General features: G+C 40.8%; 1 protein-coding gene, 1 long non-coding RNA gene and 1 other non-coding gene across 3 annotated transcripts; 1 reads left to right on the forward strand and 2 right to left on the reverse strand.

The window, feature by feature from the left end:
- Positions 1-1,096: 1,096 nt before the first annotated feature.
- LOC125451479 (transient receptor potential channel pyrexia-like) lies at positions 1,097-97,020 on the reverse strand. The gene is made up of 22 exons (XM_048528586.2): positions 96,937-97,020; positions 96,518-96,605; positions 79,608-79,740; positions 61,081-61,259; positions 59,864-59,950; positions 58,192-58,342; positions 50,774-50,935; positions 49,679-49,788; positions 48,833-48,923; positions 46,892-46,920; positions 40,449-40,540; positions 39,532-39,646; positions 34,637-34,807; positions 34,019-34,089; positions 30,943-31,110; positions 22,855-22,973; positions 17,213-17,411; positions 14,087-14,288; positions 12,374-12,513; positions 10,455-10,615; positions 4,613-4,676; positions 1,097-2,871 (listed from the first exon to the last, which is right to left on the reverse strand). Coding segments are annotated over exons 2-22 (2,520 nt in total). The 5' UTR covers positions 96,593-96,605; positions 96,937-97,020; the 3' UTR covers positions 1,097-2,870.
- Positions 2,720-54,205, forward strand: LOC125451480 (uncharacterized). The gene is made up of 4 exons (XR_007247310.2): positions 2,720-2,964; positions 26,741-26,839; positions 49,016-49,079; positions 53,898-54,205. It is a non-coding gene; the product is annotated as an uncharacterized LOC125451480 (long non-coding RNA).
- Positions 97,021-120,361: 23,341 nt separating the features above from the next.
- trnag-gcc (transfer RNA glycine (anticodon GCC)) lies at positions 120,362-120,432 on the reverse strand. Its single transcript has one exon. It is a non-coding gene; the product is annotated as a tRNA-Gly (tRNA).
- Positions 120,433-131,266: the final 10,834 nt, after the last annotated feature.

The following is a 131,266-nucleotide window of genomic DNA, read 5'->3' on the forward strand; positions in this document are numbered from 1 at the left end:
TGTTATCCAGCCTCACAATTCATATGATTATGGGCATACATGGAAAAATACAGAAATATCCATACCAGAAAAAAGTATCATGAATACTACAATTCTCAGCAATACTGGCGCTGCCATCCCAACTAATGACATTAATGATGTGTTGCCAGCAACATTATGTTTTACATTCCTTATGCCTAAATACAGATTAAATGAATCAGTTGAAGAAATCAAGTTATTATTTGCAAATGAAGACCGGAGGTATAAAAACCAAAACAACTATGGATTCTGCAAATCAGGAACAAGAACAAAAGATGCTGGAAAAGATCAGCAAGTTCTGAGAAGGGGCCACCGGACCTGAAACATTAACTCTGATTTTCTCTTCACTGAAGGTATAAATTTGGATAGTAGTTCATTGAATTCCTTCGGTGTTGAAGCAGGCCATTCAACCCATTGAATTTACAGTGAGCCTCCAAGACCATCCCACACAGACCCACCTCCCTACCCTATCCCCATAACCCCACATTTCCCATGACTAATCCACATAGGCTGCAAATTCCTGTGGACTGTAATCAATTTACCATGGCCAATCTGCCGAACCTGCACATCACTGAATTGTGGGAGGAGCACCCAGAGAAAACTCATACAGACACAGGGAGAATATGCAAACCCCACATAAACAGTTGCCCGAGGGTGGAATCAAACCCAGGTCCCTGATACTAACCACTGAGCCACCGTGCTGCCCCAAGTTTGACACATTTTCCGTCATAATAGCCACAGAAATCCTGGAAAAATTATGTTTACACTTTTTCCTCCACCTTTTCTATAATTCCACTGATGTTTTGGTAGACATAAGAACTTACATGGAAATTTATCTCTCTACTTGTCTTCCCGAACTTATACGAGATTACATTAGGGCTCAACCTGGGAATTCTTCATTCATTATTCTGTGTCATATTGAGAGCATCAATTCAGAGATCATTTATGTGAAGTACCCCTCAATGAAATTAGTACATTTTTTCCCCTTTTGACTTTCGTTAACATACTAAAACCAAACTACTCTTTAGGGATACTAACAAATTACCAATTCAAGATGGTACATACTTTATTGGTCAATAAATTTATTACATTTTGCACAATTTTTCACATGATAAAGTTTATTTCTACAATCATAAACGGAAAGCAGCAACATTTAAAGATATAAAAGTTAGGTGGCTTCAGGTGATAATGTACAAATCATCTCATATTATCTTACAAATCAACAACAATTTGCATTTGTATCGTGTTGTCAACAAAGAACATCATCCCAAGGTGCCTCACAGGAATGTGACGAAACAAAGTTTCACACTGTGCCACATAAGGAATTAGAATGGTCATGAAAAGCTAATTTAAAGAGATAAGTTTTAAGGAACATCTTAAAAGGAAGAGCGAGAGACATTGAGCGGTGGATATGTTTAGCATCTAGGCAGCTGAAGGCACATCCACTAATGAATCAGCAAAAATTAGGACTTGCAAGTAACTGACATATTTTAAAATTTATTATTTTAAAAGTAAAGCAGTTATTTAATAATGCTTTGTAATTTCTGTACATCCACATTTTGAAAAATCAATGCATGGGAAAGCAACTTTATCCCAATTTCGCAGATAAGTAATTTCACATGTTTCATGGAGTCCACAATCAAAGCAAATCAGCTATATCTTTGTACGTGTTACTGCAGCTTTAGTTCTTCATAAACATGGAACATAAATCCCCCCCAAAATTTTATTGGATTCTATTGTTTTGAAATTTCCCTGAACATTTCAAAGACAATAAGTTGAGTGCTGCAAATTCCTCTTAGGCACTTCAAAGCTCTTAATTCTTAAAAGCACAAGAGTTGATATGCTATCACAGGTATTTTCTTGGCGATTCCATGCTTGAAATCAGGCAGATATTGCACAGATATCAAAATTTGCTACATCATTGGTGCAGAAATACAAAAGACAGACATTCTGCTCTGGAGTAACTTCACCAGAGGAAGAAGTCTCAAGTGTTTTAGTCATGAAATGTCTTCCAAGAATGTAATTAAATCCATAGGTCTCTGAGTAATAATTCTCACGTTCAACAAAATTCAACTTAGTAAATTGACCTGACCCTTACCAAAAAATAGCCCATAGCACGTAATGGCGGGGAATCATTGGTAACAGCAGAACATGTATCTTTTATTTGAGAATATTGTTGAGTGGAGAATGAATGGAAAATAGATAGGAATTCCCCTTGATTTGAAAGCACTGCATTTAACATTTATTTACATTTAAATCTTTGGGATTCAGCATTTCCTTATTAAAGATGCATAGGTGTTTCAGTATCTTTGAAAATATACTTTAGAATTTTAATTTTGCAAGAAACTCCAAAGATATCATATCTTGAAGTCATTGGCAACAAAAATTGGGAGAGATATTAAATAGATTGGTCATTTGCTGTTACCTATTTTATATTATCACACCAAGCCAACGATTATCTCCAAACTCTTTGGAATCTGCATTTGCAACTGCCTTGCAAGAATACTTTACTAAGAATTTTGGTGTAGTATGAGCAAAGTTCCATCATTTAAGGTAAATCAAACCCATGCACCTAAAATCCAAAGATGCTTCTAAACATGAAAAGGCAATGGTTAAAGCTTAGTGCAATAACATATAATGCTGTAATTAGTAAATCTTTAATGTATTCATCTTTTATTCTGAAGCACACAGTTTCCGTGTATCTCTCATAATGATATGTTTCTACAGAATGATTTGTGTTGATATTTCTTTAGCAGTATTTTTTTAACCAGACTTCTTGATCAGGCTCCTCTTTAAATAGAAACTCTCAGTTTCTATCAGCTCGATGAATTAATTGTTTACTTGCCAAGGAGTCTTTTGGAAAAAGAAAAAGAAAAAGATGCAGTCACACAAAAATAGAGCGTTACTTTCAGTGATATATTGAGACACAGTTATCTGTTTATCGAGGTAAGCAAGCATTAAATAAGATTAGATCAAAATTATGAGTGATTAACTTACAGAGGATCCATGACACTGAAATATTTTTTTCTCTTTGTAAGTGTGGATTAACATCCTGCAGCATGCTTAGTCATAAAGCCAGCACTGCCAGTTAAATATATGAATTTATATGCTTTAGCTGCAGTAGCAATTTTCAAACCGTACAGTTTTTTCAATCCTCAACATACAAGAGTTCAGTGCAATTTGTTGGCAATGTGTCGTCATGTTTAGAATGTTTTCTTTGTTATAGGGAAGTTTAAACATGTGATGGTGATGAACCAAGGGTTTTCAAAATACTGGTTGGGGTGAGCTTTGGAAACTGAGGAACCACACAGGATAGGAGGCAGTCTTCTCTTTGTTAAATCAATGATCTCAAGCTCTTTCATCTGGGTGGTGTCAGATGGCTCAAAGGTCAGGTGGCTTACAGAAATGGGACTGACACCAACTATTGTTTAACCTGTTTCATTTGCAGCCTGTATGTTATATGCTTCAACTAGCAAATGTGTTTGTTATGTGGATGTCCTGTTGCACATGTAAGTGGATTTTTTTTATTTATTAATGGGACGAGGGTGTCACTAGCTAGGCAGAATTTATTGCCCATCCCAAATTGCTCAGAGGGCAGTTGAGAGTCAACCACATTGTTGTAGGTCTGGAGTCACATGCAGGCAAGACCAGGTAAAGATGGCTGTTTCTTTCCCTACAGGACATTAGTGAACCAGATGGGTATTTCCCCTGACAATCGACAATGGATTCATGGTTATCATTTGATTCTTAACTCCAGATATTTTATTGAATTCAAATTCCACCATTTGCTGTGTTGGGATTCGATCCCAGGTCCCCAGAATATTATCTGGATTAATTACGGATTACTAGTCTAGTGATAATACCACTAGACCATTGCCTCCCCTTCAAGTAGACATTCTGTCACACTGAAGGGAAGAATAAGATAAGGAAATGGCCTGTGGGATATCTTTTTGTCAGGATCAGACCATGGTAGACCTGGTGTGGCATCAGGAGAATGGTTGAGATCATCAAGAGGTTTCTAGACTTCTATCCAGAAAAGATGGAGGAGGAAATATGACCAGTTTGGGTGCAATGATACTTGTTCAATTGCATTCTCTCCAAGAGTCAGCTGTCATTGATGGCTCGAACTAGTGGAGACAGTGCAAGCATATCCTATTGAACACAAAGGTTAGGCCATTTGACTCCCGCACTTCTCCAACATATGATAAGATCATGGCCGATCTAATTATGGTTTCACCTCCACTTTCTTCTCTGTTCCCCATAATGCTCGTCTACCTTGCCAATCAAAAATCTATCAGTCTTGAAGTAAATTCTTAAGGATTAAGAGATTCCCAGGAATTAAGAGATACACTTTCTACTAGAGAAGAATGTAATCTGATTATTTGCGAATTTTGACACATATGTATGAAACAAAATTCCTTAAATCTATGCATATAACACACAGCATCTCTTAAGCACTGTTCTGCAGTTAAGTAAACTAGGCCCTATTTATTGGATACCATGTGATCATGTAGGACAATTGTGTTGAATGCTGCAAAAGTAGCAAGTCAACCAAACCATAACTCTACACAGCAACAACAGTAAATACATTTACCATTTGTGACTGGGATCCTGAACATCTGCTTGTGGCTCATGAGATGAATGAGTACCACTGGTTCCTGAAAGATGATTCAGAAGAAAGAAAGCTTTAAAGTCAAAACCACTGTTTGTTGTTGGAGAAGATCAACAAGCTGATTTATGGGATGTTGCTAATAGTGGTGAATGTTACTGTTAGAAACATAAAATACTCAATATTGTTTAAAATTACCCAACACCATTACAGCAAACTGTTTCAGATTGAATAATGAACTAGCATCTTGGTGAATTTCTGCAATGCGCCTTGTTCTACAGTTTGAGCCAAACACATTGTATTTGAAACAAATGGCCCTGAGTAAAATCAAAGGAAAGTAGTCCTTACAGGGATGAAGCGGCTACAGTCAAGCGGTGCCACTACAGTCAGTCAAGGACCCCATCTTATTCTGTCCAAGGAGTTGGCCATTGTCAGTCAGATTCTTGCTGTCCACCAACATCTTCAGGTCCCTGTCTGCAAATTGGGATTCAAGCTTTTCCTTTCCTTGAGCTGTGTTAATTGTTGAGGCTCTAACACCACAGTTTAAGGACAGTTCCTGTCTTGCAGTGTCTGATGTGATATCATCTTGGCTTTGAATATGACACCAGAGGCATGAGAGCCAGTAGATGCCAGCTGTAGTGAATACATATGCCTCTCTGGCTGTGTAATTCCCCTACAATGGTGCCCAAAGCCAGTTACAATATAAATGTGGTGGAGAATTGTCAATTTCAAGAGAAAAACTGCTAAGAGCCATGGCAGACTAAGTGGCATAATTCTACAACAAAAACAAAGTTGTAGGAAAAGCTCAGTAGGTCTGGCAGCATCTATGGAGGAGAAAAAAGAGTTAACGTTTTGGGTCCAGTGACCCTTCCTCATAAATCTAATTATGAGGCATAATTCTAATTTGATAAAATATTTTACTGGGAAAAGGAAAATTCAGCCATTAACTCTGATCTGTGATCTTCCACAAGTTGAAGTGAGGGTCTTGTAAAGCAGAGGATTATCAGCAAGTTAAGGTTTTTCTGTCATCAAACATCTAGAATATTGTTTCTGAGGTGAACTTTGAACCTGGAATAGGTTGGTTACATGAAGTTTTGCAGCTAATTTCCAAGTATGTCTCATAGACTCACTGATGACTGATAGCTCTGTTGGCTCTTCCTGCAACTGGCTGTGAACTTGACCTATTTTTTTTAACCAGACAGAGAAAAGGTGGCTGTTTCACTGTATCTCTGTTAATAACTTCAAGGCATTTTTTTCAAATAAGGTGTTGTGTTAATGTTAATTCCATATCGCTGCACTGTGACTTAACAGTTCTGAAAATTACCCATCCAGTGTGGATACGGAAGGTCATCATGATACAACAGGAAGTTGAGAGTGGTCTTTCACATCCATCTGAGTTTTGATTTTTTCTTTTACCCCAAATGATACATTGAACCAAATATTCTGGAACTCTATATTCTTTTTATGTGAGCCCATTTTATGAATTTCACAGATAGCTGTTAGACGTCCTTTGCCCTCATTAAATTAGGTATTCGCCCGATACTCAATACTGTCTACAGTCCAAATGGTAAAAGTCAGATGATTTGCAGCAACCATCTTAACAGCTTCTGTATGTCCAATATTCAAAAGTAATGACTCAAAGCATGTAATATAACATGCCTGATTTGACATGACAGTTTATCCAAATCCAACAAAACCCATGGCGACTTGAAAAAGTGGCGAGTTCAGCTTTTTTTTTGACTTCATGCTGGGAATGTGGTGCTGTGAAAGTTGGAGAAGCCCCCCAAAAAAACAGCCTGTGTGGAACTCAGGCTGAGATTCTTTTTGGTTTATAGGTGATCTTGCCGACTGGTTGGGAAACCTGTAAAGAGCCTTCTGCAGTTCCAAGGGTATTGCCTGTCTGAACCAAATGTCCTTCAGGCACTTAAGTGGCCATTGTCAGGAGATCCATGCGAATGAGGTCTGTGGTAGCAGATGTCCAGCCTGCCATTAGCTGGTAGCCAATCTGTCAGGAGGAGCAATGGTAGCTGGTTGCAATGCACCCACTAGAGGTCCAGGATCATCATGAAGTTCTGGAGCAAAGGTGAGTGACAACAGGTTGGGGATTTCAGGGCGGAGGTCACAGGGTAGGGGGGAAAAGGTGTTTGAGGCAAGGGATGGCTTTCAGCAGGCAACCCCTCTCACCCCACCCCCATACACCCTCTCCTCACAATTTCAACCCCCCTTGATCTTTTCAAACTTGAGAAGGTTTGCTTAATGGCCTTCCACAGACACAGCTTCTACTATCTGTGCTGATGTGATTCCAGTAATAAATATCCGGAAAATCTTTGGGACTAAACCGAATCTCCAGGTGTGATGTTATGAGAAACAGATGGACCCTTGGGAAAACTACTAAATGGACACCTTGCAATTTACAATGCTCTTCTCAGGGTGAATTCTGTCTCCTGCAATCATTACAGGTGAAAGCTAGGGAAAAACCTAAAAAATATCCAGGTTAACAAATTTGTTAGTGAATAGTCAGACAGTGAGGAAACAACAGCAATGAGAGCTATTAGTCAATAATGCCTGAATAATGAATGAACTGGAAGATGTTTCTGAATGGAAAGGTAACAATCTCTACAATAGTAGCTACTACTGAATAGCAAAAGACAGCAGTCCAAGTATGGGCTGTCACTGATTGAGCAAAGCAATAACAACACCAGAGAATTTCCCGGGTATCATTACTGGGGTTCATTGCTTAACAGAACAAGCCAGTGGGGGTTCTTGCTGCAATTCACAGGAAACAAAGGAGAAAACCCCAGAAGGTTGATTGAATGAGGGTTATAGCTGGGGCCGAAACACCCTAAAGTTCCAAAACCAAGCTCATTGGAAACCTCTGTAGAGGCTAGGTCTATTAATGGAAAGACATTAAGGCATTCCCTATACTCGCAACAGGATCCTCTTTCTCCATGAGGACGTTTCAATGCCAATGCCATTACCATAGTTTTTCACACCTTTTTCCGTTGTGGTGAGAGGAAACATGATGCAGGCAGAATGAAGGACTGAAAATAACTCCAAGTTTGGATGCTCCCTTCTCACTAAATTTTATAATACGTATGCTGCAGATAGGAAAGGTCCAGACAGGAGCTGTGTGTGGAAACTCCTGGTATTCAGTGATCGAAAAACAGATGGAGAACTGACAGAAGACCTCACTGCCCCATTTTGCTGTAAAACATCTTGATTTTTGTAAGGATCATGAATAAAGTCCACACTACTCCACTCCCACCCAATTTGTCCACTATTTATTAAACATTTTCCAAATGCCCATGCTGAAAATCAAAGCCAGCTACATAAAATTATCACATTGTAGTCACAGTTCCCCTTTCAGCAGAACTGCAGAAGTGGATCACTGGCAGTGGGGTGTGGATACAAGAGACAAAAACTTTTTTACTATGAATACTGACAAAGGGATGCATAATATAAGGATTAAAATAAAGTGAGTAAAGATTACCTTAAAATAGGGATTGACTCACGTTTGCACAGCTGGCTAAGATATTACTTCCCTTCACCCTTTAAACCACTTCACCTGTCTACTTTGTTTATCTTAATTCCTCAGTGCCTCAAAGCATTGACTGTGATGTTTATAAATGTTAAACCTTCTATCACCACATAAGTATTCACTCCTGTACAGACACAACAAATACTTCATATATGCTCTATTGCCCCACCTTTGACAATCAAAAATTCAGCAGCTGATCTAAAATTAACAAATGATCTGACATCAGTTGCTAATTGCCGATAAAGGGTTCAAAATTTCTGCTACTTTTGTGTGAAAAATTATTTCAATTTCAGCCCTGAAGTTCTGGCTTTTTTTTGCTTGACTGTGGCCCAAGACCTATATTCCTTAATTAGTGGAAATATCTACCCCATCTTTTCGCCTCAACTTGTTGGGCCAAAGTGCCCGTTTCCACACTGTAGGGAATCTAATCTAATCTAATATCTTAAATTCATACTATTTCATCATTACCAACAATTGGAATCTAGATGTAGAAATCCACATGGCTCCTACTGCATTCAGTCTCATGGTCAGTATGTCATATGCTTTTAGAGGCATGTTTACTTTATCATCACTCTATCATAGCATGTATCAGAAGGTACGACAGTCATGCAACTCCACCTTATATCAGATCACCCTACAGGAAGCATGCCCCTCCATTATACACTAATATGTTGACATATGCCTAAGGAATGCAATGTTTGTACATAATTGTTAGTTGTAATGTCTGCTAGGTTCTTTAATAGTTTCTGTTGTTACGGAAATAACATAAGCTTTGCCACGTCAGGTCTAACACCCTGCTGGAGGCAAACTCACACCAACAATAACCAGTGCCAATACTAATGCAATAAGCTAGCGCTAACAATCCCAGAATATTATTGTAATGACATTTCTCACGTGTATTCTGTCACCCACATTTTGTCAATTGTGTTTGTCTTCTGATCTTGTCTCCAAATTCCCCACATTTTTCTCCTTATAAATTTTTTTTTTAACATTCATCAATCATGACATGGAAAACATTCTGTCTGACCTTAACTTCTCCCAGTCATAATTTATCAAAAACAATTTTGACAAATTCCAGCAAAAACAACCCCAGTAGTTACAGCTACTGTGACTGTTCCTCACCCGAGCACTTACTCTCTTAAAAAGTTTGCTGCACCTCACCGACATTAAAACATCGAAAATGCTCAAAATTGAGCTGTGGACAATAAATCTCTGAAAAACAATCAGCAACTACCATATAATGAAGTGTGGAGCTGGATGAACACTGCAGGCCAGGCAGCATCTTAGGAGCACCTAAGATGCTGCCTGGCCTGCAGCGCTGTCTTTCACTTTGTTATCTCGGATTCTCCGGCATCTGCAGTTCCCATTATCTCAGCAATTACAATATAGTTTGGGCTCTTTCCCCAAATAAGCTACAATAGCCACAAAATGCAGAGCTGCAAGAAACAATACACAATCACATTCCAGATTTTAATCATTTCTAGTTCACCACTACCACTAGTTGGAGAAAGGCAGATTGACAGTCACTGGTATAGAGAGAGAGAGAGAGAGAGATATACAGAAGGTTCAACAGAGTAATGGAATGATTCAGCGAATGTAAGAGTGAGGAAGAGTCAAATGAAGAGTAGAAAGAGAAAGAGAAAGCTGGTGTGAAGAAGACGTTTCCAAAGGATTTGGGAACGGAAGCTTGGGAGTCGTGAAAAAGAGGAAGATAATTCTGATGTGGGTGAAGAGAAACCTTTGAACTGTTTGATTTGTGATGATTTTTGTTGATACTTCACAAGCTAATCAACACACTCATGAGGAGCAAAACTGCAGACCAACTGCTCATGTATCATCACCAACATGAATACATAGTACATGAGCATGGTTTCTAACCAATATTATTTCGTAATTCAATTACTATTATGGGTGCATTGAAGTTCCGTCTTAGTCTGAACAATACTGATTCAAACCCAAATAAGATGATGCCAAAAAATGTAAATATTGGAAATCTAAATTGAAATCACAAAATATAGACAATACTTATCAGGTCAAAGAGCATCTGTGAAGAAAGAAACAGAGTTAATAGACTGAAAAGTTAACAATGGGCCTCTCTCCACAGATGTACCGGAATTGCTAAACATTTCCAGGAAAATCTATGCCTTGTAACCTCTATGGAAGTTCCGCCATTTCCATAATTCACCACAAATCTTTTGAACTCTATACAATTGGTGTTCCAAGTAATTATTCTCAATAAATGAACACCATCTTTTTTCAGATGATTTTCTTTAACTCTTAAGTTATTACCAGCTCCAATGTGCCTTAGAATTTCGTTCAGCAAATCTTGTGTTCTCTGTAATTCACTGGTGAACTTTGCAGTAGCATTTTCCTGTTGTTGATAAAGGGCTGAAACCTTCAACTGCAGGTTTGAAATCTCTTCATGCACTGCTATATTTAATGTCATGCCGCTGAAAAAGAAAGAGAACAAATTGGTGCTTTTAAAGTACAACATTTTAGTCTATAGCAGCACTGTCTTTCACAAATGCACTACAAAATAAATGAAGCTTTGTATGTTAATGTGAAAATTGGAAGTTAACGAGGTGGTGTAAAGTAGATAAAATGGTACAAAAGTAATTAAATTAGTGTAAAGTAAATGAGATGGTGGAATCTAAATCAAGACAAAATGTAAAGTGTTGCAACTTAAATGAGGTACAACATTTTTAACAGAGTAGTGCAATGTAATTTCATTGTACTGGCTACGGTGCAGTATATTTTTAATGGAGTGACCTCTTGTAAATGAGGTATCCTAGAGTTATGAGGCAGAATAATGTAAATGAAGGCTTGACACATTTCGGATGTGTAAGAAACAGCTGCAAGAGTAATATTCAGTCGTGCCCCTTCACGATTTGGTGGATGTTGGGCTATTGGTTATGGGATCATTACATGCTTCCTGCTGTCTCTAAAGACCATCACTGCATTCCGATCACTGATTTGCACACATCTTTTCAGGCATCTGAAGCAATGACCTCCACATTACTGTTTCCCAAGGAGTGCAGGAGATCAATGGTGAGCAGAACAATTCATGCACAAACCTAGTTGTTAAGGACTTAAATATACCGTAAGTATCCCAACTTGCCACAAATATATTCCCTGCTTGTTAAACTGTTTTAGACATGGAAAGCAGGGTACCTAATTAAGATATTTGGGACCCCACACCATAATTGGAATCTAAATTGAAATTCACTACTGTCATGAGGGTTTCCCTGGGGTCTGGAAACCCAATGAAAAAGGAGGTGGGGACAGCCAGCTGTGGAAAACATCAGATTGTCTGTTTTACAACATTCCTCATGGGCCTGTCATTCTTAGGGCATCTTCGGCTTCTCCCTGCCAATCATGACCTTTTCGTTTCTTGTGCTGATTGAGATAAATTGCACCACTTCCCAGCTCTGATTAGGGAATTGGATCCCAGAGGAAAATATAGCAATATGTAGAAACTTATAAATTCAATTCAACTCAGGAATAATTACTTGCATTTATATGGCAACTTTAACATCAAAAAACATCAATCTTATTAAACAAAATTTGAAGATTTGACACTGAGTCATATAAGGGGATACTACACTAGGAAAACAAAAGCTTGGTCAAAGAGGGGCTTTAAGGAGCATCTTAAAAGATGAAAAGAGAAACAGAGAGGTGGAGAGGTATAGGAGGGAATTTTAGGCACACTGTCTCAATAACTGCATGCACAGGTCACAAAAGGTTGAATGATTAAATTTTGCGCACAACAAAATACAATTGAAGATACATATTAGTTTATAGCCATCAGCTATCAGAAAGAAGTATTTGACTAAAATACAAATTTAAATATTTAATTTCGTATAGTGAATCCTCATCTATCACAATTATGTTCCCATATGGATCCGACAACAATTTAACTGCCTGTCATTTTTGGGTGACAAATATCTTCCAATACAGCAACCATAGAATAGAATGGAAATGTCCTAAGGACCACAACAAAAAAAAAACTATTGTGACTATTTTTAAATTAAATCAAACATTTAAATGATTCCTAATTATGCAATTATTATTTGAGAACCTGTGCGGAACTATTACCATCAGAAGAATGTTGTACATTTGATGTCAAATTCAAACATACCAACATTGACTTGATGCAACTGTACATGAACAATATAAAGAGAAATTAAGAGTTAGGATTAGTTACTTACTCTTCTGAATCTTCATCTTGACTTTGGCTTTGGCTGGTCCCCCAAAACCTTCTCGAAAGCCTGCTTCTAGGACTCTGTTCATATTCAGCTTTTTCCCATTCTTCCATTTGTAATAACTTTGTGAGATTATCTATATCTTCCTGAACATTGGAAAATCAGGTTGAAGTGAAAGGCATTTAATAACAAATTGGTATTTGTAACAAATTATAAAGCTAGGTCATTTATATCAGGTCAGTCTTGTTGATTTAGAAAGAATATGTTGAGGAATTTGGATGGTGCAATGCATTAAGCCTTCCATCTCAGATTACCTGCTCCAGAATAGAGGCTGGGTGGGTAGTTCGAGAAATGGAAATGGTGCTCTTCTCAGATTGAGACTGAAGAATGTTACTGAGGCAGATAAATCCTGCATTAAATTATGGAGTCACTGTGTGAATACTCAGTAATAATAGTGGGTGAAAAATTAGAAAGCATTTAGTTCTGTGGGTACTAGCATGCCTTGACTTGCTGAACAGAAAGTGAATGGAATTCAATATTGTTGGGAATGCAATAGAATCAACAGTGAACTGATAGAATGCTTTACATATCGTCTGATTTTCCTACCTTTTGAAGTCAATACAACAGAATTCAAGCAGATATATTGTATTGTTTGTCATTGGAAAAATAATCTAGTGTTGACTACTGCCGATTTAATTATGATCTGACCAGATGTACATTCACTCTGTTCTGTCCAAAAAATGTACATTGTGCCCAACCTAAGAAATCTCCAAATAAACTGAGACAGTTTTTCATTTTCCCTTACCAGCAGTCCTTTTAGTTTATTAGCAAGATTGTCAAATTAGTACAGAATTGTGACAGCCTTGTACTATGGACCCATGCTCACAACAAACTAGATTAGAAATGAAAATATAGTTGTTCTGAGTATAACACAAGTTCCAACAAATCTGTCTTTCTCAACGATCTCAAGCTGATGTGTTTGCCATCTCATTGTATCCCTGAATTTTTTCTCCCTCCAATATGCTCAAGTATATTTTATTTCTTGGGAGGTTGGCATCACAGGAGAACAGACTTCTTTTTCATGGAATCTGGGAATCACTGACATAGGCCAGCATTTATTTCCCATCCCTAATTATGGGCACTTAAGAGTCACATGTAGGCCAGACCACGAAAGGATGGTTGATTTCCTTCCCCAGGTAAACCAAAGGGTTTTTGTTTAAAACAATCAATATTTTTCAACCAGTATCATTAGATCAAATTCTAATTGAATTTGAATTTCACCGTCCACCATGGTGAGACTGAACCCATGACCTCAGAATATTAGCCTGTATCACTATGTCCATTGACAGTAATACAACACCACTGCCTCCCCACCTGTATGAGTTTGAGATCCTGTTGATGTATCTCTTGCATGAACCATAGTGTGTGATGAATTTCTACAACTGAACAGACATTTTCCTACCACCAAATTTGAAATTAAAAATTTTAAAAGTCAAATCAAATTTCAGAATCATGCTAAATTCCTGGAGGCCCCAAAGTAAAATTTTGCTCTGATAACTGGTTAGTTTGGATTGAATGCAAAATTATTCCCTTAAGAACAAACATATTAACCATATTAAATTCTGCATTAATCTAATCTGCAGATGTAAACTGCAGTTGTTTCAGACTTTGATACAGTCAATTTGAACAAATATGATTTCAGCAGAAGATTTACTCCACCTTTATTTGAATGGTGACTTTTTTGAGATCATCTTCTTGATCCATTGTCAGGTCATCATCAAAAAATATTTCTAAAGGTGCACATGAATTGTGAATATATTCTTGGAACTTATTCTTTCTCTTCTGACTGAGATGATCTTCAACGTACAGTACTATGCTAGCCTGTTGCATGGCTGCATTTGCAGTTGCATTGTCGTACACTCTGAAATAAGGAGCTTCGACAGTTACCAAAAGCACATCAAGCAAATCAATTACATGTATAAGTATGTGAGAAAGGCTTGGGTAGGAGTTCTCCCTCATTGCACAGAATAGATCACCATATCCTCGATTCTACTACTGCCCTGCCAATCTCTTCCTAACCCCTCCACACTGCTCCTCCATTAATCACTTGAGGAAAAGTTCTGCATAAATATAAGCAAATCATTGGTATTTATGATGCAACCTGTATGTGTCTTTCCTTTGATCCTTACTACACTTGATGGGGCATTTCTGTACCATATTAACAATGGCAATCTTGATTTAAGCAATAAATTCAAACTCTGGATAATGATTGCACCAACATTAGGATCATGAGTTTTCCTTCAACTGAGGCAGCAGTGCTAATGTTGAAGTGGAAACTCTAGTAGGTCAACCCTGGAATTGGTTTAAAGGATTGGCCAAAGGAATAGAGCTCTAAAGTCCATTACTACCTCCATCTGTATCTGCCAACTGATTGTGGAGAAAACCATTGTTCCTCTGTCACAACTCCTCTCTACTCCTTCAACCCCTTTCAGCTCTCAACTTACCTCCACTCCCACTTCACATAGCAAATTTCATTATTTACGCATAGCTGTTCTTACAGCAATGCCCCCTTATCCACTCTAATGTAACCCTATCAATATTTTTCAATGTCACAATTGGCTGTCACAATTTTTGAAAGTATATCAATACCCTAAACGATAAAGTTAAGCAGAAATTGGGTTTAAAATGTCTAGACACCCCTATAATTTTCAGTCAACATTTTGCATTTATACTTTGCCTTTAATATAGTGAAATAGAAGCAATGCCAAACCCAGGGACTCCTACCTTTCAAGATCCCATCCTCCATCATATCCCATAAAGTATTCACCATCTCAATCCTGAAACTCATTTATAAATATCTACGTAGATATTTTTTGGCAAAGCTGACTGATAGATTAAGTTGCTATTGCTGGGACTTTGTTATTGCAATGCACAATACAGTCACTGGAAAATACTCTTTTTTTGTTTCAATATTGGTTATTGGTTGTGAAATTGCTCCCCACAATTCTGAACTCATGGTTCAATTTAAATACCCGCCTTACCTCTCCATTATTTATATTTTAGCAATTAAAATGATCATGGATCTTCCTCCTTAATTTTCTTGACTCGACTGAAAAGATATTACACTGCAAGTTTTTACAAAGCTTCAAGTATTCTTGGGGGTTAACATCCTAATTTTCCTTTGAATCGTTTTGAATGCAAGAATTTGAAGGCAAATTAAATCAGTATTGGACAGTGATAGCTTTTCCAATGTTCTATTGCATTAAAGAAGGCATTCTGTAGAAAAGAAAATTGGGTCCTCAACCTTAAACGAGATTTGTGTGACTAATTCTCCAAGGGAGATCTTGTGGTAGCATTAGGTAGTGTCTGTGCATGAAAATCTTAACTATTGCATTTGAGTCCTACACCAGGACATGACCCTAGAAAGTGCATTCATAATGCAGCTAAACAGATTGACTGGCAGGCAGCAAAAATGACACTGTCTCCTGGTCAGCTATGCTTGATGCAATGTGGTCCCCCTCAAATTGTAGCCTCTGGACTCAGACTAGCGACCTGACCCAAGGAAAAATGAAAACTAGCCACAGAGACAGATAAAAGAATGTGTCTTTTTCTATCTCATATGCCCCTAGAACTGGGAGGCAATCGAGAAAGGAAGGAATTTTTGGGCAAGCAGTGAGACAATGCTGGGTATTGGGTTAGATAGATATAATGATTAGAGCAGTTTGATAGTGCCCAATGCTCATCTACTCTATGTCAATTTAATGAAACCTTTTAGAAGCATTGAAAAAATAAGACGGTGTAATTTGAGAGGGAGGTACTTATTCTGTTTGACTCCTGTAGAACAGAATAGACTGTAAGATAGACTTATGATGGCCACAATCAAAGCTGAGAAATATTTTCACTGTGAATAATGGTTAGGGTTAGGAAGGTTCTTTTGGAACAAGCTATCAAATTCAATGCCGAATGTCAGTAATTGGGCGTCCAAACCATGGATACAGATACAATTTTAACATTTAAAAGACACTTGGATTAGTTTGTGGATGGGAGAGGTTTGGAAGGATATGGGTCATGTGTAGGCAAGCGGGACAATTTTAATTTGAGAACATGGTTGGTGTGGACTGGTTGAATCAAAGGGACTATTTCTATGCCATTTAACTCTATGACTCTATCTCGTCCATTAATTAAATCATTTTTAGCATTTCCTCCCTCTCAAAGGAGCTTGTGTGCTCCTTTGCATATTGCCATGGAAATGTCACTTACTCTATGACATTCTGTAATTTTGAAAATCTCCTTCCAGGAAGTCAAAACAAGGTTGGACATTCACTATTGCGCATTATCTAACAGATCATAATGGAGTCAAAGAGCATAACAAACAACGAAAACAAGTCCATTACACTGCCAACCTTCCATCTTTATCTATATCTATGTAATGAGTTCATACTTTGTCACTTTGGTTTCTTATTTCTTTTCTGGCACTTTCACTTGTGAATTGTGATTCATTTGCTGCGTCTTTCACAAACTTACTCCTTGAACTCAAAATATTAATTGCTGTTCTGATGACTGTGGAAATACTTGGAAAAATCCAGCGAGATACATTGTTTTACTAGGGGTCATTACAGCCAAAATTGATTGTGCTCTCTCTTTTTGTTCACCATAAACACAGGATCAAGAAGCTGAAAGATTTTTGTACCTCTAATCCACAGATTCTGAGATCTATCATACCACCAGCATTTCACCGAAGATCTGTGCATGTAACTCAAGCAAAAATTATTGCATTTATCCAATAACCTTGTAGCATGACATGTGATTTCCCTTACATCTTAAATATCTTTCATAAAGACTTACCTTTGGAACGTGTCAGATAGCAGTGCAATTAGCAGATTGATACAGAGGATGCTTGAGACCCCAAGAAACATTCCACAAAGAAAATATGCCATTACTGGATCCTTGGCATACATATCCTCAAACCCATAATCATCAACCAACGTAATACGAAAGACAGTAAACATCATTTGGGGCAAAGTTGTCATGTTTGATACTAGCCCTAGAAGCATGGAAATGATGGAAAATAACAATCATAGAATAGTTATAACACAGAAAGAGGCCGCTTATCTTTGGTTAATTGTCCACTTGCCTTTGACAGCCACTGACAGTGCATTCCAGTGCATTTATTGCATAAAAACAAATTTCCAGGTCAATGTGCAGTTATCACCAATCAGTTTAAGTCTGAGTGCTCTGGTTCTTAATTCTTCCATTGACTGGAACAGGTTCTCTCCATCATGTGCCCAAACCCCTCGTGAATTTTGAACATTTCTATCATATCTCTTCTTAATCTTTTCTACTCTAAGGAAACTGATCTCAGTCATTCCAATCTATTCACATAGCTGAAGATCATTATGCCTGGAACCATTCTCATGAATTTTAGCTGCACTCTTTCTAGTGTCTTCATAACCTTCTGAAAGCATAGTACCAAAGCCTGAGCATAATACTTAGTTTGAGGCAAATTAATATGTTATGCAGGTTAATTCTAATTTCCTTTCTTCACTACTTACACGCCTTTTTATAAATTCCAGGATCCTGTACACTTTAATAACCATTTCTCAGCCTGCCCTGTCATCTTTAATACTTGCCTGCATGTACCAAGTCTTTCTGCATCTGCACCTCTTTTAGAATTGCACCTTGTACTTTAGAATCTTTCTTTTTTTTTGCTGCCAAAATGAATCACTTCACACCTCTGTGCCTTAAATTTCATCTATCGCTTGTCTACTCATTACGCCAATCTGTTCAAGTCATTTTGACATTTACCACTAGCTTCCTCGCAGTTCACAATAGTTCCAAAGTTTTGGGTCAGGCACAAATTTTTGAAACTGTGCTTGAACACCCAAGTCTAGATCATTATTATAGATCATGAAAAACAATGTGTCTAAAACTGTCCCTTGGGGAAATCCAACTACATTCTTTCCTCCAGTACAGAATCACCACTTCCATCTAATGACATGTCACAAAACCAATTTTGTATCCAAGCTGCTGCTGTCTCTTTTATTCCTATGCGTTCACGCATTGCTGACAAGCTTATTATGTGGCACTTTATCAATTGCCTTTTGGAAGTGCATGCACATTACATTAACCACGCTACCCTCATTACCACGTTACCACAAAAAAAAGCCTTAACATGATTTTTCCTTAACAAATATGTGCTGGCTTTCCTGAACTAATTTGAGGTCTTGATTCCTTAATAACTACTAACTAAAGGACAAAGACAGCAGATACATGGGAGTACCACTATCTGCAAGTTCCCCTCTAATCACAAACCGCCCTGACCTGGAAATATATTGCTGCTGTCCCTTCACTGCTGCTGAGCCAAAATCCTGGAATACCCTCCCTAGGGCATTGTGGGTTTACCTGCACGACGTGGACTGTAGCAGTTCAAGGAGACAGCTCACCACCACTTTCTCAATGGCAGCTAAGGATGGGTAAAAAATGCTAGTCCAGCCAACAATGCCATATCCCATTAAGGAACTTTTAAAAAATACACATTTGTCCAAATGGTTTTTAATTTTGTCGTGAATTATTGTGTATAATATTGTTAACATCAATGATATTAAACTGAGTGGCCTGTCACTACTGGCTTTATCCTTTCACCCTTTCATCAACATGAGTATTCTCAATTCTCCAATGCATTCTGTTTCTTTCGAAGCTGGCTTAGAAGTTATGAGCCAATGCTTCTGCAATGCACATGTTTACTTCCCACAGTGTTTTTGGATGCTTTTTGTTTTTATATATGCTTTGATACGATGCGGATGTCACTGGCAAACCAAACATTTATTTTTTACCCATTCCTACAAACTTTTTAGAAGGCTGTGGTGAGTTCCCTTCTTCAATTGCTGTAGCCCACCTGGTGTACGCATTCATACAATAATGTTGGGGATGGGGATCAAGATATTGATTCAACAACAGTGAAGGAATAGTTCTGGACTTCCCATTCTGAGGCCGGCAGCTAAGGCTGGAAAATTTCCTGGCTCCGTGCATCTGCCATGGTATAAATGCTTTGAATGGTGTGATTTTTCCCCTGAGGATGAAGGTACAGAAAGCAAGCTGGCCTGTTGCCACTGGCTGCAACTCAGAGGTGACCACAGGGTCAAGTGCTGAAGTACATTGCTTCTAAGCCTTATCTCTGTTCTCTGAGACTTCATCCTAGTTATTTTGTTAAATATTAGTTCTTTTAGCCCTCACCCCTCATTCCCCATGCCACCAACTCATCCCTTTTGTCTCATTTGGACTGATTCTAACTCATGCACTCACTTATCCCCATGATTTCTTACAGCAGCAATGCTACTTATTGCACACATCCCCATTGTCTCCTACTGCCCCTTTTCCAACTAGGTACCAATTCATGCCAACCCATGCCCTCATCATCACTCTTTGCCCTGATAACTCCATTGGCAGACTTCAGGAACCATGCTGTGATGCAATAAAATAACTTTCTGAAAAGCAATTACAGCATTCACTAAATTTAAAAACTATGAAAACCCTTCAAATGTATTTAAATTCCTGAAAATAATTAATTCCTTTGAACAAAAAAACATTTTGTATTCGTAACTATAAGTAAGAGATGTAATTATTTAGTAACTCTTCAAGTGGCCATGAAAGCTCCAAAACCGCTTACTTATAACGACGCATGATAAAAATATGTAATTATAGCAGGCAGCCAACCATTAAATAATTGGCTTAATGGCAGCTTTTAACATTGTGTGAACAAGTATTGGAACTTCTGGATCAGATTCTTTTTGACTCACCCAGCCAAAGGTAGATAATTTATTTTCATTTAAATAATAGGACAGTTTTTCAGTTCTCCAGATCTATTCACTCTTGAAAATTATACATGGCTTCTTTAAAGATTTAGAATTCCCACCCTACAGAATAAGGCCCTTGTATCAGGTAAAAAATGGAACCTGAATACACAAGTTATGGGATGCAGACAGGCAAGTAGAGCTGGGACTACAACTAAAACAGCTACGATCTTATTCAATGGTAGAGCAGACTCAAAGGCCAAAATAGCCTATTTTTGCTCCTATATCTTATATGGCTCTGAATTTGGCAGCATCTGCTGTCTTGTTGGAGGCAAATGCAAAGAACTAACTTAGTAACTCTGCCATGCATCCTTGCCTTGGCTCATAAATTTATTTAAAGATAACTAACCTGTCTCATTGCTTCTTTTATCACTTTTTATTATTCACAAGCTTATGTAAAGACATTTGTATTCTCTTTTATGTTCTTTGCCAGCTTCTTCCCTTGAATATTTTTATCACTTCCTCTCTGAACCCTCTATATACTCAGCCTCGTGTTTTAAAAAAAATGCTCATGCAATGTGGGTGTTGCAGGCTGCATCAACATTTATCACCCATCTTTAATAGCTTTTGTCCTTGCGGTGTAGGGTCACTCACAGTGTTGTTTCAAAGGAGTTCCAGGATTTTGATGCAGCAACAATGAACTCACAGTGATATAATTAAAAGTCACGAGTCAAAGTTCTCTATTTTGTCAGATTTGAATCTTGGAGACACTACAATTTTCTAATGCACAGAATTTATCACCAAGTTACATACCATTTTCATATTAGACAAATGGCTGCCAGATCCCACAATTTTATTATCCACCTTATTATCTATATGAGTCATAGACACCCTTTTGGCTGCTTCATTTAATCTCTGTAATCATCAGGGAGCTCTGGATTTGTTTAACCCCACCTTTCCCCCTTGTGGGACTATAAATTGACTATGTTTGGAAAACAAAACCAGGAAATGTAGGACCACGATTTGCATCTTCTGAGATTGTCGTTTCTCACAATTTTCGATGTTCTAAAAGGCCCACTGAAAGAGCTGTAGTTGAGCAGAATCTAGAGTGATCTAAAGTGGAGGCCACTAACAGAATCTTGAATTCTAGGGTGGAATCATAGGTATGTTTGGAACAGGCCCATTGGAGCTGTAATTTGGTGCTACTCCAAGGTGCCAGAATGTTAAACCAGTTCTGACAGAGTAGTAAGGCTCAGAGTGGGCCTTGTAGGAACAGAACAACTGCCAATCTTCCAAATCTACTCCTTCCATCAGGTTTGAATTATATTCTATGCACATAATGGAACCCAAACTTGTTCTGAGCAAACATCAGTTCCTTTCAGATTCTCTCTGAACGGTGTCCCTTTGACGCAAATGGAACCATAAGTAGACTCAACCCTTCCCACGTAGGTGCAATGGTCAAGAAGGCACAACAACACCTCTTCTTCCTCAGGCGGCTCAGGAAATGTGGCATGTCCATAACGCCCCTCACCAACTTTTACAGATGCACCATTGAAAGCATACTGTCCAGGTACATAATGGCCTGGTATGGCAACTGCTCTGCCCAGGATTGTAAGAAGCTACAGAAGGTTGTGTGCATAGCCTGGACCCTCATGGAAGCCAACCTTTCATCCATGGACTTGGAGCTGTGGAGAGGCTGCCAGCATCATCAAAGACCGACTGCACCCTGGTAATGACCTCCTACAACCTCTTCCATCAGGCAGAAGCCTGAACACACGCACAAGCAGCTTCAGGAACAGCTTCTTCCCGGCTGTTATCAGACTGAAGAATGGACTGTCTAGCCTCAAATAACACTGATCTTGCTAATGTTGATCTCACCTAGCACACACATTGTGCAATGTAACCAGTATGTCTCTACTCCTTTTTGATCAGTACATCCTTTACTTACTATGATCTGCCTGTACCACTCATAAACAAAGCTTTTCACTGTACTTTGGCACACACGCCAAAAAAATCAATCAAATCTACACAAACATTATCCAATTTATAATTATCCACAGGAAATGTGATGAAAATGTTTGCTTTAGAAAGCATGACATTAGTCATGAACTGAAAGACACCATGCATCGATGACTGATGTTACTGATATCATCAGTTCTTCTTATTGCATTCTAAAATCTGTCATTATTCTACCCATGCTGCTTATGGCATTTTTCATGCTCTTCTCCACCTTCTTGATGACTCAAACAAGACTATTTAGTTTACTTTTACCTCAAAAACATCCAATGAATCACTCTCAATTTCTCCTGAGAAATAAAATTGCTCTTCTCACTCCTGGTCTTTGTGCTCTCTTTATTCTCCTTCCATTTTAAAATAATTCCTACCTTCTGGGTGAGTCATGATTCTGTAATCCTTATAACATCAGTAGCTTTCAGTGTTCTGATGGCAGGGTTGAAATTTCCCTTTTAATGAGAAATGGGAAAGTGCCTGTTAACAGCCCACTAATGAGACAATATTGGCAGAAACTGCTCCTGTATGCACCATGCCATTCTGCTTTCTCATAAACAGTTCGTTAATTATGAGAATACAGGCATTTTCTGGTCTTTTGTCTGAAAGAGAACTATAGTCCTCTAGTTCCAACAAAAAGATAAAATGCAATTTTAGAACTAATGACTTGCAAGTAAATACTAGACTCACCACCAAATATGATCCAAAATGCACAAGCAAAAGGAATGTAAAACTCTCCATAGAGAAAGAGGAACTTCAAGAGGTCAACAACAATCTTCCCAAGCATTACAATGAAAGGTCCCAGAGCTCTAGACAAAAAAATTAACAACATTATGCAAATAATGAGGGGATGTTACCGATTGTTGGGATGAATAAGATGGCCGCTTACCACTTTGGTAATGAGTATCTAAACGTGATATAGAATCAGAGATACCCAAACACAATATATCAACAATAGTGATGCAGACCATAATAAAGTAGTAATAAGAAGGCCAACTACAAGTAGGTTCATTTTGAAAGGGGTGATATTGAAAAATGGAACAGATATATGAAAAGGTGTTAATTTTTACATTCATTTTACCGTTGATTAGGCCACATTCAGACCATTGTATATAGCTCTGATTTCCATGCTGTGATAAAGGAAAATGAGGCAAGAATTCACAAAGATGAAATGCAGGAGGACATTGGTGAGGCCACATTTAGAATGCTGCAGTCAATTCTGGTCTCCCTACTGCAGGAAATATGTTTTCAAACTTGAAAGGGTTCAGAAAAAAAATTGTACAAGGATGTTGCTGGGATTGAAGGGTTTGAGTGAAAGGGAGAGGCTGAATAGGCTAGGACTATTTTCCCTGGAGCTACAGAGGCTGAGGGGTGATCTTATAGAGGCTTATAAAATCTTCAGGGGCATGGATAGGGTGAATAACCAAGGTCCTTTGTCCGGGGTAGGGGCATGCAAAACTAGAGGGCATAGTTTAAGGTGAGAGGGGTAAGATTTCAAAGGGACCTGAGGAGCAACTTTTTCATGCTAGGGGTGGTGCGTGTATGCTACAAGCTGCCAGAGGATGTGGTGGTAGCGAGTACAATTACAACATTTAGAAGGCATCTGGGATGGTACATGAATGGGAAGGGTTTTGAGAGTTATGAGTCAAATGCCCATAAATGGGACTAAATTAATTTAGGATATGTGGTTGGCATGGACAAGTTGAACCAAAGTGTCTGTTTCCATGCTGTATCTCTCAATGACTATATGACTCTGAGCGAGAAGATGTATTTATCCGCAAAGACTGCACAGACTGAGACTCTTTTCTCTATAAAAGCAAAAGCTGGGTGATAACCTAATAGTCCAAATTATAAGGAATGTTGATAAGATGAATGAAGAGATGCTTCTACTTCGGAGGATTCCTAGTCCAGGTTCCAAAAATATAAACTAATGATTGGAAATCAGGAGGAACTTCTTTACCAAAAGATTCCCAAAACTGTGAAACTTGCTACCACGAAGGAAAATAGTATAGATACATTTAAAGAGTAGTTGGATGAACAAATGAAGGAGAAAAGAGGAGAAGGCCATGTTGGTGCACATAGGGGAAGAGAGGTTCTGGGATAAATGTGGAGGATAAACTCTGGCATTGGCTCAATGGCTGTTTCGAAATGTAGAGGAACAGTGTGGCTTCAATTCCTTCACCAGTTGAGGTTACCATGAAGGACTACCCTTCACAACCTCTCTCCTTGCCTGAGATGTGGTGACTTTCAGATTAAACCATCACCAGCTGTCTCTCTGTAATCGGACAGCAGCCTTATAATCCAGGAGGACAATGGAGACTTTACCATTTTTAAAAGGTATACTCCATGGAAATCTATGGGTAGAAAAAGTTACTTCCAAGATAATGAATTCTTGATATAAAGCAGTTTATTTTTTAGAACAGCGTCCGAGATTAAAAAAAAGCTATAGAATAAAAGGAGAATGCCAAAGGTTAGGAAGAGACCTGGCTACAATGTGTTTTTCTGAGGGATTGGGAATTCAGACAGACATTTTAATGAAAAATATTCCCAATTTTTACTTAAATTTAATATTTAATTGCTACAGACAGCAATATATCACATTTTCTAACATACGTTCAAGAAGTGTATAATAGTTTTATGTACACATTTTGCGAATGAAAGGTCCTTAACTGAAAATATTAGATCTGCTTTACCCTCCATAAATGCAGCCTTACTTCTGTATGTTTCAGATTTCTAGCATCCAAACAAGTTTGGGTTGGATTTGCTTGGGGAAGGCAATTGGAGAGAAGTGGGGTCTTGGGACACTGACAGAATATTTCAGTGGGCCAGGAGAAACGCTCTCTGTTTTTGAGCAACTTCATGTGAGCTATTTGAATATCACTTATTCCTTAAGGTCTGCTGAAACTGGGTGGAGCATATATAACACAAGCTCCAACCATTTCTACGTGAACTTCACAATCAGGACCTGGCAAAAGGAACCAGAGTTCCAACTGCATATTTAAAGGAGCCTAATACATATTTACAGGCACCTGGACAACCATAAGCCACCAAAGCCACACTGGCATCCAGTGCAGTTTTCGTCCTGATCAGCCCTGACAGATTGTGGTATCATATTTGATGCATATTATTGAGACTGCAAATATATTTTCTCCCCAGAGCCAATCATTGGCAATGTCTCAGAAGATGATAAATTGGGATGCAGGAAATCTGAACTAACTTCATAAAATGGTGCAAGAAGATCTTGTGAGAAGTAGTTGATGCCAAAACATTGAGTGTATTCAAGAGGAGACTAGATGTAGCACTTGGGGTGAATGGGATCAAAGGTTACGGGGAGAAAGCAGGTTTAGGCTATTGAGTTGGATGATCAGCCATGATCGTGAAGAATGGCAGAGGACTGAATGGCCTCCTCCTTCTCCTATCTTCTATGTTTCTGTTTTGCAACATTTGCAGAGACAGAGAGAGAGAGAGAGAGAGAGAGAGAGAGAGAGAGAGAGAGAAAGAAAGGGTCAGTTTTTCACCCACACATTCTGCATTAAGATATTGGGTAATAGAGACACCATGCAAACAACACCAGATCTCTTTAACTTGCTAAAGATTTCAGCGTTCACATAACTTATGCATTTGGTGCACATTAAATTTTCATGATCAGATGTGATAGAGGTACTTCCCCTCAGTGAAAGCAAGCTATCCTTGCACGAATCACCTTGCATACTCATTATCTTTAAGCTCAATAACAGCAGCTGATGAAAATCAGGAGCAATTGACCTTGCAGAGAATAGTACATCTTACAGTGTAAATTATGTCTGCTTCAGCCAGTAATTCTAGCTAAGGAATAGTTTATAGTTGTTTTGAGCTCTTAAGGCAATAGTCTGGCCTGTACTATGGCTTTATTGAAACTGGCTGCAAGATTGCAGTTCTGAATCAGTAGAGGTCACACAACAACAAACCAGAAGGCACATTAATACAATTCCATTTTTATCCCAAATATTGCCCTTTCATAGATAAAGACAAAAATAAATTGCATTCAATATTATGGACATTTTGAGTTACCCTATATGTATATATCACTGTACTTATAAATTATTTTCATCATTCTCAAGCGTCTTCACACATGCATTACATACTTGACCTTTAAATTGTGCCAGGCCCTTAATCATATGTACGCACATTATGATTGTATTTTCACTTGGGTGATGTTCCTTCCCTGGAGAATGTCATTCCTGTATTATTTGTTATTACTGCAGTAATGGTTATTCCATTTCTACTTTGGGGGGAGGGGGGGGGATGTGGGTGGTGGTTGTGGTCTGTGAACAATGCTGAAAGAGAATGGAACACCTTCCTGATGGGCCACTTGCAGTTGAGGAACAGCTGCTCCTGCTGTGCATATGTGCCTGTGGTGGGATGTACACGCCTATTGGTTGTTCATTGTGCATGATGGAGGTGACAATTGCTCCATTCAGGTCTCACATTGCCACCTGGACTGATTTTTGTTTAACGTTGTTGAAGGTTTGTGCCTTGACTTTCATCTGTCAAAATGAATCTGGCTATTGTTTTACTTTGTTTTTGTCACCCACAGCTGTTACCACCTCTGGCTTCAGAAGCTTTCCTGCGATTGAAAGAGAGGTTTATGGCAGTGTGACATCAATCTCTGTACTGGACTATATATACTCAGTAGGTATGTTTTCTTTATTTGAGGATTACCTCTGTGATGAATTTGTTTGATTTTTTAATCGTTCCTTCAGTAATTTTCACTGTGACTTTAGCGTTTTCATTTGGCTGGGTTTAGTGTGGAGAGGATGTGCAGCGTTGAATTTTCCAATCCTCTATGAGGGAATGATCCTTCACTCATGAACTGAGGGACCATTGTCACTAATCAAAATGATACGAATGCTGTCACAGCTGAAATGTATTTTCAGACATACAGTAATCTGAGCAGTAGTTGTTGAGGTCAGCTAGGTCATTTCCCGGTAGTCAGAATAGCAGTCTACTGTGACAAGGTAATGAGTTCCCGTGAGAATGAAGAGATCTACTCAAGTGTCATCGGTAGCTCTCTATAGCTTTTCTTAGCTTGTTACTCATTACAAGCACTGCACTGGCTGATACTGGCCTTGATTTTGTTTCTCATGTTTGGATGATAGAGCACTTTTTTTTGCTTTCCTCAGACTTGACTCAATGCCTTGCTGGCTTGCATTGATACATTTTAACACCTCTGCTCTCAATTAGTTAGGGATAATGACTTTATTTCCTTTATACAATATGTCATCTTGGACCGTCAATTCATCTTTTTATGATCATTACACTCATATAACAATAGTTGGGACCTTGCTTCTTTTCAGACTATCCTTTCATCACTATATCTTGCAAAACTTGGAGAGTTACATCTTGTTCAATAATGTACTTGATTTGACGGATACCTGTTTCAGATTCAATTTTGATGAAACTTGTATTTTTTGGGCTAAGTTCCAGTTCTGTCAACTTGAGGATTTTTTTGCTGCAAGACCAAGTGAGATTTTTCATTGATACACCCCATGGCATTGCCCTTGGCTGATTTGGTCCCCATCTTACCATACATCATTCCTGGAATAGCTTGCTATTCAGCTTTCCATTGTGCCAAAAGGCTGGCATTATTGGTGTCCACATCATATTTAAAAGGCCACTGTGCAATATGAAGAGCACTGGCATTCTGAGATTCCTCTCCTCAGCGATGGATATACAGTGTGAAGTTTTTGGAACAGGGGAAGATGGTACTACAGTTCCCTGACAGGGCTTAGGAGGTCCTGTATAGGAGATCATGTAAAGGAGGGGTGTTCTTTTCCTCCACCCTAGAGGACCAGCAGAGGAGGCAATGACTCCAGACCCAGGTCCGTGGTCATCTTTGGGTTTGTGCAGACGCCACCATTCAGAGGAACAGACAACAGTGCCAGTAGAAGGTTAATGACCTTCTCCAGTGTGCCAGGAAAAATGCCACATCTCTCTCTCTCTCTCTCTCTCTCTCTCTCTCTCTGCTTTCTCACAACCATCTGTGCTATCACACCCATCCATATCCCACCAACTAAGTAAGTACCATTCCTCATTCCAGTGCAAATCCCACAATAACCCTATTGTCAGGGTAATTCATTACAATCCTCTTCTAACCATTGTCTATGATGCCTTTTCATGTATCTTGCAGTTACCTGCAGAAAGTCTACGACCTCGACAGAGAGATAGCAGCTCCACTCTATCCTCTAAGGAAAAAGATACCTGGCTCCATGGAAAAACAGCAAGGCTAGTTCTTACAACTATCCACCAGCTCAGGACAACTGTGGACTGGTATTGGAGGCTGTCCTTGACCAGCCATACTGGCACCTCCTGGCTGATGACTGTCTCCCTTGACTTGACCGAGGACTGTTGACAACCATGAAAAGCTTCCTGACTTGGATCTGTGATAAACAGCAAGGCAAGACAGAAATAATATGAGCCTTGTATTTCTAACTGGTCTGGTGGGAATATTTTAAAATTCTTTTGTGGGGTGTGGACACTGCTGGCTGGCCAGCATTTCTTGCCCATCCCTAGTTCCCTTGAGTAGGTGGTGGTGAACTGCCTTCTTGAACTGCTGCGGTCCATCTGCTGTGGTTTGACTGACAATGCTGTTATGGAGGGAGTTCCAAGATTTTGACCGTGCAACAATGAAGGAACAGCTATATGTTTCCAAGTCAGGATGGTGAGTGGCTTGACTGGGAACTTGGACGTGGTGATGTCCCAATGTATCTACTACCCTTGTCCTTTTAGGTGTGAGTGGCTATGGATTTGGAAGGTGCTGTCCAAGGATCTTTGGTGAATTTCTGCAGTGCATATTGTAAATAGTACACACTGGTGCTACTGAGTGTCGGTGATGGAGCGAGTGGATGCATGCAGATGCAGAGCCAATCAAGCAAGCTGCTTTGTCCTGAACAGTATCAAGCATCTTGAGCATTGCTAGAGTTGCACTCAATCAAGCAACTGATGGAATACTCCCCATCACACTCCTGACTTGTGCCTTGTAGATGGTGGGTAGACTTTGCGAAGTCAGGAGGTGAGTTACTCACCGCAGTATTCCTAGCCTCTGACCTGTTCTTGTAGTCTGTGTTTATGTGATGAGTTTCTGCTCAATAGTAACACCCAGGATGTTGATAGTGGGGGATTCGGTCAAGGGGCGGTGGTTAGATTGTCTCTTATTGGAGATGGTCACAGCATGGCATTCCTGTGGCACTAATATCACTTGTCACTTGTAAGCCCAGCCTGGATATTGACCAGCTCTTGTTGCATTTGAATATGGACTTCTTCAGGATCTGAGGAGTCGCAAATGATGCTGAACATGTGCAGTCATTTGTGAACATCCCCTCTTCTGACCTTATGATGGAAGGAAGGTCATTGATGAAGCAGCTGAAGATGGTTGGGCCTAGGACGCTGCCCTGAGGAACTCTGGCAGAGAAGTCCTGGAGCTGAGATGACTGATCCCCAACAACCACAATCATCTTCCTATGTGTCAGGTATGACTCCAACCACTGGAGAGTTTTCCCACCCCGATATGCACTGATTCCAGTTTTACTCAGCCACACTCAGTTGAATGCAGCCTTGATGTCAAGGTGTGTCACTCTCACCTCACCTCTGGTATTCAGCTCTTTTGTCCATGTTGGAACCAAGGCTGTAAATGAGTTCTGGAGCTCAGCGGCCCTGGTAGAACCCAAACTGGGTGACATTGATCCAAGCTGTAAAAAGGCAAGGCAGGGATGTTGTAAGCATCCAGGTAAAGTTGGGGTGAGACTATCAGCTCCAAAATGCGGCCAGGTCCATTATGAGAGTCCAATATTTTTGCCACATCCTTCCAACGAGAGGTTTAAAGTGCAGAAGTGTCCTGTTAGTGGATCAGAAAGGTCCCATGGGAGTCTTGAGAGGCTGGCATTTATCCAGTGACAGTATCTGCGTGAGGAGTGGGGAGGTGACTATGAGGTGGTGGGGGAGGAGAGAAGCTGGTGCGTTGACAATTAGCACCAAAGAAGTTCTGTTCCCAGCCGAAAACCAACTCCAACAGCTGAAGCATTCATTTGAGAGCCTCTCTCTGCCATGGCTAAAGTAAGAGGCAGGGTCAATGTTTCCTGCACTGACGTGCAGTGTGCATGCACAGCAACAGCTGATGAAACAAGAAATGAATGTGTTAGAGATAGTAGGAACTGCCAATGCTGGAGAATCTGAAATAACAAGGTGTAGAACTGGATGAACACAGCAGGCCAAGCAGTATCAGAGGAGCAGGAAAGCTGACGTTTTGGGTCTAGACCCTTCTTCAGAAATAGTATCCTAATCAGCATGCACCACCCTTTGGGCAGCTTAGAAGGAAAGTTCATTAGACAAAGTGCTGAAGTGACCATTAATTGGCCAAAAAAAGATCTCAAGTGACCCAAGGGATGGATCCCTCTACTGCCCCCTGTAAAACTGCAGACATGTAAGGGCCAGGCTTGTGGATAACAGGCAGACCACCCATTGGATTCTGACAGCCCTCATACCTTCAAACACTTTGGCAGGAGAGCAGAACATTCAAACCAATGGCAATCACAGAATTACTGCAGCAAATTTCAAACTTGTATTCGAACTGTAGGACACATGCTGGACTATAACCTTTTTTAAAGAAACTGGAATGCATAAAATTCATTTGACTTGCTTATGATTTACAGAGTGCGTTTCATAGTTCAGGGAGCAGGCAAGAAAGGTATTATGATCTGGAAACATCTTTTATCTGAGGGACAAAAACACAGTAGTACATACCTAATAGCTCGGACATGCTTCATGAGCCGAAGCCAAAGGAATATGATAGTCACAGCAAATAGTCGAATATGTGCAACATGAATGAACTCGCTTTCAGTTGTTAAATCAACAGCGTGAGTTGCTATGAGAGCAAAGAGCAGCAGATAAACCATCCAGTCAAACAAATTCCTGGAAAAACAATAGCATCATGTAGGTCAATGAAAATAAGTATAAGCAAATTCAGATAGTGCTCAATATCAGTTTACTAACAATGCTTTAGAGCAGAGACAGTTTCAGTCCAACTCTCTCTAGTTTTAATCCAAGTCATATTAACTGGCCAAGGCAGCAATCTCTCCACTAGAGAGAGGAAAATTGTAGACAATTACACTTAGACAGTACCTCCACTCCTCAAGAGCCAGCTACAGAAGACATTGGAAGCAGTATGCCATACACCCATCATTTATTCCATAAACTCACTCAGACAAGGGGGGAATATGAACTGAAACACCAATGAAATGAGCAATGGACCCAAACATCAACATCTCCATAAAGATAGGGAGTAGGGAAAATGCATGGCAGATTAAATATAATGTGAATTAATGTGACGTTATTCACTTTGGCAGCAAAAACAAGGAGACAGATTATTATCTGAATGCAATTGATTGGAAAGGGGAGAAGATGCAATGTGACCTGGGTATCTTTGTACATTAGTCACTGAAAGTAAGCATGCAGTTACAGCAGATGTGAACAAGGTAAATGGTATGTTGGCCTTCGTAGTGAAAGGATTCAAGTACAGGAGCAGGAATGTCTTGCTGAAATTCTACATAGCCTTGGTGAGACCACAGCTGGAGTACAGTGTGTAGTTTTGGTCTCCCTATCCAAGAAACTATATTCTGGCTATAGGGGCATTGCAGCAAATGTTTACCCAGCTGATTCCTGGGATGGCAGGATTGATGTAGAAAGTGAGACTGGATCAATTGGGACTACATTCATTGAAGTTCAGAAGAATGAGGTGGTATCTCATAGAAACCTATAGAATTCTAACAGGCCTAGGCAGCATAAATGCAGGAAGGATGTGCTTGATGACTGCAGAGTCCAGAATCAGGGATCACAGTCTAAGGATCTAAGGTGAGGAGAGATTTCTTCATCCAGAGAGTGGTGAAACCTGTGGAATTCTCTGCCACATAAAGTAGTGGAGGCCAAAACGTTGACTTTCTTTTCAAAAATGAGTTCGATGTAGATCTAACGGGATCAAAGAATGCCGTGATGAAGCAGGAACGGGGTACTGAGTTGGATGATCAGCCATGATCATATTGAATGGGTGGAGCAGACTTAAAGGGCCAAATGGCCTATCCCTGTTCCTGGATGTGATGCATGATTGCCAAACCATCGTACACATAGACCTTGCATTTATACAGTGCTTTTCAGCATTTCAGTTTGTCCTAACACACTGTGAAACTGATTTTAAAGCATAGTCACTGTGGTAATAAAGAAAGCTCAGTGGCCACTTGCACACTGTGAGTTCCCACAAACAGCAATGAAATAAATAATCAAAATGCCTCTTTTAGTTGTGTTAGTGAGGGATAAATGTTAACTAGGATGTTGATACATATCACATGTGCTTTTCTGGTTTCCAAATGAAAATGCAAATATATTAAATTTAACAATTGTCAATCCTTTCCCTTTTCTGTATGCCTGTCAGTTAATACCCTGTATTCCAAATCTTCAGTTCAAGCAGGACAATGAATCTTTCCAAGCCCCATTCACCTGCCCAGACTATCAGTGCCAATTCCCTTTTAACTCAATTGATAAGTAAAGAGATGCCTGCTCACTTTTCTCTCTTTCTCAAGGCAACTGGACCAAACTGGCAAATATCCTCCCGTCAGGAGAAACAACAAGGCAGAAGTGGAGTAGTCATATTATCATTGAACTTGTAATCCAGAGATCAAGGGAAACTGATGGAATTTAAATTCCATTAATAAAATCTGGAATCAAAAGGCTACACTCAGTAATAATGATCATATAATTATCATGGATAGTTGTGAAAACCCCTCTGGTTCATGAATGCCCTTTTAAGATTGGATGCTCTGACCTTGACATGACGACCACCAGGTTACCTCTTAACTGCCCTCCAAAACTCAGTTCAAGGGTAATTAAGGATGGGCAAAAAATACCTTGACAAAGATGCACAACCCACGAAAGAATAAAAAATACCTCAGAGAATATGCTAATTGAGATGAAAGTCCAAATTGCTGCAGTTTTCAGTGTTCTTCTTAAATAAAATTTGTTACAACCGTCAGATAATTAATAACAATATTTAAGACAATTACTGTTGATATTTTTTGAATGTTTTTAATGAAGTGGAGACAGCACGGTCAGGAAAATGGCTGGAACAATCACTAGCACAGTGACATCTCTCTGTTTTGTTCATGCTTAGTTAAACTGCTACAACTCAAGTTGATTCAGCCTGACAACACATTTACACTTGCGACAATGCCATAAAAATCTTCAGCTTAATGAACCTGAAAACTCAAATAATTAATCAATGTATCTGTGACAGAAGAAAGGGTGTCTTCATACCTGGATTCATTTTAACCAGACACACTGAATGAAAAATTGGTGGCAAGTTGTTAGAAACATACAGGTTGTATCCCTGGACAGGGACTGGCCATTTCCAATGTTAACCAGCAAGGACTTGCAAGTTGATGAGGTGTCTGTCTAAAGATGATGAAAGCTTCATAAATTTATGCAAATTGGAGTGCTATTTCAGAGTGTTTGCGGTACAAATTCCAATCAATTGCCCCTCAGAATTGAAATCGAGGTCTGCTGTACTTTGTATCACGTGGCCTGCCAAGTGAAACAAGCTTATGCTTGGACCATTTAACTCAGGACACTGCTCAAAATGATGACAGCTTCAGCACAAGTATAAATAGGGTAGTATGTCGCCCTTTGCTATTTTCAGCTGCTACTGTCCCATTTACACCTGGGCCCTATTATCACTCAAATAGTCTAGAACTGACTGGGAATTGAGAATCACATTAAAAATCAACGCAAGCACACTGTGAAATTCAGAGAAAGTTTTAATCGACAGCTTTACCAAAAATCTTTAAAATAGTGGGGATGCAGTTCTTCCAGTCCAGCCAGCTGTTTCTTTAGGTATGATTCCTCCTAACAGTCAAGAATAAAAAAATGCACAGGATAATCAGTATTTGTAAACAGATGCATTTAGTTCTAGCAGAAAACATGGAATTGTTAATGGATGATACTTCAATTATAAAATTAAGTTTGGTAAAGCAAAACAACATTCTCATGAAAACACAGTCTGAGGAAAATCTGTGATTTGCTAGGCAACTGTTCTATTTTAAAAAAAACCTTTTCAGCAAGTTTATTTAGCCCAGTTGTACATTGATAACTTTTTCCAATCTTTTGGAAACACTTGAAATGTAGACAGCAGCACCACTCAACTGCGTTGCTGTGGGCAAAAATACTTTACATCTAATAAAGACACCACAAGTTAAGATTTAAATAAGCAGATATCAAGTTGAAGGGATTGCTACCTCTGGAGCTCAGAAAAACGCTTCATTACCTAAAACTTGCCAGTGGTGTTGCAATAATTAAATAATTTAGAGAACATTAACTGAATTTTCCTACTGGAAAATAATTGAGAAAAAAATTACAGTTTATATTTTATTTTTCAAGATGTCATTTTATGTACCTCTGGCCATCGTGGGTGACATAGGTTGAGGTCCTTCATTATTTCCTTGCTTTTCCAATCCTTCCAGGAACTAAACTTGACATTTGACGAATGGATTTCAATAAATTCCTCTACAAGCTGATAGCCAGTAAGTCCAATTGCTATGATACCAATAAGAACTTTCCACCAGTCCTGTATTCATATAACGTAAGAGAAAGAAGATACCTTCAAAAGGAACAAGAGACTAAGAATTTAGCATTTGTTGTTCTTCAGTTATGACTTTCTACCCCATATTTTTATGATTTCTGTATCCATGTGTTAAATGTAATGCTGGTACTGTTCTATATCATTAACACACTGTATAGATTTTTTTAAAAATCAACCTGTTCAAATGTTGATGTGGCTTCAACCCAGGTTTCTTAGTCCAGAGATAGGGACACTACTACTGTGCCCCAAGAATGGTGTGATTAAGAATGTGCATTCCTCCAAAGCCTATTTTAGGACTACAAATTTTCACGTCCACCATTCTTCATCTTATGTCTTAGATCTCACTGATCCAGCCAACCTTCTTTGAATACTGTGAGCAATTTCTTGAATAATGGTAGAGCTACTGAGTCTGACAATTTGAAGCAACTGAACTAACATACACTTTTTGAAATGTCATTTTCATCATGGTGAGTTAAACTTGCTCCCACTGTCCAGCTCAATAATTCTCCCAGACAATTCCTCCTAATTAATACTGACATTAAAAGTAACATTTCAAAATTAACGTTAAGTGGGGATGTAAGTAAAAAAGGTTTATTGATCAGAATTAAATTTCTGAATTTAAAATCTATTATTAATGCTTTAAATTTGAGTGGAAGATCATGGGTAAGAGCCAAGATCCACAGTACAGATCACAATAGAGGTTCAGAAAGCAAGGAAATTAAGTAAATGATAAGGAAAGAAATTTGAAATTCATAAGAATCTGGTAATGAGTGACCTGCTTGAGACATGATTGTGAAAACTGCCAGTTGTTTCATCAGAGCCCACTGGTTCATGAATGTTCTTTGGAGAAGGGAATCTGTTAGCCCTACCTTGTGCCAGCTGTGTGGAACTCCAATTTCATCCTCTGTGCATGATCTTTGGAGGTCTGGAAGGGCCAGTAAGCCTACCGGTTGAAAATATTTATAGAAAATGGCCCCACCAATGTCAGTTTACAGAAATTCAGAACTTGCAATAGATGTTGATCTCGCCAGTGTTACTCACTTGGGAAAGACAATTTTTAAAAAATGAGATAACACAGTGTGGAGCTGGAGGAACACAGCAGGCCAGGCAGCATCAGGGGAGCAGGAAAGTTGACGTTTCGGGTCAGGACCCTTTTTCTGAAGAAAAGTCCCAACCCGAAACGTCAACTTTCTTGCTCCTCTGATGCTGCCTGGCCTGCTGTGTTCCTCCAGCTCCACACTGTGTTATCTCTGACTCAGCATTTGCAGTTCTTACTATCTCTTTTTTAAAAACGATGCTAGATTCAAAGAATGAATATTGTCAAAAGAACAAAAATATTGTGGAGTGTATACCCTTCATGCCCTGGATTATACAGGCCTCTTCCAGTATGTTTTAATGGCGTAGAGGAGTCACTAAATTTTCAGTCTGTGGCTGACCCAGACCCCCCTCTCCACCACCACTACCTTCCCACCCATGTCTAACCCGTCTTTTATTTTACAATGCTCCAGGAAGCAACAGTATGTCACCCACCCTTGGGTATATTTAAGCCTTTCAGTGGTCAAATACTAGCCATTTAAAGGACCTTAGTCCCTCTCTGCTACTATTTTACCTGCGTACATGGGCTATTGTCAGGAAGGAAGGGGAGGGAGACCACCCCCTTTGGTATCCCTTGAGGCCACTGGAGTAACAGTCCCCTCCTCTCTCAAGGTTATATCTGACTTTAAGTCTCTCTCTGGCTTCTACAACCTTTTGTCAGGTATGCCAGCTGTTGTATTTGGAACTAGAGCTTCTATTAGGATTAGGACATGATTGGTTGCAATAAGTACAATTCATTGACATGCAGATGTGATGGAAGAGCAAAATTGGGTCTCCCAAGGCTTGGTCTTCTCACCAGTCTTTACTGTAACGTAAAGCATATTTTTCGAACCGGTGAGTAGTCGCAGAGAAGCAATGAACTATATCTTGTTCATTCTAGTGACTTCTTCACTAGACTAGAAGGTGACTATCCTCACAGACACATTAGATCATATAAGCATCTAAAGAATCCACACATCTGGAAGATACAGAAGGCACCACAAGCACTGATCAGAATAGAATATAAAAATTTAATTGAGCAGCATGAGTCCAGAGGTGCAAAGCCTACTGACGTGGCTAGAGAAAAATTTACACTTGCATTCTATCCAGGTAAACAAAATGCATGCTTGTCGATCTACCCCAGTTATATGACAGTAATATAAGTATTCAAAAGGCATGTCTAATTGTAAAGAATGAAACCATTTTGGTTCAACATTAGTGGAGATATAGACGTTCCATTTGTAATTGGAGAATTTGATGAAGTAAAGAATACCAGTGATCGGGATGAAGCAAGCATGGTGCCATGAAAGACATGGCATCTTGGGTAGATTTTTAAAAGATAAAAGAATTATTTCTTTGAAGAATCGAAACAGACAGGATTTCCATTGTGCTATTAAAGGACTTAAATAATTGAATTACTGTGTTACAGAAGAATAAAAATTGTTACACTGATAGCATGCACTCCACACCAAGTTGATGTTCATGCAGTGGTTAATAGGGTTAGATCATGAATGGAGAAGCCTATTGATTTGGAGAAAAAAATAGCCTGAGGTGGAGGATAGAACGCTGACAACATAACATGAAAAGGAGTTAGATATTTTCTGATTGGGCTGGTCAGAGATGGTATTACACACGTGTGGAGCTGCTGAGACTTGAATCCACGCCTCCTATTTCAGAGTTGTGACAATGCTGTCACTTTAAAAAGATTATTTTGTCCTGGATTTATTTGAAGAGAGGTTGTAAAAGCAGAGGTGGAAAAATGGCTGCTGAAAACAGCTTCAGTAAATAATTTAGGAGGCTTTTAGGTTTCTGAAAAAAAACAGTTGCAATGATGGGAGGGGAGTAGCCAGCTCTCACAGACTAGGCTTTGTAGTTTTTTTAAGTTTTAGCGGTTAAAAGCTGTTTGGGGTCTCAGAAGAATAGGAAGCTTTGGTAAATGAGTCCTGGCGGCTACTTTCTCTGAAATCTCTCGATGTTGTTTCCTCCTGCATCAGAGAACTGCATGTAAGAATCTGTGTCTGAATTTACCTTTTTGCCAAGGTGTGTGTTTATGGGATGTTACTATATTGGAACAGTTAATTAATTATAGATACTGTAACTGTTATTCGGTTGTGTTTTCCAATAGTTAAATTATTCTGAATTTCTCTTTCTTTTTCATACAATTCTGGACACCGCACTATCAGAAGGATGTGAATGCTTTGGAGAGGGTACAGAAAAATGTTTATCGGAATGTCGCTGAGTATGGGGAATTTTATCTCTGAAGAAAATTTGCTTAGACAGAGTTTGTTTTCACATGGAATGCAGGAGGTTGAAGGGTGACCTGATAGAAATTTACAAGATAGTGAATGGCATGGATAGAGTGGAAAGTATGAGGCTTTTTCCCAGGTTCGGGGTCAATTACTAGGAGACATATGTTCAAGGTGTAGGGGTGGGGGGATAGTTTTCAAAGAGATGTGCGAGTCACGTTTTTCACATAAAGTGTGGTGAGTGCCTGGAATGCGCTGCCAGAGGAGATGGTGGAAGCAGACACATTAGCAGTGCTCAAGAAGCACCGGGATGAATACATGAATAGGACGGGAATAGAGGGATATGGATCCTACAGTTGAAGACAGTTTTAGGATGGGAGGGCAAAATGTTTTAGTGCAGGCTTGGAGGGGCAAAGGGCCTGTTCCTGTGCTGTTTTGTTCTTTGTTTATGTTTTAACTATAGTGCTTAAATAAAATGCGTTTTAACATCGAATGGTTTGACCAGTTGCATCACATCTGGAACACACATCTCACATCTACCTTAAAATTAAGAAAAGTCAGGGTCTAAGCTACCCTCTTAACGTATTTTGAGGGGGTTCTGGTCTGGTCCACAACAGAAGTAGGACACCACCCTAGCACCACAACAGCTGATGAGAAAGGCACTGCTGAGATTCAAACACATGATCTCCTCTTTACAAGGCAGGTGTTTAAATCTACTTATCCATGGTGCTGCTGCCCAAGAAAAAGACTTAATGAAATTATTTTAGCTCCTTCCGCTTGATTGAATGGAGAGACAGGGCAGAAACATTTGAAATAAAGTTAAAACTACACTTGACACCTATTTCTACCATCAACATTTGTGAGAGGGTTTTCACATAATTTTACTATTGTAATCAGAGTCTTACATGCAACTTTGAGGAACTACTAGGCAGGCATGAACTGTGCATGGGTCTCTTCTAGTACCAGGCTTTGAATGGCCTATCCATTGATCCTCAAAGGGCCACTGAAAACCATTCTGATAGTTGTTTGTACAATGAGAGGTACATGAATGCTTTTTCTGGCCTTTAAAACATTATACAGTCTGACCTTTCACATTCACTCTGCCATGCCCAGTCATCGAGATTACCGCCTTCACCTCTCCAAGAATAACATTTCCACATTGATGTGCCCAGTATCTCCTAAATGACAAGTTACTGTGAATTTCAGGACAGTATTCGCATGTTTCCAGCAAAAATGAAACTAAGCTGCACATTCAAAAAAGCTCTAGGCAAGATGGACCAGTACATCTGCTGCCACCCACCTAAAACTACATTAACTGTAGTTCATTTTGCAGGTAAAAGTTTGATTCTGATTTGATACCTTTCGATTTAAAGTAGATACCGTACTTACACTAGGTAGATCGTACTTCAATTCTTCAGAATATGATAGAGAGGAAGTAAGTCCAAGAACAGTCCAAGCCAAGATGAAGAGGATATTTAGCACCAACATGATTGTGACTCCTCTCCTAGGAAGCCAAACAATTTGTGAGCTTACTGCTATATCCAGGAATAAGGAAGGTTTAATCAAAGAGTGAAGCTGACAAAAATATTTTCAGCAACAATTTCTATTCAAAAACCAATTTCAACAGACTCTACTGTTACAGGGCATATGAGATAAGTCAGACAAAAATTAACATCAATACGATGATGGCATCAGCTAGGAGAATCTTAAAGGAAGAATGGAGAAGAGAAGTTTAAGGAGTCAATGCCATTGTTTAAGGCCCATAGTTGAATGTATGCACCACAAGACCTTCATTGGGTGAAGAAAGCAGTATTAGAAAAGAGACCAGGATGGGAGGTTTTTTAGGACCAATGAAAGTTAAAGACATGGGAAAGCCATGAAAGGATTTGAAAACAAATGTGACAATTCAAAGCAGTTGGAGATCAGCAGCCAATGTAAGTCATTAAGCACCGAGCTGAAAGGCAAATGGAATGTGGCACCAGTTAAATGGTAAACAGCATAGCTCGGAATGAACTCATATTCTGAAAGAATGAAGTATGGAAGCATATTGGAATGGTTGAGTCGAGAGGAAACAAAATGTTGATGGGGATTTCAGCAAGAGATGGGCTGAGATAAGGGAATGGCACAAAGGTGGACATGAGATGATGGACGATATGTGGTTGGGTTCCTAGCTCAGGGTCAAATAGAATTGTCAAACTGACAGTCTGAGACAGAGGGGAAGGAATCAGTTACAAGGGGTTGGATTTAGTGGTAGAGGTTGATGGCATTTGATTGTCCAGTATTTAATTGGATGAAATTAACCTTACCTCCCAAAGCGTTTCCATTTAATTTGAATTAATTTCTGCACAACAGGATGCATGATGAGGTCCAGCTGTCGATATTGGACAATCACCTCAAGCTGAATCATGTTTGCAGGCAAACAGAGAGAAATAATTTAGTGATCAATAAGAAATCATAATTTCAGACTTATTTAGTTTCTCATTGCCAAGTGTGTATAATACTGTCAGATATTTCAGATGTTGGTAGAAAGGTATTCACAACATGGCAATATATACTTCAAGTCAGCTAGTTCAATTTCTAATATACAAGCACAAGAAAGACTGGTTGGAATTTTGCTAAAAATTAGCTGAGTGTCAATTTTGAGGAGTCCCGTGGTAGAGGGGGGCTGTCTCTGTGAGCTCTAGTGAGATTTCTCACACAATTTTACACTGATCACCTCATTATGATGATCCACGCCTCGATGGAAACCTCTCGTACAAGCCAGTGGCAGAAGAAATTGCATCTGCCAGGATCTTTTGGGATTTCTGCTGTTGGTACCATAACTTTACCTCAACCATATTCCAGGTTAATGGCTAAAAGCCATGAACTGCCCTTCATATTTGTAGTGTGGGAAGATATTTCCTCGAGATGATTGTTAGAGCCACGTTGGCACCTCCCTTTGATGGCAGTGACTTGGAGACCCTGGTGGAAAGAGTGGTGGAAAAGGGGGTCATCCTCTTTCCTCTGGATCCAGAGAAGACCCAAGCATCAGACCCTGTCAGCCTGGTCCAGTGTATTGCCTGTTATCTAGGGGAATAGCCAGCAGTGCAGGAAGGAGGTTAATGACCTTCTCTGCTCTGTAAGGGTGTCATCACCGTCTTCCTTCTGTTATCTCACACTGCCATCTGAATATGTACAATTTTACTCCACTGCAACCCACACATTAATCCCACTGTCAAGTGTCATTCGCTGACTGTTAGCCACAATGCCAGCTGTCCCTTGTATCTTACAGGTATCGTTGGGATGTCCACAGCCCCTGTGAAGAAATGGGCTGCTCCGCCAGAACGGTTATAGTTAGGATCAGTGCCCTCAAAGGAAACATCGTCAAGGCTCTCTCCTTACACTTGCCAGACCAGAATGAGGACATCTTGTGTGAATGTCACATTTACAAAGTTTGGGAGCACAAGCTGGTGAGCTCCTCATTGCAACAACTCTGGAGCTGGTCGAGAAAGAAATGGCCCCAGGCCATTGGATGACTGCTGGAGACCAAGTCCCTGCTCAGCCCCAGGCAGGAGAAAACCCTTTGGTGTCAGATATCAGGGATTTTGTCCACATAGAATCATAGAGTCATACAGCATGGAAACAGACCTTTCAGTCCAACCAGTCCACGCTGACCCTGTTCCCAAACCAAACTAGCCCCACTTGCATCCATTTGGCCCATATCCCTCCAAATCTTTCCTATTCAACTACTCACTGAAATGTCTTTTAAAAATATTGTTACTGTACCCCCATCCACCACTTCCTCTGGCAGTTCATTCCACACATGAACCATTCTCTACATAAAAATGTTGACCCTCATGTCCTTTTTAAAACTTCCTCCTGTCACCTTAAAAATGTCACCATCTGCTATGAAGCGTTCAAACATATTCGTCTGATGTTCTGGACTACTAATGGTAACAAGACCACAGCACTACTGCTTCCCTGAAGTTCATCTTTATTTTTAAAAAATACATGAGCGTAGTGTTACTTTTAAGCAAATAAAGAGATATACAATGAGAAACATTATCACATCAAAACTGGCACATGAAAAGTGTAAAGTCTGAACTTAGTGCAGAACTATGTCTATGCGTTCATATTGGAACACGAATAAGGCACAGACAGAAATGCAAGTTTTATCAACTGCTATTAAACCTTCACAGGTTGTGACTGCACTTCTAAGCATCAAGGAAGCAGCCTTACAACACCATGACCACTGGAAACGTGACATCCTTGTTTCCTTCACTTTGTCTCTAAAACCCTCTTTCAAAGTACAACATAATCTACATGGAGCATAGATTTCCTATTCAGCAAACAGTTGCGCAACACTCCAAAAAGCAAAAAAGAGTGCTTAGCTGGTAAAAATCTAGCAAATGCACAGGGAGGAACAAGAGCGACAAACAGGTCAGCAGGAGGCAATGGCTCTCATTGCCCAGAGGTGCAAGAATACAGCTACAGTATGGGGTGTCAGTCATGTGACTGCTCTGGATCCCTCCATTGACAGGTTGGCAGGTGCCATGCAGAGCCATGACCTCGGTTTCTGCTGGATATCTGTATATACCTTTACTCCATCGCTGCAGCTGTGACCGAAGGCATAGCAACAGGGGGATGGAGACCCTGGCACTCACTCCCGTGCCCTTTCCTCTAAAGGAGGCAGACTGCTGCCAGGAAGCAACCAGCCTGAGGTGAAAGCACACATACACACACACACACACACACACACACACACACACACATATCCCTCCAGAGGTGTCAAGGCCCTCCACCTCCACTGTGGATGCCCCCTCTGACCTTGATAGTTCAAGGGCAGGAAAGTCCACTTGCCTCTGATGTGCTTTAAGTATGTCTGGGCCAACCACAAACAAGTGTTCCTGGAGCATCCAACCAAATCTCCAACAGCCATCATTCTCCAAACCTGAGCAGGCTCCCGCCACACCAACTGTAGAAAGTAGGACAATGCAAAGATGCAATGGTGGGGGGAAATGTCAGAAAAAAGAAACCTCTCAAGGGCACTTTGGTGCCATGGGTGACAGCACATTGCTTATAAAAGTTTGCAGTGGTATTCCCCCAGAATGATATTGGAATGCTTATATTTCCTGGTGTATATTAATGACCTAGATCTTGGTTTATAGAGAACAATTACAAAACTTGTGGATGATACAAAACTTGGAAGAGTTATAAGTTGTGAGGAAGACGATGTGTAATTCCACAAGGACATTGACAAGTTAGTAGAGTGGATGTATAGGTGGCAGATGAGTTTTGATGCAGAGAAATGTGAGGTGATACATTTTTGTAGGAAGGATGTTGAAATATAATCGAAATGGAGGGTATACTTCCAAAGAGGTAGCAGGACCAAAGGGCCCTGGCTGCAGATGTACACAGATTTCTGAAGGGCATTAAGTAAAACATACAGTATCATTGGTTTTAACAATAGGGAGCAGAGTACAAAAGTGAGGAGGTAAAGTTGAACTTATATAAGACACATTCTGGATCTCAGCTGAAGTGTTGCGTACAGTTGTTGGTTATAGGAAAGATATGAACTAATTGGAGAGAGTGCAAAAGAAATTTACAAGAATGGTTCCAGGAATGAGAAACTTCAGTTATGGGGATAGACTGAAGAAGTTGTGACTGTTTTCATAGGAGAGAAAAAGGCTCAGGAGAGCTCTGGTAGAGATTTTCAAAATCATAATTGAGCTGGGTGGCAGTAGATAAAGATGAACTGTTCCTATTTGTGAAAGGAACAAGAATGAGGGGTCATAGATTTAAAGTGATCAGCAAAAGAAAACGAGTGATGTGATAAAAGCATTTTTTCTCAGTGAATAGTTAGGATCTGGAATGCACTGCCTGGAGGTGTGGTGGAGGCATTCAAAAGCATATTGGATGATTACTTGGATAAAATAAAATGCACAAGGGTATAAGGATAAAACAGGAAATTGGCATGAGGTAGTGACACTCATTTTAAGAGTTAGTGCAGGCATGAGGGATTGAAAGGCTTTCTTTTATGCCATTAGACTTCTGTGATTCTGTGAAACTTGATAAAGGAGAGCCAATGGATGTGATATACTTAGCTTTTCAGAAGGCTCAGGATAATTCCCCCACAGGAGGCTGGTTAGAAAAATTAAGCCACATTGGATCAGAAGAAACTTACAGTCATGAATTCATAATTGGCTGACAGATGTAAAACTGCAAGTCGGATTAAATGGGTAATTCTCAAGTTGGTAGCCTGTGATTCATGGGGTACTACAAGGATCAGTACTTGGACTCAACTATTCACAATATATATCAATGACTCAATGATTGCTGCAGGGCAGTGTGGTGGATCTTTGGTTAGCACTGCTGCCTCACAATGTCAGGGACTCAGGTTTGATTCAAACCTTAGGTGACTGTCGTGTAGAGTTTGCTCATTCTTCCTGTGTCTATGTGGATCCCCTCTTGGTGCTCTGGTTTCCTCCCACAGTCCAAAAGTGTGCGGGTTAAGTGGATTAGCCATTCTAAATTGCCCATAGCATCCAGGGATGTGTAGACTAGGTGGATTAGTTATGGGAGATGCAGGTTACAGGGATATGGTAAGGGGGTGGGTGTGGGAGGGATGCTCTTTTAAGGGTTGGGGTCCACTCATTGACTGAATGGCCTGCTTCCACACCGTAGGGGCTCTATTTGGAGGTGGGGACCAAATATATGATTTCCAAATTTATGGATGATACATAGCTAATGGGAAAGTGTGTTGTGAATAAGATGTAATGTGGTTTCAGGAGGACTTGGAGAGGCTTAATAAATGAGCAAGAGGATGGCAAATGTGCAGCAATATGCTGAGGAAGAATGTGAGGTTATTCACTTTATTAGGAAAAACAGATGTGCAGAGTATTTACTAAATGATAAGAGGTTGGAAAGGGTTCTAGGCATCCAAAGCAACACTTAAGTGAAGCCTAAAAAGCAGGTAGGGCAAGCTATTAGAAAGGCTAAGGGAAAGACAGCCTTTATTGCAACAGCAGTTGAGCACAAATGTTGAGATGTCTTGATTCAATAATGTAGGAACTTGGTTAGACTACGCCTGGAGTTATGCGTACAGTTTTGGTCTCCTTATCTTATGAAATATATTATTGCCACTGAGTAAGTGCAACAGGGACATTTTCCTGGGTGTCTCATGAAGACAGACTGGCAAACTGGGCCTGTATTCTCTGAAGTTTTGAGTAATGAGAGGTAATCTTATTGAAACTAAGAAAATACTTAGAGGAATAGAAAGGGTAAATGCTGATAAGATGTTTCTCCTGACTGGGGAGTCGAGAACCAAAGGGGTACCATCTTAAAATGAGGGAGATGGCATAAAGTTCCAAGATGAGGAAAATTTGTTTTTACTCAGAAGGTTGTGAACCTTTAGAAATCTTTACTGCAGAGGACTGTGCAAGCTGAGTCTATGAGTATGTTTAAGGCAGAGAGTGATAGATTTCTGATTATTAATGGCATTCAGGGTTATGGGATGGGTGGGTAAAAGGGACTAATGTGTTTGATTAGAAATGATTATATCGAATGGCAGACCAGGCTTGATGGACTGTGTAGCCTACTCCTGTTCCCATGAAATTATGCATTATTTGTGACATTGAGATAGCCTTTGCTGGAGTTCTTATATTATTCTGCCTCATTTCTTACCATAGCCATGTTGTTCAGGACCTTATAAGATTCCACCCTAGCTTCCTCTTGAAATAATTTAAGCTGCATGCCTCAATAACACTTCCTGTGGTAGTGAGTACCATCATACACAAACTCATTTGAAAAGTCTGTTGTAATCTTGAAGGCTGAAAGGATATTTGTACTGGACAGAAGATTATTTTTCAAATACAGAGAATGCTGGAGAAACTCAGCAAGTCTGTCAGCATCTGTGGAGAGAAAAGCAGAATTAATGTTTTGAGTCCAGTCTGCCTCTTCCTCAGACTTTCTTTTGCAGAGGTGTCATACTGGACTTGAAACATTGATCCTGTTGTCTCTCCAAAGATATGGACAGATCTGCTGAGTTTCTCCAGCATTTTATATATTTTTTGCAGATTTCCAGTGTCCACAGTATTTTGCTTTCATAGGAAATTATTTTTATTGCAGTTTCAAATATTACACAAAATAGTTTGTTTACACAGATTAGCCGATTGGTTGAGAAAACCCGCAACAATATTTTCTAACCATAACTTGCCTCAAGTAGGATAGCCTAATGGTAAGATGTCATCTGTTGGTGTCGGTTGTGCTTCAAGAGTTTGATAAAAACAAGTCTCTTAAGGGTATTAATTTCATTAGATAACTAAATTGTGAAATTGAAAATAATTAATATAGTAAAACTGAAATTTGATGGCTGTGTTAATTCATGACAGCGTTATTGAACACATTCTTCTGTTTACCAACCATTGATCACTTTACATTTTAATGATCCAGATTATACTTAACCTCTGAATCCTACGCAAGAGAGACTTCTAACTTAAACAAGTAATATAACTTCAAGGTGTTTGCCAATAATCCCAGCTCAAGGCCAGTTGGAGTTGGGCAAATAGTGTTGGCCTTGGATAAAAATGTAGGAATAAGTCCAGCTAAAATTCTGGACTATTTTTAGTTCATGTTTAGAGCTGGTGATTATTACTGGACTTGAAAAGTCTCACGTAACAATCGATTCTGATCAAAACATTTCTGTGAAACAGAGGCATTTCCTCAAACTTTAACATGACACTTCAGTTATCAAAACTGAGGCAGTACTTACCAATGACTTGGCACGGCTATTATCTGTTTCTGTTTCCAAGCAGATTTTGGAAAAATCAGAGCATTAATAAGTATATTTTCTTGATCTGTAGAAGTTACTTTAATACAGGTCCGCTATTCTTCATCTCTATTATACCCCAGTCTTGCTAAACAAGAGTTTCAGGTAACTTAAAATAATTGTGAATTCCAGCATTGTCACCTTTTTATATTACTCAACTCTGGTGTTTCCCTTCTAAAACACTGTAAATGACTTCAAAGATAATCCAAGCTCAATGTTACCATATTTTAATTGATGTCATTACAAAGTTAGCTTTGCTAGACAGTGACATCTCAGAATTATAATGAGAATCCACTGGAATGTTTGAATTTCAGAGCTAATATAATTTGTGTTGCTGATTCATATTAAGTTATTATATAAACATTACCGACGTCAGCTTCATTCTGGTCTTAGACGATAACAAACGGTAGCTGTGTTATCATTTATGCATGTCACACATTTCTGTTGCCAGCTAGCTCAAATTATTTTTGCACCCAATGCTCTAGAATCATTTCCAGCATAGTCATTTGAAGTGAATTAGAAGTGACTTATAAATGAGGAATTATGTTTGTATGTGCAGAAGGAAAGGGAAATGAATGAGTTCTTTTCAGATAAACCAATAGGACTATGAATTTGAAAAATATTTTACATAAATGAGTACATAAATCTTAATTGGTAAGACCAACAAAATTGGTGATTTTTCACAAACAATGCATCTTTAAAAAACTCAGATAACTAAATTAAAAGATATAAATAAGCCAATACAAAAAATGTATAGGCTGAATGAAAAAGTCAAACAATATTGCCTTAATTAGTAACGGCAGTTGTAAAAAAAAGGGGTCATTCTCGGCTAGCCACGATGGAACACAATCAAATGTAACCACTTACATTTTCTGAGTTGAGTAGGTACACAGTTATTAATACTTAACAAAAAGAAAATTGTCATAAAATAATTCTAAAAAAAGCTTTAACCTCTGGTAAATCAAAATAAACACTCTACGCAAGACCCATTAGCCCTGGAAAGAAGCACAATGGAAAGATCCCACTTTGAAGTACATTAGTCAACTATAGAGTCAGACAAGCTTCTCTTGACTAGGATGCATTTACAGACCACTTATTAAAGCAGAAGCACAACAAAATTGTATTCCAAATAGGGATGGCCCTACCCAAACTGATTTTGAAGCAAGATTAGCTGAAACAACAGACCATGTTGTCATGGTGAAATGAGACTAGATCAAAAAGAATAATTTACAGGTCACAAGTAGCAGCACAAAGGGTCATTAGTAAAGTTAGAGAGAAAATTAGAGCAGCTGAATTTTTCACTGAAAGTCACCTTGTTTGTAGCTCAGGCAAAAAAATAGATGCATCAAACACAGTCAGCACCAGTTTTTCCAAATCACTGTTGAAGTCACTATGGAAATTCAAGTGGAATATCATACATTTTTTCTTGGAAAAAATTACTGATCCATTAGTGAGCATTTAAAGGAAAGCAATAAAGGTGCTTCTGGGCAGGAGAACAGGACATAAACTGAGCCATCCACTATAACAAATTGTGAATGACCTTCTCCATGTGTGTTTAAACTAAGTGGTTTAATCAGTCTACGGTTGTATCACTCACTTCAAAAAGAGTTTATGAAGTACGTACGCAGGTGGGACATGGGTTTCAGGTGACTAGAGCCATGTTATATCACTACATTATTAATCTAAAATTGTTCAACAGATTGGTATCCCCTGATAATTATGTAAACCTTAGATCCAAAATAGTTGCACATGGGTCCTCTGTATTCAGCTGAGGCTCAGCCTGTTTATGTGAATCAACCTTTAAAACAACACATTCATTTAATTGGTGTGCTGTGTTCGTCCAGCCTCACATTTTATTATCATTTAATTGGTGTGTCAGCTTACCAGAAGGTTGGGGTATCAGGAGGTTCAACATGAAGTATTGTTTTCGGTTAGCTCTGTCCTTAAAGATGAATTGATCCAAGGCCGTATATGCCTATGGGGTACAGGCAAAAGAGGCACTTAATTCATCATTCCGAGGTTACTTCAAAATCATTCCAACTCTTTTTCTTCTTGCTTTCCTTACAGGATGGTGACACATTTGCAAGCACAACTCCACGAGGCTAGTAGTTCTCTCGTACAAATATCAAAGGTAACGTCCCTTTTCTGCACTCAATTTGCAGCCTTTGATTGACAATTTCACATGTATAAATAGAATAACAAGTGTCATTGGAGAAGAAGAAATGTCAATGTTGGCTTTCTTTCTTCTCCTCTGCCTGAGGTAGATTGACATGCTTCACGAGCTCCCCTAACTCACCTCAAGACCAAACTTGCAGCCTGCCTAAGTCAAAGTGCCAAATCAAATAGTGGAATCATGCATCAATAGCAACTTGCATTTATTTAACACTCCCCATGTCAAAGAAAGGAATGATGGCAATTGTGAAAGAAACAGTGGGTAATTTAGTAGAGGAGAACAAAAGTGTACCCCAAGTGAAAGATTTTTCGGAGATTTTTGAAGGTAAGTGGGCAATGGTAGACTAAACATTTTACGAGAGAATTCTACCAAAGAGTGGTGTGACCTTTAAGAACCACATAAAGCAGTGGTGTGGAAGGACTGGAATCAACAGTCAGCTTCAGAGTGAAAGGTGCATGGGAGACATGCAGTTGTAGAACATTGTTCAGCTGGATTCAACAGAACCGTACCTTTTGATGCATAAGTGGACATCAATGTGAATATTTCAATCTACTCACAAGTTGAGACATACTTGCTGCCATCAATGTAAGGCACAACTGTCCTGTATTATCATGAACTCCTGCATCTGCTTGGTATTGCAATAACAATCGAGCTGACTCAGATCGATCTGAGAGGGAACATCATAAAAGGGAGCAATTTAGCGATCACAAAATTATTCGGTAGAGACACAAAATGCTGCAGTTTACTTAATAATTTAATCCAGCCCAGACCTCAGAATATCTTGCAGAAAATAACATGCATGCCAGAAATCAGATTGTGATGTTTTTCTGGTCACAGATAATGCCAGTTAAATACTTCCAGCAATTTCTACTTATAGCTTAGGATACCCAAGTTTGAATATTTTTAGCAGCCCATTTCAATTCATTTTTCTTAAAGTTGTCTGTATGAATAATTATGTCATGCTAAGTAGTCCACAGTGAAAATGTTATCATTTTGTTAACATGAAAAGGCCAGTAATCCAAAGGCCCAGGATAATTAAGGGACGTGAATTTGAAGAAATGCCAATTCCCAAAAAGACAGTAATTTCAAAAACATTCTCATTTATGTCTACATAACTAGATGGACTTTGTCCTAATTAATACACAGGTTTAAATTTACAGAATTCTGTTTTAGCTGCAATGAGAACTCCTGTGAAGTGTGAGCCTATGAATCTTCAGGTCAAACACGATCTCCTGCAAGAACATAAACAAAGTTGCTGGAAAAGCTCAGCAGGTCTGGCAACATCTGTGGAGGACAAAACAGAGTTAACATTTCGGATTGTTCCTGAGGAAGGGTCACCAGACCCGAAACATTAACTCTGTTTTTACCTTCGCAGCTGTTGCCAGACCTGCTGAGCTTTTCCAGCAACTTTGTTTTTGTTCTTGATTTACAGTATCCGCAGTTCTTTCAGTTTTTAGTAAGACCTCCTGCAAAGTGGGAAGACCTGGATCCTCAGGTAGAAATGATGAGCCAGACTCACCGATCTGACATAATTAATGAGAAAATAAATATTTTATCTGGTGTGTACTTGTAGCCAACAGAACTCAGTCTATCTCGTGCTGCCTGGTCATACCTAAAGTGTCAATTTAATAAAAATAAAACATGAACCTTACCAAGCTCTGTTGCCAGCTGCAAAGGGGTTCGCTGTTTGTAGTCTCGAGCCTTCATGTTAGCATCATGTTTCAACAGACAGTGCAGGGCTGTAGCAGCATCATACTTGGCAGCATAGTGAACGGGTGTCTGCATCATTCCCGATGTTTTTGCTTCAATGTCCGCTAAAAAAAAGTTGCTATACACAATTACAAAGGATACACAAAAGTTGGAGAGAATTTTGTGATATTTGAGTTACAGCACTGCGTCTATGTTCTGATGCCACTCTGCATGTCATGATATTTAGCACAGTGCTTATGTTATACGTGGCAGAAAAGCCTGCATATTGAAGCGCCATCTGGAAGATAATCGATTCTTTTTCTGCTAACTGGCAACAAGTCAAGATCACCTTGTTGTACGGATTTCATCAGTTCCTAACTCCATCCTTAGCACACCTGACCTTCATGTTTTCAAAACAATGAAGTTGCAATCCACATCCTAAGCATTAGAGTTCATCAGTGGAACTGAATATTGTACAGAATGTATAATGGATATTGATTTATATTGCCTGTTTGTGCAACTGCTTATAGAACATAGACTAGTACAGCGCAGGAACAGGCCCTTTGATACACCATGACTGTGCCAACCATGATGCCATTCTAAACTAATCCCATCTGCCTGCATATGGTCTGTATCCCCCTATTCCCTGCCTATTCATGTGTCTCTCTAAATATATTGTAAGTGTTACTGTTGTATCTGCTTTTACCACATGACATAGCAGCCTAATACAGGCAACTTCTGCCTGCTGCGTAAAAAGCTTGCCTCGCACATCTCCTTTAAACATTTCCCCCTCTCACTCTAAACCTATGCACCCCTAGTATTTGAGATTTCCACTCTGGGAAAAAAGACTCTGACAATCCACCTGATCCAAGCCACTCATAATTTTATTCAATTCTAGCAGGCAACCCCTCAGCCTCTGATACTTTAGCGAAAACAATTCAAGTTTGTCCAAACTGTCCTTGTAGCTAATACACTCCAATCCAGGTGATATCCTGGAAAACATCTCCTGCACCCTCTCCAAATCCTCTGCATCTTTCCTGTAAGGTGGCAACCAGAACTCCATGACACAATTTATGGCAGAATTCATACCCTACGACCTACATACAATATAAAAAGCTATTAGGAAAGCAAATTGGAATTTGTGCCTTCATCAACAAAAACCACTAAATTACACCACATTGTCTCAATTAACCACATAAATATACCATTTTTAAAAGGTCTGTAGTTTATACCGTACATTTAAAATTCAATATTCTCTCAATTAATTAAGGTCAATTTATACGTGGGATGTTATATCTCCACGTGTCCTAATTAGGATCCATTTTAGCAGCAAATTTTGTTATATATCAACAGCTCTAGACAAAAAGGTAAGAAGCAAAGGGGCAAAGAGGAGACCATAAATTGCCACTAAATTAAACAATCTAACGTTAATTAGCTCTTGCATCCAATAAGAGTCAAGGCCCAGGAATGGAGGTGAAGCCTTAAAAACAGTGGTGAAAATGGAAATAAAAAGCTGTTGACTTAACTTCTGCTGAAATTAATTATCTGCTTGGAGGTAATCCAATGGATACTGTTTTCACCTTAGATTTTCTACAGTGTAATCTTGCAGTGGTCTCTCTGGATCACAAAACATTCCCCAGAGAAGATGGCATGTGATTTAAGTATTTGCCACTAGATGAAAATAAAATTGGATAGAATGTTCAAAGGGCTCCTGATTTACTTTGAGCATGTTTTGTGCTACTTGGAAGGCAAAGTCCAATCCCCAAGTTATTTAAGCATCTTCATCTCAGGCTTCTGCCAAATCCACATTTTAAGTTGCTGGATGAACTATTCCCTGCATGAAAGGATTAATCATGAGGAGTGCCATAAGCACTACCCACTACCATGAATGTATATGTACGTTTGAGAAGAATAATTTAGGATGTTGGAGGAGTAAGTGTCAACATCCAAGTCCTCCTCATAATGTCTGCAACAAAGTGTATCATATCAATTATTATGACTAGGAATTCTAGACCACATACCACAAACCATTAAGGTCCTGGGCAAAGAAGGATGAACTTGCCCCTTTGGTTATTCACTCCCTCTCTGCGTTACTGCTATAAGTTTAATTGTAAAAGGATCTCTTCCCCCGTGGATACCATTCTGCCAGATTCCAATGAACTTATGTTTTTAAGAAAGCAATTTAACCATGCTTTCTTGAACTTAAAAAAAGGTGAACATAATAATTGCTAAAAGCAAGAAGAAATAGTAACACAACACACGTACACACTGAGTAGAAGTAAGGCAGTAATCCAAAAACATAAAAGTAAACGGGGCGGCACGGTGGCTCAGTGGTTAGCACTGCAGTCTCACAGCACCAGGGACCGGGGTTCAATTCCAGCCTCAGGCGACTGTCTGTCTGGAGTTTGCACATTTTCCCTGTGTCTGTGTGGGTTTCCTCCAGGTGCTCCAGTTTCCTCCCACAGTCCAAAGATGTGCAGGCTAGGTGGATTGGCCATGCTAAATTGCCCATAGTGTTCAGGGGTGTGTGGGTTATAGGGAAATAGGTCTGGGTGGGATTCTCCAAGGGGTGGTGTGGACTTGTTGGGCCGAAGGGCCTGTTTCCACAGTGTAGGGAATCTAATCAAAAGAAAGACAAACAGTCTCTGAATTGTTTGTCAAGAAGTGGACAAGTTGGGCCAAAGGGTCTGTTTCCTTGCTATACATCTCTGTGACTCCATGCCTCTACGATAACATTGTGAGCATAGCTGGATGGCGCTGGTAACGTTGATATTGGCAGATTAGCAGTTGATTTTGAGATTCTGGTTGCTGCAAAAAATATGAACTATCGATACTCAAATTCTACATTCTGATTTTAATACCTGAGGCTTTCATGGTCTGAATATTGTTTTAAAAAGGGCCACAGCATTCAGCTGATCACAAGGTTAGCCAAGCTTCATGAAACAAATGTGGATTAAAGAAAACTGTCTGAACTGAAATTAACATTTTTTTATTTTAAAAACTGAATCTTAGTTGAATTAATCAGGCCTGAATAAACCCTCATCCATTTTTGATTTACAACCGTATGACAGGTTTCATGTTTTACAGATGAAAGATATCACCATATTTAATCAAGCTTGGAAATGATGAGCTCAGACATTGAACTAAACAAGTTTTTTGCATTTTGGAGGACTGCTTTTGGCCGAGCAGGATGGTAGACTTGTGACTGTAGAACTGGAGAAAACTTGCTCTCTTTCTCTCTGCCTCTCAAAGTGCAAAGCACCCAATTACAATACAAATTGAAGAGAAACACCTGAAGTTGAAAGTCAAAAGTTCTGAAAGACTTAATACTGCTGAGGATACAATACTTGAATTAAACAACCACAGTGCCACATTAAAACAATTTTGCCACAAGGATACCCTTATGACTTTAACAGCTTGTTCCTTTTATTTTTCTTTAATACAACACACTATCCCTTTATAACTTTGTACCTGCGTTTTGTGTATGTTTGATGTTAGGTCATTATTTTTATGAAAGCTTGTAGATAATAAAATTGTTTACTCTTTCACCCAATACAACTTTGTAAGAGCATAAATCTTTGTCGTAGTTAACTGGAGAGGTTAAAAAGGGGACTGATTCATCCTTCCTTACCTGTTCAAAGCAAGCTGCATGATCATAATGTACTAACTAATGGAACTACTTAATCAACATGGTTCAATAGGCATACAAATTTATGGTGGCATGCCTGATTGATTAAAGTAAGTTGACAACAAATATGCAGGATTTGCTCCTTTCTGCAGTATCAGCCGACATTCAGTTGGTAGCATTCTTGCTTTTGAGTCTGAAGTTTGTGGTTTCGTAGCCTCAAAAAATGGTTTCAGGTCAAGAATCTCTGCTCATGCTCAGTGTAATACTGAGGGAGTGCTGCATTATTGCAGGTGTTGACTTTCAAGCAAGATGTTAAATTATGGGCTTATCTATCCTTTTAGGTGAGCACAGAAGATCTCATGGGACTGTTTTGAAGAAGAATTGTGAGGCTATCCCTGTGATAACACAATTACTTTTTAGGTTTGAAGAGACGTTTTCGGATTTTCCTGGGCTATCTTTTCAAACAGTTTAGACCAAATTTCTGCTAGTGTGATGATTAACACTTTGTATTAAAACTGACCTTGATAGCCTGAAGCTGTTGAAATGTCTGCATTCAAGCTATCTATTGTAATTATTTAATGTACAATTACAGACCTGTTTGCCAGTTGTAAAGAAAGCAAAATATTTGAATCCTGCAGTTTAGACTAACAACCTAAACAAATGCAAAGTATTTTAAATAGCTTTTAGTGCCTCGTATCAGCTGTACTTGTGGAACAAAACATCTGTATTTCGAAAGGGCATCCTAATACTTGGCAAGGGACATTTGTTTTCAACTGGCCCGGTGCTATGGGAATATTTAGGTGGATTGTTTATAATAGATTTTGTTAAAAAATAGTTTGCTTGTGGACATTTGTATCTAAAGTGGACGGGTGATATATTTACAGAATGGGAGTAACTTCTGAAACTAAGAAAATAGGTATTTGTTGAGCCTGCATGATTCTAATTAGAGGCAGGGTGACACTAGAACACTTTAAGCTAATGCAAATTTTCCTAATAAGGAATGAGCAACTCTTAGAATTAGGGGTAAGAATTGTAAACTCAGAGTCTTTGCTGGCTCAACTTTACCATTGCTTTTGTTCTGTAATTGCCTGAGACAAAGTCAACATGATGTCATGTCAGAGACAGGAGAAGAAAGACATCCCCTGCAGTGACACAATTAAGTAATCGTCGGCCGAGGACTAAAATGTTCATATCGTCTTTACTGCTTTTTGTTAATTATTTACAGAATTGTGCATAACAAATTCTACTTGATTCTTATATTCTTGGTATCTCTTTAGATCAAGCACAACTGAAGACTCTCACTGTTACAAGCTAAGACTTTAAAACATAGGTAATTTAAGTATGTGATTTATATCTCAGAACCAATAAAACTTACAATTGGTACCTTGGCTGATATCAATACCTCAATCAACACCATCAAATCAGATTATCCTTCATTATCTCATTATTGTTTATGGCCATAGATGGATTTTCCCATGGTCAGATGGTAGTTATTCCAGCATAAATGTGAGTTATGCACAGAAACCATACAGAATCTTCATTGTGAAGGGTCTGAAGGAATTTCCAAGAAATTGACAATTCTGCTGGGCAATTTGTCCGTGTTTGCACCCTATGAGAGTTTGCATTTACATCAGATAATGTGGATGTTTTTGATGAAAATAATTAAGTAGCTACCTAGAAAAGATTAGGCTCTTAAAAATGTGGTCACTCCTTCATAACTACTTATCCTGCACCAGAACCTTAAAACTCCCAAAATCCTGACCCAAGAACCACTCCGCCCAGGGATCTGGCACCTTCCCTGGAACCCAGAAGCCCTGCTCCAATCAGCACCAAACTTCCCCTGCCACTGTATTTGTCCCTGATCTGCATCTTAAACTCCAAGACCTGATACCATCCGAACTCCTCACCACTACCCATCACTTCCACTGTAACAAACTTTTCCTACCCACCCTGATCTACCCTGAACACTGCATCATTTACTTGGCCCTTTTGATAACTTGAACCCTGGCATCCTACCCACTTTGTGCCTTACCCCTTCCCACTTGGCAAACAACGCACCTGACGTTCGACTTACTTAGCACCTTAAACCCTACTTTTCTGGCATTCTACCCGGGGCAAATCAACACCATCTCCAGCCTCACCTCACCAAGCTGGCAGCCTGCTTTTGTGGCATCCTACCTACCTGTCACCTTATTTACCTTGCACCCTAATCTTGAGACATTCAGCATTCTCTCACCTGATATCCTGCAGTATCCCCAGCTGGTGTCATGTTTACCTTGAATCCTGACATCATAAATTCCTGGCATGCTTTTTGCCTGACATTGTACGCCCAACCATTTGGGATCTTACCCTTGCCAACCTATGCCTACCCACCTAACACCTCTCTTACATTGCGCCCTGGAATTCTACACACCTGCCACTTTATTTACTTGCCAGACTATCATCCCAGCATCCTAACAATACCTTTATGTGCTTACCCTTTGACAGCACCCAGCAGGTGAGTGCTGTGAGAAGGGAGTCAGACAGTTATGAGCTACGAAGGAACTGTTGGGATAGAAAGCCAGCTCCTCATTTCTGTAGGAATATTGATCAGGAAAAGAAGAATCTGCACAAAATTGCCACTCTTTATAAAATTCAGCCCAATGCGTAACCTTAAATATAAGTTTTGTTTTGTGCAATAAGTACAGGGATAAATTGTTTTAGTTTCATTTTTAGAGATATTTTTGTAAGCTTGGTGGAGGCCTGTTTGTTTAGATGCATTTTAAATGAAGGTTACAACCTATGAAGTGATGAGGTTAGTATTTTAGTGCATTTAAAGTAAATACAAATTAAACTGAGCTGTTGCCTAGCAACAGGGGTCCAGGGACACACACAGCACAGAAAAATCCAGAAGTGAGCGAGTCAGTCACTGTGTGTATGTGCGTGTGTGTGTGTGTATGTGTGTGTGTGTGTGTGTGTGTGTCTGTGAATGTGTGTGTGTGTGTGTGTGTGTGTGTTGGTGTCTGTCTGTGTTGGTGTGTCTGTGTGTGTGTGTGTGTGTGTGTGTGTGTGTATGTGTGTGCGTGTACGCATGTGTCAGAGAGCAATAGCAGCAGCATTTAGCTCTGGTAAGAAATCTTGTCAGGAAGCTTAGTTTCGGGAACTCATGTTTGCCCTAAAGTTAAAGTAATAGTGATTGAAGTTTCTTTTCGATGTCTCAGGGAGGGATACCACATGAAGCTAAAGAAAAGATTCAGTAAACAGTCAGAAATTTGTTAGATGATTATGTCAGCATGTGCAAGAAGTCTTGGTGTGAAGATAGTAATTTTTTGTGGGGATTTTGGACTTTATAAGGATATTGCAGGGATTAAGAGAATAGTTTGACTTTGAACCCTTTCTGGTTCATGTAATGAAATCTTTCCAGCCATTTTATTTAATAAACCTTTTATTATTTGTGTGAAAAGTACAATGGCAGACTGTTGAGATCAGAGTCTGATCTCCACTGTTTAGAAAAAAAACAAAATTAGAGTCTATCAAGCCAAGTTTAACTCTTGAATCTGACTTGTCCAGAATTAATATCAGCTGGGATCATCACTGCTGCCATATTTTCTACATTGCAACAGTGACTACACTTCAAAATTACCTCATTGACTGTAACACTTTTGGATGACTAATGATCATGGAATGCCACATAAATCCAAGCCCTTCTTTCTTCAAAAATCTTATGCAGCACTGCCTTCACAGCTTATCACCTCCTGCAAACATTCATCTTACCATCACAGTCCAGAAGATAGTCAACCATTTCAGGATAATTTACTGCCGCAGCCACGTGCAGTGGAGTTACACCATAGTTATCAGGCTTGTTCACGTCAGCATTTCTCTCAATCAGAAACTTGGCAACGTCGGGATGCCATGTTCTGGCTGCCTATCGAAACAAATATGAAACATAGTCAGACTTTTGAGCAAGGATGTCTTTGATAACTCTGAATGTGGAGACTCAAACAGCAGCCTAAAATCAGTTTATAATGCTGATATATCATTGAGTCTTTGTCTGTTACTTGCAAGACAATAACGGATTTATTTTGACATTTGTTGAAGGGGAGGCTTGCTTGATATAACACGAGTTGAAACCACATTTATTTTATTCAATCCACAGCTGCACATCAATGGCAGTGAATGTTGCACACATGGGATTTCAAAGCACACTGTCTGGCACCTTTTTTGGCAATGGCCATGAAAAACTTGAGGGGCACCTTTCCATCCACTGCTAAGCCAGTTTCCGTAATTTGGTGCACAAGCAGTGCCAAATCAGGCAGCTTGCTTGCCTTTTGAAATAATAATTAGCACACAATTGACACACATTTCACATTCCCAATATATGGTCGGTGTGGACATGCAGATGAGTGAGACTGTTTTGACAAATATTTTTGTAAAGGAGGGAAGGATGGGATGTGGTGGGGACACAGCATTTTGGGCATGCCAATTGTGCAAAGGGAGGAACCGTTTATTCCCAATTTGCTCCTTTCCAACTGGGCGCCAAAACCCAACTCCCCCCCTCCCACCCCAACCACGCACACCTCCCAAACACTCCGACCCCTAGATCCCACCTCAGGCTGCATGATCCCATTTTGTCCAAAAAGACCAAATTTACCTGTCCCTAACATCCATCTCCTGACCTTCCTGGGTCTGCTTGCAGTGCCAGCAAACACACATTATTCTGTCTGGAGCTGCTGGGGCTGCTAAAATGGGCACTCAACTGAATTCCAAGGTCAGGTCTTCCTCCCACTGAGCGAATCCCTACATGTTTAACTCACTGGCAATTTGTTATTGCTGTGGGTTGGGCTTCTTTAGGTCTACAGGCTGCTGGTGGATTACAGTGAGGGGTAGGTGAATAAATCTCCCCACCCTGTGAAATTCAGTGCCATATTGTCAAGATTAAATTTTAGCAGTGAAGTGAAGACAGATCTGGTATAAAACGATTACACATTTTAATGTTTCACATAAACTTCACGTTATGACTGCCTTCTTTAGAAGTTTAAATGATGAGCTTATATTAATGATAAATATTATAATGTAAGCACTATAGATATATTTATCAGGTAAGAATACATTTTCCTAAATACTTGCAGAAGGCAACTGTCCACACTTATTGTTAACCACATTTAATGATGACAAAGAGGATTCAGACCTCTATTTGTCTGCTTTGGGACCCTTTACTACATTAAAGGCACTATATACATGTGGAATATTGTTATTTGATGTTAAATGCCAATGAGGGAATACAGATGACATTTCTCTGTGCAGAATTTAAATCTATTAAAATCATAATGTTGGACTTGGTGCTCCAATTAAAAAGCTACATTAATCATAATTATTGAATACAGTATGCGACCCAAGGGAAAAAATGTTTTCTCTGAAATGCATCATTCCATCAGATTCACATTACCCCATGCAAAACGCCCTGTCCATATCTGTCAGTGGCATTGATATCAGCTCCACTTTCCAACATGGTATTCAAGCGTTCCAAATCAATCTAAGAATAAAAGGATACAGATGTTTCTTTGTTCTTAAAATTAATAATACCAACAATTAAACAAACACTAGTCAGGAACAGATTCACACGGTTTCCAGGGTAGCAAGTACGATCCTTTCAAGTCAATTTGCTTGACAACAATATTTGATATATTCTTTCAACTGCTGCACTATTATATGAAAAATAACAATGCTTCACACATGAACATACAATAGGAAATTGGAAATGTTTATTTCAATGATGATATAAATTAAGATAAATCCTAGTTGCAAAGGATTATATTATTTCTGCTCTTGTAATGAAATAAATTAGATTTTTAATTTCCTTGTGAATCAGAAGTCTTGGATCATACTGCATAATGCTTTATCACCTAAGCTACCAAGGAAACAAGAGGATGATTATTTTTAGAATCAGCACTGGTGGGGAAGCTCCATGCGGGGGGGAGGGATGGTGGGATTGGTTCACTGCTTGTTTCACTCCCAATCCAAATAACTTTATTTTGTTCAAGGCCACTCAGGTTAAAATTACTTCCCTAAATTTGGAAGCCTGTAATCTCTGGAGTGGGATCTGAGCTGAAAAACATCTGACTCTGACTAATTGACAAGAGGGCTGATGCTGGTATGCAACTAACACTGAGAACCAGATGTCTTACATTAACTGCTGCTGGAGAATGATCCAATGTCATTATATGATTTACCTTTGGGTGCACAGAGCACCCGGGAAGTACTGACATTGGTTGTATGAAACCCCTTAGCCAGACTATGCGACTAAAAGTAGAATCACCTCAGATACAAGGTCTGTCAGGATTTTCAACCGGAAGCTCTAATGGGATTTCTGGTCAGCGCCCACAATCCATTGATGTCAGCAGACTCACTTGGGAGGTAGAGCCTGTGTTCATATTGCCTAATCCATGAGCAGAGCATCACTTCTGGTTTGGTTTTACTTAAACATGCTCTGTTTAGTTATTTTTTTGCCAGCCTTGGAGGAAAAAGTCCAGCAGTTAAAAACATACATTGTTGCAGTAATATTTTATTGCATAACACAACATGGAAAAGAAAGAGTCGGGAACGGGGAAGGGATTCCTACACAACTGATAAATTTTCACACGTCAGGGTAAAGGAACAAATTACCTCTCTTTCATTGCCCCGCTTCGATACTATGATAAAATACTGAAGGAAAGCTGTTGTGGGGGAAACACCGGTGCTTTGGTCTTGATTGCTTGTCCCTGGAGGTGGATTTGGTATCACTATTTGTTGTCCTGCATCTGTCAGCCTTTTCAGGCCAATGTATGTGGCAGAATCTGTGGTCTCTGTCGACAGAATGATGAGATTCATAGCTTAATACCATTGTAGAGTGGTAAAGTTTGCATCCAGCTGATTTCAGAGCAGCTTGGCGACTAAACAATATTTGAAAAAGTGAACTTTCGAGGACACTTTAAGAGACATGCAGAAAATTAACATCTGAAAAGAAACGGAGACATAACAAAAGAAAGAGCAAACAGAAAGTCTGGCAGAAGTTAAGTCAAAAATATCAAGAAGGTTTTTGATGGCAGCAATAGAAAACCAGATATGTTTAAGCTAGATGGATGATGGCACCATTTCAAAAACAAAATTAGCCTTGTAAATGGCAAGATTGGTTTGAATATTATAGAAAATCCGAAAATGCCAGGTTTATTAAATCTTCACAAAGACTGGGATCAAGTTTCACTATAGGTCATTTGGATTCAGACATTTACAATGAGATGTGAGCAAAGAATATGAAGTTCCTACCACTTAGAACAAAAACAGGTATTTTCTACCAGAAAAGCAATTCCTATTCTCTATTAGCATAATGTCAATTTTAATCATTTCATGTGGTCTGTTGTGATAATTTATGTTTAGACAGTAACAGCTGTGTTTACTCAATACTTATCACTGCCTTCTTGAATGTAAGATCAAACATAAATGAGTAACTAATAAATGCCTTTAATATCCTGTTAATATTCAATTAACCTTTGTGTGCTTAAGGCTTCCAAATCCCCTCTAAGTGATGTAGATTATAGCTTCTACTACCCAGCAAATGGAAACCACTGCACAATGTTTTTTGCATAGATGGAGCATCCTTGTAATAATGTAATTGTGATGGTGTCAATTGAGCAATTGCAAATAATGACAATGTATTTACATGAATATACCTGCTATAAGCTATGGGAAGAATATTACTTATACGTGTCAGAAGGAAATGTGCCCAAAGGTATAAGTCGAGTTATTTTAACATGCACATCGTATATCCACTAACACTACGTTATTGTACATATGCACAATTTGTGATATCCTGTCCACTAAAGACTCAATTTTTAATTTGCAAGGCAGATGGACAAAGCTCTCTGCCACAACAAAAAGCTCAAAACAACCAAACCAGCATGCATGAAATACATTTAGAATCCTGTCTGCAAAAAGAAGGGACCCTGGTTAACATTTTACACATGCAGGAACAGTACCTGATGCCAAAGTGAGGGAGAATATTATCCTGATATTACATGAAAGAATCATGCATCAGTGAGAATAAGATCTGTACCAAACCAGAGTTGCTACTAATCTCTTTCTACTAGCTATTTTTTAAGCAGATGTTTTTTTAGCGTTCATTTTATTATCTTGGAATCTCCAGCATCTGCAGTTCCCATTATCTCTGATACTAATTTAAAGCCTATTTTGTTTTTTTGCTCTACTATTTTTGAGGTTGTGGTGACAAATCAAAAGCCAGACCAAACCATTCCTAAGCTTGGGAATTCCTTAAAGCTCAAATTGAATTCAGCATCACAATTAAGGAGAGGATCAGAAGGCCCAGCTGTTAAAATACAACTGAGAAAAAGAGGAGAGCCTACACTTCAATTGGGAAGCGAATGGAAAGCTCAGAAATGCAAAGACCAGCCCCTATATTAAAATTCACAGGCACTTAATGTTTGAATCCCTTCCTGAATGCTTTCCAGGAGAGCTTGATCGCCTGACCTTCTAAGCCAGTTACAATTAAGATTGAAGTTAAAATAAACAAGAATGAAAGAAGTGATTCTGGAAAGTGAGGAGTAAAGCAGAATATTGAAGAAGTGGCTAAGTGAGAATATTAGGAAATAACAAGTAGGGATACACTATATTGCTCCTCAAGTTTGCTCGACCACTTAGTAGACCATGGCTGATCGTCTGCCGAAACTTCACTTTCTTGTTTACATTATACATCCTGGCATTTCCTACATCAGCCTTAAATATATTTAAACAATGCAGCATATACAATGTTCTGGAGTGGAGAATTTCAAAGATTCATGTCCCTCTGAGTGAAGACATTTCTTTTCATCTTGGGTCTAAACAATAGACCTCTTCATGAGACTGAGACCCCACGTTTTAAGTTCCGCAGCCAGGGGAAACAACCTCTGTACTATAGTATGCCCCTTCAGAGCCCTTTATGTTTCAACAAAATGACTCCAAATTCTTCTGAACACCATAAAATATAGAACAACATAGAACATAGAACAGTACAGCACAGAACAGGCCCTTCAGCCCACAATGCTGTGCCGACCATTGATCCTCATGTATGCACCCTCAAATTTCTGTGACCATATACATGTCCAGCAGTCTCTTAAATGACCCCAATGACCTTGCTTCCACAACTGCTGCTGGCAACGCATTCCATGCTCTCACAACTCTCTGCGTAAAGAACCTGCCTCTGACATCCCCTCGATACTTTCCACCAACCAGCTTAAAACTATGACCCCTCGTGCTAGCCATTTCTGCCCTGGGAAATAGTCTCTGGCTATCAACTCTATCTATGCCTCTCATTATCTTGTATACCTCAGTTAGGTCCCGTCTCCTCCTCCTTTTCTCCAATGAAAAGAGACCGAGCTCAGTCAACCTCTCTTCATAAGATAAGCCCTCCAGTCCAGGCAGCATCCTGGTAAACCTCCTCTGAACCCTTTCCAAAGCATCCACATCTTTCCTATAATAGGGCGCCCAGAACTGGACGCAGTATTCCAAGTGCGGTCTAACCAAAGTTTTATAGAGCTGCAACAAGATCTCATGACTCTTAAACTCAATCCCCCTGTTAATGAAAGCCAAAACACCATATGCTTTCTTAACAACCCTGTCCACTTGGGTGGCCATTTTAAGGGATCTATGTATCTGCACACCAAGATCCCTCTATTCCTCCACGCTGCCAAGAATCCTATCCTTAATCCTGTACTCAGCTTTCAAATTCGACCTTCCAAAATGCATCACCTCGCATTTATCCAGGTTGAACTCCATCTGCCACCTCTCAGCCCATCTCTGCATCCTGTCAATGTCCCGCTGCAGCCTACAACAGCCCTCTACACTGTCAACGACACCTCCGACCTTTGTGTCGTCTGCAAACTTGCTGACCCATCCTTCAATTCCCTCGTCCAAGTCATTAATAAAAATTACAAACAGTAGAGGCCCAAGGACAGAGCCCTGTGGAACTCCACTCACCACTGACTTCCAGGCAGAATATTTTCCTTCTACTACCACTCGCTGTCTTCTGTTGGCCAGCCAATTCTGTACCCAAGCAGCTAAGTTCCCCTGTATCCCATTCCTCCTGACCTTCTGAATGAGCCTACCATGTGGAACCTTATCAAATGCCTTACTGAAGTCCATATACACCACATCCACAGCTCGACCCTCATCAACCTTTCTAGTCACATCCTCAAAAAACTCCATAAGTTTTGTAAGGCATGACCCACCCCTCACAAAGCCGTGTTGACTGTATAGCTCGAGTTTACTCAGTAGCTTGTTTTTTTCATTCTGGAGCCATTCTAGTGACTGCCTATTGTACAGGTTCTAAGACAAGTGTATTCTTCATGAGACATGAAGACTGAAATTACATGTAGTATTCCACGTGTGGATTCACTAAAGTCCCACACAATGGTTACAAAGACTTTTATTATTGTACTCGTATTTCCCTTGCAAATAAAGCCCAACATGGTATTTGCCTTCCTCATGCTTATACCCTCACACTAACCTCTGGTGCTCCATGTACAAGTATGCGCCATGTACACTCTATAAACATCAACATTTAGAAGTGTCATGCCCTTTAAAGAATATTAAAATTAAAATTAAAGAAAATTAAAGAATTTTAAACTCTTAGTACCAAAGTGAGTAACCTCACACTTCCGAAATTGTTAGATAACAAGGTGTAGAGCTGGATGAATACAGCAGGCCAAGCAGCACCTTAAGAGCAGGAAAACTTACGTTTCGGGCCTAGACCCTTCATCAAAAATGGGTCTAGGCCTGAAACATAAACCTTCCTGCTCCTAAGATGCTGCTTGGCCTGCTGTGTCCATCCAGCTCTACATTTTGTTATCTTGGATTCTCCTGCATCTGCAGTTCCTATTATCTCTGATTCAATTTTAACTTCCTATATTGTATTTAATTTGCTAACTTTTGTAACCTGTCTTTTGTCTTTCTCACAGTTTACATTCCCACCTAGTTTTATATCATCAACAAATTTGGATACATTACTCTGAACATTTTTAACCAAATCATTAATATAAATTGTAAACAGCTGAGGCTCCAGTATTTACAGTTCTGGTTGCAACCTGCCAATTTGAAAATTTCCATACTCCCCTACTTTCTGTTCCCATTTGCAAACCACTTCTCCATTCATGCTAATACAACACCCCAACACCAAGAGCTTTTTGCCTTGCACATAAGCCTTTCGTATGATACCTTATCAATTACTTTTTGGAAATTTCGGTGCATTATATGATGGTATAATGTAGATTATACAGGGTAGTGTGATCCTATTAGGATAACAAGTCCGCACAACATCGTGGGCCAAAGGGCCTTTACTGTGCTGTACTGTTTTATGTTCTATGTTCTATATCTGTTAGCTATTTTACTCCTATTACCTTAACCTACTAGTTCAATTCTCAAAAACAAAAAAAGACAGAATAACAGACATTGTCCACATGGGTTTTAGCAAGGCCTTTGACAAGGTTCTGCATAATAGACTGGCTAATAAGGTTATATCACATAGTATCCAGGGTGAGTTAGCCAGCTGGATAAAAAATTGGCTGGACGGTAGGAAACTGAGGGTGGTGGAAGGAGATTGTTGTTCAGACTGGAGGCCTGTGACCAGCAGTATACCACGAGGACTGGTGTTGGGTCCACTGTTGTTTGTCATTTATTTAAACTATTTGAATGATAATATCGGAGGCATGGTTAATAAGTTTGTAGATGACACCAAAATTGGTGGTATAGTGGACAGGCAAGAAGTTTATCTAAGAGTATAAGAAGAACTTCATCAACTGGGCCCATCGGCCAAGGAATGGCAAATGGAGTTTAATTTAGATAAATGCAAGGTGTTACATTTTGGTCAGACAAACCACAGCAGGACTTTCACAGTTAACGGTAGGGCCCTAGGGAGAGTTTTCAAATAGAGAGACCTAGGGGTGCAGGTGCATAGTTCCTTGAAAATGGTGTCACAGATAGATAGGATGGTGAAGAAGGTGTCTGGCATACTTGCCTCCGTCGGTTAGATCAGTGAGTATAGGAGTTGGGACATTATGTTACTGCTGTACAAGACATTGGTAAGGCCGCTTATGGAAAACAGCATACAATTCTGATTGTCCTGTTACAGGAAGGATGTTATTAAACTGGAAAAGATTAAACTGCAGAAAAGATTTATGAGGATGCTACTGAGACTGGAAGTTTTGAGTTATAAGAAGAAGCTGGGGAATCTGGGACCTTTCTCTCTGGAGTATTGTAGTCTAAGGGGTGATGGTATAGATGCTTATTAAATTATGAGGGGCATAGATAAGGTGAATGACCATAGTCTTTTCTCCAGGGTAGTGGAGTCCAAAACTTGAGGGCTTAGATTTAACTGGAACTTGAGGAGCAACTGTTTCACACAGAGGGCGGTGCATATATGGAACAAGCTGCCAGAGGAGGTGGTAGAAGCGAGTACAACATTTGGAAGGTATGTGAATAGGAAATGTTTAGAAAGATATGGGCCAAAGGGAGGCAAATGGGACTAGTTCTATTTAGGAAACCTGGTTGGCGTAAAAAAGTTGGCCAAAGGGTCAGTGCCTGTGCTGTACGATACTATGACTAAAATTTTGTCCAGAGGCAAGTGAGGAGAAGGAGATATGGAGAGTTTGAGAGACAAGCTCAATGTTTCAAATAATTGTTTCTCATTTCCATTTTTGATATGAAGCAGCATCTTAATGAATAGAGTTAACATGATGTGAAGCTGGATTAACACAGCAGGCCAAGCAGCATCAGAGGAGCAGGAAAGTTGACGTTTCGGGTTGAGACCCTTCTTCTGCTGTGTTCATCCAGCTTCACACTGTCTTATCTCAGATTCTCCAGCATCGGCAGTTCCTTCCATCTCTTAATGAATAGACATTTTTGCATCTCTGTTCCCACAGCTTCTTTCCTATTGTGCAGTGTGCAACATTACAAATTGTACGCTAATTGCAGTCCAGTCCTAATATTGAATATAGACTTGCCATCAGACCTCAATCTTTACATACTGTATCACTTACCGTACAATTTAATATTCCATTGACCATTCAAAATTCATACTGACTCAAGGCGATATTTTTCCGGTTTTTGTCAGCATACAATGATATCTCTTATCTCTACGTTTGCTAATTACATAGCCTTCTGCCATTCAAAATTCACATTGTTTTAAAAACTGAACAATACTACCTCAAATTTGTTCACATTAAATTTCCCCTATGCATTCTTTGTTTATTCTTATCATCTTCTGTTAACAGCTTCCTTTGGTTCCTGGAATTATTTACTGTACCTCAAATATTGAAATATCAAATCTCAAAACTTGTTATTGAATTGAGTGTAAATTTGGACATCACTTCCTCTTACAATCTTGCCAATCATTGATCTAAACAATGAACTAAAAAACAGCCAAGAGCATCACCTTGTGGGACACTGCTACCCACTTCCAACCACTCTGTGAAACCGTTTTAAATGATCAATCTCGAATTCCTCTATTCTAACTGTATGCGAGCCCAACCTGCTCATTTCATACACTTTAATCGTGTCCAACATCCTTTATCTGGCACCCTGCAGTAAGAAAATAATAAAGGAGCAGGAGCAGGTAATGCAATATCTTGACCCTGTTCTGCTGTTCACTAAAGCACTTGAAACATTAACTTGCTTTCACTCCATGGATGCTGCCTGAACTGCTTAGATCCCTAGCACTTTTTGTTTTCAGTTAAGATGATGGCTGAACTTTACTTTCTTGCCTTAACCCTATATCTCTTGATTCCCTGAGTGCCAAAAAACCAGCAATTTTAGTATCGGAATGCACCGAATAATTTAGCATCTTCAGCCCTCAGGGATGGAAAATTCCTACAATACAAAATTCTGAGTGAAAAAGTTCTTCACTTAAGGTTATGGCCCCAGGTCCTACATTCTCCAGCCAAGGGAAACATTAGCTTGGAATCTAGCCTGTCAAGCACTGAAAGAATTGAATACATTTCAATTAATCCACTTTTCTCTTTCATCTAAACTCTGGAGGATGTAGTAATTGTGTGTTATTGTTCACTTGAGATGACTGTGTTGCTATGGCAACATGCAAATGCATGTAGTAGTTTAGGGCTCTGGCAGTGATGGTAGAGATTCCAATATTCTTTCCATCGCATGGCTGTTTAGGAGTCTCTGCAGCTGTAACCACTTGCCACTGGTCTTTGAAGAGTTCAGTCCTCAACTTGTTTGACTGCATTGTGCATACACATGAGGATACAGGTAGATTTAATTCATTCTCTCTTCATCACAGAATATTAAAAAATCTCTTCAAGCAGTATCAGCATCACTACAAAAACCAGCATTTGTTGGCCATCCCTTGAATTGCCATGATCTGAACTTTTCAGCAATTTCAGAGGCTGGCAAGAGTTACCTCATTGTTTGGATCCATGGTCACATGGAGACCAGAGAAGGACAACAAATTTTCTTCCCTCAAGGAAAGCAGATGAATGTTCACAATGTTTATAGCAGAGGACAGGAAACTATATTCCAGTTAGGCCTCAGTTGTTGGTAAGATTTTAGAGTCCATTATTAAAGATGAGATTGTGAAATACTTGGAAGGACTTGGTAAAATAAGGCAGTGTCAGCATAGTTTTGGCAAGGGAAGGTCATACCTGACAAACCTGTTGAAATTCTTTGAGGAGGTAATGAGCAAATTAGAGAAAGGAGAGCCAGTGGACATGATCTATTTGGATTCCCAGAAGGCCTATGACAAGGTGCTGGACAGGAGGCTGTTAAATAAGATAAGAGCCCATAGTGTTAGTGGCATAGTACTGGCATGAATAGAGAGTTGGCTAACTGATAGAAGGTAGAGAATGGGGATACAGAGATTTGTTTACGATGGTAGTCTGTGTTGCTCAGGGTTGGGACCACAACTATTCATGGCCTGGTTGAAATAACTGAGGGAATTGTTGCTAATCTGCAGATGCTGCAAATTTAGGTGGAGGGACAGGTCATGTTGAGGAAGCGGGGCTGCTGAAGAAGGACTTGGACAGACTAGGAGAGCGGAAGAAGAAGTGGTAGGCGGAATACAGTGTGGGAAAGTATGAAGTCATGCACTTTGGCAGGAAGAATGGAGACACACACTACTTTCTAAACAGGGAAAAGCTTCAGAAATCTGAAACAGAAAGGGACTTAGGAGTCCTAGTTCAGGATACACTTCAGGTGAAAAATTTCAAGAAATCAAGAATACAAGAGCAGGGATATACTGCTGAGGCTTTATAAAGCTCTAGTCAAACCACACTTGGAAGATTGTGAACAGTTTTGGGCCCTGAATCTAAGGAAGGATATTGAGAGATAGTGGGAACTGCTGATGCTGGAGAATCTGAGATACCAAGGTGTAGAGCTGGATGAACGCAGCAGAAATGGGGGAATGGAAGGGGATTCTGAAATAAATGGCGGGGGTGGGGGGTGGGAGGTGGATGGAAATGAATAAAGGAGCAGATAGGTGGAGACGAGACAGACAGGACAACGAGGTGGGATAGAGCCAGTAAAGGTGAGTGTAGGTGGGGAGTTAGGGTGGGGATAGGTCAGTCCAGGGAGGATGGACAGGTCAAAGAGGCGGGATGAGGCTGGTATGTAGGAGGTGTGGGTGGGGCCTGATGTAGGAGGACTGGATAGGTGGGAGAAAGGACAGACAGGTTAGGGAGGTGGGGACAAGCTGGGTTGGTTTTGGGATGCCGTCGAGGGGAGGGGAGATTTTGAAGTTTGTGAAGTCTGCATTGATTACACTGGGCTGCAGGGGTCCCAAGAGAAATATGAGGTGATGTTCCTGCAACCGCTGGGTGGCATCGCTGTGTCACTGGAGACGGCTCAGGATGGACATGTCATCCAAGGAGTCGGAGGGGTAATTGAAATTGTTCACGACGGGGATGTGCAGTCGCGACGGCTCTGTGGAACACCTACGCTCAGTTCGCGACAAACAACTGCACCTTCCAGTCATGAACCATTTCAACTCCCCTGCCCATGAGGGGATGACATGTCCATCCTGGGCCTCCTCCTTTCTGAAGAAGGGTGCAGACCTGAAACATGAGCTTTCCTGCTCCTCTGTTGCTGCTTGGCCTGCTGTGTTCATTGAGCTCTACACCTTGTTGTCTAAAGAAGGACATGTTGGCTATGGAGGCGGTCCAAACAAGGCTTACAAGAACGATCCTGGGATAAAGGGCTTGTCATACGAAGACCTATTGCGTACTCTGTCTCTGTATTCAATGGGGTTCAGAGGGATGAGAGGGGAATCTCATTTGAGTTACCGAGAGGCCTGGATAGAGGGAACATGGAGAAGATATTTCCTTGAGTAAGATAGACCTGAGGGCACAGGTTCAGAGTGACCCTTTACTAATGTGATGAGGAGGAATTTTTTCAGCTGGAAGATGGTGACTCTGTGGAACTCATTGCCGCAGAGGGCTATGGAGGCCAAGTCATTGAGTATCTTTACAACAGAGATAGAAAGTTTCTTGATTAGTAAGGGGATCAAAAATTTTGGGGAGAAACCAGGAGAATGGAGTTGAGAAGTTTATCAGCAATGATCGAATGGTAGAGCAGGCTTGATGGGTAAATGGTCTTATTCTGTTCCTATATCTTACGGTCTAATTGATAGTAGTTTCATGGTCACTATTACTGAGGCTAGCATTCAATTCCAAATATTTATTAATTAACCAAATTTAAATTCCACTAGCTACTCCTGTTGGATTTGTGCCCTATATAAGGCTTTAGCCTTTGAGCTAATAGCCCAGTGACGTTAATACTGTACTACGATCCCGCCGTAGTCAACCGAGTGAATCAATCTTTAAACAATATAGTGGATGATTTATTTAGGTACATGCTGCCAGATCTGTTCGGACCATGTAAAGCATTATTGGTTCTGCTCTTATCTGTTAAATCTGGTCACTATTCCAGGATCATCCTGGAATTAGAAGATAAGCCCTGTTCTTTTATATTGTGTGCCACCTTCTTAAACCTATTACCTCTGCCTTCAACTACAATAATAATAATAGAAAAATAGGAGTAAGAGGATGCCATTCAGCCCTTCGAGCCTGCTCCTCCATTCAACACAATCATGGCTGATCATCCAACTCAATGGCCTAATCCTGCTTTCTTCCCATAAACTTTGATCTCGTTCGCCCTGAGTGCTATATCTATTTGCTTCTACAAATCACTGAATGTTTTTGCACCAACTACTTCCTGTGGTAGTCACCACTCTTTGGGTGAAGTAATGTATCCTCATTTCCATCCTAAATGTTCTACTCTGACTCCTCAGACTGTGACCCCTGGTTCTGAACACACCCAAATCCTCCCTGCATGTATGCTGTCTCGTCCTGTTAGAATTTCATAACTCTCTATGAAAATCCCCCTCATTAGTCCGAACTCTGGCAAAAACAATCCAAACCTAAGCAATCTTTCCTCATACATCAGAGCTGCTATCCCCAAAATCAGCCTGGTAAACGTTTGCTGCACTCCCTCAAGAGCAAGAGCATCCTTCCTCAGAAAAGGAGGCCAAAACTGCACACAATATTCCAAGCATGGTCTCACCAAGGCCCTGTGTAACTGCAACAACACATCACTGCTCCTGCACTCGAAGCCTCTCGCAATGAAGGCCCATACCATTTTCCTTCTTTACCATTTGCTGCACCTGCATGCTTACCTTCAGCGACTGGTGCACAAGGACACTCGGGTCCTGCTGCAAACCCCCCTCTCCCAATTTACAGCTATTTGGGGTCGTAATTTGTTTTCATGTTTTAGCTTCCAAAGAGAATAACCTCACGTTGATCAAAATTACACTGCATCTGCAACTGATTCTTTGCCCACTCACCCAAACTGTGCAGATCATGCTGAAGGATCTCTGCATTCTCATCGCAGTTCTCCCTCCCACCCAACTTAGTATCATCTCAAACTTTGAGATGTTACATTCGATCTGGAGAGTGGTGGGATCTTGCTGTACTGTGGGATAAAGTGTCAGATTGTGGAAAATTCAGCCAGCAATGGGATCCTGCTGTGCTGCTGGGTGGAGTGTCAAATTGTGAAAGGCAGCAAGTGGTGGGATCTTGCTGTGTTTTTAAATTTCACTCAATTTTCATTTCTTTCTCAGTGTTTACTCCCCACCAACCTCACTCCTCACTCCCGTCCCTGAGGACATTTGATCTGGGAGCTGAAACTCAGGGCAATGTAGAGACAGAGAGAATCAAATCATTCTGCCATGCGGAATCCTCAGACAGTAGCTGGGACCATAGCGAGAGAGAGAGAGAGACAGAAATAGAGAGAGAGAGACAAAGAGAGAGAGAGCGAGAGACAAAGAGAGAGAGAGAAAGATTTATAATAAGCCATCCCATCTCCTCGTCATTCATTTACACAGTCTCATGCTCACGGGGTAAAAGGTTTGTGGGCCTCAGGTCATCTCTGTGGCTGGTGCCACAAGGAGATGAGTTCTGGGTGGGCGGGGTGTGTGGGAAACCAAGGGGCAAAGAAGCGCAGAAATTGCATCGACGTCTTTGTGTCTGAGATTGAGATCAATCAATTAGTTGGCTCAGTCACTTCCCCCCAGACACTAGCCTGCCAGGCTAATCCTCTTCTTTTGAAGTGTCCTCTTGCCCTAACCTACCCCTGAATATGGATCTTTCTTTAGTTTCCCTATTATCTCCTCGCATCGCCATTCTGAGCTCATTTTGTCCTTAGACTTGCTTCCTGTTCTCTTGTTCTTCGTCCCACTCATCTGCTGATCACACAATTTCTTCTCAAGGTCAGCATATTTTCTAATAATGTTCACAATTCTCTCTGTTCTCATACGTCTGGCTCACCTTTAGCTGTGCTATCAATGGCTCTCTCCTGAAATAAAATGAATAACTCTACAGTCCCCAGACTTAGTGGCCCAGCTCCAAACTCACTTTTCTTTGCAAAGTCCTTGAATGCGATGTTGCCCATTGCTCAACTCAACTGGATCTCCATGTTAGAATCACATTTGGCTTTGTTGTAGAAGACAGAGGATCATTGTGGAGGGGCGCTTTTCTGACTGGAAGTCTGTGACCAGTGATTTCCACAAGGATCAGTGCTGAGACCTCTGTTGCTTGTGATATCTATGAATGATTTGGCTGAAAATGTAGGTGGTCTGATTAGTAAGTTTGCAGATGACATCAAAATTGGTGGAGTTGTGGAGTTTTTTGAAGAAATAACAAAGAGGATTGATGAAGTTAGAGCAGTGGACATGATCTGTATGGATTTCAGTAAGGTATTTGACAAGGTTCTGCATGGTAGACTGGTCAGCAAGGTTAGGTAACATGGAATACGGGGAGAACTAGCCATTTGGATACAGATCTGCTTCAAAGGTAGGTGGCAGACTGTGATGGTTGAGACAACATAGTGTAGACCTGGATGAACGCAGCAAGCCAAGCATAATCAGAAGAGCATGAAAGCTGACATTTTGGGCCTGGACCCTTCTTCAGAAATGGGGGAGGGGAAGGCGGTTCTGAAATAAATAGGGAGAGAGGGGGAAGCAGATAGAAGATGCATAGAGAAGATAGGTGGAGAGGAGACAGACAGGTCAAAGATGAGAGAGTTGCAGTGGGAGAGAAGACCCACTGAGGTTTTTTCCAGAGGGAGGAGGGTAACTTCTTCAAGGTAGGCATCCTTGGAAGAGGCTTCACAGTGGGGTTAAGATTGTTTTAGAGATAGTAGGAACTGCAAATGCTGGAAAATTTGAGACAACAAGTTGTAAAGCTAGATGAACACAGCAGGCCAAGTAGCTTCAGAGGAGCAGGAAAGCTGATGTTTCAGGCCTAGACCATTGCTTTTCAGACTGGAGGAGGCCGGTGACCAGAGGAGTACCTCAAGAATCAGTGCTGGGTCTGCTGCTTTTTATCATTTGTATAAACGACTTGGATGTGAACGTAGGTGGTACAGTTTGTAAGTTTGCAGATGACACCAAACCTGGTGGTGTGGTGGACAGCGAAGAAGATTATTTCTGACCACAATGGGACCTTGATCAGATGGGCCGGTGGGCTGAGCAGTGGCAGATGGAGTCGTACCTGAGGACTGGAGAGAGGCAAATGTAATTCCTCTCTTCAAGAAAGGAAATAGGGAAATCCCCGGCAATTATAGACCGGTAAGTCTCACGTCTGTCGTCTGCAAGGTGTTAGAAAGGATTCTGAGGGATAAGATTTATGACCATCTGGAAGAGCATAGCTTGATCAAATACAGTCAACACGGCTTTGTGAGGGGTAGGTCATGCCTTACAAACCTTATCGAGTTTTTTGAGGATGTGACTAGAAAAGTTGATGAGGGTCGAGCTGTGGATGTGGTGTATATGGACTTCAGTAAGGCATTTGATAAGGTTCCACATGGTAGGCTCATTCAGAAGGTCAGGAGGAATGGGATACAGGGGAACTTAGCTGCTTGGGTACAGAATTGGCTGGCCAACAGAAGACAGCGAGTGGTAGTAGAAGGAAAATATTCTGCCTGGAAGTCAGTGGTGAGTGGAGTTCCACAGGGCTCTGTCCTTGGGCCTCTACTGTTTGTAATTTTTATTAATGACTTGGACGAGGGAATTGAAGGATGGGTCAGCAAGTTTGCAGACGACACAAAGGTCGGAGGTGTCGTTGACAGTGTAGAGGGCTGTTGTAGGCTGCAGCGGGACATTGACAGGATGCAGAGATGGGCTGAGAGGTGGCAGATGGAGTTCAACCTGGATAAATGCGAGGTGATGCATTTTGGAAGGTCGAATTTGAAAGCTGAGTACAGGATTAAGGATAGGATTCTTGGCAGCGTGGAGGAACAGAGGGATCTTGGTGTGCAGATACATAGATCCCTTAAAATGGCCACCCAAGTGGACAGGGTTGTTAAGAAAGCATATGGTGTTTTGGCTTTCATTAACAGGGGGATTGAGTTTAAGAGTCGTGAGATCTTGTTGCAGCTCTATAAAACTTTGGTTAGACCGCACTTGGAATACTGCGTCCAGTTCTGTTTCGCCCTATTATAGGAAAGATGTGGATGCTTTGGAGAGGGTTCAGAGGAGGTTTACCAGGATGCTGCCTGGACTGGAGGGCTTATCTTATGAAGAGAGGTTGACTGAGCTCGGTCTCTTTTCATTGGAGAAAAGGAGGAGGAGAGGGGACCTAATTGAGGTATACAAGATAATGAGAGGCATAGATAGAGTTGATAGCCAGAGACTATTTCCCAGGGCAGAAATGGCTAGCACGAGGGGTCATAGTTTTAAGCTGGTTGGTGGAAAGTATAGAGGGGATGTCAGAGGCAGGTTCTTTACGCAGAGAGTTGTGAGAGCATGGAATGCGTTGCCAGCAGCAGTTGTGGAAGCAAGGTCATTGGGGTCATTTAAGAGACTGCTGGACATGTATATGGTCACAGAAATTTGAGGGTGCATACATGAGGATCAATGGTCGGCACAACATTGTGGGCTGAAGGGCCTGTTCTGTGCTGTACTGTTCTATGTTCTATGTTCTATGTTCTATGTTCTAATGTGAGGTGCTGCGTTTTGGAAAGGCAAATCCAGGCAGGCCTTATATACTTAATGGTAAAGTCCTGGAGAGTGTTACTGAAGAAAGAGACCATGGAGTGCTGGTTCATAGTTTCTTGAAAGTGGAGTCCCAGGTAGACAGGATAGTGAGGGCAGAATTTGGTATGCTTGCCTTTACTGGTCAGTGCATTGAGTACAGGAGTTGGAGGTCATATTGCGACTGTACGGGACACTGGTAGGGCCACTGTAGAAATATTGTATTCAGTTCTGGTCTCGCTGCTATCAGCAAGATGTTGCTAAGCGTGAAAACATTCAGAGAAGATTTGCAAGGATTTGTTGAGGATTGCAGGGAGGGGCTGAATGGGCTGGGGCTTCTTTTCCCTGGAGTGTCAGAGGCTGAGTGGCAACCTTATTAAAATTCCTAAAATCATGAGGGGCCTGGATAGGGTGAATAGCCAAGGTCATTTCCCCAGGGTAGCAGAGTCCAAAACTAGAGGGCATAGGTTTAAGGTGACAGGGCAAAGACTTAAAGGGAGCCTAAGGGGCAACTTTTCCACATAGAGAGTGGTGCATGTATGGAATAAGCTGCCAGAAGAAGTGGTGGAGGCTGGTATCATAACATTTTATAGAAATCTGGATGGGTATACGAAAAGGAAGTGTTTAGAGAGATGTGGGCCAAACGCTGGCAAATGGGACTGGATTAATTTAGAATATCTGGTTGGCATGGGCGAGTTAGACTGAAGGGTCTGTTTCCATGCTGCACAGGTCTATGACTCCATATCTCTAGTGAGGAAGGTCATCAAAGGATACAGTAGGATATAGATTAGTTTGAAAGTTGGGCAGAGAAATGCCAAATGGTGTATAATCCGGACAAGTGTAAGTTCAAATGCAAGAGGAGTGTGTGCAGTAAATGGCAGGTCCCTTAGGAGAACATTGATATACAGAGGGATCTTGAGGTGTCCCTGAAAGTGGCAACATAAGGTGGTAAAGAAGCCATACAGTATGCTTGCCTTCATCAGTTGAGGCATTGAGGGTAAAGGTTGGTAAGTCACATTGTAGCTGTGTAAAATTTTAGTTTGGCATGTTTGGAGTATTGTGTGCAGTTCTCATCATCACATTATGTGAAGAATGTGGAAGCTTCGGAACAGATGCAAAAGAGGTTTACCAGGATATTGCCAGTGTTGGAGTGTATTAGTTAGAAGGTGAGGTTGGACAAACTTGGATTGTTTTTGTCAGTGTTGGAGGCTGAGGGGCTTTGTTGCTTTTTTGTTTCAACCCTTTTGCAGAAGAATAAGAACACAGAACAGTACAGCACAGGAACAGGGCCCTTCAGACCTTGGTGTTGTACCAACCAAGTTAAACTATTCCCATCTGCATGCCCATGGTCCCTGTGTCTTCATTCCTTGCGTAAACATGTGCTTATCTAAAGGACCCTTAAACACCCCCATCATATCTGCCTCTACCACTACCCCTGGCAGCACATTCCAGACTGCTACGACTCTCTGCGTAAAAACTTCATCTCTCCTTTAAACTTTCTTCCTCTCACCTTAAATGCATTCTCTCTAGTATTACACATTTCAATTCTGGGAAGAAATTTCGAACTGCCAACCCTATTTATCCCTCTCATAATTTTATAGACTTCTATCAGTTCTCCCCTCAGCCTCTGCTGCTCCAGGGAAAAGAGCCCTAGTTTGTCCAGCCTCTCCTTCTAGTTTATACCCACTAATCCAGACAGCATTCCTGTACACCTCAATGTCCTTCCTGTAGTATGGTGACCAGAATTGAATGCAATCCTCTAAGTGTAGCCTAACTAAACTTTTGTGAAGCTGCAATATCACTTTCTCACTCTTGTGCTCAATGCTCCTACCAATAAACCCAAGCAAGCCATATGATTTCTTTACCCCCAATCTACTTGTGTCGCCATTTTCAGCAAGCTATGGACTAGGATCCCAAGATTCCTCTGTGCATCAATGCTGTTACGGGTCTTGCAATTAACTGTGTGCTTTTCCTTATCATTTGACCTCCCAAAGTGCAACACCTCACGCTTGCCTGGATTAAACTTGCCACTTCTCTGCCCATATCTGCAACTGATATACATCCTGCTGTATCCCTTAATTGCCTTTTTCACTATCCATAACTGCCCCAATCTTTGTATTGTCTGCAAGTTTTATAAACAACGCATCTACATTTTCATCAAAGTCATTAATATAAATCACAAGCAGCAGAGGCCCCATTACGGATCCCTGCAAAACACCACTAGTCATGGAGCTCCAGCCAGAAAAATACCCTTCCACCACTACCCTCTGTTTTCTATGGGCAAGCCAATTCTGAATCCAAATGGCCAAAACACTGTGGATCCCATACATATGAATCCTTCTCAATGAGCCTACGAAGTTGAAAGCCTTACTAAAATCCATATATCTCCACCTATCTTCTTTTCTCTCCATCTTCGGTCCGCCTCCCCCTCTCTCCCTATTTATTCCAGAACCCTCACCCCATCCCCCTCTCTGATGAAGGGTCTAGGCCCGAAACGTCAGCTTTTGTGCTCCTGAGATGCTGCTGGACCTGCTGTGTTCATCCAGCCTCACATTTCATTATCTAAAATCCATGTAGACTGCTCCACCCTCACCTTCATCACCTCCTCAAAAAAAGACAATCAAGTTAACAAGACATGGCTTTCCCCACACAAAGCCATGCTGACTGTCCCTAACTAGGCCATGCTTTTCCAAATGTGCATAAATTGTACCCCTAAGAATCGTCTCCAATAGCTTCTTAAACACCAATGTGAGACTTACCACTCTATAATTTCCTAGATTATCGCTATTTCCCTTCTTAAACAGAGGAACAATATGAGCTACTTGCCAATCTTTTGGGATCCCTCCACTGGCCAGCAAGGATACAAAGATCTTGGTCATGTTCCCAGCAATCTTCTCTCCTGCTTCTCTCAAAAAACTGGGGTAGATCCCTTTGGGCCCTGGGTATTTATCCAGCTCAAGCCTTTCAACAGACCTATCACCACTTCCATCTTAATCTCAAAATGCTGTCGCAAATTAGCACACCCCACACTAATCCCACTATCCTCCAAGTCCTTCTCCTTAGTGAATGCCAATGCAAGGTATTCATTTAGGATCTTGCCCATATCCTCTGCCTCCAAGTAGAAGTTCCCTCCTTTATCCTTGAGTGGTCCTATCTTCTCCTGAGTTATCCTTTTGCTTTAGAAAGCAATTTGCATCTCAGTTTACAATAATTGAATGGTAATTTTCTGTGATTTATGTGCAAGAAAATCTAAATCTCTTGCAGTCAAAATATTTACTAGTTTCTCACTTTAGAAATTCTTCCTACCAAGATAAACAATTTCACTCTTCCCCACATTCTACTCCAACTGCTACCTTTATGCTAAAGTAAGTAGCCTATTCACAACTCTTTGTAACATTGCCGACAAGAGATTGATGAACGATATAAATGTTTACTATCTATATGTCATTTGCATTCTGAATATAAGTTATGTTTCAGAAGGACCTTATCCAACAAAATCAAAGTGTGCTTCTTTGCTTCCAGGCAACTCTAGTAGCTCATAGGGAACATCACAGGTTCCAGTCGGTTGTCCACCAGATTGCCATAATTGAATAATTTGACAATAACCTCAGTAAATTTAAGGTTATACTACCTAGCTCAGCATCTGTTTTAAACGGTATATGTTTATGTGAAATTCGTCGTTGTCGCACATAGTCCTTCCACTTGTCTTCTGCATTGTCGTCATTCTCTGGCATGGTCACAATTGTGGACTTTGGTTGTACTTCCTGTAGAGAAATATTCAAAACATATTGAATATTTGCATAGTGCAAATCATTTGGCTTCTTCTGCTGGCACAGAAATAAGAAAAGATAGCATGCAGTCGTCAAATATATTTTTGACGTTTCAGTGGAAAACGTCAGAGTACAACATATCATTTCTCCTACTTGTTGCCCTTTTTCACCAGTATTCTCTTCTCCGATCCTCAGAACACTAAATTATTCTTAGTACCTCAGCCAAGTGTCTGTTATTGTTGGGATGACATGAGCACAGTCTCTCATTCTCACACACGCACACAGACTTGTTCACACATAAACACAGACTTACACACATACACAGGCTCTAATACATACTCATAGACTCACAAACACAGCTGCACACATGTACAAACACACATTGACACATTCCCTCATACACACATATTCTCACACACACTCTCAGAAACACATTCACACTTACATTCTCTTCCGCATATGCAGGCATGCACTCATACACACATTCACACCTCTTCTCACACACATTCTTTCACACCCACATACACACTGTCACTCTCTCCACAGACATACACACTCACATACACATTCATACTCACAAACACATTCACACTTTCAAACACATTTGCACACACACTCTCAGGTGCACTGTCATACAAAGATATGAATACACACACATTCACACAAATACATACAAACATACATATTCTAACGCACTGTCTCACATTCTCGCTCTCTCTGACACTCATCATTTGTTTACAACATAAGTTACTGGCTCATATTCAAGATTGGAGAGCTAAGTTTTGTCTATTCTTTTATTAGCTAGTGATGGGAATTCCTTACAACACCGCTTCAACCCTTAGCCCAGGAATTTTCTTTCTAAAACTCGCTGGCGTTCTTCTTTACTTTTCTTCTTTAAGATGTCCCTTAAAACCTATCCCTTTGGCCAACCATTTTATTATCTGCCCTAATAGTGCCTCCTGTTGTTTGGTACCACATATTGATAATGTTAATGCTAAGTATCTTGGAGATATTTAGCCACTTTAAAGTCACAATATAGATTGCCTTTTTAAAAATTCCAGTTGTTGGATGAGTGCAGCTGCAACAGCCCTCAAGAAGCTCAGAGCTGAACAGATTGCTTAAGCACTCCCGATACTACCGTATTTAATATTCAGTCTTTATGACACTCTGACTGTAGTATTTACAATCTTTTGAAGCAACTCATCAAAGTTATGTCCACAGAACTCCCTTCTTCTGTGACCTTCTATTAAGAAGGACAAATGCAGCAACATTTAGGGAATACCTTTATCTCAAGTTTTCCTGCATATCACAGGCTATCCTAATTTCACCCTGCTCTAAGTGTTCCTTCACTGTCACAAGATTAGCACCCTGAAATTCTTTAGCATCACCATGACTCCTCAGAGTTTCAGACAATGTGTATGCAGGTCAGAAGATGAAGAGCAGAGGTAATTCTGTTGCCCACAGCTTTTCATGGGATCCGTGCTGACCTTGTAACTATTCCATAAGTGCAGTAATGGCTAAAGTAAATTGCCTCTAGTCAATTGCTATCAAGCTGTTTCCTGTTTTCAGTCTCTTGGTAGAAATAGAAATGGTACCACCTTTCCAAATTCACATTGGAAAATTAAATCGGAAAATCTGCAACTTAGTGATCTGCTGTTTAGCAACAAATGGTTTACTGCATTTAAGGCAAACAGGTTAATAGCTTTGTTAAAATTACACACAAATAAATACATCAGCCGCTTACCCTTCTGACTTATAATGGCATACAGTGTGGTTTCAATTAATTTGTGAAGGTTTTCATTTCCGGCAGCGTATCTGAGTTATAATTAGCAACAGGTAGAAAGCCACTTCAATCGAAATGTTATTTAGACCGCAAGATAATTGGAAAGTCATTGACACTAAATGCAAAATGCACAAAACTTGTGAATGAAGCTTGTGTTTTACCACATTTATATTAAACATTGGAATTAATTTTCCATGGTGCATGTCAATTTTCACAGGAGTAGTATAACCTATTTTGCAATCATTTCATATTTGTCAACAATAGTCATAATTAAAAAGGCAAAAGCTGTTACATTTAACAGTAATGTTAGAACACAAACATATTTATGACGCCTACTCAATTCATTGGGTGATTAGATCTGCCTTAATTGTACTCGCCCGATCCAGTGTAACCTGCATTATTGTTAACATATGAGGCCCATCTGGCTGCTGATATCAAACCTCTTGAGGTGTGCTGTGGAAAATGCACTAAAAGTTTCCAGGAAGTGTTAACGTTCACAGTACATAGACATAATGTGGGGGAAAAGGCACAAAGTCATGCGTATCATACTGCGAAGAAAGATGGATGTGCCATTTAGCATAGCCCCAGGATATTGCTGCAGCAGTTCCTAATTGTAAGTGTTTTCTTCCGCCAAGGAGTATAAAGCACTTTGCAGTTAATTAGGATGGCCTTTGTGTCATGTTTGTGGGTAAATATCAGCCTCAAAATGGGATGGGTAGGTTTTTTGGCTATGAAGCAGCCAGCTTCTTTTTGATATGAGCCAATTACCAAAGTCCAAAGCTCCTGTCTGATCTTGGTATAAGGTGGAGATAGTAGGAACTGCCGATGCTGGCATCTGAGACAACAAGGTGTGGAGGTAGAGGAACACAGCAGGCCAGGCAGCATCAGAGGAGCAGGAAAACTTACATTTCTTTAGAAATGGGAGAGGGGAAGGGGGCTCTGAAATAAATAGACGGGGGGGTGGTGATAGCAGGTAGATAGTGGAGCGGATAGGTGGGAGAGAAGACGGACAGGTCCAGGAGGCGAACATGAAGCTAGTAAAGGTGTGTGTAGGTAGGAAGTGAGGATGGGGATTGGTCAGGGAGGAGGGAGGGGTGGATAGGTGGGGGTCAATGAGGCAGGAATGGGGGTGTGGAGTGCTGGTCTTCGGATGAGGTCGGGGGTGGGGAGATTTTGAAGCTAGTAAAACCCACATTGAGACCATTGGGTTGTAAGCTTCCAAGGTGGAATATAAGGTGCTGTTCCTCAAGTCTCCAGGTGGCATCGTTGTGACACTGGATGAGCCTCAGGATGGACATGTCATCCAGGGAGTGGGAGGGGGAGTTGAAGTGGTTCGCAACTGGGAGGTATTGTCGGTATTAGGCTCCTTGTTAATTAGGAAATCAGCATCCTATAAGTTAAATGATTGTTATTTCTGGTTGGAACTTTGCAGTGCCAGTACATTTCCATGGAGGATGGAAGCAAAGAGCCTTATCAAAGGTAATTGTCGAATTATGAAAATAATCTTGTCATGTTCATTTAATCATCCCCAGCAGTTTACCTGGTGGATTGTCACTCCAAATTGTATTGTTTGATGCATCATAGTTTATCTGTCAAATTTAGGTGTGATTGGGACTCAAAAATATGAGATCCTCTTCATAATATAAAACTATAGAACATGAAATTTGGTGGACATGTTGTATGATGTAATATGCAACTAATGATGCGACTCACACATTGATGAGAAGGATTAAAAGAAAACATCAAACTAGAAGAAGCTTGTAAAGAGAGAGGTCTTAGACCTTACTCTCGAGAGTTTTATTTGTAATCTGTCATATAGAGATATAAATTGAAAAAAATTGTAGGACATCAAGAATATAAGAGCTTTGCTCAAGAGCACAGAGACAAGATCCAATTATCAATGTATGTACAGATGCTAACAGCCCAGAAATACTGAGGAGAAGTAGAAGCTCTAGCCTAAATCACAGAATATCGTGCAGTGACAGCTAAAGTGAACTCCAGAGCCAGGATTTAAATTTGCATCAGAGCCCACAGGGCCCAAGTGAGAACGGGCAGACTCTGAAGGCACAGAATACTTTCTCCGAACAGAGGATGATTTGTACAGATTTGAATCAAACAAACCCACAAGAACAATGAAGCGTAACAGGAAGAGCTGAGTGCTGTGACTGTGACTCTTTAGGAAACAACACCTCAAGAAAATGTCTGGCAAAAAGAAATTTCCAGAAAATGGAAATCGTGTGGCAGGAGGAAAAAGTTCAAGAAATTAAAAATGAACAATTAAAAGTTATGCGAGGGCCAGTATTCTCTGTTTGTGTGGTATGAGGAGCCTAATGAAAGGCACTGCTCATCCATTTGGCTACACCCTGCCAAATTATGGGCTTTCTTCTCTTGCAATGAGAGAAGGAGATTGATTGAGATGGAAGTGGATGGCACAGCTTTTCCTGTTGGTGTAGGTCAGTGAAAGGCAGTGAAGAGTTCTGAGGAAGTGAGAAGGCAGCGCAAATGGCATTCGGTGGTGTGGTGGTTGGGGGGGTGGTGTTCAGGATGGGAGCAAGTGAGGGAAGATGTTACAGGTTCTAATGTAAGTGGCAGAGCATGATTTTCAGTGAGAAGTGGGTACAGTGGGGAATGTCTTTCTTATAGCTTTGCTGGTCTTTCTGCCAGGCCATAGATACAGTCTTGGACCAGGATGCCAGGATCTGGTCTTTTGGAAAAAAGGACTTTCCTTTCTTCCTCAACCCCCTCAAACCAGGCCTTCCAGGTCCCTGTCAGAGAACCATAGTGCTATCTTCCCCAACTAGGACTCAGTCTTAGGTTCCAGGCAAGGCAAAAATAACAACTGATAGACTCTCAAGGGGAGCAGTGGATCAAACAGAATAGAAAAATCTCATTCTTGTAACAGAAGTGGAGTCTAATGTAAAGTAATAAACAACACAACAAATGAATTGAATAATTTATTGCTACGTGTATTCAGTGTAAGAATACAGTGTAATGTGTGTACCTTTGCTGCATGTACATGGTGCCATGTATGTTAACTTAGAATAAGATAAGAATAAAAACACTTAAGACAGCCCCAACTTTCCCTTTCAGTGCTCAGCCCCACTCAGGGATTTCCAGCCCTCACCATGCCCCCACCACAGTCCTGCTCCAGGCTTTCCATGCTGTGCCGCTGCCAGCATCCCACACTTGGCTACCTGACCAGCCCGCACTCACTGCTACTGCCTCCCCTACCCGCTCTCGCTGCCACTGCCTCCCCTGCCCGCTCTCGCTGTTATTGCCTCCCCTGCCTGCTCTCACTGCCACTGCCTTACCTACCCACTCTCACTGCCACTGCCTCCCCTGCCTGCTCTTGCTGGTACTGCCTCCCCTGCCTGCTCTCGCTGTTACCGCTTCCCCTGCCTGCTCTCACTGCCACTGCCTTCCCTACCCACTCTCGCTGCTACTGCGTCACCTACCCACTCTCGCTGCTACTGCGTCACCTACCCACTCTCGCTGCCACTGCCTCCCCTACCCGCTCTTGCTGCCACTGCCTCCCCTGCCCGCTCTCGCTGCCACTGCCTCCCCCACCCGCTCTCACTGCCACTGCCTCCCCTGCCTGCTCTCGCTGCCACTGCCTCCCCTGCCCACTCTCGCTGACCCACTCTTGATCCGCTGCTGTCGCTCCAGAACATGCTTAATCTGTCATCGCTGCAGGACACAACCCATGCATTCAGCTTCCACCATGTGGTTCCAGGTTGCAACCCTTCCTGACTCATTGTGTAGGTAGTTAAAAGGGGGCGAGGAGGTTAGAATTACTACAGAGGTTGAGAGAAGAAGGGAGAAAAAAAACAGAAGAACAAAGAAAGAATGAGAATGAGAATTGGCGAGCAGAGTGGATTTCAGAAAAACAGTCATAAACTCTGGCAAGGAGACAAGAAGTCAGAAGCAATCGTCACTACAGAAACGTGTGTATGTGTAGCTATCCAGTGATACTATGCTTGTAGCAGCATTAGCCTAGATTGTATGCCTGAGCATTCTTCACTACCAGAAAAGATAACCACTATGTGTATGCTCCCAATCAACCAAAAGTCAAATTCAATTCTTTTGTTTAAAATGTTTCTGATATTTTCCTATATTTCCTTACAATGGCTTGAATTTGTGCCACATTTCTTCCTATCTATTTTTTCCAACATGGGAAGATATATTCATAAGACCATAAGATGGTTGAGCAGAAGAAGGCCCCTTCAGCCCATCATAGATAATGGGAACTGCAGATGCTGGAGATTCCAAGATAGTAAGATGTGAGGCTGGATGAACACAGCAGGCCAAGCAGCATCTCAGGAGCTCTGATGAAGGGTCTAGGCCCGAAACGTCAGCTTTTGTGCTCCTGAGATGCTGCTTGGCCTGCTGTGTTCATCCAGCCTCACATCTTATTACCTTCAGCCCATCATGTCTGCTTTGCCATTCAAAGTGATCATAGCTGATCTGATAATCTTCAGCTCAGCTTTCTTACCTGTTCTATGTACGATGACTCCAAAACTAAGAGACAAAAATATTAGACACCAATAAATTTAATGAGGAATTTGAGAAGAACCATCTTTACTCAAAGGGTAATGACATTGTGAAATTTGTCATCACACTGAATAGTTGAGCCAAGTAGCATAGGGAAAAGCAAGCTTAGATATATACATGAAAGTAAGGGGAATCATGATGGATTGATAGGGTTAAATCCAACAAGGTTGAAGGAAACTTAAAGAATGGCATTGAATGGTCTGTTTCTGTGCTACAAAGTTTGAGTGACTCAATTAAACTTGATTAGAAATCTGTTATGCCTTATGTTTGAATGTACCCCATACACAGTTTATAAATTTATGAGGGGTTTTTCTAAAAGCCAAATATTGTCACATTTACACTGGTTTTAGTTATTCTTTGGTTGCATTCATGTACTAATCTCCATGATATATGGGGAGCAATCAATAATTTTGGAAATGTTCCTCAAGTTGCTTTATTAATGTGTTTAGTTCAAATTTTTCTCATGAAGTGAGGAAATTCAGTAATAGAATCATGCTCAATCTCAAGCACTCTCTGCTGTTGAGCTCATGACAGCAGTCAATCAAACTAGACATAGTCTTGAATTGAGATGAACTTGTGATTTGGAAAGGCCAAGATGTAAAGGAGAATATCCTTTTCAATATTACGTATTTAACAAAACACATGGGTATAATCTTTGGATGAGGCTAATGGCATTGATGTATGTGAATGATCAATGTGCAGGAATGAGTAGGTTAAAGTATCAAAATGATCTTGCCCTACACTCATTCCTGGAACATCTGGATAATAAGAATACTGGCATCAGGCTTCTAATTATAGACTACAGCTCTGCCTTCAATTCTATAATCCCCACCAAATTAACCTCCAAACTCCGAGGCTTAGGCATCTGTTCTGCCCTCTGCAACTGGATCCTTGACTTACTGACCCACAGACCACAATCAGTGAAGATAGACAACAGCATATTCTCCAACATATTCCTCAACACTGACATTCTGCAAGGATGCATACTCAGCCCCTAACTGTATTCCCTGTATATTCATGACTTTGTAGCCAAATTTCATCCAAACTCCATCTACAAGTTTGCTGATGACATCACTGTTGTAGGTCAGATATCGAACAATGTCTCCCTCTATGTCAGCGAAAGTAAAAGAGATGATCATTGACTTCAGGAAGGAAGGAGGAGGCCTATCTACATTAATGAGCTGAGGTGGAGATGGGCAAAAGTATCAAGTTTCTAGGAGTGACAGTTACCAACGATGTGTCCTGGACTACCCCCTTTGATGTGATGGTCAAGAAGGCACTACAATGTTTCTTCTTCTTCAGGAGGCTAAGGAAATTTGGCATGTCCATAAGGATCTTCATCAACTTTTACAGATGCACCATAGAAAGCATCATGCTTGATAAGGCAACTGCTGTGTCCAGGACCATAAGTAATTACGAAAAGTTATGAACACAGCCCAGACCGTCATGCAAGCCAACCTTTCATCCATTGACTCCGTCTGCACTTCTAATTGTCATGGAAAGGCAGCCAACATCATAAAGACCCTTCCTACACCAGTTAAAATCTTTTCCATCAGACCAAAGACACAAAAGTTTAAACACATGCACCAACAGGTTCAAGAACAGCTTCTTCCCCATGAGTATTAGACTTCTGAATGGTCCTCCCAACTTTAAAATCTAATGTTGATCTTGATTTTTGTGCACTTTCTCTGCAGCCATAACTTTGAATCCCTCACTCTGTTCAATCACCCTATTATCTTTGTATGTTATGATCTTCCTGTACTGCACACAAAACAAAACTTTTCACTATACTGAAGACAATAATAAATCAAATCAAATCAAATTTTAAGTTAAATATAGTTTGAAATGAGGAACATAGCACCCTTTTCGCAGTGCTTGTGACAGCAATTGCTATCTGTTCATTGTCTGTTCACTGGAATTGGTAGGTTAGATTCAAACTCTCTGAAATGACTGGTCCCAATGGTCTAATAGCTTAGTGTTGCTTTCTGTGTTTTTGTTTTCCTTTTAAGACTCTCCTTAAAACCCACAAAGTCCTTGAACACATGCCAATTATTTTGCTTTTTTGTTCACCATGCATCTCGTTCCTTTATTGGGATGTGAAACATCATGTGATTTAATCCACAGTCATGGAGCTATAGAAGTAAAAGTTGTGGACAGAAGTATAGTCTAAAATTACTTGTGTTAATCCTGTAATGGCCATGCTCTCCAGTCAGAAAGAAATAGCCATCAATGATTTCTGAAAACTCCAATATTATTTTTTTTCAAAGATTTAAAGGGCAGGCTTGGCAGTTTCCTGGGACTTCAAAGTAGTGCCAAGACATTCATCAGGAAGGTAATTTGGATTGCAAGATGGAGAGTGGAGAATCACAGGGAGGTAGCAGCCCAGGTTATTTTTTTATGACCCAACAGAGAAGAATTTCATTTCAAAATGATCTGAAGAACTGTCAAAGCATTCAAAGGTGTCCTTTAAATCTTCAAATAAATATCTAAAATGTTTTTAACAAAGAAAAACATTGCTGGCATTTCACTCTGTCTATTTGCATATACTTGAGGGTCACTGTTACAGGATTGCTGCTGCATTACTAATTTTGCAACCTTCCATTTTCACAATAGAGTACCTGCCACTTGACAATTTGTCCTTATTTTGATTCATTAATGTTATGTGGCAAGATATTCCCAAGATATGAATGTGAATGGCTTGGAGGGGATTCTCTGCAGATGTTTGTTTTTCCATGTATCTGCTACCATTTATCCTTCGAGAAGGTAGTAGTCATGGGATTATAAGATGTTTTCTAAGGAGCATTGGTGAATTTCTACAGTTCATTCTAGTACGCGCTACTTCTACTCATTATCCATGATGTGGAGGTGCCAGTGCTGGACTGGAAGGGATAAAGTCAGAAGTCACATGACACCAGGTGATCGTCCAACAGGTTTATTTGAAATCACAAGATTTCGGAGTGCTGCTCCTTCACCAGGAGAAGGTCAAACTTCACCTGATGAAGGAGACATGCTCCAAAAGCTTGTGATCTCAAATAAACCTGTTGGACTATAACCTGGTGTCATGTGACTTCTGACCACTGAGTGCCAGTGGTGGAATGAGTGAATGTTTGTGGATATGGTGCCAATCAAGTGGGCTGCCTTCTCCTGGATTTGTATTATCTCTTGACATTCTTGAAAGTTGAACTGCACTCATTCAGGCAAGTGGAGAGTATTCCATCACATTCCTGACTTTTGCCTTATAGATGGTGGACAGGCTCTGGGGAGTAAGGAGGTGAGTTGCCTGCCACAGACTCACAGCCTCTGAAGTACTTTTGATATGGCAGCATTTTTAAGGCAAGTCCAGTTCAGTTTTTCAACAATGGTAACACCACCAGATGTTGATAGTGTGGCATTCAGTGATGGTAATGCCAGATTCAATGGAGAGTGCAGGACAGTATGCCAGGACCAGCAGCAGGTGTACCTCGAAATGAGGTGCTAACCTGATGAAGCCATCAAGCAGGTCTACTTGCATAGCAAACAGCATAAACAGCTAGTGATAGACAGAGCTCGGTGATCCCACAACCAACAGATCAGATCTACACTCTGCAGTCGTGAATGATAATGGACAATTAAACAACTGACTGGAGGAGGACGGTCCACAGATATCCCCATCCTCAATGATGGAAGGGTTCAGCATATCAGTGCAAAAAATAAGACTGAAGTGTTCGCAGCAAACATCAGCCAAAAGTGCCAAGTGGATGATCCATCTCGGTCTCTTACAGTTGTCCCAGCATTACAGACGCTGGTCTTCAGCCAATTTGATTCACTCCAAATGATATTAAGACATGGTTACAGGCATTAGATACAGCAAATGCACTGAATCTCAAGGGAGAATAGTTAGAATTTCTCTTAATGGAGATGGTCAAAGTCTGGCTCTTGTGTGGCATGATGCTCTTGACATCTTCAACAGGTTACAGACTCTGAAGTGGATCTATGACTTGCAATGCTTTCTTTTATATAAGGGTTGATACACTTGAATAAAATGTTATTCTTGCAATGGATCATGCATTGAAGGAATACAAGTGTGGTGAATGAGATTTGAAGAATAAGAACATTTCAAAATAAAGTCTGCAACTGAAACTTAGAAATGTATATTCTTTCATCTCAGCTTGTCTCCTGAGATCTACCAATGGTGGATATTGAATGATTTAATGTGGTTGGGGCAAGAGCAGTGGGTGTTGGGTGTGGCCTGTCTTGACTAGGAACTAAGTTTGCATTAGTGACATGAAGGGACATAAGGGTGGGCAGAGGGACATAAGTTAGCATGGGGAAGAGGAAAGGGCATGGGTGGGCTCAACTAGAGGACATGAGGTAGGCAAAAGATGGGTGCAAGACGGTAAGATTTGGATAGCTGATTTTAGTCTTATTTTCATATCTTAATCAAAGTGCCATGCTCCAGGTAGGCCTTAGATCCAATCTGTGTGCATATCCAGCCGTGTTGCATTCATTTTTGGGTTGCCTAGCCAAAGCCCCATAAAGGGCTGTTCCCTTTTCATGGACCTATGCCTCACATGGAATCAAAATCCCAACATTTGGAGCAGTTTCTTCGGGGTCAGGCTTGTAAAAGCAGGAATTGTCCTGACTTTGCAATCCTCACCTGGGAGCAGAAATTCAGGTCAGTATGGTGAGGGATGGGGGGAAATGTTTCAACTTTTGCTCAAAGTGGGCAACAGATGAACTGTACTACTTACCAAAAGACAGTGACAAAATGTCCTCCAGATGACAAAAAGGCACCAGACTGCTCCTCAATGGACCTGCTCTTCCTGACTCCACAAAGTTGGTCTATCCATGTCATTTTCAAATAATTTCCAGCATTTCTGCGAACTTGGGTGAAGCTACTCAATACCTAGTCCATACAGCACTCTTTCCTGACTTGGGTCTGGATATTGTCATTGTAGTCCTACACACTATATGTAGGATCACAATTTGAATACTTAAGGAGGGCCCGAAGGGAAAGGCAAGTGTTTGCCAAGTTTTTTTATTCATTTGCAGCCTGGGGGCGTCACTAGCTGGGCAGCATTAATTGCCCATTCCTAATTGCCCAGAGGGCAGTTTAGAGCCAACCACATTGCTGTGGGTCTGGAGTCACATGTAGGCCAAACCAGGTAAGGTTGGCAGTTTCCTTCATCCCTAAAGGGCATTAATGAACCAGATGGGTTTTTCCCCAACAATTGGCAATGGATTCATGGCTATCATTAGACTCTTAATTTTTTTAAAATTTCATTTTTAAATTCAAATTCCTTCATCTGCTATGGTAGGATTCGAACCTGGGTCCCCAGAACATTACCTGGGTCTCTGGATTAACAATCCAGTGGGAACACTACAAGGCCATTTCCTCCCCATAGTTATAGCTGCACCCATCAGAAATTTCCTTGAGACAGAGCCTGGGCTTAAATGGCTATAAGGTACGGGCCAGTTAGCTGGCAATTCGACAAGAAAATCATCCTGTTGTCCAAAATACAGTGAATAAGTCTTCATCAGTGGCACAACGCTATGAATAGAACTTTATAGTATCCAGCAAAATTCTATAGCACAATACAACATCCAAAGACATTTCACAGAAGTGTTATCAAACAAAATTCAATACCAAAAAGCCATGTGAGAAAGTTTTAGAACAGATTGTCTGAAGAGGTAAATTTTGAGGAGTGCCTGAAGGAGAAAAAAAGAGATGGAGAGGCACAGGAATTTGAGGAGTGAGTTCCAGAGGTTAAACAGTTAAAGGCACAATTGCAATTGTGTAGAGATTAAAATCAGGGATGTATAAGAAGCTAGAATGGGAGGAGTGCAAAACTGTAGCACTGCACGAGTTTGCAAAGATAGGAAGGCACAAGGTTCAGAGTGATTTGAAAATCTAGATTAAAGTTAAAAAATCATTCTATTGTTGGACCATGCGCCAATGTATTATCAGCGAGGATAAGGCTTGGTTTCAAAATCCAAAATTGTCATTGCTTTACCAATGTTTTCTATTAATTTAGTATCCTGACGTACAGATTGATCCCTTTGCATCCATATGCAGAGAAATGTAAACAGGGTCTTTAGAAACAGGTTTATGATTTGTTAACAAATAATGCACATAGGAATTCTTCTTCCCTATTTTAGTCTGTCTGCTAAGTTTCGATCAAAATTAATTTTAATGACCTGAGAAGGCTTATCATAATGGTTCAGCGAAAGGTGAAATTGAATTTTACAATCCAGATTTTTGTATATTAAAATAACATCCTCAGTTATTCACATTTTGGAATGTTAGTATTTGTTTTTTGAATGCTGCTATGAAGCCGAACCTACCATGATAACATTTAACTGATACTAAAATTTTATCAGATGAACCTAAAACCACAGCTACTCTTTTTGCAATCTCAGATATGCATGATGGTTGGCCCTAAGAGCTCAACATTTAGCATTCCTATTGTTTGTTGACGAGAAACGAAAGCACCAATCTAGGACAAAATGTGTAACCCACTTTACTAAGATTGGTTTATCTTAAAGTTCTAATAAAATTGCTTCAAGTTGGCGTCTAAGTTACTGGAATGGAATATTATGCAGAAGCTTCTTTATTCAATTCATAATGGTAGACCATATGGTTAGCTTGTGATCCTTTTTACATAGATCATAAACATTTAAATGATAGCATTTGCCAGATATGCATCAAGCTGCTTGTTCTGCACAGCTCAGACACTTAACTCAATGCCCACTGCAAACTTTCCAATAGTGGACAAGTATATTCCATAAGCCTATGAGTTACAACCATGAAACCTCCCTTCATCCCCTCAATTACACTCCAAATTTAACTTCAATTTGAAAATAATTAGAGAAAAGCAGATGCTCCATATCCTTGATGGTGTGCTGATTCATTAACAGCATGTGGTTTAGTTTAATACTGTGGCATTGTACTGTGTTCAATACATTATATAACATGGGAAAGAGGTCAGACACAGCATATTACAGGAAAGATAATGTAAGGGAAATTGTACCCCTCTGTTATCTGGTTAAAACATTTAGAATTCAAAATAATCTTTTTACTATTGGGAGTGGACATTTAAATTCATGATTACAAACACTTTTCCACTTGCATATGATTACATTGAGTGACATGATTTTAGGCTTTTTAAATCCTGGAGTATATTTGGTTATAAGCAATATTTAAAAGGAATTAATCTCCTGAACTGAAAAAAAAATTTGCAATGTCAGTTGACTTTAATTCATTAATAGGAAGTGGGCATCTCTGGCTAGGCCAACATTTATTTCCCATCTCTATCTGTACTTCAGAAGGTGGTGATGAGCTGCCTTTTTGAACTGCTGTAATCCATGGCGTTTATCTGCCCCACAGTGCTGTCAGGAAGGGAGTTTCAGGACCAGAGGCAGAGGAGGAAAATGAGGAAGTTTTCATTAACTTCACACAGATAGCAAGCCCCTTATACCCTCTGTACTTGAAATGTTGAGGTAAGTACATGTTATGCCTTTCACAAGGCCATTTTGTTTCAATTATGAGTACAGAGGGAAGGACGCAGGTTTAACCTTACTGGCCTTGGGTTAGATTTTGACTTGCGTGGAAGTTGCATTGTATATCAGTTGGCCCTTTTCAGATTTAAATTTCTATTTCAATAAACATGAATGACCTAAAGTTGAGTGTATAGACCATAATTTTGCAAATGAGACTGAACTCTTCAAAGCACAAACAAGTGAGAAGGAGAGTATCAGTAGAACATGGACAAGTACGACGTCAAATGCAGTGTAATATAAAGAAATGTTAAGCGACACAATTTAGTGGGAAGAGTTGGGAGAGGCGATATAAACCAAATTGTAAAATAGTAATTAGGTTGGAAAATGAGAGAGATTTGGGGAATGTGTATAAAGATAAATCTTTGAAGATGGCAGAAAAAGTTGAGAAGGCTTTTAAGAGACCATATTTCGATTAGAACCACATCCACTAACATTTAGTCACTCTACCATGGATGTTCAGTAGCAGCAATGTGCACCCCACCACAAAGATGTACTGCAGAAACTCACCAAAGATCCTTAAACAGAGCATTCTGAATCTTTAACCAATTCCATCTAGAAAGATAAGGGCAACAGATACATGGGAACACCACACTCTTTCCAAAGAAAGATGATGTTAAGAGATCTTAAACCAATAATTCACTTATGAATTATATGGTCACAGCTGGAGTGCTGTGTTCAATTCAATACTCCATACTTTAGGAAGCACGTTACTAGAAAGCAGTGCATTATTAAAGCGGCAAGAATTTGTGCAACCTCGCAGCACAGAAGGATCTAGATGTCTTAAGTACATGAATCACAAGATGTTAGTATGCAAGGAGAGCAAACAGAGTGATGTCATTTATTGCACTGGAATGAAATATAAAATAGGCAAAGTTTTGTATTGGGCAAACGTGTGTGAGAGCATTGTCAGATCAGATGTGATCTTATTAGATGGTGGAACAAGTTTGAGGGGCTGAATGGCCTGCTCTTACTCTTAATTTATATGTTGACATCTTCGAGAGAGAGGAGTATCAGGGAAGAAAGACCTCAGTTACGTGGAGAGATTAGAGATATTAGGGTTATTCACCTTAAAACAGAAGGTTCAGGGATACTTACCCGGAAGTGTTCAAAATATTCAAGCTTTCTAAGATAGGAAAGAAGGAGAAACTTCTCACAAAGGAAGGGGGTTAGTAACCAAAAGACATGTAATTAAGGCAATTAACAAAATAACTTGAAGTAAGAAAAGAAATTTATTTTTCACAGCAAATAACTAAGTTGTAACAAATGTAACTACTGAGCGCCATGATAAACCTACTCTGATGGACGAGATCAAGCTTCTATTCTGCCAAAGACATTGTGTGGGCATCCTTCCCCACTTAGTTAAAAATAAAGAGCATAATGTGAGAAAGTGTGAAGTTGTTCACTTTAACAAGAAGAGTTAAAAATCAGAGTGTGATTCTTATTGTGAGCAACTGCAGAATTCCAAAGTGCATGACTCACACAAAGTCAGTATTCAGGTACAGCAAGTGATTAAGGTGGCTAATGGAATCTTATCCTTTATCACAACAGGAACAGTGGTAATGTTACTGAGGAGTAATCGAGAAATCCAGGCTAATATTGTAGGAATGTGGATTCAAATGGTGAAATTTGAATTCAATAAATATCTACAGTAAAAGCTGCCAGCCTAATGGCAGACATGTAACTATACGTTGACTGTTGTAAATGCCCTTCTCCCTCAACAATGTCCTTTAGGAAAGGAAATCTGCCATTCTCACCTGATCTGACTACACGTGACTCCAAATCGACAGCAACGTAGTTGAATATTAACTACCCTCAGGGTAATTAGGGAGGGACAATAAATGCTGGCCTAGCCAGCAACATCCAGATCCCACAAAGAAATAAATAAAAAGCAGGTAACCTTGTCATAGCAGGAACGAGAACATGAACAATACTGTTAGGGAGCAGTGAAAAATGCAGATGGTATGAAGGTTAACAGTGGCCACACTTTCATTGCGAAGAATGCATTATGGGGTGCAAAGTATTTCAGCAGGAAGAAATATGTTGAATTTCTTCAGGAGTGGATTACTTCAATTGTGCAGCGAGACTCAAGTGGCTGGGATTGATAACTTTAGTTCAGAGAAGGTGAAGGGGAAAAGATTTCAGGCAGGTGTTCAAAATTATGAATGGTGTTAAGATGACAAAAGGAGGTGGTTTCACCTGGCAGGACGGTTGGTACCCAAAGGTTACAGGCAAATTCAAAAAGGGAAGAAGAGGTGATTTCTTTAATATAGAGATATGCTCTGATCTGGAAGGTACTGCCTGAAATGCTCATGGACGTAAATTCAGTCATAACACCCAAAAATGAATTGAAAAATTACTTGAAAAGGGAAAATAATGCAGGGAGTGAGAAATGAGTAGGAATGTGCGGCTAATTGGAAAATCACTTTGACAGTCCCAACAGAAGCACACTGGGCCGAATGGCCTCCCTCTATTCTATGCGACTCCTGTTTCTATCTTGCTGGTGTTTGTGTGTATGTATACGTGGCTGTGGGTGTTTGTTATGTATATATGCGTAATGTATTTTTGGTACATCAATAATATTATGCTACTGTACTTGTAAATAACATAAGAAATATTTCATGATCGGACTTGCCCAGATTAGGACAACATCTGCAATTAGCAGACTACCTGAAGCAGAAGGGCCCAACCAATGCTATATCTTTTCCTTAAATGATCTCCCAAGCTGCTTAATTGCTGAGGAAACTGCTATGCTGCAAGCATCGCAATTCCTAACTTTATGATACAATTAAGCAAAAGGATGGTAATCTCAGAAAGGATACTGTATTTGGCAATGAGCCCAGGAATGTGTCAGACGTGGGAGGAGATAAAGGAGCTTTAGACATACAGTAAAAAAATTACCTGTGGTTTGTTGGATATTGCAGATACATTTTCAATCGTTAGTGGCTTGGCTTGGTTTGTATCCTTCAGTGACATTACACACTTCTCACTGAAAATGACAAATAGCAAAATCAACACAAGTGTATCAGGGATGGCTAAAGTCTGGAGAATCCTTCTTCCAAAAAAATAATTGTGCACACTTTCCAAACAATTCATTCAAATTGAACGACAAATGTAAATCATTGCAAATGATCAAGTTAGAAAAAGAGTTGCCTCAAGGGGTAGCAAAATATTATATCGAAGAGGGATACATATTGTTAAAAAAATGTCATTATTACTGTATTCAAACAGACACCTATAACAAATTACATTCTCAATATTCTGGTAGCTGAAGCAGAATGTATACACACACCTTAAAAATCTGAAAGAGAATCACTCACCTGCAGTTTGGTGATGCCAGATGCAGAATGAGCACTGACTGCTACTCCAGCTGTTACCAAGCTTATTTGCCACATTCATGTACCCGCCCCGGAAAGATGCAATCACCTTAAATGTACCAGTCATCTTAGAAACAGTGAGATATTTAACCTCCTCCTCAGCTCCAAAGTCAGGTTTTGTAGGAACTGCATGATTAAAGTTTTCAAGTTTTGAAAACAGAATTATTGAAAAATTATTGAAAATCTTATTCGCAACCTTGAATTTATTCTGAAATAGTGATTTTTAAGAAATATTTTCAGCTTGAAATGGTTGAATGTTTTCATATCGGCATGGAAAAGCTGGTTATTTCCCGAGGTTTTTATTCATTCATGGAACATTGGCATCACTGGCTGACCAGCGTTTTTTGCCCATCCCAAATTGCCTGTGAGTAGGTGGTGGTGAGCTGCCTTCTTGAACTGTTGCAGACCACATGCTATAGGTAGACTCACAATGCCCTTAGGGAAGGAATTCCAGGATTTTGACCCAGCAAAACTGAGGAACAGTTGTATATTTAAAGTCAGGATGGTGTGTCAGTTTTGGAGGAGAACTTGCAGCTGATAGTATTTCCACATATCAGCTTCCTTGTCCTTCCAGATTATAGCAGTTGTTGGTTTGGAACGCGCTGCCTAAGGAACTTTCTGCAGTGCATTTTATAGATAGTTCAGTAGGCTCTGCTATAACACATGTTCTGCCAACATGAATTGGCGATAAAGCAATTGATGAATAAGGGAACACTATTTCTGAAACACGAACTTGCCTTGGCTATGAAACAATTCCATCAGTGAGTGGAGAAGTACACTACATCACATGATTGTTTCATGGGCTTTGTCATGAATACGTACAATGTTAGCACTGGAAGAGTCTCCACACTGGCAACATGTGATCATTTCACAGGCTTTGTCGTGAAGTTCTTTCTCTGAGACATACAGTACAATCTCCTCCCCATCCAGTCGTCTTGGCATTTTTTCAAGATAAAGTGTTAAATATACTTTTATTTTATTATTAAATATGAATTAAACGATTTTTTCAAATTGTGTTTTCCTTTACGTTATTGTAACTTTTTTGAGTGTTTTTTTTGTTGGTCTGACCCAACCCCACTTTTTACACCGGCCCTGTTATTTTTATAGCACAATTTTCTATAATGCAATGTTGCACAGGAACACAACTATCATGTTAATAGCAGAACCAACTGTACACATAGTCGCTACTGAGTGTTGGTGGTAGAGAGTGTGGATGTATGTGAAATTGATGCCAATTAAGCAGGTTGCTTTGCCCTGAAACTTGTCAAGCTTCTTGAGTATGGTTGGAGTTGCACCCATTCGGCAAGTGGAGAGTATTCCATCGCACTCCTGACTTGTGCCTTGGAAATGGTAGAAAGGTCTTCGGGAGCCAGGAGGTGAATCATGATTCATAGTCTCTAACCTTCTTTGTTAGGCATTGTATTTATATAGCTAGACCAGTTTAATTTTTCATCAACAGTAGCTCCTAGGATGTTGATAATGGGAGAATTCAGTGATGGTAACACCATTGAATGTTAAGGGGCGGTGGTTAGACCATCTCTGATTGGACATGGTCAATGCCTGACGTTTGTGTGGCACCAATGTTACTTGCTATTTTTCAGCCCAAGCCTGGATATTGGTCAGGTCTTATTGCATTTGAACATAGAGTGCTTCAGTATCTGTAGAGTTGCAAATGATGCTGAACATTGTGCAATCGCTGGCAAGCCACTTCTGACTTTATGATGGAGGGAAGGTCATTGATGAAGCAGCTGAATATGTTTGGGCCTAGGATTCTACCCTGAGGAACTCCTGCAGATATGTCCTGGAGCTGAGATGATTGACGTCCACCAACCATACCAACTTTCCCTCACACCAGGTATGACTCCAACCAATGGAGAGTTCGCCCTTTGCTACTCATTGATTCCTGTTTTGCAAGGGCTCCTTGATGCTTGAGCATATTAGGGGTGAGTTTGAGTCTTCAGCAATCTGGTTGGAATGTTTTCAGGGTCCACTGCCTTTTCCTTAGCCTTGATACCACTGAGAGTGGACAAAATTTGAAAACTGGCATCTGTAGTGGACTGGGGAACTGTGGAGGAAGCCAAGATGGACTCATCCACTCAGCACTTTAGTTGAAGATTGTTTTAAATCCTTCAAGCTTAACTATTCCCGCAACACGTTTCTCACACCCCGCCCCCGCCACAACCGCCCAAAGAGGATCCCCCTCGTTCTCACACACCACCCCACCAACCTCCGGATACAACGCATCATCCTCCGACACTTCCGCCATCTACAATCCGACCCCACCACCCAAGACATTTTTCCATCCCCACCCCTGCCTGCTTTCCGGAGAGTCCACTCTCTCCGTGACTCCCTTGTTCGCTCCACACTGCCCTCCAACCCCACCACACCCGGCACCTTCCCCTGCAACCGCAGGAAATGCTACACTTGCCCCCACACCTCCCCCCTCACCCCTATCCCAGGCCCCAAGATGACATTCCACATTAAGCAGAGGTTCACCTGCACATCTGCCAATGTGGTATACTGCATCCACTGTACCCGGTGTGGCTTCCTCTACATTGGGGAAACCAAGCGGAGGCTTGGAGACCGCTATGCAGAACACCTCCGCTCAGTTCGCAACAAACTACTGCACCTCCCAGTCGCAAACCATTTCCACTCCCCCTCCCATTCTTCAGATGACATGTCCATCATGGGCCTCCTGCAGTGCCACAATGATGCCACCCGAAGGTTGCAGGAACAGCAACTCATATTCCGCCTGGGAACCCTGCAGCCTAATGGTATCAATGTGGACTTCACCAGTTTCAAAATCTCCCCTTCCCCAACTTCATCCCTAAACCAGCCCAGTTCGTCCCCTCCCCCCACTGCACCACACAACCAGCCCAGCTCCTCCACTCCACCCACTGCATCCCAAAACCAGTCCAACCTGTCTCCGCCTCCCTAACCTGTTCTTCCTCTCACCCATCCCTTCCTCCCACCCCAAGCCGCACCTCCATCTACCTACTAACCTCAGCCCACCTCCTTGACCTGTCCGTCTTCCCTGGACTGACCTATCCCCTCCCTACCTCCCCACCTATACTCTCTCCACCTATCTTCTTTTCTCTCCATCTTCGGTCCGCCTCCCCCTCTCTCCCTATTTATTGCAGAACCCTCACCCCATCCCCCTCTCTGATGAAGGGTCTAGGCCCGAAACGTCAGCTTTTGTGCTCCTGAGATGCTGCTTGGCCTGCTGTGTTCATCCAGCCTCACATTTTGTTGTCTTGGATTCTCCAGCATCTGCAGTTCCCATTATCTCTAACTATTGCACTGATGTGCTAAGCTGACCATCATGGAGGATTGGGATATTTTTGGAGCCTCCTCCTCCAGTGGGTTGTTTAACTGCCCAGGATTATGCACAACTGGATATGGTAAGACTACAGAGTTTAGATCTGATCAGTTGGTCATGGAATTGCTTAGCTCTGTCAATTATTTGATGGTTTTGGTGTTTGTCATGCAGATAGTCCACTTTCATAGCCTCACCAGATTGACATCTTATTTTTAGGCATGGTTGGTTCTGCTCCTGGCATATCTTCTGTATTCTTCTTTGCACTAGGGTTGAGTGGGGGATATGCCAGGCCATGAGGTTGCAGATTGTGCTGGAGTACAATTCTGCTGCTGTTGAAGACATACAGCACTTCATGGGTGTCCAGTCTTGAGTTGCTAGATCAGTTCAGAGTCTGTCTCATTTAGCAATACAATACAAATACAAAATAAGGTATTATCAATGTGAAGTCAAGGCTTTGTCTCGACAAGGATTGTGCAGTTGTCATTCTGACTGATACTGTCATGGACAGATTTATCCATGGCAAGCAGATTAGTGAGGATGAAATTAAATATCTATTCCCATTGTGCTGATTCTTTCTCCACATTTTTCCTCCACACACCGAGTTTAGCAGCAATGTTCTGTAGGACTCAACTAGCTCGATCAGCAATGCTGCTGACAAGCCATCTCAGTGATGGGCATTGAAATCTCTACCACAGAGTATATTCTGTGCCTTTGCCAACCTCATTGCATCCTCAACATGGAGGAGTACTCATTTATTAGCAGAGGGAGGATTGTGCATTGTAATAAGTGGGGCGTTTCCTTTCCCATGCCTGACCTGGTGCCATCCGAATTCACTGTGTCCCTAGCCAACGTTAATGTTTTTACATTGCGTCAGCAAAGATTGTGGGAAGAAATTCATTAAAAATTATTGGAAAGGAATAATTATTGACATCTGTTATATTCAGAATGTCAAACCTAATTTTACATGAAGAGTCTCTCTTACTAAAATAAACTAAAGATTTCATTTCCTCATATTTTAAATACTTCTTTCGCGTTAAATGCTTAGTAATTCTTCAGGTTGTTCTTATAGTCATTCACACACACTAGCTGTCTGCCTGTACCTGGGTAGCATCCTAGTAACTTGTGCATAAATAATTCACTTTCCTAGAGCTGTTCAACATAGAATGAAATGTTATTTCACAAATGGTTGATCCTCAATTGCACTATCATGATGTAGAAGGTAAGATTTTAGCATTTGAGTCAAGAACCAAATAGTGAGAACAAATGTGGGTCCCAACCCTTCACCGTTTCAGGTATGTGCTCTGGACATGATTTTTCAAGGGCTGACCAGAGGTTACTGTATGGATTCAAATCTAATCATGTAAAAATGTCCTTCAAATTCTGCGATAGTCATGTTGTCTCTACCATGAGGCATACACGCGCATACACACTGTAGGCAGATATTTAGGTTCACTTCAATAAAAATTTCGTGTTGAACATAACACAAAAAAGCATGCTCAGCCCCCAGCTAAAAATAGAAGCCAGGTTTCTGACTTTCGAGGGCTGTCTGGCACTGAAAGTGGTCACCTGCCAATGTAAGCCAAGGAATGAGAGTGTGCCTCAAGGTGGAGATACCCTCAACACTTCCACAAGTTTTGAAAATGAAAGAAGGGCCACAGCTGCCAGACCACTGATGCAGAGGGAGAATACCAACTCCCTGCTCCACCACACTCCCATTTTTGATCTATCATCAGGAGGCATCCTTTCACTGGCACTGTTGGGGCCACCCAATACCTGGGAAATTCCGCTCAGCACGGCATGGGGACATGAATCAATCAATTGGTCACTCCATCCCCCATGGGCCATAACCTCATTCCATAGCCATAACCACTGGAGTAAATGCCATGCCCGAAACAAATGTTTAGGGTTAGATCAAAGGAAAACCAGACTCGGAAAAGAAAGTCAGACTCAGAATTGAACAGAGTTGTCATACTACAGCACTGTTCTGAGGTACACAAAAGAAGTCAGACCAGTGTGGGCCATTTGCAAGTTATACTGGCTTTTCCCCTATGTCACCAAACAACAATTTTAAGCCATTTGTGTCCAATTTCATTAAATCATTAACAGATATTATGTGGAAGTGTGCTGTCGACAGGTTCAATGACGCATTCAGGAGGAGAACTGGGTGATTATTTAGTTAAAACTAATGTCCAACTCATGAAGAAAAGAAGGAGATTGGCACCAGGTAATGATGCACATTTAATGAGCTAGTGCGGGAGCAATGAGCCAAATGGCCTCCTTCAACATCATAACACTTCACAACACTGTGATTTAAAAATTGGGTCATAAGCCTCACCGACAGGTTAAAATCAATGACTGGGATGCAGACAATTAGTAAAGGACATGCTGCATTGTTGCCCAGAGTGCCCATCAAGCAGTAGGAGCCATCTAATTAGGTGCATCTAGCACACATTCCAATCAGTTCCATTGGAGGTAGAGCTGAAAGTGTAAGCTTTTAAATACTGTTGTGGAGCCAGAGCTTTCCTGAAAATAATTGTATCTATTTAATTGAAGCATTTACGGCAATTTGGGGAAATGTTGGGTTCAGAAACGAGAGATGTTAGAGCATTGGAGAGTCCCTGAAGTACAGCTGCATACTCATTGGGAGGAGCAACTACACCAAGGCTTCTCAGACCTAGATATTTTTCATGTGAGTCATACTCAGTCTGCAGGACTTTTAAATAATAGTGAGCTTGTGTTAACAACAAAGTCAACAACCTTCAATGGAACAAACACTGCAAAGATCCAGCATCTCCGCCTGACAATTCTTCCTCAACAAACTCATTTGCCAACCCTTAGTTTCCATTCTCCTGATTTTTTTCATGATTACACATAAGTCTGCCTCAGTGCAACAACAGCCCTAAGGTTGTATAACTGTCTGATGTCATCTCCAATAGAAACACCAAAATGCGCCGCAGAATGACATTACTGACGTGATGACCTGCGCTCATAGCTATTACCCCTGTTGGCCGAGGATGAAGTGGAGGGAGTCTGCTTACTTGTGTCTTCCTAGATTGAGATGTCCACAGTGCCCAGCCTTGCCAAGGAAGTGGCAAAACAGATACCTTGAAAGGCCGCAAACTGTCTCTGCAGGGCATGGGAGTAACTCTTGAGATGCCCCGTTCTCCAGAGGATACATGAGGGATTCGGCACTTCAACCTTTCATGGCGTTCTTGATTGACAGGAACCACCAGCCTGGTGTTCACTCCATGCCATTTACACCACTGAACAGTCAGTCCTACCGACACAGCACGCATTCTGTACATAGGTGTAGAGCTGGATGAACACAGCAGGCCAAGTGGCATCAGAGGAGCAGGAAGGCTGACGTGTTGGGCCTAGATCCGAAACATCAGCCTTCCTGCACCTCTGATGCCGCTTGGCCTGCTGTGTTCATCCAGTTCTACACCTTGTTATCTCAGATTCTCCAGCATCGGCAGTTCCTACTATCTTGAAACGCGTTCTGTACATGTCAGTGCACTCTTCCACAAACCACACTGAGAGATGTCACATAATGTGCTCCATGAGATTAGCCACTCTCTCAGTGGAGGTCCTCATGTGAAACACTGTGGAACACTTTGGGTTACTGGACACCCCCACTCCCATCTTATGAGTACACAGTAGCTCATGGAAGCACTGATATAGACATGCATTTCATGTTGCTTCTCCAAGTAGAGTAGAGTTGCATCTGCTCCCTCTTCTCTGACAGAAAATGACAAAAAAGTCCACCTTGCCTTCCCTCTTGCTCTGATGTGCTGTATGTTTCATCCTGTGACAGCCTGTCAAGTAAGGCCTGAGGATTCACCAAGGTTCAGCTGTCTGCTGTAGTGGAAGTGACACATAAGGGATGCGATGTGCAGATTCCAAGGTATTTTTCTTCTCTGACTCTACCTGAGACAAGTCTTAACTGTTCCCTTTCTGCAGCTATCCCTATGGGAGACATAAAGAGACAATCATGAAAATCAGTACAAGCAACAGATTCTTCAGCTGCTTAAAGTATTGAGATGACAACTCTTGTAGAGGGGTATTGACATGTATGTGACATGTATGCCTTGAATATGAGCATGTTGAGATTTGATCACCCAGTCTACAATAGTCTTGCATTTCGTCATCTCTAGTACACCAGAGCATGTCAGTGAGGTGAGTGGAGATTTCTGCCATCCAAAGGTTCCCTCTTGCTCCCTCCAACATTATTATCTCGTTTGGCCTGTGAGGTGTAGAAAGATGCTCTTAAAACAATGTCTCTCACCTTCACCATTCAAATTCAAAAAAGATATTGCAAATTTCCCTATAATCTACTGTTCACAAGTGATCAGGTAATTAATTATACCATGGTTCATCAATAATGTTATGCTCAGCTCTTTACTCTATCTACCCTGAGGTTGCCCCTCGTTTGCATTATGCTGACTGCTGACCAGAAGGCAGGTCATCTGAGTCTATCATTGAACTCAATTAGCCAAACTGAAACACGCCTTGACATTTTTCCTGCATTGGACCATTCATCTGTTGCTATTCTCAATAGCTACCTCTAGCCACACCTTCTTGTTTTGTCTTACATTTCTAAGGAGCACTGGTAAGGAACAGGACATGTTTCCACTCTGTCACTTCCTCCAACAACAGCTCAATTGAGGCATCACAGAGAAACAGAGAGATTGACCTAGCATTGCCATTTTCCCTGACCACTGTCCTTTGTTCAGCTCCTCCGTCCTGTCTCCATCACTAATAATAGGGCAGCAAACATGGAGGCTGGGCCAATTCATGATGAAAATGAGAAGGCTTTTGTAAGAGATGTCTGCAGCTGGACTTTGTTTTGCCAGGATCCTCTTTGAGTGGATTTTGCTGAAACCAACCCTTCTTGTTTTATTGGTTTACAGGGCTTCATAGTACGAACTAATAACAAGCTAGAATAACAGACTAGATCCTCTCAGAAACAGAGATTTGTATACTAGTGGGTGGAAATTTTTCAAAGCTCCCAAGCTAATCCTTTCAGGCAGCCTGTGTCAACTTGGTCCCCAGGATTGAGGAATCTGCCTAATATATTAGGGGAGGACTCATCCAAGGTCGGATCCTGCACAAACACCTTCCCTGGCTGCTGTTTTTCTGTTGCTTAATCTTTCAAAAGGTGCCTTGTTGCCTTTAAGTTCACCATTTTGGTGCTGTCCTGGAGATTTGTGATAACAGCAGGGGAATATTTTGCAAGGATTCAGATTGCTGAATTTCAACCACAACAAGGATAGGAATGTTGACATAGAAATACGTTTTCTGTGGGAAGCACTAATGTTGGACAGCCTACATGCATATGCATATCTTATAATGTTGTTGATTTCCAGACCCTTTGGTCAGATAACCACTAAAACAGGGCCTAAAATGAAAGCTCTGGTTCCAAGGTGCATGGAGATAGCTCAGTTTTTTCTCATCCTCTTTCCTGTCATAGGTGAAGTCATGTTCTAATGACCGTAGCTCAGTGGTTAGAACTGCTGCCTCACAGCACCAGGGACCTGGGTGCTATCCCAGCCGCAGGCAACTGAGTGGAGTTTGCACATTTTTTTCCATGTATGAGAGGGTTTTCTCCTGGTGCTCCGGTTTCTTCCCACAGTCCAAAGATGTGCATTTAGGTGACTTGGCTTTGTTAAATTGCCCATGGTGTCATGGCTGTGCAGATTAGATGGATTAGCTGTAGGAAATATGGGGTAACAGGAATAAGATAGTGATGTGGGTCTGGGTGGGATGCTGCTCAGAGGGTCAGTGTGGACTCAGTGGACTGAATGGCCTGTTTCCACACTATCGGGATTCTGTGTTCCTTCTAAGTGCTGCCTGATTGTTATCTAGCAATAATCAAGACAGCATCCTACTGACTTGCTAAGAATCTAATCCAGAACTAAACAGAGCGCCCAGATGTGAAAACCTATTCCCTCAGCTCTGCTGATGGGAATCCCAAGTGAGACAAGTACATAATTAGGAGAACTCTCTCACGTCAAAGAGAATGTAACTTGAACCATGTTTATGTGGCATTTTAAGTTTCCTTGTTCATCCATTTGTTATTGATTCCCAACATTGATTTTGCTGTTAGCAGTTCGAAATGCTTGTTCACCAACGTTGACATTGTATGTTTGATGGTAGGAATAACTGAAACAAAGTACTTTATCTAGCTACTGCATAATATGGTTTTGATTTTAAAAAATCAAACCCAAGAAGCTGTTTTGTTTGTGAAGCAAGCCTTGTTTTTGTTGTCTTGTCGAATTTACGGAGATTGCAAGAGGACGAACAGGTGAAGGCATATATTCGACCCATTCATCCCATGTTTCGATAGGGCAAATAATGCAATATCCACAATGTGTCCTGAACAAACCTGGAAAGTTTTGACTTTGCTAACATTCCTGGATGGTTATTCCATCGGTCTTGAATTCATCATTTACAAATTTGAGTGATGTCCTTGTCTCATGAAGTTATGGTTTAAGTTGAAATTATGCTCTGGATCACTGCCCCTCCCCCCCACCTGCCTTTTGCCAATATTGACAAGGATCTGCTGAAATTCATCAGCTGTGATGTAGGTTCTTTTCTTCTTTCCTACCACCAAGTTAATATTGTCAGCACATTGGACCCAGCTACACTGCATTTTAAATCTAGGTCATTTATGTGAATCTGAAGAAAATGGGTCCATGGAGTCATGTCCTAGGACATTTTATGCTGCAAATCATCTCCAAAACCAAATGCCATTCCTTTTTCTCCCCACGGCATCTTGATCATCAGTCAATTTCCAAAGCAATTCTTTCTATATGAAAAATCTGAGCAGATGGACTTTGTTGCATTTGGTTAGGTGCAGGATGAGTGGCCCCCGCCAAAAGCAGCAGCTAAGATGGAATCCCAGACCATAGGCAAGCAGGCCAAGGCCAGCAAGATAGGTCCTGGCAGAGTGAGGGAAGAGGATCATTACGGAGGGTTGTCAGGTGGTCTTCCAGCATGGTTGGCATTTGCTGCTTGGGCAAGCATCAAGATCTTTAATGGAGCACAGAAGGGAAACCACCCCATCCAGGCTGCATTGTCCACTCACTATCCATGGTTCCAGTCCTGTCTCAGCTGAACTTTCTGTGTTAACAACATCACAGATCGTGGTTCTTTTCAAGATATCTGGACCTCTGTTTCTAGGTTTCCACAGAGCAATGTTCACAAGGGCGAGAGACTCTAATAGTTTAGCTTGGCTGAGTGAAACAAACAAAACAAATCAAAACAGCTGAAAAACAAGATGTGATACTGGGTGACCTCTGAAAAGGGACAAGAGAATGTGATTGTAGAAACTGAGCACAAAGAAAAAAGTTGCTTTTCCTAACATTTCTGGTATTTGACATGATCCCTATCACCATTGTAACACTTTTTTCTACTTATTTTCTTCTTCTTTAATGGGTCAATGTTCAAGTCTCTGCATCCGTTTCCTTTCTAATTGTTTACTTTCGTGGTTTTCCATTGTCATGAGACAAAATCTTCTCCCCAACCTTATTTTTTTTTCATCAATTAGCATGGCAAGAAAAATCCTAGCCAAGAACAGTGAAAAGAAAACAATTTGCCTGGTGTATGAAGAAATGTTCTCACCAAGATTCTGCATAACTCTTTCCTGAGTTCAGATTGATAAAGGGATTTTGGATAAATTTTGTACTAAGGAGATTGATGAAGGCAGAGTGGTGGATGTAATCTACATGGATTACAGCAAAGTTAGACAAGATTCCACAATGATAGCAAGGTTAAATCAGATGGAATCCAGGGGGAACTAGCCAGGCATATTCAAAAATGGCTTGAAGGTAGGAGTCAAAGGATGATGGTAGAGGGTTGTTTTACAGACTGGAGGCAGGTGACTACTTATGTGCCACAAGAACAAGTGCTGCGCGACAGCTTTTTATCATTTATATAAATGATTTGAATGATATTATAGGCGGTATGGTTAGAAAGTTTGTAGATGGCACCAAAATTGGTAGTGTAGTGGAAAATGCCGAAAGTTATCTCAGAGTATAATGGGACCTTGATCAGATGGGCCAATTGGCTGAGGTGTGGCAGCTGAAGTTTGATTTAGATAACTGAGAGGGGTGCATTTTGGTAAGGCAAATTGGAGGCAGAGCTTTCCCAGTTAATGGTAGGACCCCTGGAGAGTGCTGCCAAACAAAGAGACCTAAGGGTACCAAAGCATAATTACTTGAAAAGCGGGGTCGTAGGTAAACAGGGCCGTGAAGAAGGTGTTTGTCACTCTTGCCTTCATTGGTCAGTGCATTGAATTTGGAAGTTGGGATGTCATGTTGTAGCTGAACAGGACATTGGTTAGGGCACTTTCAGAATACTGTATTCAATTCTGGTCTCCCTGCTTTAGAAAAGATGTTGTTTAACTTGAGAGGGTTTAGAAAAGCTTTACAAAGATATTACCAGGAATGGAGGGTTTGGGTTGTAAGGAAAAGTTGAATAGGCTCCGATTATTTTCCTTGGAGTATCAGATGCTGAGGAGGATCTTATGTTTATAAAATCATGAGGGGCATGGATTGGGTGAATAGCCAAGGTCTTTCTCCTAGGATAGGGGAGTCCAAAACTAGAGGGCATAGGTTTAAGGTAAGTGGGAAAAATTTTAAAAGGGACCTGCGAGTAGAGAACGAGTTGCTACAGGAAGTGGTAGAGATAGATACAATTATGACATTTAAAAAGCATATGGATGGTTATACAAATAAAAAGGGCTTAGAGGGATATGGGCCAAATGTTGTCAAATGGGACTAGATCAGTTTAGGGTATCTGGTTGGCATGGACAAGTTCGACTGCAGGGTCTTTTCCTGTGCTGTATAACTTTATGACTCTATAACAGAATTGTGTATTTTGATTTGAGCTGTTTATAATGTAAAAAACATTACAGAAAGTGTACTGTTACAAATCCAGCTCCACATTATTTGATTTAACAAACCCTGCTTTCCTTTCCACTGCTCCAAGTATTCAAGTAATTGCATTTTATTGAACAGTAGGATCAGTGACTATTTTGGAGAGAAATTATGTCTAAAAGAAAACTTCTGTAAATGCACATGTAAAGTATTGATTTTCTTTCCTTAACACCCTCCAATGTACCTATCTGGAAGTAATGGTTCATTGTAGGGGCAAATATTTGCAGGATAACCAAAGTTGCAACACAAACATAGTTGTAATACCAACACAGTTGTAATGACAAGTCATAACAAAGACAATATCAGCAAACTAAGAATAGTATGTACATATGTATTGAAAGGGACAATCCAGGAAATGAGCTAGAGCTGCTTTTGATTTGTCTTATAACTTCACCAGAAATGGAGCAGAATCACCATTTACACAACAGTTATGGTAACAGAGCAGGATCAGCTTTGACTGGTGAAGTAATTTGTGAGATTCCAGTTATCAAATTGTGAATCATGTCAATTTACATTGAATAATCTGTTAGATTTGTTTACAATGAGTCAGTTTCTACAGAATATCACATGCGGGGATGTGTTGGGCTATCAATCAAGAGTGTGCTTCAAACAAAATTCAAGGGTTGGGAATATTTAAGGTGAAGGTATGCAGGCATAGAATTTTACTGATAAACAAATAGGTTAAAACAATACATGCAACCAATCTCCATCTGTATTTGTTTTATGTAATACTTTGATATTATTTTGGCGACATTGCAAGGCATGTTGGGGTCATGAATGGTCCAGTGGCTAGAGGATAAGGAAATTTTATATCAGGAATTTACTTGGCTTCATCCAGGGTTATACTTGTCTACTGATATTTAATTTTGAGGACAGGGTCCGGACTCCAGTAAAGTGATGGAACTTTTCTGAGTGAATCATTTGTTTATATGCAATGCCAATATGCTGACCTCATAAATGCCTTTGACTTTGGGCAGCAGCACTGGCAAGAGTGCCCAACATTGCCACCTTTGCTCTTTGAAGATAGTACCACAGTGACAGCTGGCACTCTATAGAATTATACATGCAATCTACTCAAGTCAATCATGGCAGTAATGCTGTGATTGACTGCAAACAGATTTTTCAGCTATTTTTATTCACAGAGTGCAAATGTATGAGTATGCATTGAAACCATGTGTCTTAAATTCAATTCCAGGTTTTCAATTAGATAAACACAAGCATTAATATGATTTGCGTCAGAGATAATGGGAACTGCAGATGCTGGAGAATCCAAGATAACAAAGTGTGAAGCTGGATGAACACAGCAGGCCAAGCAGCATCTCAGGAGCACAAAAGCTGACATTTTGGGCCTAGACCCTTCATCAGATGAAGAGTCTAGGCCCGAAACGTCAGCTTTTGTGCTCCTGAGATGCTGCTTGGCCTGCTGTGTTCACCCAGCTTCACGCTTTGTTATCATTAATGTGATTTGTTGTTGCCGACCTCAATTTTTTCACAAACTTGCCAATGTCAACTTTCTTCCAAAGTTACATGGGTAATTTCACAACCAGTAGCTAAAATTCTGAGCAACTACATCCTGGGAAAATCACAGAATGGGATGGCAAAATGGAAGAATCGACAGTGAATCTGAACAGCCCAGTGATAGAGGTGACATTAGGATGGAAGGTTTTAATCTATTGACCCTCACATCAGTCGATCTGTCATTGAGAGGGACAGAAACTAAACCTCGCTGAGACAGAAATGAAACTGAAGCTTCAGTTATCCGATGTTCTCTTGTGTTTCCAAGTGCCAGGGAACAAGATGCATTGCCAGAGGTACGGAAACAGACTTAAAACAGATGGAGAACAGTGCAAAGCAAGAATAAAACCTCAAAGAAACAAAAGTATAAACAAGTCATAAGTTAATTATTGAGTTGTAAAATGCACATCTTAAATAATTAAAGATGCAATTTCAAAAAAAACTCAGTAAGCAATTATGATTATTTAAATTGCAAGATAAGCTATCTGTGAAACGGTTTAAAACGTTAAATGTGGTGGAAGTTTTAAAAAATGAACCGGCTTTCAATCAAAATCTGGCCTGCTTAGGTGGAAATTCTGTTATAGAATCAATAGAACATATATCCCTATTTGTCTGTGATTTTGTACCAACTGTGTTACCAACAGTATTGAGAGTAAATCAAATATAAAATCTCACTACAGAGCCAAACATATAAATCAAACAAATATACAGGTTGTATATGAACCTATGAGCTGTTGGTCACTCTTCAGTCAGTTCACTACTAACTTAACAAATTAGTGTTCATTCCCTCCTGGAAAGTTTGTTGGTTTGATACATGGACAGAATTTCCATATCTATAATATTACCTGATTGAGGTAGATCCCCCCAGTGACTCCACTTCAAAAGTACTCAATTTACTGTAAATTACTTTGACACATTCTAGGATCATCTAAGGCATGATATAAATGAAAGCCTTTATTAGCAGGAAAATCAGGTCAGAAGGTGTCTGTAATGGAGTCCAACTGATATTTCATCCATTAATTTTAAACATTGTGCTTGCTGCACTTAATTTGGCCTCAATTTATTGTGTCCAGCAGATACTCATGCAGACTAATTTTTACCAAAAGCCCACACTTCTCCAACAATTGTAAACTGCAGCAATAGCCAGAGGCTAAATGACTTTGTATACCATCTATAATGCAGTGACAGATAAGACAATGGGCTTAAAAGTACAAACTGAAAACATGATCTTTCATGTTGTGAAGAAGCCTTTGGACTCAAAATGTTAACTCTGTTTCCTGAAAGAAACAGATGCAGTCAGGACCCCTAAGTTTCTCCAACACTTTCTGTTTTCATTTCAGATCTCCAACCTCAGTTTGTTTTCCTTTAAATGTAAATGTAATTGTTGGGTAAATAATGCACAAATGATTAAAAAAAAGCATGTTCAGTTTTGCCTATATTAAAGCTTAACAAGCCACAGAATCCCTACAGTGTGGAAGGAGATCATTCAGCCCATCATGTCTATACCAACCCTCCCTCGCAGACCCATTTCCCCATGTTTCCCCATGGCTAACCCACCTAGCCTGCACACTATGGGTAATTTAGCATGGCCAATCCACCTAACCTGCATACCTTTGGGCTGTGGGAGGAAACTGGAGCAAACCCATGCAGACATGGGGAAAATGTGCAAACTCCACACAGACAGTCACCCGTCGCAACATCGAACCCAGGTTTCCGACACTTTGAGGCAGCAGTGCTCAACACTGAACCACCTTGCCGCCCTCAGACAGAATCACAAGCGTCATGAAATGTGGTATTTTATAATTGTTAGGAGAACTTGTTCTCGCCAGTTTGTTTAAATCACTGCATTTTGCACAGAAAAACAACAATGAGCTTTTCCTATAAAACAACCACAGCATGTTGAACATGTAACCGTGACTTAGCAAGCAAAAGTCATCTTTAAAATTGTTCTGCATAAATTGATTAAATGCAGGAAATGTTCCAAAGTCAAATCAACAGCTCATTTGAACTGATCCTCTATTTCTCCAACCAGAGATGCTCTCTGAAGTGCTGAATGTTTCAAGCATTTTATTTTTATTTTTACTTTCCAGTGTCTGTATTTTTTTAAATATTTATATCTGAATTAAATGGCCCATTTCATGTAGACTGAAGGAAGGATGCTCAAAGATTATGATGTTCTTATTCAGAAGAGGCGGAGGCATATTTAGAGAGTGTGGTCTTCAAATATTGAAGCATGTATTGAGACACAAAGGTAGACCCTCATTAACACCTAAGTCAAACACCTCCAAGGAGGAAGAAGTTGACAGAATGGTTGTGATCCACAACACCCAGAAAATGTGGCTGCATGATGAGGAAGAAAATAGCGGAGCTGAATAAAGGTACTAACATTGTGATAATTGGTTGATTTCTGCACTAGGTTTCTGCATCAAATATGTCTGCCTGTCATAATGTAATGGAAATAACTGCGTCACCGAAAGACTGAAAATTACAGTTGTCATCTATTTGATATGTCAGCAATCCCACAATATAGATTTCTGTTTTCACCTATCACTTGTTTTGATTGCCATTCGTGGCTAACAATCACAATATGCTCATCATAATAATATAGCCATCAACTGAAGCAATTTCAAGTTAATATGTAGGGGTCGTGAACCACATTGAAAACAAGCAGCTTTTATTACTGCTATAGTGGCTAATACTGGCTAAAATTCATTGTACTGTTTGATCTGAAGAAAGCTAAATTGTATGATAAACAATGATGAAGCTCCCTGTGGTATGGAATGCCCAGTGTCCAATAACATATTGTCAAAAAAATTGTGACTGGGAATGTAATCATTTCATAAGTGTAGATTTACCTCTGGCCCTTCTGTGACATTTGTCTCCAAATTGAAGTGCCTGCACTCTATTGTCCATGTCTCTGACACATGCAGGAGGATTGATAACATTGTGTCCAATAGGCAATGAATTTGGTTTCAAGCTTGATTTATTTGTCTTCAAACACTTTATATGGTCAAAAACTGTACTGGTACGCTGGAGACAATGTTGAATTCATTATCAGTGTCTGCCCTTACTGAGAGAAGGTATGGGAATCAATCAACATTGTCCAGTGACCCACCTTGGATTTCGATAGAGTGTTGTGCAGCAGGAACAGGTTGGGAGAGGACTTGTGTCTTCTAGAAGTTTAACCTAAGGCTCATTGTTTCATGTACCTTGGTGAATGTATCAATGGTAGTTTGGGACGTTACCTCTAAGTGATACTTAAGTGAGGATCACACTTATATGCCATGATGCAGCAGCCAAAGTATGGTGAAGGGTTACCATGAAACCAAATTTGAGGAGGACATTCCATAATCCCTCCCAATTGACAGAGTCGAAGTGCTTTGTGAGATCAAAAGAAGATTATGTAGGAAGGTTGCTGCTGCAGTCTGCACCTTGAACTTGTTTTAATTTGGGCATCATGCCTTATGTGCCTTTTCATAGACAGATTCCTTACTGTATCTCTACATTACATTGCATTCAGTACAGTTTATGATGTGATGGCCTCTGCCTCCCACAACACTGTTGTAGGTGTCACAAGTTATGTCTTGCCCCAGCATTTGCCTCATTTTAAGTCATTGCTGCTAATGTGTGGACAATTCAGATGTCAATGTTCAATTTGTAAAGGACCAATGACATGCTGCAAATCACCTTTCACCAGCATTAAGCCTGTTCACTCTGCACTACAAATGGACGATAAGACAATTATAAATTAACAATAACTGCAGTTTGCAGTTCTATGCTTCATGTATTGCCCCTTCAATGTCCTAACATAGAGCAGATGTAGATCCTGCACTGTCACCAATCAAACTGACACTGATTCCACCAACCCTGGGTATTGTCCCAGCTACTTTCTCGTTGGATTTTGCATCTAGAGAATGCCGGGTGATGGCTCGGTGCACAGTTTACAGTGGGCACAATCAGCACTTAGCTCCACCTGGTAGCCAGTTACCCTGCAAGAACATTCATGTCCCATTTTACTTTGCAGTCCCTGACAGCAGATTTTCCCCCATCCTACTTGCCCCCCCTTGGGGATACAAGCCACATTTACCTCCAGCTGTCCTCCCAACATTCAATCTTATAACAAGATTGACACCTCATTGTGTCTTACAGCAACGTGCTTCACCCTGCACAGAAAACTAGTAACAAGCATCCTGCCTGTGTATCTTGCAAAAGAGCATGTCATTGTGGCAGTACTAATATCCTTTAAGCACTGCCTGACATTCTCACACAATAATAGGTATAACATAGGAAAGCAAAGCAACACATGGATGCTGCAAGTATCTAGATTGTTACTAAGTGAGTGAGCACTACGAGTAAAAGTGACCAGCCGTGAGATGCAGCCTTGTCCAAACTGTGAACTGGGTCCCTGCCCCTGTGAGCAAAGTGTCCTTGAAGCAGCCTTTCAAAGCTGTTTACTGATGCATTCCATAATGCAGAACTGTACTTACTAAGCATCCTACAGGCGTATTAGAGAGGTGTCATGATGATTGTGAGGGACTGGCTGTTATCAGGTGCCAATGTCTGTGGTTGAGCAGTGAGTATGGCTGCTAGCCATGGGCTGTGCCCTGTGATGCTGTTGTGTAGTGACCAATGTGGTTGCTCTTCACAGCTAGCAGCAAGCTGAAGTCACCAGGCACTAGGGCAGGAAGCTGCATGTAAATGAGGCGAGATGTGTAGTTAATAAGATTGTTAGCAATAATCTCCCTTGACAGGCAATTTACTGCTGCCTGGTGAAAATCTTGCTGTTAACACCCAAAGTCTAATGAAAGGGTGCAATAAATTGTCCCCAGCATCAAGATGGGCCTTGCAGGACTTCCTGTGCAATGTTGTATTCCTCATCATGGCCCACATCTATAAGATTCTGCCCTATGAGTCAATTATCATAAAATTCCTTCTGGTTTATTAATGTTGGGTTTGGAAATCCTTACCTGGTCTGACCTACATGTGACTCCAGATGCACAACAATCAGGTTGACTCTCAATTGACCTTGGAAATGACCTAGCAAGACAATCAGCTCAAGGGCAATTTGATCAAAGATGATGGGAACTGCAGATGCTGGAGAATCCGAGATAACAAAGTGTGAAGCTGGATGAACACAGCAGGCCAAGTTTGGCCTGCTGTGTTCATCTAGCTTCACACTATGTTATCAAGGGCAATTTGAGATGGGCAATGATTGCTGGCCCTGGCAATATCCACATCCTATACTAGAATAAAGGGGAAAAATATTTAATGCCACCAACTGGTTAAAGACCTGGGTCTTTTGTTTCAAAGAAAACATCTGTAACTGAGGAGGGGCACTGTGTTTTAAAATCGGCAGCAGTCACCAGAGAGACCAAGTTTCTCATCAACCTTTCATGTGGATTAACAGTAAACATGTCTTGGTGATTCCCCTGCAGAATTTCACACGTGCTGTTGTTTGAATTATTTTAAAAAAGCCTCACCAACATTGAGCAATAGCAGAAACTCTGCAGAAACTATGAGATACGAAGGAAGCCGTTGGAGTGCTGTATTGTTGGAGGTATTGTCACATGGATGTGATATTCACATGAGATTCTATTTGCCTGTTTGTGTGATATAAGTGACCTCAAGGCAGCAGTGGGTTCTACCTTTGGTATTATCAGGCTTATACTTAGGGCTTATACAGAGGAAGAGTCACTGGACCCAAATGTTAACTGGTTTCTCTCCACGGGTACTACCAGGCCTGCTGAGCTTTTCCATCAACTTCTGCTTTTGTTTCTGATTTCCAGCATTCACACTTAAACTTTACTTGGTACTGATTGTGTAATATTGAGGACATTTCCAACTCCTCAAGTGCTGAATTCATCCTGACAAATCAAGAATGAACTAGACAACATCCAGGCTTCGGCTCGTAAGTGACAAATAACATGCGGACAATTCAAGAGCCAGGTAATGACCATCCCCAACAAGGCAGAATCTAATTTCCCTCCTTGACAATGAAACCCCCACTACAGATTGGAGGGTAGTTAATGTAATCTCTATTTAAAAAGGGAGGTAGAAAGAAAAGTGGGAATTATAAATCAATCAGCCTAATAACAATAGTGGGTAAAATGCTATAGTCCATCAATAAATTAATAGCTGAGCACTTAGAAAACAGTGGCAGGACTAGAGAGAATCAGGAGGCTTTTTACAAAAGGGAAATCAAATCAAGCAGATGTTCACCTGCACATCTGCCAATGTGGTATACTGCATCTGCTGTACCCGTTGTGGCCTCCTCTACATCAGGGAAACCAAGCCGAGGCTTAGGGACCGCTTTGCAGAACACCGATGCTCGGTTCGCAATAAACAACTGCACCTCCCAGTCGCGAACCATTTTAACTCCCCCTCCCATTCCTTAGATGACATGTCCATCCTGGGCTTCTTGCAGTGCCACAATGATGCCAAAAGACAATAGACAATAGGTGCAGGAGTAGGCCATTTGGCCCTTTGAGGCAGCACCAACATTCATGATGATCATGGCTGATCATCCACAATCAGTATCCTGTTCCTGCCTTATCCCCAAAACCCTTGATTCCACGATCTTTAAGAGCGCTATCCATCTCTTTCTTGAAAGTATCCAGAGACTTGGCCTCCACTGCCTTCTGGGGCAGAGCATTCCATATATCCACCACTCTCTGGGTGAAGAAGTTTATCCTCAACTCTGTTCTAAATGGCCTACCCCTTATTTTTAAACTGTTCCTGTGTTTCTGGATGCCACCCAAAGGTTGCAGGAAAAGCAACTCATATTGCACTTGGGACCCCTGTAGCCTAATGGTATCAATGTGGATTTCACAAGCTTCAAAATCTCCCCTCCCCCCACCACAATCCAAAACCAGCCAAACTTATCCTCGCCTCCCTAGCCTGTTCTTCCTGTCACCTATCCCCACCTCCCACCTCAAGCCACACCCCCATTTCCTACCTACTAACCTCATCCCGCCCGCTTGACCTGTCCGTTCTGCCCGGACTGACCTATCTCCTCCCTACCTCCCGACCCTCACCCTCCTTTACAGGCTCCATCCCCACCTCTTTGACCTGTCTGTCTCCTCCCCACCTATCTTCTCCTCTGTCCACCTTCAATCTGCCTCCCCCTCTCCCTATTTATTTCAGAACCCTTTTCCCTTCCCCCATTTCTGATGAAGGGTCTAGGCCCGAAACATCAGCTTTTGTGCTCCTAAGATGCTGCTTGGCCTGCTGTATTCACCCAGCTCCACACTTTGTTATCTTGGATTCTCCAGCTTCTGCAGTTCCTATTATCTCTGATACGTTTCTCTGCCATTCCCACTTACACTTTTATTTATAAGCTGTGGCATTTTAAGAGTTGCAATATTCCTCAGATTTTAAATTATGCTGTCAAGTGTGCTATATGCCGGATTCTTCTGCATACCAATCTCTCAAAATTTGGAGCAATGTCTTAGTTTGTAGAGGGAACTGTTGTAACACTTTCGGTGCAAAGCCTGCTATGAAAGATTTTTACATAAGAAATAGGAGCAAGAGTAGGCCAAGTGGCCCCTTGAGTCTGCTCGGCTATTCAATAAAATTATGGCTGATCTTTTTGTGGACTCAGTTCCAACTATCCACCTGCTCACAATAACGCTTAATTTCTTTACTGTTCAAGAATACAACTGTCTTTGCCTTAACAGCATTCAGCAAAGTATCCTCAACTGTGTCACTGGGCAGGGAATTCCAGAGATTCACAACGCTTTGGGTGAAGAAGTTCCTCTCCAACTCAGTCCTAAATCTGCTTGTCCTTATTTTGAGCCTATGCCCTCTTGTTGTAGTTTTACCTGCCAGTGGAAACAACCTCTCTACTTCTATGTTATCAATTCTATTCATAATACATATTTCTATAAGATACCCCATCATTCTTCTAAATTCCAATTAGTATAGCCGCAGCCTCTCCTTATAACGCAACACTCTCAACTCTGGAATCAAGCTAGTGAACCTCCTCTGCACTCGCTCCAGTGACAGTACATCCTTTCACAACTAAGGAGGCCAAAACCATATGCAGTACTCCAGGTGTGGTCTCACAGCACCCTGTACTCCCTGTTTTAAATGCCACCCCTCTAGCAATGAAGGATAATATTCCATTTGCCTTCTAAATTACATGCTGCACCTGCAAACCAACTTTTTGTGATTTATGCACAAGGACGTCTAGGCCCCTCTGCATAGCAGCATGTTGCAATTTTTCACCATTTCAATAATTGTCTATTTTGCTGTCATTCCTACCAAAATGGATGACCTCACATTTACTAACTTTGTACTCCATCAGCTAGATGATTGCCCACTAACAACCTATCTATATCTGGCTGCAGACTTTCAGTATCCTCTGCACACTTCGCTCTACCACTCATTTTATTGTCAGCTGCAAACTTTGACACACCATGCTTGATCCCCAACTCTAAATTATCTATGTAAATTTCAACAATTGCAGTCCCAACACTAATCCCTGAGGCATACCACTAGCCACTGGTCACCATCTAGAAAAACACACATTTATCCCCACTCTTTGCCTTCTGTTAGTTAACCAAATTTCTACCCATGCCAATACATTACCTGTAACACCATACACCTTTATCTTGTACAGCAGCCTTTTGCACAGAGCCCGGTCAAATGCCTTCTGGAAATCCAGATGCACCAGATCCACTGGCTTGCCATTTTCCACGGTGCTTGTAATGTCCTCAAAGAGTTCCAGTAAATTAGTTAAATATGATCTACCTTTCATGAACCCATGCTGCATTTGCTCAATGGGACAGTTTCTATCCAGATGTCTTGTTATTTCTTCCTTGATTGTAGATTCAAGCATTTCCCCACCGGGATTATACTTACCCATCTTTTGTGTACCTCCTTGTTTAAACAGTGGCCTCACATTTGCTGTTTTCCAATCTGCTGGAACAACCCCAGAGTCCAGTGAATTTTGGTAAATTACCACAAGTTCATTTGCTATTTGTCCCGCCATGTCTTTTAGCATCCTGGGATGCATTCCACCCAGGCCAGGAGACCTGTTTACCTTCATCTCCATTAGCTTGCCAACACTACTTCTTTTGTGATAATGATTTTTTGTAGGTCCTCACCTGCCATATCCTCCTTGTCATCAATTATTAGCGTGTTATTTGTGTCTTCCACAGTGAAGATCAACACAAAATACCTATTCAATTCTTCAGCATTTTCCTCATTTCACATTATTAAATCCCCCTCTCATCCTCTATAGGACCAATGTTTATCTTAGCTATTCTATTTTGTTTTATATATTTTGTATATTTAACTTGGTTTAACTTTGCATCACTAATGTGCAGTACCTCAATTTTGCATGAGATCTTAAAAGCAGACATTTTATCTTTGCCAACAAAATACACCTCTTAACTTTGTTAAGGATTCATTGCCAAAGGATGTCATTGAAATCTCAAGAACTGTTCTCGTAAAGATAAAATAAAAATGAATAACTTTAAGCATACTCAGAAACTTAAAAATAATGCTACTTTTATACCGTACAGTTATCATTGTTAAAAGTTTGCATGACTATCTGCAATATACAGAGGTTTCGTGAAGAAAATACAATCTATGCATTGGCCGGGAATCGAACCCGGGCCTCCCGCGTGGCAGGCGAGAATTCTACCACTGAACCACCAATGCAAGAGATAGTAAAGTAGTTCCCTTCTATGTTCATATCAAAACTTTACAGGGAATTAGGTCATTTTCATAAAGGTTATTAATTTAGTATTCTCGCACTTTCAAGTTTATTTTAATGCAAAATATCAAGATAAGCAAACTTTGCTTGACAATAAGGCACACTGCAACAATATTTTTTGTGTCTGAATTAGTTCAGCACTTATGTTTGCAGCATGAACTCATATAAAAAAAGAAGCTGAGCTGCAGACTGCAGTAACCAGAGCTTACAGGCTTCTTGCTGATGATGATGTGGCAGCTTCAGCTCACAAACCACAATAAACATAAAACATGAATCCCACTGTGCCTCAAACTGCACGCTGGTTAACAATAGCAAACAGTGAGTCACAGACTGCTGTTTTCTTTAAGTCAGCAGACTGAATTGAAACTAGATTGACAAGGACCGATCAGCATACTTCCCCAAGAATAATGGACTGAATGAGACTGACATGAAACAGTTTATGTCTACATTAACAGTGATTTATAGTGCTAACTGAACAAACCTATCCTATCCCCTTTTGTACAAGGAAATGAATTGATTAACTTGACTCTTTTTTTCTAAACACTCTCAGGATTGAAGATTATAAAGTGTGAAGCTGGATGAACACAGCAAGCCAAGCAGCATCTCAGGAGCACAAAAGCTGACATTTCGGGCCTAGACCCTTATCACTCTCAGGATTGAAATTGAGCTTCAAAGTTATATGCTTTGAATCAGGCTGTAAAATTGCAAATATGTACACTGGCATTTTTAAAAATAATCCAGAAGGATCTTAAACACAGAATTTTTGTTTTAGATATTTAATGGAATATGTCTTAATGAATTAAGACAGCCAATAAACAAAATTAGGGAATATTTACCAGAATAAATGAATCATAAAATACATAGATAGCTTTCCTATTATTATGCTTGGAAATACAAAATTATCTAAAATTTATGTCAGCATATAATTCAGTGGGGGGCTCTGGCTTTACTTATTTGATAGGGTTTGCTGTCTGCCCTGCGTATGGATCAAGCCTTTGGCCCATGAAATTAAATTATTGATTATTAAACTGGATTTGACACTACTTCACCCATGTGTGATTGGGAACCATTCTTTCATTAAGATGTCCTCTCTGGAAAGCCCCAGGAAACTGGGATCTTCACTCTTTTTAAGATACATAAACAACATTGCCAACAAATAAAAAAAGGGCATTATAACTTACAGATAACTGTGTGATTTATGCGTCACGAAATTTCCTGTAAGATGATCTTTTACAATTGCAACTATGGCAGGAATAATGGGACATGACATCCAATGCCAAAAATGCTATGCCTCACATGTGTCACCAACAAAAATGATTTACCAACAGATAGCATTTCATTGGTAATCTAATTTTGCAACCGGTAGCTGTATGCCATAGCCAGGGTTCATCCTAAAAACAACCTTCATTGGAGATTCCATGATCAACAAGCACTTCGGGACTTCGATGTTGTGGCCATTTCAGAGGCATGGATACAGCAGGGTCAGGGATGGATGTTGCAGGTTCCAGGGTTTAGATCTTTCATAAAGATCAGTGAAGGTGGTAAAAGAGGGGGAGGTGTGGCTTTGTTAGTCAAGGACAGTATAACGGTGGCTGAAAGAATTTTTGATGAGGACTCGTCTACCGAGGTGGTATGGGCTGAGATCAGAAACAGGAGAGAGGTCACACTGCTGGGAGATTTTTAAAGGCCTCCACAAAGTTCCAGGGATGTGGAGGAGACAATTGGCAAAACAATTCTGGGCAGGAGCAAAAGGAACAGGGTGGTCATTATGGAAGACTTTAACTTCCCCAACATTGACTGGAAATGCTATACCTCTAGTAATTCAGATGGATCAGTTTTTGTCCAATGTGTGTAGGAGAGTTTCCTGACACAGTATGTCAAAGGGTCAACAAGAGGGGAGGCCACACTGGATCTGGTACTTGGTAATGAACCAGGCCAGGCGTTTGATTTAGTGGTAGGTGAGCACTTTGGAGAGAGTGACCATAATGCGGTTATGTTTAGTTTAGCGATGGAAAGGGATAGGAACATGCCACAGGGCAAGAGTTATAGATGGGGGAAGGCAATTATAATGTGATGAGGCAAGGCTTAGGAGGCATAGAATGAGGTAGCAAAATGCAAGGGATGGGGACAATCGAAATGTGGAGCTGGTTTAAGGAACAGATATTGAGTGTCCTTGATAGGTACGTCCCTGTCAGGCAGGGAGGAAGTGAGAAGGTAAGGAAACCGTGGTTTACTAAAGAAATTGTATCTCTTGTTAAGCGGAAGAGGGGGGCTTACATGACGTTGAGATGAGATAGTTCAGATGAGGCGATGGAGAGTTACAGATTAGCTAGGAAGGATTTAAAGAGAGAGTTAAGAAGAGCAAGGAGAGGACATGAGCAGCCATTAGCAGGTAGAATAAAGGACAACCCTAAAGCTTTCTATATGTATGTGAGGAATAAAAGGAAGACTAGGGTAGGAGTAGGGCCAGTCAAAGACAGAAGAGGGAAGTTGTGTATGGACTCTGTGGAGATCGCAGAGGTCCTAAATGAATATTTCTCATCTGTTTTCACTCAGGAAATGGAGAATAGTGTAGAGGAGAAGACTGAGATACAGGCTATTAGACTTGAAAGGATTAAGGTTAGTAAGGAGGAGGAGTTATCAATTCTAGAAGGTGTGAAGGTAGATAAATCCCCTGGGCCGGATGGGATTTTTCCGAGAAATTTCTGGGAAGCTAGGGAGGAAATGGCGGATCCTTTGGCCTTGATCTTTGAGTCATCATTGCCTACAGGAATAGTGCTAGAGGACTGGAGGATTGCAAATGTTGTGCCCTTGCTCAAGAAGAGCAGTAGAGATGACCCAGGTAATTGTAGGCCAATGAGCCTTATGTCTGTTGTAGGAAAAGTTTTGGGAAGGATTATAAGAGATAGGATTTATAATCATCTAGCAAGCGACAATTTGATTGGAGATAGTCAACATGGGGATTCGTCAAGGGCAGGTCGTGTCTCACAAACCTCATTGAGTTTTTTGAGAAGATGACCAAGCATGTGGATGAGGGTAGGGCAGTTGACGTGGTGTACATGGACTTCAGTAAAGCCTTTGATAAGGCCCCACATGGTAGACTATTGGAGAAAATGTGGAGGCATGGGATTGAGGGAGATTTAGCAGTTTGGATTAGAAACTGGTTTTCTGCAAGAAGGCAACCAGTGGTGGTTGATGGAAAATATTCAGCCTGGAGTCCAGTTACTAGTGGTATGCCACAAGGATCTGTTTTGGGACCACTGCTGTTTCTCATTTTCATAAATGACTTGGAAGCAGGCATAGGTGGATCGGTTAGCCATCTCTCCTTCACCATGAACATGCAATCCCTCTACTCATCCATCCCTCATTGAAATGGAGTGAGGGTTCTCAGCTTATTCCTTCAAAGGAGATCTGAAAAGTCTAACCACCACTGCTCTACTCTGCGTGGCTGAACCAGTTCTCACTTTGAATAATTTCTCAGTTTATCTTACTCTCTACATTTGTCCCAGATATCCTGATACTTTTTGAGGCATGTGCAAAATTCTTTGTTCCCCTCCACAACCTTTTCTCTCTTATATCAATAACTGTATCCATTCTCCCTCTTGCTTTTGCCTGGAATTGGAAAAATTCATTAATTTTGCTTTTAATTCCATCCTTCTCTAACCTCCTCCTGGTCCACCTCAGATTCTTCATTTCAACTTCCTTGACTTACTGTTTCTAGTTCTGGTGCACGCTGTCCACTAATACCCATTACAAGCCCAGTGACTTCCATAGTCACCTTGACACATTTTTTTCATACCTTGTTTCCTGCAAGGACTCTGCTCCTTTCTTCTAGGTTCTCTGTCTCTGTTGCATCTGTTCCAGTGGTGCCATCTTCTACAGGCGTGCTTCTGATATGGCTACTGTATTCGTCAACTGAACGCTCCCACAGATTTGCCTGACCCATTTGCCACTCTGCCCTTGTCCTTTCTTCTCCACTTACAGCAATAACAGGATTCCTCGTCCTCCCTTTCCAACTCATCAGCCTCTGCATTCAAAGGATCACCCTCCACAATTCCCATCAGCACAGCAGGATACCACCAGTGAACACATCTTCCTTTCCCATATCTGTCTGCAATTCACATGTACAATTCCCTCCATGACACCCAAGTCCACTCCTCCATCATGCCCAGCAGTTCTTTACCTTCCCATGCAATCGCAAAAGGTGTAACACTTACCCATTTACCTCTTCCTCCTCACTGTCCAAAGCACCAAACACACCTTCCTCTGAAAAAATGAAGAAGCAATTTGCTGGTTCTTCTTTCTATCTAGTCCACTGCATTTGCTCCTCACAATGAAGTCTCTCCTACTTTTCTGAGACCAAACGCAGAACCCTTCAACTCTGTCCTTAAGATTGAACCTAACTTTCTGGTTGCTTGTCATTTCAATACACCATCTTTCTCTAATGTTAATATTTCTGTCCTAGGCCTGCTGCAGTGTTCCAGCAAAGTCTGATGTAAGCTGGTAGAATAGCACCTCTTTTTCCATTTAGGAAGTTTACAGCCTTCAGGACTCAACATTGAGCTCAACAGCTTCAAAACTGAAGTTTGAAATTTTGATTTACTCCCATTTCCTGCTGTGCCTTGTCTTTTGTGTCATCACTGCCGCATCTTCTATTAACACTCGGGGTTAGCTGGAGCAGTGTGGACGGGCTGGAGGACTGGAGCAGGGTGGACGGGCTGGAGGCCTGGAGCAGGGTGGACGGGCTGGAGGCCTGGAGTGATGCACAGTGGGCTGGAGGCCTGGAGCAGTGTGGGCGGGCTGGAGACCTGGAGCAGTGTGGATGGGCTCGAGGACTGGAGTAGTGTGGACGGGCTGGAGGCCTGGAGCAGTGTGGACGGGCTGGAGGCCTGGAGTGATGCAGAGCGGGCTGGAGGCCTGGAGTGATGCAGAGAGGGTTGGAGGCCTGGAATGGGCTGGAGGCCTGAAGCGGTGTGGAGTGGTCTGGAGGTCTGGAGCAGCACGGAGTGTCTGGATGCCTGGAGTGGGCTGGAAGCCTGGATCGGAGCAGGAACAATTGTTGGCCTGGGTTCTGGCTCAGGCGGTCAGGGGCTTACAAGGCTGGCCAGACTGCATGGTATCCCTTTGCTGAGCTACTGCAATGTAATATTCTTCTTTGATTTGTTTATCTGACTTTAATGTTTATCCTTTTAACTCTTATTTCTAAGAATCACTGTAAGGTAATGGAGCTTCTTTTCCCTTTTATTCCTCTTATTGTATTTCAGATTTGTACCTAGATACTTTGTACCTAAAATGGCACTATGAGAGGCTACATTGCAAACTTTTCACTGTACTTCTGTACTTGAGTACACATGACAATAAAGGATATTCAATTCGATTCTTCATCTAACTCTGCTCTACAACCACTAATGTTTGGTTTACGTTTTACTCACCTTTCCACTTTCTCCTCCTTCCTTCTTTTCAACAGTATAAATCCCGTTATTTTTTCAGTCTCTGTCAAGTTCATTACTCAGGGCCTTGACAATTCAGAGTCAACCTGTCTGGTTTAAATTTAAATATTATCAGAATCAACCCATTCAGAGATGTTATTGCACATCCTAAAGAGCAGGTGGGACTTAAATCCAGGTCTCCTGGCTCAAAGGTAGGGGCGCTACTACCACAGCACATGAACCCATTCCCTGATTTAAATTTAAACAAAGCTCAGCAGTTTACTATCAGTCATCATCTGTTCAGTGTAGTCGTCATAGCAGTGACGCTACCAGTCAGAGTCTACTTACAAACCAATCAGCATCATTATCTCATGTCATGGAAAAACGTCATTCCACTTTACATTGTGTATGCCCTGATCAGTGCAAGCAAGATACCATGTCTTTTTCAGTAATTACGATTATATAGGTTTTGGACTGGATATGGTTTCATATTAGAAACATTTTGGCCATTTTTCTTTCATCAACAATGTTTCTTTCACTCATGAGACATGGGCATCTCTGGCTGGCCAGCATTATTGTCCATCCTTAGTTGCCCTTGAAAAGGTGGTGGTGAGCTGCCTTCTTGAATCACTGCAGTCCACATGCCGTAGGTTGACCCTCAATGCCCTGAGGGAGGGAACTCCAGGGTTTTGACCCAGTGACGGTGAAACAATGGTGACGTAATTCCATGGTGAGTGACTTTGCGGTGAACTTCCAGTTGGTAATGTTCCCATGCATCTGCTGCCCTTGACCTTCTAGATGGATGTGGTTGTGGGTTTGGATGGTGCTGTCTGAGGATCTTGGTGAATTTCTGCAGCGCATCATATAAAAAGTATATACTGTTGCTACTGATCATCAGAGATAGAGGGAGTCCATGCCTCTGGAAATGGTGCCAATCAAGTGGGTTGTTTAGTTCTGAATGGTGTTCTTGAGTGTTGTCGGAACTACACCCTTCAAGGTAAATGTGAAGTATTCCATCACACTCTTGACTTGAATATTGTGGATGATGGACAATCAATTCCTGATTTGGGAATCAGGAGGTGAGTCAGAATATTCCTAGCTTCTGACCTCCTCTTGCAGCCATATGACAAGTCCATTGGAGTTTCTGATTAATGATGAAACCAAGGTCATCGATAGTGGGAATTCAGTAATGTAACACCACTGAATGTCAGATTGTCTCTTATTGGAGATGGTCAATGTCTGGCACAAATGTTACTTGCCACTTTTCAGCCTGGCCTAGATATTGTTCGGATCTTGCTGCATTTGGACATGGACTTCTTCAGTATGTGAGGAGTTGCATATACATACACTTTGGCACGATTTATTTTAGACAAAAGATAGAAATTATTGGAAAAGCACAGCAGACCTGGCAGCATCTGTGGAGAAAAATCAGAATTAATGTTTTGGGTCCGGTGCCCCTTCCTCAGGGGGTGGTAGTGAGGAAAGTGTTGTTTTTTATGCTGAAGATAGGGTGGAGGGTGGGGGACAGGAGTAAATGATAGGTGGAGATAGATCCCAACGACCGACAAGGATGGTTGGACAAAAAAAGGAGTGGATAACGGTGAAGCTTGGAAGATGAATAGCTATTAATGGGGACTGTTAGTGGGTAACAATGGATTGTGTGCAAAGCAAACTATGTGATAATAAGGCCTGGTGTGTGGGGTTTGGGGTAAGGACATGGGAGAAGCTCAAGCCCCAATGTTGTTGAAGTTGACATTGAGAATTTTATGAGTGATGCTTCACCTCACTGCCAACAAGCTCTCCACTGGAGTGGAGCTAAATTACATAACCCGTGGCAAATTATTCAACCTTCGCCATTTTAAAGCGAAAACCAAAGTCACCCCAACCAGTGTCAGTGAGCTGCAGTATGCAGATGATGCTTGCGTACATGCAATATCAGAAGACCTACTCCGGACCATAATCAGTACCTTTACAGAGGCATTTGAGAGCATGGGTCTCACCCTGAACATCCACAAGACAAAGGCCCTCCACAAATCTGGCCCAGCATTGAGAAGCAAATCCTAATCATCAACGTCTATGGGCAGGCCTTAGAGAACATTGACCACTCCCAGTCCCTCGGGAGAGTCCCGTTGGCCAAAGCAGCTATAAATGAAGAGATCCAACAGCACCTCCAATGTGCTAGCGCAGCTTTCGGCCACCTGAGGAAAAGGGTGATCAAGGACGACAACATCAGATCTGACACCAAGATCATGGTTTACAGAGCTGTGGTAGTTCCCACCCTCCGGTATGGCTCTGAGATGTGAACTGTCTACAGTAGACTCCTCAAAGCTGTTTGCGCAAGATCCTGAAATTCTGCTGGGAAGAAAGACACACCAATACCAGCATCCTCGACAGGCCAACATCCCCAGCACTGAGGCACTGACCCAATGGTTTGGGCACATCATCTGCATGGCCGACACGAGACTGCGCAAGCAGGTGCCCTACTCCCAGCTTTGAAATGGCAGGGAAGCTCCTTGAATAGAGGAAGAGCTTCAGTGATACCCCCAGTGCGGCATTCCCGCAGACACCTGGGAATCACTGGCCAAAAACCATCCAACATGGAGGAGGAGCATCTGAGAAGGCATTAAGAACATTGATTCTTGCCATCAGGATAAAGGAGTAGCCAAGCGAAAGGAGCGCATTGCCACACCTATGGTCCACCCACACCTTCCCAAAACCACCTCTGCCCCAACCGTAATAGAGCCTGCGATAGTAACATTGGTCTGTACAGCTACCTACGGACTCACCCTGAGAGAGAAAGAGAGTCTTCCTCATCCAGGAGAGACCGCCAATGATGACGATGATTAGTTGTGATGGAGAAAGGAATTCTCTCTGGAATGAGTGCCATTGGGGTTAATGGGTGGTTAATGGTTTTATTGTTACGGCGTGTTTGTGTTTCAGTGAAAGACGATCTTGCTATATCCAAAACATAATATTTTCTATCAAGCCAAATTTAGGTCAGGTACCTGACTTGTCCATAATAAAATTAGCTGGGACCATAACAACAAAGTATAACTAATTTATTACAATTAAGACCTATACAAACAACATGCAATGATCAATGCCAAATGACTGTGCAAATATAGATGCTTATTTTCCAACATCTCAAACTTACCCTATGAGGCAATCACGGGTAATAAATTATGGCCCAAAACCTTGATAACGTATCAAACAGCAAATACAACAAAGACTGATCCCAGCAAGTGACACCGCCAGTTCCTCCACTCCAGATGTTAGTGTCACTGCAGGTCACCAAATCTAATTAAAACTTCATAGCAGGTTCCAACTGTTCACTTCTGATAACTTGGCTTTGAAATTCCCTCAAAGGCTACTCCATCATGGGCTATCTTAATGACTGCTCACCTCTTGATATTACACCTTCCTTTCCTGGATCCACTTGCCCCTGGATTCCGGAAGCTGAACTCCAGCATTTATTCACAAGCACAACTCCAGTTTTCACACAAAGAGTGAGCTTGACCCAGCCAGTGCTGCCCTGGGTTTGGTTTCTTGATCTCTAATCTGGTCCAGTGGCATCGAGCAATTACTACTTCTGAACTTTCAAATGCCAACTCTCAACTGCAGTGAGCTATGACTTACACTGACAGCTTTGCTCAGTTATTGACTATGCAAGGCTTCTTTCAAACCCAACTCTAACTCTTTGCTGCCAGTTGACTCCTAGGATGTCATACTGAGCTCTGACTGCACAGAGCTATCAAACTGCTCTTGATTTTATACTGAACCCCACCTACATGGAACCAGCTTCCCTGTTGTACAGCAAAACTGTTCTTTTCATCATGAAGTCTGGTGCGGTCTCTCTTTTTCTTCTGACTCCAACTGGCTGTGCCTGCAGAACCAGTCTTCAGAGTCCTGTGACAACAAAGTGAGGAGCTGGATGAACACAGCATAAGAGCTGCTTCTCCTGCTGTGTTCATCCAGCTCCACACTTTGTTATCTCTGATTCTCCAGCATCTGCAGTTCCCGTTATCTCTGACTCAGTGTCCTGTGAGCTGTTTTGTTTGAGTTTTCATATCCATGCACCAAACATTGCCCCTATTGTGAGATGGAAGCAAACCTAGCAACCAGCAAAGGGACTTGAGTGCTACAACATTTGGGAACTCTCTGTCCCTGAATGTTACTTTGTTCACCAACTACTGGCTCCTGCAGCATAAATTCCATACAGTAAGAAAGGTTTTAAAAAAATACTATTATCTCATCAACCCATTCAGAGGTGTTATTATACGCCTTTGTAACAGATCTCCTGGCTCAAAGGCAGGGATGCTACCACTATACGACAAGAATCACATTTTTATGCTCAGGCATGGATGGGGTATGAATCTGCAGTTTTCAGTTTACATGACTGATTTTAATCACATGATGAAAATAGCAGAGTTAAAGCTTGCCAAACGTTTATTCATCAATCCTGGAGTAAACAAGTTGCATGAATCCTTAGAATCCTTAAATGGTAAGAGATATACATAAGTATTCCAAAGATGCGCTCTGTGGTTCTGCATGAATCAGCGTGAGAAATGTATTAGTGTCACATCCATGATAAGACAGAAAAGGGGAGGATAATAGACTGACTGTGTTCTATAAAATATGAAATGGTAGAAATGAACAGAACCAAGTACTCGGTGCCCTCCAGCAGTAACAAAACATAAAGTAACCATTCACACAAACTACAAAAACCATTTGTTTCTAGGACAGTATATCAATAATTTTCTTTCCCCTCCAAATCACCTTTTATTGAAGATCTCCTATCCTCCTTCTTCTCCGTGTCATCTCTACCTCTTCCTGTTCTTCCCTCAGCCCTGTCCTGTCCTTGACCCCACTCCCTGTCACCTTTCCCTGTCCCTTTTTCTTTCGACTCGCCCTCTCAATTCTCATATGCCCTGTCGCCTCTTTCTCACCCTGGCACCATTAAACTCAATTCTATTGTAAGGACTGGTCTTTGTGGCACAGGTTTTCTCCTTGTGTATTTAGCATCCAAAGTAAACAAGGTGGAACTGGTGTGCTTTTGCCCACAATGCCATCTGCATGGACCTACCTTGGAAGAGGCAGTAACTTCAGAGTCACACATAAATCAGAAAAGAAAATATGGTTATGGCAGGCGAGAAAATGACTTGGAACCCAGAATTACAAATCTCTGCCTATTAACGTCCCCACCTCAACTCATCCTGCCCCCTTTCCTCTGTCACCCTCAAACTTCCCTGATTAAAAATCTGTTCAACTCAGCCTTGAATATATTTAAAGATTCAGCCTCCAGTGCTCCCTAGGTTAGAGATGATGGGAAATGAAATTCCTCCTTGTCTTA

Source organism: Stegostoma tigrinum, chromosome 5 (assembly GCF_030684315.1).
Source record: "Stegostoma tigrinum isolate sSteTig4 chromosome 5, sSteTig4.hap1, whole genome shotgun sequence".
Lineage (NCBI taxonomy): Eukaryota > Metazoa > Chordata > Chondrichthyes > Orectolobiformes > Stegostomatidae > Stegostoma > Stegostoma tigrinum.

Bases quoted from the DNA above. Each gene is read 5' to 3' on its own strand.
- LOC125451479 (XM_048528586.2), bottom strand. From the start codon at position 96,592: ATGTCACTGAAGGATACAAACCAAGCCAAGCCACTAACGATTGAAAAT. The intron at 34,808-39,531 runs GTAAGTACGGTA...ATATGAATACAG, and splicing joins TGAAGTACGATCTACCTAGT to GACTGGTGGAAAGTTCTTAT. The intron at 12,514-14,086 runs GTGGAGTAAATC...TCCAATGTTCAG, and splicing joins AAGTCACCATTCAAATAAAG to GAAGATATAGATAATCTCAC.